The sequence below is a fragment of the Raphanus sativus genome, chromosome 4 (assembly GCF_000801105.2).
Source record: "Raphanus sativus cultivar WK10039 chromosome 4, ASM80110v3, whole genome shotgun sequence".
Taxonomy (NCBI): domain Eukaryota; kingdom Viridiplantae; phylum Streptophyta; class Magnoliopsida; order Brassicales; family Brassicaceae; genus Raphanus; species Raphanus sativus.
This window is the reverse complement of record NC_079514.1, coordinates 27,986,754-28,113,718: the sequence shown is the minus strand read 5'-3', so window position 1 is coordinate 28,113,718 and position 126,965 is coordinate 27,986,754. Positions and strand designations below refer to the sequence as shown.

The 126,965-nt window shown below is 34.9% G+C and overlaps 7 protein-coding genes, 4 long non-coding RNA genes, 3 other non-coding genes and 1 pseudogene across 43 annotated transcripts; 9 read left to right on the top strand and 6 right to left on the bottom strand.

Annotated features, from left to right (window-relative positions):
• The first annotated feature begins 9,956 nt into the window (after positions 1 to 9,956).
• On the top strand, positions 9,957 to 13,379 carry LOC108854120 (uncharacterized). Of its 2 annotated transcripts, none has more exons than XM_057007500.1 (6): positions 9,957 to 10,369; positions 11,240 to 12,257; positions 12,348 to 12,540; positions 12,738 to 12,800; positions 12,896 to 13,020; positions 13,127 to 13,379. In XM_057007500.1, the coding sequence occupies exons 1-5, from the start codon at positions 10,105 to 10,107 to the stop codon at positions 12,959 to 12,961; spliced, it is 1,605 nt and encodes a 534-aa protein (XP_056863480.1). In that variant the 5' UTR covers positions 9,957 to 10,104; the 3' UTR covers positions 12,962 to 13,020; positions 13,127 to 13,379. The 2 variants fall into 2 exon arrangements, with proteins under 2 accessions (XP_056863480.1, XP_056863479.1); XM_057007499.1 differs by having other exon boundaries at positions 9,958 to 10,369; positions 13,117 to 13,379.
• Positions 13,341 to 16,980, bottom strand: LOC108854118 (cationic amino acid transporter 3, mitochondrial). 2 transcript variants are annotated; one of them, XM_057007498.1, is made up of 15 exons: positions 16,721 to 16,980; positions 16,188 to 16,389; positions 16,034 to 16,118; positions 15,786 to 15,926; positions 15,575 to 15,693; positions 15,397 to 15,493; positions 15,153 to 15,325; positions 15,015 to 15,081; positions 14,753 to 14,911; positions 14,599 to 14,676; positions 14,340 to 14,523; positions 14,137 to 14,245; positions 13,944 to 14,056; positions 13,794 to 13,869; positions 13,341 to 13,697 (listed from the first exon to the last, which is right to left on the bottom strand). In XM_057007498.1, the coding sequence occupies exons 1-15, from the start codon at positions 16,932 to 16,934 to the stop codon at positions 13,541 to 13,543; spliced, it is 1,974 nt and encodes a 657-aa protein (XP_056863478.1). In that variant the 5' UTR covers positions 16,935 to 16,980; the 3' UTR covers positions 13,341 to 13,540. The 2 variants fall into 2 exon arrangements, with proteins under 2 accessions (XP_056863478.1, XP_018483129.1); XM_018627627.2 differs by having other exon boundaries at positions 14,340 to 14,505; positions 16,721 to 16,978.
• Positions 16,981 to 17,330: 350 nt separating this feature from the next.
• Positions 17,331 to 19,817, top strand: LOC108848871 (B2 protein-like; annotated as a pseudogene).
• Positions 19,818 to 28,206: 8,389 nt separating this feature from the next.
• LOC130512121 (small nucleolar RNA R71) lies at positions 28,207 to 28,313 on the bottom strand. Its single transcript, XR_008945682.1, has one exon. It is a non-coding gene; the product is annotated as a small nucleolar RNA R71 (small nucleolar RNA).
• Positions 28,314 to 37,710: 9,397 nt separating this feature from the next.
• TRNAD-GUC (transfer RNA aspartic acid (anticodon GUC)) lies at positions 37,711 to 37,782 on the top strand. The gene has a single exon. It is a non-coding gene; the product is annotated as a tRNA-Asp (tRNA).
• A 14,009-nt stretch (positions 37,783 to 51,791) lies between these two features.
• LOC108855783 (beta-glucosidase 42) lies at positions 51,792 to 55,318 on the top strand. The gene is made up of 13 exons (XM_018629684.2): positions 51,792 to 51,971; positions 52,054 to 52,120; positions 52,200 to 52,258; positions 52,326 to 52,401; positions 52,572 to 52,646; positions 52,722 to 52,809; positions 53,080 to 53,305; positions 53,487 to 53,602; positions 53,964 to 54,181; positions 54,278 to 54,312; positions 54,433 to 54,535; positions 54,734 to 54,842; positions 54,955 to 55,318. Exons 1-13 carry the CDS (start codon positions 51,867 to 51,869, stop codon positions 55,148 to 55,150), a joined length of 1,473 nt encoding a protein of 490 aa, XP_018485186.1. The 5' UTR covers positions 51,792 to 51,866; the 3' UTR covers positions 55,151 to 55,318.
• A 4,099-nt stretch (positions 55,319 to 59,417) lies between these two features.
• Positions 59,418 to 60,255, top strand: LOC108849680 (uncharacterized). Its single transcript, XM_018623271.2, has one exon. The coding sequence runs from the start codon at positions 59,515 to 59,517 to the stop codon at positions 60,061 to 60,063; it is 549 nt and encodes a 182-aa protein (XP_018478773.1). The 5' UTR covers positions 59,418 to 59,514; the 3' UTR covers positions 60,064 to 60,255.
• A 5,489-nt stretch (positions 60,256 to 65,744) lies between these two features.
• LOC108854197 (phosphoglycolate phosphatase 1A, chloroplastic) lies at positions 65,745 to 68,461 on the top strand. The gene is made up of 11 exons (XM_018627704.2): positions 65,745 to 66,023; positions 66,308 to 66,375; positions 66,548 to 66,640; positions 66,726 to 66,797; positions 66,926 to 66,997; positions 67,109 to 67,168; positions 67,239 to 67,291; positions 67,447 to 67,544; positions 67,741 to 67,840; positions 68,029 to 68,132; positions 68,228 to 68,461. The coding sequence occupies exons 1-11, from the start codon at positions 65,783 to 65,785 to the stop codon at positions 68,332 to 68,334; spliced, it is 1,068 nt and encodes a 355-aa protein (XP_018483206.1). The 5' UTR covers positions 65,745 to 65,782; the 3' UTR covers positions 68,335 to 68,461.
• Positions 68,462 to 75,021: 6,560 nt separating this feature from the next.
• On the bottom strand, positions 75,022 to 79,966 carry LOC108854198 (uncharacterized). Its single transcript, XM_018627706.2, has 10 exons — positions 79,717 to 79,966; positions 77,673 to 79,526; positions 77,363 to 77,480; positions 77,177 to 77,262; positions 76,822 to 77,054; positions 76,624 to 76,710; positions 76,434 to 76,533; positions 75,983 to 76,166; positions 75,346 to 75,913; positions 75,022 to 75,267 (listed from the first exon to the last, which is right to left on the bottom strand). Exons 2-10 carry the CDS (start codon positions 79,491 to 79,493, stop codon positions 75,246 to 75,248), a joined length of 3,219 nt encoding a protein of 1,072 aa, XP_018483208.2. The 5' UTR covers positions 79,494 to 79,526; positions 79,717 to 79,966; the 3' UTR covers positions 75,022 to 75,245.
• Positions 79,967 to 80,343: 377 nt separating this feature from the next.
• Positions 80,344 to 84,064, top strand: LOC130510829 (uncharacterized). Of its 21 annotated transcripts, none has more exons than XR_008944606.1 (11): positions 80,344 to 80,689; positions 80,775 to 80,798; positions 80,853 to 80,943; positions 81,047 to 81,330; positions 81,903 to 81,934; positions 82,027 to 82,116; positions 82,202 to 82,356; positions 82,471 to 82,529; positions 82,971 to 83,074; positions 83,161 to 83,673; positions 83,787 to 84,064. It is a non-coding gene; the product is annotated as an uncharacterized LOC130510829 (long non-coding RNA). The 21 variants fall into 21 exon arrangements; XR_008944605.1 differs by lacking the exon at positions 80,775 to 80,798 and having other exon boundaries at positions 80,346 to 80,689; positions 81,047 to 81,095; positions 81,255 to 81,330; XR_008944600.1 differs by lacking the exon at positions 80,775 to 80,798 and having other exon boundaries at positions 80,346 to 80,689; positions 81,047 to 81,145; positions 81,255 to 81,330.
• Positions 84,065 to 88,136: 4,072 nt separating this feature from the next.
• Positions 88,137 to 90,552, bottom strand: LOC108854199 (putative pentatricopeptide repeat-containing protein At5g36300). Of its 4 annotated transcripts, none has more exons than XR_008944589.1 (5): positions 89,176 to 90,552; positions 88,937 to 89,089; positions 88,772 to 88,843; positions 88,517 to 88,692; positions 88,137 to 88,478 (listed from the first exon to the last, which is right to left on the bottom strand). XR_008944589.1 is itself a non-coding variant. In XM_018627708.2 (4 exons), the coding sequence occupies exons 1-4, from the start codon at positions 90,337 to 90,339 to the stop codon at positions 88,588 to 88,590; spliced, it is 1,494 nt and encodes a 497-aa protein (XP_018483210.2). In that variant the 5' UTR covers positions 90,340 to 90,552; the 3' UTR covers positions 88,137 to 88,587. The 4 variants fall into 4 exon arrangements, 1 of the variants encoding a protein (XP_018483210.2); XR_008944591.1 differs by having other exon boundaries at positions 88,137 to 88,450; XR_008944590.1 differs by having other exon boundaries at positions 88,137 to 88,422.
• A 650-nt stretch (positions 90,553 to 91,202) lies between these two features.
• Positions 91,203 to 92,642, top strand: LOC108839185 (uncharacterized). 2 transcript variants are annotated; one of them, XR_008944620.1, is made up of 3 exons: positions 91,359 to 91,596; positions 91,661 to 92,343; positions 92,433 to 92,642. It is a non-coding gene; the product is annotated as an uncharacterized LOC108839185 (long non-coding RNA). The 2 variants fall into 2 exon arrangements; XR_008944619.1 differs by having other exon boundaries at positions 91,203 to 92,343.
• A 1,996-nt stretch (positions 92,643 to 94,638) lies between these two features.
• LOC108835411 (uncharacterized) lies at positions 94,639 to 111,476 on the bottom strand. 3 transcript variants are annotated; one of them, XR_008944615.1, is made up of 10 exons: positions 110,949 to 111,476; positions 110,805 to 110,880; positions 110,619 to 110,714; positions 110,386 to 110,433; positions 110,212 to 110,296; positions 110,025 to 110,113; positions 95,549 to 95,642; positions 95,380 to 95,471; positions 94,982 to 95,090; positions 94,639 to 94,885 (listed from the first exon to the last, which is right to left on the bottom strand). It is a non-coding gene; the product is annotated as an uncharacterized LOC108835411 (long non-coding RNA). The 3 variants fall into 3 exon arrangements; XR_008944616.1 differs by lacking the exon at positions 94,982 to 95,090; XR_001946964.2 differs by lacking the exons at positions 94,639 to 94,885; positions 94,982 to 95,090; positions 95,380 to 95,471; positions 95,549 to 95,642 and adding an exon at positions 107,996 to 108,179 and having other exon boundaries at positions 110,949 to 111,474.
• Positions 111,477 to 117,672: 6,196 nt separating this feature from the next.
• On the bottom strand, positions 117,673 to 117,779 carry LOC130512115 (small nucleolar RNA R71). The gene has a single exon (XR_008945676.1). It is a non-coding gene; the product is annotated as a small nucleolar RNA R71 (small nucleolar RNA).
• A 5,182-nt stretch (positions 117,780 to 122,961) lies between these two features.
• On the top strand, positions 122,962 to 124,853 carry LOC130510831 (uncharacterized). Of its 2 annotated transcripts, XR_008944614.1 has the most exons (5): positions 122,962 to 123,317; positions 123,524 to 123,755; positions 123,845 to 123,921; positions 124,241 to 124,540; positions 124,621 to 124,853. It is a non-coding gene; the product is annotated as an uncharacterized LOC130510831 (long non-coding RNA). The 2 variants fall into 2 exon arrangements; XR_008944613.1 differs by having other exon boundaries at positions 123,524 to 123,921.
• The last annotated feature ends 2,112 nt before the right edge of the window (positions 124,854 to 126,965 follow it).

Here is a 126,965-nt window from a genome sequence, read left to right as displayed (position 1 = left end):
GACCTCGAGCAGCAGCAAAAGCTCAGGTCCTTGCCGATTTCATAATCGAGCTAGCTTCCGAACAACTAGACTTGGAAACAGAAGCTCTGAAGTGGAGTCTGTACATTGACGAGCCTCGCCAAGACAAGGTTCCGGCATCGGTCTAAAGGCTGACCTCCTCAGCTATAGAAACCATCAAAAAATCCTACAGGCTCGGATTCAGCGTTTCTAATAACGAGGCTGAATACGAAGCATTAATTGCAAGATTAAAACTTGCCCTAAGCCTCGGAATTCGAGAGCTGAACGCTTATAGTGATTCACAGCTAGTAGCTAGCCAGTTCCTACGGCGAGTATGAAACAAGGACGAAAGAATGGGGGCATACCTAGAAGTTGTCTGGAACCTCACTAAGCAGTTCAACAGATTTGAACTAACGAGGATCCCACGAGGAGAGAGCTGCTCAGCAGACGCGCTGGCTGCTTTAGCGTCAACATAAGACCCCCTCGTAAAACGGATCATACCCTTAAAGGGAATCGAAAACAAGTATTGACATAGCTACCAAGCTGAGATCGATAGCAAGCCGAAAGAGCAAACGGAAGGTAGCTACCCCAGACGGTAGCAACCAAGCTCTTACAACGCACTGGTTCCCAAAAAACCAGAATCGTAGCTTTAAAAAGCATACCTCCGGGGCAAGATCCAGACCTCGGATTCACCTGTCCATGCAGCCAGGACCAGGAGTCGTTCTGCTTTTGAAATCGCATCCGAAGAAACGACCCAGACTCCGGAGAACAACACCAGAACTGGAGATATTCCTCAGAATTCAGACTCCTTCGAGCCTAATCCGACCAATATCTCCGGGGCAATAAGACATCAGGTCACGACATTCAGGGACCTGAACAAGACACATCAAGTCACGACACTCAGGGACCTGAACAAGACCCGCCCTCATCTCTTCATGACAAAATCATTAAGAGAGAGGATTGGAGAATACCGATCATGCAATACATCTTGTAGGGTAAGATCCCCCCCAATAAGTGGAGGCCCGAAAACTCAAAGCATTAGCGCAAGATACTGCATAATCGAGTCAGCCCTCCATAAAACGAAGCATTTCGGACCTTACCTAAAATGCATCCATGGCCTCGATGCTATCAATCTTATGAAGAAATGCACGCATGCTCCTGAAGAGAAACCACTCTGGGGGCAGAGCTCTAGCTATCCGAATCAAAAGACAGGGTTATTTCTGGCCCACCATTATAGCTGACAGCGAGGTTTACTCCTCTTCATGTGATAAATGCCAAAGGCATGCACCGATTATACATCAGCCTGCGGAAAAATTATCCTCAATACCCGCTCAGTACCCGTTCATGAGGTGGTCCATGGACATCGTAGAACCATTCATAACGTCAGGAAGAGGAAGGCAGAAGCTACGCTTCCTCTTGGTCTTGACATACTACTTCACGAAGTGGATAGAAGCTGAAGCTTTCCAACAAATAACTAGATTCGAAGTCGGAAGGATTTGTGTGGAAAGACATCGTCTGCGCCACGGCGTCCCGTATGAGATCGTAACCGACAATGGAGGACAGTTCATTTCTCGCGACTTCAAAGCATTTTGCGACAAGTGGAATATCCGCCCTACCTTCTCAACACCTCGACGACCTAAGGCAGGCGGAGGCTGCTAAAAGTCAATATAGCAAACCTCAAGAAACGCTTCGGAACCAACAAGAAAAACCTGTTTGAAAAGATACCTGAAGTACTTTGGGCATGACGAACCACCCCTAGAAGGCTACAGAGGAAACTCCCTTTCTCTTTAGCCTACGAAACGGAAGTTCGTTCCGGCGAAAACCTCCACTGAGGCCTCCGTCGAGAGCTCTGTACGTCTGATCCCGCAGCTAACAATCAAGCTCCTAACGACAGCCTCGACCTAATCGAGAAAGACAGACCGAGCCCTGCTTCGGATTCAAAACTATCAGCAAGCAATGCCCGACATTATAATTCCAAAGTCAGGCCCCAACAATTCGTTATAGGTGACCTAGTACTTAGGAAAGTTTTCGAAGCAAACCAAGAACCAGATGCTGGGAAACTAGGGACCAATTGGGAAGGTCCTTACCGGATTATCCACGTGTACGACCTGGCGTCTATAAGCTCCTGAAGGTACGAACCGAGGTACCTGAAATCAGATCGCGGAATGCCACAAATCTGAAGAAATACTATCATTAGTACTTAAATTCTCGAATTATGTTAGCCTTGACCCTTGACTGGGTACGTAGGCAATTGTGTTATGAGTGTAACCCCAATCTCATTTTAACACTCTTTCCACCATGGCGAAAGGGGGCATATGTTTGAGAACAATAGCCCAAACAGCGATTGTATGATTATTGTGTACCATGTATCCTATTATCAATAAAGCAATTATCTTCGATACCTTGACTTTTTTAACAAATTCAGGTCTCTACGAACCTGAACCTAAGGTCTTAAAACCCTTCGAACAAATTCAGGTCTCCGTGAACCTGAACCTAAGGTCTTAAAAACCTTCAAACAAAATTCAGGTCTCCGTGAGCCTGAACCTAAAGGTCTTAAAACCCTTCAAACAACTTCAGGTCTCCGTGAACCTGAACCTAAGGTCTTAAAAACCTTCAACAAATTCAGGTCTCCGTGACCTGAACCTAAGGTCTTAAAACCCTTCGAACAAATTCAGGTCTCCGTGAACCTGAACCTAAGGTCTTAAAACCTTCAAACAAATTCAGGTCTCCGTGAGCCTGAACCTAAGGTCTTAAAACCCTTCAAACAAATTCAGGTTCCGTGAACCTGAACCTAAGGTCTTAAAAACCTTCAAACAAATTCAGGTCTCCGTGAACCTGAACCTAAGGTCTTAAAACCCTTCGAACAAATTCAGGTCTCCGTCAACCTGAACCTAAAATCCTCAGTAATCTCGAAGGTCTTAAAATCCTTCCAACAAACTCAGGTCTCCACGAACCTGGACCTAAGGTCTTAAAATCCTTAGTAACCTCGAAGGTCTTAAAATCCTTCAAGCAATATCAGGTCTCGACGAACCTGACCCAAGGTCTTAAAATCCTTACCAAATCTCCAAGGTCTTAAAATCCTTATCAAATCTCCAAGGTCTTAAAATCCTTATCAAATCTCCAAGGTCTTAAAATCCTTATCAAATCTCCAAGGTCTTAAAATCCTCATCAAATCACAAAGGTCTTAATCCTTATCAAACCTCAAAAGGTCTTAAAATCCTAAGCAAACTTCAATGGGTCTTAAAATCCCACAAACGAATTCAGGTTCCCATGAACCCCCTCCTAAGGTCTTCAGAGTAGCTCAGGTTCCTAAAAACCCGGAGCTAATCTCAATGTTTCAGGAACTCCTTCTAAGGATCCTCGTAATCGAATGTACTCGAAATCTTCGAGACCTGATAAGTCATTGGACATTGTATATAATAATCACGATACATGTCCTAACCAAAACTTCCACTTGACAAAAGTCAATCTCATCCAAGAAACGATCAAACCATGTTAAATGACTTAATACGAAAAACAAAACCGAAATTTGAATAAAAGGGTTTAAAAGCCTCCCAGGCTAACGAGGGTTCAGAAGACCCTAAGGTTTAAAAAGCCTCCTCAGGCTATAAGTCTGAAACGTAAACAAAGCCCATTGGGCAAAAGTCATGAAAAGCAACATTACAATTCAAAAAGAGCCGCAGCTCTTAGACATCATTATCACGGGAGCTCATCCCGACATCCTTGTCTCCCTCGACTGGATCACTTTCTTTGGCTGGATCTCCCTCATCTGCCTCCTTGTCATCGCCCATCTGGGACGTCTCGACTGGAGCTGAATCAGGGCCCACCAAACCTAAGTTAGAACCATACTCTCCGGAAAAGGATAGATTAAACATGTTAATCTCGAAAGTACCTGAACTCTCTGAGAATTGAGGAATGGGAAGCTTGCTGGCCGAGAAGTCGGATACTTGCTCCTTTTCATACGCAATCGTAGCCATCAGATTAAGCAAAGGAAATCTTCAATAAAGATAATTGTTGCTCGAGATCTCAACAAAAAGATTGATGCTCGGCGGCTAGGTCTAGCTTCCGAGATAAGGAATCTTATCTCGAAAGCTGGGGGCAACTGTTGGGCCCAAATATGACCCCCTAGCTAATGATATACAATAAGAAATGATAACGGGCCGCGAAAGGCCCATCATGAATTCAATCTTCAAAAACAGCTAAGTCAGATCCGGAGGCTGTGAGCTGGAGATGTTCATCAGAGAGGTCAAGGAAAAGAGGCAGCTCGTTGACAAGTAAACAGGCGCAGGACCCGGTCAAAGAGGTAGCTCGTGGACAAATAAATAGGCGCAGGACCCGGTCAAAGGGGAGCTGTTACAAATCACTCAAATCACGGAGGAAATCTCGGGAACCAGTTGGTAGCGACCAAAAGAGGCCTGAGGCTATTTAAAGAAGACATCAAACAATGATCATTGGAACCACAATTCAACTTCTTACGCAGAAGCTCTCAAAATACTTTACTTTCTTTGTAAACGCTATAAACATTCCTTGTAACCATTCTTTACCCAAATCATCAATAAAATCATCATTCATTCTATAAGTTCTTACGGGATTCAGCCCACGTTATCTTTCCCTAACCTTTTCCTAAATCTTAACCTGACCTAAAATCAGGAGGTGAGTTTAATCCCTCACATCACTCACACAGAGACTGTGTGATTTAAGTGTGGGGGAGGTACCAAGTATTTGATCATGTTTGTTTCCATGATTTTGAGTCTCATGCATTGCATATTACATTCTTATTTGCATAGAAAAATCCAAAAAAATTAAAAAAAAATTTGAAAAACACAAAAAGAATCATTTAGTTGCATCATTTGCATCTTAGGGATTGAGTCTAGAAGCATATTGGTTGCATTCATGCATTAGGGGGATATCAATCTTGTAAAGAGCTCGTGCTAAGTACTGAATTTGATGACCTTTGTAATCATGGCAAGTAGCTTGAACATCCTTTGGAAAGCTTGTAAACTTCGCGCCTTGAATGCTCCTCTTGAAACTCATTTGACTGTTGATACTCTCTCTTTGAAGCAAGCTCATGTTTTAATGTCTCTTGCATATGGTCCCTTGTGTACTAAGTCATGGATATACACACTTGAGTTGTCCCATCCTTTTTACCAATCTTCTTGACAAACTCAAGTGGTACTCCACTCCCAAAACCCATACCTCCTTTTATACCATCATTATTTGTTGAGTGAGGCCTCTTTGGAAAGCTTTACATGTGCATAATGTTGAGAGTATTGGGAACGATAATGCTTAGTCTCCATTCTTGCTAGATTAGTCACTCTATTGTCTAGCTATAGGAAGAAGGGGGTGAGTGTTGTGATTGTGATTTGGGAATATGAAAGGTTTGACTCTTTGTGCTTAAATGATTAGTCTTTATGGGATAAGTGGAGAAGTATCTAGCTCTTATTGTGAAAAGTCTTGGCCCCCAAATATAAAAAAAATAAAAGAAAAAAAAAAGAATGAAAAGGGGGCTAGCAATGTTGTTAGGAGCTCAGATTTGTTTTAAAATTGTGAAAATCCCTTATTGATTTCAAAAAGAAAGAGTGTGATGTGAAAAATGTTCTTGGGATCTTTTGGTGAGAGATGTGAGTTGGGTTTGACATTGAGGAATAATTGAATATCTTGTGTGTTTGGGAAAGGGTAGAACAATGGAGATTGAGCATTGTATGCATGAGTTGATCCCTTTCTTAGATATATTATGTGTAATGTCAAGGCTACTTTGTTTTGAGAGTAAACCACATTAAAAGATCATTTTGAACCTCTGATTTCACTTGCATTAAAGCCTTTGTCTTACCAAACCAAATGACTTGGACCAGTTGACCATTTGTGAGATGTATATTGAGTTTGCTTCATAAATGTTAGAGAAATGTGGATTTGTGGTTTGTAGATGCATGGTTAATGAGTGTAGAGATCAAAGGAGCTGAGATAGGCTTAGAGAAGTTAGAGATGGATAAAATCTTTGCTCTTGCTATTTGGTATGATTATGCAAGGTTGTTAGGTTGAGAACTAAGAAGAGTTTCTTTTGGTTATGAGTCCCAATTTTCAAACTTTTTCTCCTTGGTTCTTGAAAGTTTACTTGTGGACAAGTAAAGGACTAGTGTGGGGGAGTTGATGTCTTGCATATTTGCATTGTTTTAACCATTCATTCATAAGCATTTTCATCATATAGAATAGGATTTAGACATGTTTAGGTTGCATTTTGCATGCATAAGTCTCTATTAGGTACTGGAGTGCCAAGTGAGGTTATTGGAGACATTTGGATGCACTTGGGGCTCAAAAGATGTGAAAAGGAAGATGATTGGACGAGAGGAGCCTGGAGCGACCTGCAGAGGTCGCTGTGAGACCTCGCTCCAGCCGGAGCGACCTTGACGACCAAAGCTGGAGCGACCACTCCAAGTCGCTCGGCTTTACACGGCTCGAAGACGAAGAAAATGCCTCCGGAGCGACCCCTCGCAGCGACCACCAAGGTCGCTCCCGAAGCCCAGAGCGACCTCTCGGAGCGACTGGCCGAGGTCGCTCCGCGTTATCTGCTGCACGATTTTATTATTTTTCAAGGACCTTTTTGCAATTGTTGTGCACGTTTTTGCACTTGGAAAACCTAATGTTTAAGTACTATGTAGCCACCATTGGCAATCTATCTTTTATCTATTGGATACACAAAACTCTCTCAAGAAAAAGCTCTCTTTTGATTTGATTGTTCTTGTGTTCTTGTGATTTTCTTTTCTAGTTCTCTATATGATTCATCTGAAATCCACCATGGGTTTAAGAGGAATCATGGAGATTAGTGAGTAATCACCTTCTGGATTCATGGGTTAGGGTGATTAAGGGTGATTAGGCTAGTTCTAGGATGTTTTAGGTATAGATCATACTTGTTCCTTGCTAGTAGAGTGATCTTAATGCATCATTTGAGTAGGCCACTCAAAGGGTGATCTCTAGGCATTTCCCACCCAAAAGGTGTTTGATGAAATGCCTGAGTCAACTCTCCTAGGCTCTTAGTGTACTTTGCCAAAGATATTTGTTGTTAAAGATGCTAAGATAGCTAATAGACTTGTTAGTAATGATTGCTTGCATGTTATTCAACCAAAGACATTTGATGTTTGAGACATGTTAGCAAATGAGCATTCATCTAGACATAGAGCTTGCTTAGAATTGTGTCTAGGCTTAAGGTTAATAGTTTGATTGATTCATTTGTCATCCTTAGTTCGAAACTTGATCACCCAAGGTCTGAAATCCCTATATCCATGAGTTCTCCTTTCCAATAGCTTAAAAGTATCATTTTTATTGCTTTGCATTAGCTTTAATCATTAGTTTAGAAATCATCAAATCACTGGCAGCACTTAGATTAGGCAAATACTTGCATTCTCACTGCTTTGAGTCCCTCAGAACTGGTTCGACAAACAACTTCTACTATACTATCATTTGACTTAGGAGCCTCAAAACTCCTAACATCAAGATCTAATCCCAAAAAGTTTAAGTTATATAGTTGGAGATAGTTCAACAATCAACATGTGGACAGATTCTTGGATTCCAGATCATCCACCACGACCGCCAACACCTATTTTGGAAAGTAACCTAGATGAAAAGGTTAACAGCTACTTTAATGCTACATGAAACGATTGGAATGAAGAAAGACTTCGTCAATTCATCATTCCAGAAGATGTAGAACAGATTTTAGCATTAAAGATAAGTGTTAAGGCAATTAATGATCTGGTTGGTTGGCATTACAATGAAGATATGATCTACACAGATAAAGTCATGTTACTGGCTAGGAATTCACATTCCTAATACTAATAACCCAACACCTATTCCAGGTAATCCTCAACTGAAACACAAGATATAGAAGACACATTTACCAGCTAAGATCAAGCATTTCTTATGGAGATCACTCTCAAAAGGTCTCGCTACAGAGAGTAATCTGAGAAGAAGACATGTGACACAAGATGCACAATGTAAGAGATGTTGTCAAGAAGAAGAAACATAAGAATATCTATTCTTTGAATGTGATTATGCTAAATGAATTTGGAGGGCATCATACTTCATGAATTTGACAGTAATGGGATTGACTGCTACTTAGAAGAAAAGATAAAAGCATGTTTATTAAGTTGTTCATCTAGTAGGTTGGCTCATTTACAAGAACTCCCAGTATGGATACTATGTCGGACATGGAAGAGTCGAAACATTCTGATATTTCAACAGAAGCAAATCCACTGGAAGTCTATAATGGATTATGCTCGTAATGATGCTACAGAATGGAAACAAGCAGGTGTCAGTTCAGGGCTGTCAGAATGGTATAAAGGAACAAATAAGAAGAGAAGGGTATTGGACACGATCACCAAAGGAGTGGATTAAATGTATTATAGATGGATCATTTGTGAATACATTAATAGAGAGTACTGCTGGATGGATTTTTCGAGATGAGAATGGAGTATTTAAAGGAGCGGCTCAAGCTATTGGCAAACTGAGTTATGAATCCTTTAGAGTGTGAACTGCAAGGCATACTAATGGTAATACAACATTGCTGGTCCATGGGTTTTAGAAAGGTCATCCTGGAAAATGATTGCAGTAAAGAAATAGACATTCTCAATGGTAAAACATTACATTTCAGCTTATATAACTGGATCAGGGAGATCAAATGGTGGGTGAATTGTTTTGATGAAGTTCGTTTCCGGTGGATTTCAAGGAAAGCAAATAAGTGTGCTGATAAGCTTGCACGAAGAGGGCCTTTACCATCAGTTTTCTTTATTTTTCATAATTATGTACCAAACATGTTAACAAATCTTCTACATGAAGATTATGTAAACTCAAGTATTCATTAATAATATGATATAAAAAGACAGTTTTAGTAAGAAAAAGTCAAATTATTTCTTGGTAACAAACAAAAGCAACACAACAATGTGAGGGTCAATTGCAAAAGTTGGATTATTGATTTATCTATTTATACACATGGTTTGAACCTTTATGATGAAATCCAATTTCTAAAAAAAATATAAAATAGAAAATATATTCGCCATTTGAAAGGCGGTTCAAAATCTAGTAATAATTATAAAAGGTATTCCACCAAAGACATAACATTTGTTAGATATCTGTTCGTTCCGGTTTATTTATTTTTGGTATTTTGGTTTATAAATAATAAACCATATTAAAACCATATATATTTTGGTTTAGTTCGGTTTATATATTGTCGGTTTTTGATTTATTCGGTTTTATACCAAAAACTCATAAGTATATTTATCTTTTATAAGATTTTGTGAATTCTACTTTATATGATTAAATATCAGCTTTAAATTTAATATAATACAATGACATTTTAGTTTTTAAATAGAATATATTATATATATATATATATATATAATTTTACTGTTTAACAAATTATCAAACATATTTAGTTAATAGTAGTAATAGTATTATAGAATAAACATAAGAAATATTAGTAATCCATAATCTTATTAAATAACTAAACATTAACACACATATTTGTTAAAAAAGGTAAATTTCTTTTCTTGTTTAATTTGATAAAAAATAAAAATAACTTTTACCTTAATATAAAATATTAAATTACTAAAATCAACATTTAAGTATGAAGACCTTTTTTGACAAATAGTACGAGGATTATATCAATAAAATAAATTATGTATATATTATTAGTTATATTACATAACTTAAATATATTTGTATCATTATATATTAATTAATCAGTTTATTCGTTTTATATACCAAACCATATTTATATATCGCAGTTTTTTGAAAATAACATCATTTTAGTATATTTGGTACTACTAAATGAAAATCATTTTTTCTATTTCGGTTCAGTGTGGTTTTAGTTGGTTTGGTTTTACGGGATTATACACTGTATCAAAGTTGACGAAAAAAAGAAAAACGTAATTTTAAAAATATTTTGGGCGAAAATTTAATATCAATCAAAACCGAAAATCATCTTGAAATTTGTTTGAAATCGTGGATAATCCCGCGAGCGCGAGGCGAGGGAAATCTCACTCTCAAGCTTCTTCGGCACATAAAAAGTCTCTTCCTCTTTCTCTCCAAAAGAATCGAATCCCTAATTTCTTCTTCCTCATGGATTCGATTGAAGCACCCTCCTTTTCGCTAGGGTTCGACCTCGATGCCGCATCGGATCCCAAGCCTGGTTTAACCGGAGACGAGGAGCCGGGACTTACGGTCTCAGATTCCGATCTGGAGCTTGGACCTGGTAGTTCAAGCCCGGCTCTCAAGCGGTTGCGACGCGGATTCAGTGATATCAACAAGTGTTCTGCGGAAGATGATGGCACGGAGGATCGGGATGATGACGACGACGACATCGAGGAGTTCTCTTCTCCAGAAGGTAACTTACGATTCTTTGAGTCTCAATTCCACTTTTACTTGTTATGTGTGAACTGGCTCATGCTTAAATTGCTGGATTCGAATTTGGAGCACTGCCACGTCTCTGATGAAGTAAATTACCCTTTTTCTATCACTCTTTGTGCTTTATGTTCGAACTTTTCATTTGATTGCGTTTGAGAAACTTTAGGCTTCTTGGATCAGAGATATGTTTGATATTGAATGATTATATAGAAGCTATTGAATCTAAAAGAGCTGATGCTAAGTGTTGCAAAACCGCCAGTCTCCTGAGCTATCAGCAATTAAGGTTGAATTCTTAGTCTTGGAATGGATTTGTGTGTTGGTTGTGTGCTCGATGACATAAGATGTTGTTATTATGAATACATGATAAATGGTATAGGACAGTATACGATGATTACATGATGGTTGATGACGATGATGTGTTATGACTAAAAGATGAAAACTTAATGATTGCATTTGTTGAACTCTTGTAGATAGAGTAGGTTTGGAGCTTTTTCAAGCTGATAAATCGAAATTGGTTTCACTGCATGGTTCTTAGGTTTGTGTGCTTGATTATGTAATAATGATTCATGATGAACGAGATTGTATATTATATATGAGGTATACATGATAATTGATGTGATATGGCTCAAAGATGAAAACTTGATGGTTGAATTTGTTGAACTCTTCTTGTAGATAGTGTTGATTTGGAGATTTCAGGCTGATAAATCAAACTTGTTTCTGTAGGATTTCTTTTGTAGATGAAGTTCTTAACAAAACTCTCTCAAGTCTTGTTCTTGTTATATTTCTCAAGTCTTCCATCTTTTGTTGGTTTCATCTTAATTTACGATCTGTGTTGCTTGCTTACATGTAGATGCACCTGCATCAACAAGAAGTCATTTCTCTAGTTGCAGTTCAAGGGTCTCACTTCGTGGTTCTGGGGTTTTTACTAACCAGCCGTTTTCTATCTCTCGGAGCCTGGAAAAGAGAAAGCGGTTGGATGATGTTCCTGTATCTACTGGCTCTGGGATTACTTCTGTTGCACCACTGTTTCAGAGTTCAAATACTAGTCCTCTGCGAAGGTTCCAGCTACTGGAATCAGATTCTGAAGATGACCACCCATCCAAACGCAGCAGAGATTCGTGCCGAGTAACCGAAACTAATGATTCATCTTCTAAGAGAAAGGAGCCTGGATCTCTGCCATGTACTGGAGATCTGTTGAAAGATTTTCCTCCGGTTGGAGTTACAAAGACTCAAACACCAGCTCAGCGAAGGTTCCAGCTACTAGATTCTGATTCTGAAGACGACCACCCATCCACTCGCAGCAGAGATTTAAGCGGAGTAACTAATACCAGTGATCCATCCTCAAAGAGAAAGGAACCTGGAAATATGCCAACTCGTAGTCCTCTACGAAGGTTGCAGCTACTAGATTCAGATTCTGAAGATGACTGCCCATCCACCAGAAGGGATTTAAGCCGAGTAACTAAAACAAATAATTCATGCTCAAAGGTTCAACCATCTGTTGCAAATAAACCAAAGAGAAAGGAACCTAGAGATTTGTGGAAAGATTTTTCCCCAGCGGCAGTTTCCAAGATTCAGACACCAGCTCTGGATGATGTTTGTCAAGACTATTTTAGCTCGATCAAGAAAAGCACTAGTAGCACAGCTCAGAAACAAAGCAGTGCTGTGGCAAGTAGTAGCAATAGTGGATTGTTTCAGCAAAATGAGCATTTCCTGGATTCTTCCAACCCTACTCCTCCATCTCATCGTTTCTTCTTGCACAGTGATCCAAGGATCCAGAATTTAGCCCGGAAGCGGTTACCAAACTTCTTTCCTCTGGGGATTTTAAATGATCGAGAGAACCGGCGAGAGGAGTGCCTTATTGATTATATGTGCGTCATATTTCTATTCCCTTTCTTATTTTCATACGTACAGTCTTCTTTTTCCAAAGAATTGACATATATTTCCCAATGCTATTGTAGGAACCAATTTGGCAGCAACGGGAGTTCTAAAACCGGAGTTTCTAGCAGTAAAAGGTGCAGAGGTGGGCAAACAAAGTCAAAGGTCTCGAACTCCAAAGCGAGATCTGCAGTTCCAAAGGATGCTGGCAAAAGACGTGTATCAGCTAACACTGGTAGTGCAGGTCACTGGTTTACATCCGCAGAAGGAAGGAAGGTCTGTTTCTCTTTCCACAATTAAAGAAAGTTACACAGGAACGTGAATGTGAATGGGATTGAGCTGTTAAACACACACACACACACACGCACGTGTTTTTAAGCATGGGAACTAAAGTTTTATGTTACAGAACACAGACAGGACAAGAGACGTCTGAAAAACTTCGTAATATCTGATTTTGTTTCTTGCTCTTGTAGGTCTATATCTCTAAAGGTGGACAGGAGTTCTCAGGTCAAAGCGCATATAGATGCTACAAAAAGGTTAGCATCTACTGAAGCTGGTTTATAATATCTGATAGTGTTATGGATACACCTTCTCTGTGAACTAACTCATAGAACTGTATTTTGTACCACAGGAGACTGGAGGCGGATTTAACAAGTCCAAAAAGAAACGACAGCCAAAGAAGAAGGCGAAGAAGTGAATAATTGAAGCCATTTTTTTCCCTTGAGGATACCACAAATTCAAGCTCTCTTTCACAAAGTACCTTTCACATATCTTCTCTACCTTGTCTTATAACACATCTGCAACCAACAAACTCATTCTGTAGAATCAAAGACTGATGGGTTTCTTCTTTAGGTGCTTTCAGAAATGACTCCTCTGGATATCGACTGTCGTGCTATGCTATACGAAACTCCAACACCTCGACGGCTCGACACTTCAAAAGGGTTAATGCGTCTACTTTAAAGCTTTCTGTCCAATTGTTTTAATTATGTCTTTCTTTTGTGAATATGTTGGTTCATCATATATATTTCTGGAAAGATTAGATTCATCAACTCCATTCCCAAATAGTTTTATATACATTAGCTCTAAGCAGAATAATCACATTGAGCTTTTCAAAAGTGGACTACATACTGTAAACAATCTCAAACAATATTATTTACAGATATATTGCATACTGTAAACAATATTATATCTTACAGATTGTATTTGCATATTTTACCAAGGGAAATCCATACTTACAAAATGAAAGGAAGCTCAAAGTCCCCCACCGATGGCTTCATTAAGCCAAAGAATATCCAGAACTGCGACCAATCTCATCGGCATGAGCAGTGGTGACGTAAACTGCATCCGCTAGAGAGCTGTGTCTTCGCCCATAGAAAACGTAAACAAGCACTCCGATGAACAGCCACACCGATACACGAGCCCATGTCCCAGCTCTAAAACATCAGCAAGACAAAAATGTCACAGATGAAAGTAAACTCATTGGGTTAGTAGTACTATCCACAAATCTGGTGTTACAGAGGCATACTCACCCAAGGTTTACCAAGAGATACATGTTTATAAGAATGCAGAGAATAGGCAGAAGTGGAACAAGCGGGCAAATGAAACCTGTAAAAAAGAAGAAGGAAAAGTTCATATTCCAACAAAACATCGCTTTTGCAAATACTAAAAACAAGCAGTACCTCCAGAATGCCCAAAACTGTGTCTGGCATCATCCTGATCAATGCAACTAAGCACAATCAGACCGGAAAGAAGTAGCAATCCACCAACACCGCAGAGAGAATACCGGAGGAGTCTGGATATTAAAATGGAATTTAATATTCTCAGTAGAAGACATAGCCTCATCAGGTACATATACTATTTTGATGAACTAACCCTGGCAAGAGCAAGCTTGATGCTACATAGCTTATCAGGAAGTTCCCAATACAAATGAACATAATGCTCCAACCAGCAAGTTTCCTTCTGTTTTCTTTACTGATAACCCCTACAGAATCGATAAACACATGCGAAAGTGGAGATGATCAGCTAATGTATAAAGTTTATGCAGCTTGTCTAAAAGAATGAATAGAGTAACTTACAACCCCAGCGAGCTTCTTTCTTCTCCACAGTTGAATCATCAGGTTCGCAAAGTAAAGGTTGTTTGCCACTACTAATGGAAGTGCCGACGTGACTGGACAAGTTCTCTTCATTACATAGAAAGGGAACAGAACAAATCCTCTCTTGAAGAGACGAGGGAAGAGGTACCTGAAGGGGGACGTCTCTCTTTAATCAAAAGTCTCTTCTACTGGTGAAATCAAACTAAAGAAGAGGTTTACTACTTCCAATCTTATCACTTACCTCGTCAGGAGGTACATATCTTAGTATCAACACAGATATTGCAACCATTGTAAACGCAACAAGTGTTCCAACACTCACCTACACCCAACTCTGAGCTCGTCAAACAACAGTTACAAGCAAAAATGGTTAGTTTAGCAGAATCCATAATATATACCATTCCCGCTAGTTGTGAAACATCCATAAAGAAAGCTAAGACTGCCGCACAAAAACCAGTTGTAATGGTCCCTTTAACAGGAACTTGCGTGCGTTGATTCACCTCTGAGAAAAATGAAGGCAACAGACCATCCCTAGCCATTGCCATCAGAATCCTCGGCTGGAAAAATTAAAAAAAAAAAGCTCTTTTGTGAATAAGGTGGTTTCCACAAACATTTCATAGTTATATCCACAGATCTGACATTGACTCTTCATAGTTTTACCTGAGGGAGAATGGAGCCCATCAGAGCAGAGCAGAGAGCCATGACCGCGCCTAATGTTATCAAATACCTACAAAAGAAAAGAAGAAGAAGCAGATGGAAGTCTTGAACAAGTCATTGATAATAAAACAGTAAACTCACGCAGCCCATTGAATGCCATGAGTAGCAAAAGCAGAGGATATTGGGGTGTCAGGGTCCATAGCATAGTAAGGCACTAAACCAACAATAACTACAGACACCATCATGTACAGCAAACAGCATAGCAGGAGTGAAAGACCTATACCGAGCGGTAAATCCCGCTGCGGATTTTTCACCTGCCGTATGAAAAAACATCATCAATGCACTGCAGATGAAGGCAACTACAACAATATATATATCAACAGACCTCTTCTGCCATACTTGCAACTGAATCAAATCCTATATAAGCAAAGAAGACTGTAGCAGATCCAGCAAGCATTCCATCAACACCGTAGGGAAAATACCTAGGGGAACACACGAACGATACTATGTTTCACATATAGCTTAAAGATGTATGATGGTATAAGTGAATGCTCAACTTTTACCCGGATGGAAGTTGATAACCAGGCCAACCTGTCTTGAAACACAGATAGCTACCAGCTACGATGACAAATATCATGACAAAGACATTTACTGTTGTTATAATTCCCTGAGCAAATGTACTCTGCATATAAAATATATTTCACTTTCAGGACACAGTTTGAGCTTTGTCCAAAACATGTAACTGATTATCGTTATCGTTTGAAAAAGGTAAACCTCCTTTACTCCGGTGCATAAGAGGGCTGTTACAATGAAGACTAGTACAGCAGCACATGGGTCAACAACAATATCTAGTCCCGGGATTTGATGACGAGCTAATATTGCAGGCAGACAATCTTCTCCACCGAAAATCATTGCCTATCCACATAAAGACATGATATTAGAACGTCATCACATAATAAACAAGACAATTGAGGAAACCAACTCAAACATCCTTGTTTAATGCAAGCAAAAGGGGAAGATACCAGATTTGGAGATATGCCACGAGCAACGGTTGAACCACCAATGGTGTATTCAAGAATCAGTGCCCAGCCAATCAACCACGCAACACTGCAAGAACCCAACGTCCATCAAATACAAAAAAAGGTAACTCTGAATAAGTAAAAATGAAACGTTTACCCTTCACCAATGCAAATGTAAGAGTAGTGATAGGCACTCCCAGCTGAGGGGAAACGACTAGAGAGTTCTGCATAGCAAAACGCTGAAAGTGCTGCAGAAACTCCAGCTATGAGAAAAGAAAAGGCGAGAGCAGGTCCTGAATGCTCTCTTGCCACTGTTCCCACTAGTATATAAACCCCTGCCCCGATTGTTGACCCAACACCTACCATTGTTACAAACCACAACTCTTGGATGTTTAGTGAAGAACATAACCAACTTCAGAAGATATCATAGTTACAATGAAAGCTTCAAACTTTTAACAGCTAAAAAACACTTAAGAAAAAAAGCTTTGAACTTTTGACAGTTATAGAAACTACAAAACTTTTAACAGCTAATAAAAACTTGAAACAGTAAAAAGGTAAAGCCTTTTAAAAAAATAATCTGTAAAACCAGATATTACAGACACAAGTATCAGATTAGGAAATTCATAAACAAGAATAAGATCGCCTTGTTCCTGAGAAGGTGGACCAGTTCATAAGAAAAAATAGAGTTACCAACTGCAATCAAGTGAGGAAAGGTCAAGGCTTTGGCGAGTTGCTGGTGATGATGAGAGTCGGCTTTGTCATTTGAAGAGTCTACTTGTTTCCTTCGCACCAAATTTCTGATACAATTCCATTGATGCTCACCACCTTCCTTTTGCGTATCCACCATGAAGCCCATTTCGTAAACAACACAACAACGTTTGGGAGATATTTTTCTTGCTGACATACATTCCTCCTTAGTAAACCTTATCTAAGTGGCTAAACCAATAATTAATCTAAACCCTATATTATTATAGCCTTAACCACCGTTTGATATTTGAGTTGATTAAAAATACAATTTTGTTTTATTATATGCAGTTATATACAAAAAGGACATTTTCTTAGTATTTCAATAAACATTAACATCATTCATATTGTGTGGTTGACACTAAATCAATTAATTTATGTAAAACCAACTTGGCCAATCTCTTTTATACTAAAAGGGGCTCAGATTCATCGACCAATAGGAGAAAAGATTTTTACCACGTCAGACGGGCTTGCTTTGGCTGGGCTTCGTTTGGTTACTGCCCATATCAGACAAACAGACAGGGAGTGGACTTAAAAGTTTAGTCTCAGTTTGCTGTAAAGCCCACACAATTAAACGACAAAAAAAACCATCGTCATCTCCGCAACCGCTACGTCTTCTTCGCTTCGATCCCATAGAAACTGATTTCTAATCGACGATCCACTTTTACATAATCAATACTCCACTTTACTTCGATCATTCAACTTCTTCTTCATGATTTCGTTTCAGATCCCTCTTATCCTCCTTTATATACTGATATTCTTTCCTCTGTACAAATCAAAACCCTAGAACCGCTCTAACCTCAATCCATGGCGATGAAACCGATGCACAGGGGATGGGTAAAGCTCCGATGCAGAGCAACAATATTTACAGCAACGTGAAAAATGTTTTCCAGAAGAACGACTTCAAGAGTGGAGGAGGCAACATGAAGGTTAACAATTACAGTGGCAATGTTGTTACGAACAAGGAGCTGGGGAACAATAATGATAATTTGGCTGTGTACAAGAGGTTTAAGACCCCTGCCTGCTTCGGAGATGCTTCCGAGGAATGAAGTTCTTGGCGGCTACATCTTTGTTTGCAACAATGATACCATGCAGGAGGACTTGAAACGTCACCTCTTTGGTAAATTCCAAATACACCATATCTCATGTCTTCTATTGAAACTCGGATTGCAAAAACAGAGAGTTTCTGCTTGGGTTTAAATAGTTTTCCTTCTTACATTCCAAATAATTCTTGTGTCATTTTTCCAGGTTTACCTCCAAGATACAGGGACTCTGTTCGGGCGATAACACCTGGATTGCCTCTGTTTCTGTACAACTACACCACTCACCGGCTGCATGGCATCTTTGAGGTTTGCTCTCTTCCTTCTTATGCCCCCTATCATAAAATGGTTTTGGCTTTACCCTTCATTGATGATTTGATTTCGTTTTATTCTGTGATATTATACCTGGTTCTGGCTTTAGGTAGTTACATAGATGATCATAGTTGGATCTGAGTTTCTTAGTAAACTGAATATTCACTTTCATAAAGTGATTAAAAATAGTTGATTCCAACTTTGTTTAGTTTAGTTCTACTGACTTTCAGAGCAAAAACCAGCTTCAGATACTAGAAAAGTATTAAACCTGTAGGACTACTATCAACCTTTCAGATTGAACCCACTTAATCTAAATGGCCGAGGCAAAGAGCTTTGTCCATTTTCAGGGCATAAGATATGATGTCATTGGGAGACTTAAATCCTACAAGCATGATTGGAGCAGTGGTTTCAGATCTGGATTAAGGTATGTTCATATCTCCTCTCTTTTGCTTTTACAAAAAGTGTTACTGCTTGAGAGAGATGAGATTGATCTAAAAACATATTTTAACATAATTTTTTTAACTCTATATATGTTTTTAGAAATAATGTTCAGAAGGTATGTTAAAGACCATATGTATGAATCAATAGTGTCACATTGTTGATGAAAATGTCAAGCGTTTGTAATGGAAGTTTTATAGAGTTTGTGATGATTAGTTTTCTATATTCAGACAGTTATGCAAATTATTTTAAAAGATATCAACTAAAATCTTATTAGTAGTTCCGTATTTGTTCCTATTTTGTTGCTTTAATCAATTTTCAATACATAATATTAAATCCACCGAAAAGGTGGGAGTATACAATATTATTATTGATTTGTATCGATTACATGAATTGATTTTTTGATTGCATTGTATATAGAAAATTGTTCTGTCTATTAATATTGTTTGTTTCTGATGGCTGTGGGTATTGGGTTATGCAGGGTGTTCAGGAAGGAGAAGATAAATTGAGTTATATTTAGTTATGTAGAGCATCATGTTTCACAGTGCCTTGAACAAACATGAACCAAGATCGCTTGGTCTCATGGAGCCAACATAGCGAAACTGATAAAGAGGAAAGAAGGCTGATCATCAGTAGGACACAAGGATCGATGACAATATGGCGACGCTGGAGACTTTCACCCTACAGGTAAAAGCGTTGTGGAGTGCTTTCCAGACAAACAATTTAACTTTTGGTGCTGCTTTGATGTTCCAGACGTCCTTATACCAGTTGGTTTGATGATTCTGAGAAGTTAGGGACTCTTGATCTTTGCATTCCAGCGCAGAAAGATACCCAGATTTAGTGCTATAATCTCCTAATGGAATCTTAAGCCACACCAGTCTGTCCGGAGCCCCAACCAAGCTTGGTTTGATGATTCCGATACTCTGTTACTCTGTTGGCCATCGCGTCCTATAGCCATTGTAACATTAACAACTTGGCCAGCTTATTTGAAGAAGCTCCTCGCTGGAGGAAAACAATAGTAAAATCAATGGAAAACTTTCAAAAAAATAACCAAAGTGTGTGTGTGTGTGTTTTTTTTATAACCATAGGTGTGTTATAGTTGTATATCTAATCTTTGACAATTGGTATACGAGATTCCAATGTTTCAAGTGTGGTTCCAACGTACAAGTGTGGTTCCAATGTTTTCTGGAAATGGTGACATGTATTGTTTATTGTTCTAAAAGTATTGTCTTTATTAAGTTTATTCAAAATAATTATTTTTTGGCATCTATTGAAAATAATTTACAGCTTCAGAATTTAAAGATTATTGAAATTTATTGGTCATAAAATTAGCAGATTTCAATATTCAAAATACTTACACATTTATGAATATATATATATATATATGTATATGAAAGTAAGGTTATTAACCTATTCTTTAAATAATAACTTAAAATTAAATCAGATGATGTATAAAAAATATATTATATACATAAAACAATTAAAAAATAAAAACTTAATAAATATATAGTATGTGAACTCTTAAAAAAGTTTAAACATGATTATTAAAAGATTTTTTTTTATTATTAAAAGATTAATAGAAACTGTAACTATGTTTACATATAAATTATTGATATTCCAAACAAAAAAAATATCTTTCAAAATATTTCACTCTAAATTTTCCAAATATTATATCAAAACAAATAAATGATATAATATAAACAAAAAAGGATATAATGATGACAAAAAGATATAATATAAACAAAAAGTTAATTTATTTTAAAACTTGAGGTTTAATTTATACTCCTTCCATTTCCAAAACAGTAAAATTTCTATAACTTAATAATGTTAGCGTTTTCATATTTATTTAATTTACAAATATGTCATTTTTAGATTTATATATTTTGGTGTATGTTTTATGTAAAAATATGAAGAACATATGATTTCACCGTATGTGTAATAATTAAATTTTATTGATACAAGTTCTATATTGTTCCTATTCGATTATATGGGGTACTAGGTGATTCTCCCGTGCTCATGCACGGAAATAAATATTTACAAATAAGTACTTTACTTTGTTTGTTTATATGTTTTAAGTAATATTTTATTTGTATGTATAAAAATTGTATTAAATATTTTTATGTTTTAAGTATGATATTTTGTATTATTTCAACTTTTTATTTTTTATTTATTTTGAGTTGTATATAGACGGTTAAATTAATGATGATTTTTCTCATTAGGTTAAAATTATCGTATTAGTAGATAATTCAGTTTATCCTCTTATATTTGTAAATATATTTCATAAAATTTTGCATAATTTGATATATCTTATTTTAGAAAAATAAAAAAAGTAAATCAGATATTCATTAATAAACATAACTTGTAAAATATTGAAAATTTATTCACGTATATGAATATATGCAAAATAGATACGTCATAATAATTGGTTGATTTAGTTGTTCATATTTTGGTTGATATCATTACTTGCATTTGGTATATTGGGCTATATCATTTTTTAATCATAATGTTTTGGTTATAATTAGACTAAAATAAAACGATTTTGCTAATTACATTATTTTTAGTTTACCTTAGGTTCATAAATATATTATGTATAATTTATATATGTTTTTGATAAAATATATAAGTCTATATTTTAAAATTTGATAGATAATTTATATATGTTTATGTATAATCAATCTTTTATATTCTAGAAATATTATTATCTTATAGAAAAATGTCTAAATTATTTTATTAATATTATAAATTTTCTTTTTCTTATAAATATTTTAATACAAATTTGATTTAACTGAACATTAAAATTAAGATAAAAATATTTTTTTTATTTTGAATTATATTTAAGAATGTGCATGTATATATTTAAAATTATAATCTTAGGTACATTTTCCTATCTATTTATTTTAATTAAATATATTAAATCAATATGTAAAATTGCTTTATTGTCAAAAATTAAAATTAAAAAATATTTATAAAATCTGTAGATATATATAAGAAACTAATGATTTTACGATTTAATTTGATTTTATGATTTTTTTTTAATAATTTTCTAAAAATATGTATATATTTTTGAAATATTTTTAATTTAAATGATAATCCGAAATTTGAAATGCCATAATTGAATATATTTATTTTAATGATGATTTATGAGTTATTACCATGTTTAAAAAAAGTCCAAAAATATAAATCGACAATAAATGTAATATATGAGTTATTACCATATTTTAAAAATTTTACCGAAAATATAGATTAGCATTAAATATAATTTTTCATGTCATATTAATCTTTAAAACATGTCATCAATTTTAGTAGCCATGTCACAATTATTAATTTAGGTGTTTTCCTGCACCATGTGTAGTGATGAATTTTTTGAAAGTTAAATTTTATATTTTAAAATGTAATTTATTAATATTATATATTTTATTACTTTTACCAATAATTAATATAAATACCATTAATTAAGCATAAAATTAAGGGAAAATATTTTTTATTTTAAATTATAGTATTTAAGAATATATATGTATATTTATAAAGTTAAAATCTTAGATAAAAAATTTATTTATTTCATTTGGTTAAATGTATTAAATCAACTTGTACTAAATTACTAAAAATCATATAAAATTGTATAGTTATCAAAAATTAAAACTAAATAATATTTACATAATTTGTAGATATCTAAAAGAAACTAATGATATTACGATTTAATTTTTTTTTAATTTAGAAACTTTTAGATAATAAAATTTTTATAATTATAAAAGTAAACTTATATAATATTTCGAAATTCTAAATGTCATATTTGAATATATTTATTTTAGTGATGATTTATGAGTTATTACCATATTCTACAAAGTTTACAAAAATATAAATTAATATTAAATGTAATATATGAGTTATTGCCATATTTTACAAAAAATTCCAAAAATATATATCAGCATTAAATGTAATTGTCCATGTCATATTTAACTATATGACATGTCATCAATCTTAATAGCCACGTCACAATTTTTTTGTGAAAACGATTGTAGAGAAGACATGTGGCAAAATCACTTCTCAAATATAGACTAGGGGATACAAAAATGCAAAAGCATTTTAAGTGTAAAATGAAAAATAACATCAAACATTTAAAATTAAAAAAAAATTAAATATATACTTTACTGTGAATATAATATTTTTATACATTAATTTTTTAATTTATATTTATATTGTGAACATATATTTACATAAGTTTTTTCAAAAATTAATCTAATCGAAATTTGATATATTTTATATTAGCTCAGCTCGGAACTGCATGGTGAAGTTTTTTCTAACTTATAGTGATTATAAATTTCTAAAGTATTAATTATATTTGGATTTTTTACACATATTAAAAAAATATTTTAAATTTTGATTATAATTATTTTATTTCTACTTCACCAAATATAACTGTATATATAAACTAATAAAGGATAACATTAAAAGCATAAGCCGCGCGTAGCGCAGTGAAAAGATCTAGTATCGATTAATATTTCAGGAGAACTCTCCAGGGAAGAAGCCATAAATACATTGTCTTTTTTTTTGTCATCTTTGTTTCTCATTAACTAAAATGTATAAAGACATCTCTAACAATAACACTAAATTTAATGTAAAAATTATATCAAATATGTTATTTTTTATGCCATAGTTTTTTATCGTTTTAAACAATGACACCAAATTTTATATCAAAAACTAACACTAAAAATAATTTAAAAATACAAATAATATAATATATTTATGTTTATTTACAAAAATACAAATCTACGAAGATTCCATAGATTTGAAAAGTTGATAGATTTTTAATGAATTGGAAAGTCTTCATGGGCTTTAACAAACATGTGCATACATATTTGTAGAATCCATATAACTTTTATAGTTGTCATTGATTTTCAGAGGCTCACATTGATTTTTTTATTGTTTATGTAAAGTTATTTTATAATTTATATTTATTAACTTTAACAGGTCTATAAAAATATATATGGTATATCAATTTTTATGGTATTAACTTTTTGAAAGACGTATATGGAAAAACTGGGTTTTGTTTTTTAATAATTTATATGGTATTAACGTTAACAGTAAGGTATATAAATATATATAGTATATCAATTTCTATTGTATTAACTTTTTATAAGACATGTTACATGTAAATGAAATATTTGGGTTTTGTTATTTTATATCAATTTCCATGGTATTAACTTTTTGAAAGATATGTTAAATATTCTATAATGTCATCGTTCAATCTTTGTCTTTTTTTGTTGACATAATGGATTTATGTCTTTATACTATGGCATAACTTTTTGAAATAATTTTGTTATCCAAATTTTGAGAATACTATCTATAACTGAGTTAAAGTGTGAAGAATTATTGTTTCAATAACACAAGAGTTTAATAGAATTGTAAAATCTTGAAATACTCAACTTTTTGAATAACAAAAGATTCTACAATGAATTACAAAATCACTACACCAATAACTAAAGATTTAAAGAGAATTATAAAATTATCACACCAATAAAAAAAGATTTGATTAAGACTTTAAGAATCAATAAACCAATAACAATAGAATCTATAAATTCTTCAAGTCTTTAAAAGTTATTCTCCCACTAATATCTCAGGAAAACTCTCGAGGGGGAGAAGTCGTAAATATATTACCTTTTTGTGATATTTGTTTCTCATTAACTAAAATGTTTAAACTTATGTTATAAATGCATCTCTAACAATGACACTAAATCTAATATAAAAATTATATCAAATTTGATATTATTATGTCATTATTTTTATCATCTTTAATAATGATACCAAATTTACATAAAAAATTAACACTCAAAATAGATTAAAAATACAATAATATAATATATTTATGTTTAACTACAAATCTTGTAGTAATTGAACTATATTATTAAAATGTGTATTCTAAAGATTTGGTGCAGTGAATAGTATTACATTAAATTTGGTGTAACACTATTCACATTACACCAATTTTAATAGAATAGTGTCAGTTTTGGTGTTTTGTTAGAGAATTACACCAAATTTAGTCTTTTGGTGTCTTGTTGGAAATATCCTAAACAATAATCCAACCAACAATCATTTACCGTTGAAACTTGAAAAGAGATATAACCATCATTCTAAAATACGGTCTAGGCGCCCGCCTAGGCGCTATACGGTAACCGACCGTACTGTTTTTTAAGTTATACAGTGTTTTACACGTATTTATCAAATTCGGACGCATAATGGCATTTAGACAAACGTTATGCGGTTTATGCGGACGCCTAGGCGGATTTTAAACATTAATAATTAAAAAAAAAATAAACTATTAATATTAATATTACATTTTATTAATTTTATTATTTATATTAATTTTACTTATTTTATGTATTTATATGATTGTAGATATTAGTTTAATTGTTGCAAAATTATTTTAAGATTGTTATCTTTATATATTTAAAATGGTTTTAAATTTTGTAGTTTAAATCTATTTATATATGTTAAACTATATATTTATACATAAAATTGTATTGAAAATATATTTTTGTTTAGTTTTGTTTCAAACTGATGTATATATATTAATTTTATACTTATATTTTGTATAAAATTATATATGTGTATATGCCCCGTTTAAACATCCACATATACAGCTGGGTGTTATACATTCATCTAGCACACAACGAACACCTAACGCACTTCAGAGTACTTGATATAACACATAAAGGCTATCATCACAAACCAGAAAAACCTTAAAATTATATACTTCGATAATATATTTTCCTTTGAGAATGCATAGTTAAGTATTGAGCATGAGTTTCTCACTAGCAAAGAGATACTCTAACCAATCAGGATATCCAGTAGCTAAATATGATTATAACTGATTGGAGTTGATCACATTTAGTGAAAAAGCCTCTCACCAGTAGAACGGGCAAGACAAGGAAACATCACCAGTAGTGTTTTGATTCACATTTGATATATTGAAAACGTTCTGCTGAAAAGTACATTGCCACCCGAAGATAAAATATTCTTTTTATTGCAATTGATGACATGATGTATAGCAGTAAAGAAAAATCTTCAAGTGAAAGGGATGTAAAGGGATATAAGCTGTGCTAGATGCGGAGCTTTGGAGGAATCGATAAACCATATATTTTTCGAATGCCATCCATCATTTTAGGTTTGGGCGCTCTTAAGGATACCATCAAATCCTGCTATTTTTTCAACTAATTATCTCTTCACAAATATGGATCATCTTTTCTAGAGAATTCTCCCGAAAATGGATGATCACCGGTTTGCATGGATACTATGGTACATTAGAAAAATAAGAAATAACAAAGTTTTCAATAATCTGAACATAGATCCTAGGAAAACACTTAAATTTGCAAAAACAGAATCAACAATTTGGGTGAGGCACTTGAACATACAAAGAGCAACACATCAGGTAGAGGTAACGAACATACAGTCAATTCAAGGCGATGGTGTTTTACAGATAGTTCTTGGAAAGAAAATGATTTATTTTCAGGACAAATTTGGTATAGTACTCTAGAAGGTTTTGATGGTTTGTTGGGGGTGGCACGAAATGTCAGGGCGAGTCTCTCTCCTCTTCATGCGGAGGTAAAAACGCTAGCTACTTTGGGCAATGGAGTGCATGAGGAACTTACGACAGTTTCAAATTACGTTTGCAACCGATTGTTCTCAATTGCTGAAGATGGTTTCAGAACCAGAAGAATTGCCAGCTTGTGCAAATGATTTGGAGCATTCATGTACCACAAACGCAGAATACTAATGATATATGGTGTTTTTATACATCATTGTATATATGTTTAATAATTGGTTTTCAAGTCTTTATCGAGTCTTTCTAGTCCTTTTCGAGTCATTACAGGTCTGGAGTTGCACTGGATGGGAGATGGACATGCTGGAACAAAAGAGGCAGAAAACAGTGCAGTTTGGTGATTTTCACCAAGAACAGTCTGATGATTGTTCCTGATCGAGCGGAACAACCCGAGTGATTGTTCCAGCAGCAGAGATTTTTATGGAAACCACTATTATTTCGGGATTTGCCCTAATTATCCTCTTTTTCTCTTCCAGCCGCCTGTGGCTTTGATATATCATATTTTCTGTTTTCTCATTATCATTCTACGCTATTCTAGACACAAGAAATCATTGGAGACTTTTAGATTATTGGATTTGCTTATTGTAAAGGGAGAAGGCTCCATCTCTCTCTCCATAGAGAAGATTATCCTGAACCCTCTCTTTGTTTCTGTTATTTTTATGAAGTATTATTCAGTATCCATGTCTTTGATCTCTTGTGTCATGGCTGAGTAGTCGGCTAGCTTGTCTAGGGTTCTAGGGTGTTAATTTCGTGAGCTAAACATAGATAAGTGAATCATTTGATTGTCTTCATTCATAACCGTTCTTATTGCTTGCATTAAACTGGCCGCTTAATGTTAGATCATAGGTTTAACCTGTTCATTAACCGTGTAATAGGTTGCTAGAGCTGTTTTGAATGAGCATTGCATCCCTAATCAGCGAAAGTAGATATTAGGGTGTTCTGTGAACCTATCGGACCAGATCTCTATTGCTTGCGATCGCTTCTCACCTCAACGACAGTTAGACAGTGAGATCGATCAGCATAGGGAGCAGTACCACGACAGTGGGCTGTTTTACTTGAGTGATCCGAGTTCTAGACTGTTCTTATTAGCACTTGAATAATTGTTCAGCTCACAAGTTTTAGCACCCGATGAAGAAACCCTAGGCTGGCTTTTCTTTAAATTGAATTTACATTTACATTATTTGCTGCTTGTCACATTACCCTCAATCAAAACCCCATATTGTTTTAGCTTGATATTGATCCCATAAAAATAAAGTGTAATAGTTGGCTTTGTGGATTCGATCCTAAAGTGTTACATCGACATACCATTCGATTGTGGTAGTGTGCACATTAGGTTAATTGGTGTGCGTGAACACGAATATCAATTTGGCGCCGTTGCCGGGGACCATCTTTTTTTACCTTTTATTTTTCGGTTATTTATTTAGTCTAAGACCTCTAACTTGCTCTTTTCTCTTTGTTACAGGAGATCGCAAGGTTTAGAAAATCATAACAGACAACAATCAAGGCCAACCAACACCATCATGGGTGATCACGGCCAACAGAATGATCTCGCTGCAGCAATGCAACTGATGCAACAGCAGATGCTTCAGATGCAGCAGACCATCCAAGCTCAGCAAGCAGCTGCAGAACAATCTGCTCAACAGGCTGCTCTCGCGCGGCAGGAACAAGCAGCGCAGACTGTTCCAATCGGGGAGAGAAACCTTCCGCGGAACATTCCTACTACGCGCTCTGCCATGGTTCCTCCACTCTGCACCAGGCAGGACTTCGAGATCAAGCCTTCTTTGATTGATCTGGTGCAGAGAAAGGTGTTCTCTGGTCTCTCTGCAGAAATTCCAATGGAGCATATTGAGAATTTTGAAAAAGTCTGCAGTTTTACTCGTGCGAATGGTGTGCCACCAGACTACATCAAGTGCATGCTATTCCCATTCTCTCTTGATGGAAAAGCTGCACGGTGGTTGAACTCCCTCCCTACCGGCTCTCTCACTTCATGGGAACAGGTCCGATCAGCGTTCCTCAACCATTTCTACTCTAAGGCGAGAACAGCTGCATTGAGGAACAAGATCACCTCATTCAGACAGCTTCATGATGAGCCTTTTTGTGACGCATGGGAGCGCTTCAATGACTACCAGAGAGAATGCCCTCACCATGGATTTGATGATGATTACCTCCTGGGCATTTTCTATGATGGGGTGGACTGGAAATACCAAGGTGCTCTAAACTCTTCGAGCAATGGAGACTTCATGACTCAGACCACTGATGGAGCGCTCAAGCTGATTGAGAACATGGCAGCTAGCTCAGCCAATGAGAATCAGGAGAGCAACCACTCCAAGAGAGGGAACAGTGTACACACCCAGAAAATTGATGAGCTAACAGCTAAGGTCGATCAGCTATTGCAGAACAACCAGACACAAGGATCTGGATATCAGAACACCATCCCGCAGAGCAATCAGCAGACTGTTCCAGCCGCGAGTGCTCCGACTGCAGGGAACAGTCCACCAGATGATCTGAAAAATCTGAACATTATGATGCAGCAGATGCTCCAGAGCCAGCAACTTCAGGTCAAGGCACTGAATCAGGTTACCACATACATCAACACCAGGATGGACAGCATGTTCACCGAGCTGAATTCAAAATATGATACTGTGAGCAACCACATAAAGAAGATAGATGTTCAGCTTGCTCAAACTGCTGAAACTGTTAAAAGACAGCAAGAGATCATTCGTGGAAAAAGTGTGATGAATCCTAGGGTTGAGCATTGTAATGCAACCGAGCAGAGACGTGATAAATCTGAGGAAAAACAAGCGGAACAACTGTTTGCTGAGACTGTTCTGGGCGCAGAACAGAGAACAGAGCAGTCTGCCAGCTCTAGAGTGACTGCTCCCGCGACTGCTCCCGCAACTGCTCCCGCGACTGCTCCCGCTCCCGACGGATCTACTGATATTCCACCAGTGCGAGTTTATGTTCCTAAGGTTCCCTATCCGATTCCACCTAGACACCTGAAGGTATTGCCTAAGGTTGATGACCCTGGAACATTTGCTTTTCCATGTTCCATTGCTGGAGTAAAATTTGAGAAAGCTCTTTGTGACTCCGGATCTTGTGTGAATCTTGTCTCAAAAGCGATTGTAGACAAGTTGGACATTACTGAGGTTGAGCCTTCTCAGGTGACTCTGACTTTTGCAAACTCTTCCAGAGCAGTTCCTTATGGCACTATTCGCAACCTTCGTGTCCAAGTTGGGGACTGCGTTCTCCATACTGAATTTCAGGTTGTTGAGATGAACAAGGATCATGAGATGCTTTTGATCTTAGGAAGGACATTTATGGCTACAGTGGGAGCAATCGTTGATATGCCTAATAAGAGAGTCTCCTTCTCCCACATCAACAAGAATGTCTTTTATCAGGCTGTTCCCACCAGATTCCAGAAACTACACGCCTCTTGCATCTCAGTGTTCAGTGGAGAAAAGCAGAAGGTTGTTCCAAGAAAGGAGCTTGGTAAAAACAGTGAGTTCAAGGAAGTTCTGAATGGAGATCCTCACAATGATACCAAGAAACTCAGTGGGAATGCAAGGGTGAAAGAGAAAGTCCAGAAGAAAAGGGTCAAAGGAGATCCTACTATGACTTTGACACCTCACTGGTGTGATGAGAAATCCATTGAGTATGAGGTAAAGTGCAAGGGTACCTCTAAATCTTTCTCTAAAGTCAGAGTTATTCTCACTGATGAGCTGAAAGAGAAAGGAGAAGCTGCTGTGAAAGGGTTGTTGAGCAGAGTTTTGAAGCTGAACATGTCAGATTGTGGAGCTTGTTTTGGAACAAACCCTCATGCTCAACCCGACTGATCCCTGTCACCAAGTCAAGCTAGTGACTTTAACCAAGTGCTTGGTGGGAGGCAACCCACTGGTAAGTGTAAATATAAATTGGTTTTGTTTTTGTTTGCTTATTTTCGTTTTAGTTTATTGAGTTTCAGGTCAAAAAGCAGAAAAATTCGAGATACTTCGAAAAATTCTGGGTTGCAGAAACGGAGCTCTCTGTTCTGCATGAGCCAAGAACAACCGCCCAGGTGAAAATCTGGCGACAGAACACCCAGATTTTTTCGGAGCACCCGCTCCAGGTAAGTATCTCAACCAAAAAAAAATTGTATATTCTGGTTTTCACCTTCTCTCTGATTTATTTTCACACCGAGACGTTGTGAAGTAAGTCTGGAGGAGGGTCTTCGTCGTTTACTAACTCGTTTCTTTCTTTTGTTTATCTTTTGAGTCAGTCTGAGTCAGTTTTTAGGATCGAGTCAGTCAAAGTTTTGTGGGAATTAGGACATTATTCTGTGTTGATCACTAACCACCTCGTGCTTTAGTTGTCTTATTCAGTGACCTTAGCAGTGGCGAAAGACACACATGTGGACCTGGAACACCCTGACATATCTCACTTGATTCTCCAGAAGTTCTCAGCCGATCAGGTTACACTGGGTAGACTTAACTCCACCTAACTTGAACCTAATCTTGACTGAAATTCTTCTTGTTATGGGCACTAGATCAGGGAAACGAGAACTACACTCAGGACTTCTTATTCTTTCTATCCATCTTGTTGTTCCTAAGTGGCTAGCTCACCTTTAGCTAGTTCCCACCCTGCGCCTTAGCCTTTATTCCACCTTCATGCATTTGTTTTTCAGTGTTCTATGTGCAGATATGTGCAAAAAGGTCGGAGAGGAAAGGATCGACGCAGCCTCTTACTCGTTACTGCTGCGCAGATTCAGTCAGAAGGAGAACAAGCAGATTAAGGGAGCAACCGCTCCATAACCAATGAGCTGTGCAAGAACATGGGTGGAGAACCAGAATGATTTGAACCAGAAGAACCACCAGTGGCAATCCAAACATCACATGTTACCTCTTTTTCTCTCCCAGCCGCCTGTGGCTTTGATATATCATATTTTCTGTTTTCTCATTATCATTCTACGCTATTCTAGACACAAGAAACCATTGGAGACTTTTAGATTATTGGATTTGCTTATTGTAAAGGGAGAAGACTCCATCTCTCTCTCCATAGAGAAGATTATTGATACACTAAAATGAATCCTTGCTACTGCCAAGTTAACAGTTGCAATTGTAGTACTTGAGATTCAAATCCAGGGGACCAGTCTACACTCTAGTTCTATAAGTTCCGAAATCAAGCTAAGAAGAAGATATAATTTTGGTTGAAAGAGGCGATAGTTAACAAGCAAAATAAACACGAGATTGATTCAATTAAACAAGAGCTAGCCTAGGGTATTTCATTGGGTGTTGAATTGGAGCCAAACAATTATTCAAGCGCGATGAAGTGCTTTCTAGAACTCGGATCACTCAGCTGGAACACTCCACTGTCGTGGCAGTGATCGCTTTGCAGATCGATCTCACCACCTAACTGTCGTTGGGATGAGGATCGATTGCAAGCTTTAGAGAACAAGTCCGATCAGTTCACTTACCACCCTAATATCTACTTTCGCTGATTAGGGATACTAAGCTCATTCAATACATGTCAAGTTATCATCCTAAGCGGTTAACTAGGTGATGAACTAATGATCTAACATCAAGTGGTCAGGTTAATGAAAGCAGTAAGAACAATATGAATGAAGAACAGTTATGGATCGCTTATCTATGTTTAGCTCATGTCTCAACACCCTAAAAACCCTAGGCGAGCAAGGTTACTACTCGATCACAATGCAAATAAACAAAGACATAAATCCTGAATAAAATTGCATAAGAACAGAGTATGAAACAATAGGGTTCAGATGATCTTCTCTATGAGAGGATGAATTCTTCTCCCTTACAAGTTGCAGATCGCAATTACTCAGTGTTCTCTCGTAAAAACTAGCGTAAGAAAAATAGAAAATAGATAGATGGCGTTTTATATGGAGGCGCCAATCAGAAGAAAAGAGATTAGGGCAACAGGGCTTTAATTCCCGAAATAAGAGTTTCCATATTCGTCTGGAACAATCTCCGGATCACTCCGTCTGCTTGTTCCGCTTGCGAGAGAACAGTCTCTGGACTGTTCTCTTGAGTGTTCTCCGCAGGAATGCTCCAAAAGGACTTCTTTTCATCAGGCACCTTCTCTTCTTTCTTCTACTAACTCCAGACCTGTAAAAGGTCAAAAAGGACTAGACTGACACGAATCAGTGACTTGAAACAAATGAAAACATATATACAATGATGTGAAAAACACCATATATCAATTCCCCCAGACTTAGATCCTTGTTTGTCCTCGAACAAGGCAAGTACCAAGAACAGGGAGAAAGGTTTGAAAGCGTGGGAACTCGCTTATTTTCAGCAACCATACTCTTACCACAAATCTCTGAACCATACAAGCTGTAGATTAGGACCACACACACTTACTGAGAACCCCCTGATCGCTGTTCGAAGATCGGCTCCTTACTCTACATCTCAACCTGAAAAGGCAACACTTTCGAGACAGAACTCCTTATGTTCAATTAAGATCAGCGTGAGCTTCTTGTCACAGGCTCTACTCAGAGAGAACGGGCTAGGTATAGAACATGCTAACTTTTATGGTGGAGTTCAAGAGTGCTTAGGGTTTACCAAGAGCGGGTGCAGGATATCGCACAAAATGGTCGTGAGAGGAAGGCTCCATTGAGGTCCACAGTCCTTACTCATCTCTGCTAATCGGACTGCTCTCCGATAGATCGATCATAGGGCTGCTCTGCGTGATTCAACTTCCCCTTCAGAACACTTCACTGAAACCACCATTACTTTCTCAACTTTCCCAGTGGCATGCATCATAGATTATTCCCCTTCTCGTCACCAGTAAATCAAAGCAAAAACAAACAACTTCTCTTTTTATATATATATATATATTATATATATCGAACTACAAAATGCTGGAGTGACAAGCAAGGAGGTAACAAGTGATGTACATGATGCCACTGGTGATTCATTCTGGTCTGTTCTAGCCACTTACTCCTTCGTTGTTCTCTATGGTATCGGAACATGCACTCTGGTTGTTCTCTTGTCTACGCTGATTGTTCCGCCTTCTTCTACTGCGTGAGCATTGATGAGTAAGAATTGCGTCGATCCTTTCCTCTCCGACCATTTTGCACATATCTGCACATAAAGTACTAGAAAAGCAAATGCATGAGGGTGGAACAAAAGGTCAGGGTTCAAGGTGGGAACTAGCTAAAGATGAGCTAGCCACTCAGGAACAGCAAGAGGGGTAAAAATCGGATAAGAAGTCCTGAGTGTAGTTCTCATTCTACCCTGATCTAGTGCCCATGACAAGAAGAATTAAAGTCCAGATTAGGTTCAGATAAAGTGGAGTTAAGTCTGCCCAGTGTAACCTGATCGGTATAGAACTTCTGGAGTGTCAAATGAGATAAATCAGGGTGTTCCAGGTCCATGTGTGGGTCTTTCATCACTGCTAAGGTCACTGAATAAGAAGGTTAAAGCACGAGGTGGTTAAAGAGCATCACAAAATAAGGTCCTGATTCCCACAATAGTTTTGACTGACTCGATCCCAAAACTGACTCGATAAAAACATGAAAATGACACAAGCGAATATAGTTCAATCGCTCCCCCAGACTTAGTTCACACCATCCCTGGTTGTGAAAATAAATCAGAGGAAGCTGAAACAAACCAAACAGAAGCAAATAACATGAAAAATAAATAGTTCAGATGGATAAGACAAGGGATAGAAATAGTCCTTTCGGACTCAGTCTGAATCGCCGCTACCGGAGTGACCAGCTGTCCTCCTGTTCCTCGGCAGTCTCTCTGCTCCAGTCGATGTTCCTGCTTGTTCCTTGCCTGGGCGCCTTGTACGCTGTGGCGTACGCTTCTTCTGGGCTCCAATGCAGCCGCCTGTGATCGCCTTGAGTATCCTCTTCATGAGGCTGTTGTTCTTCTTCTGAGACTCAACCATCCAGCGTCTGTAGGCGTGATCATCAGTCACATCGGTGAAGTCCTCCAAGTCATACTCACCATCAGCCGGTGGAGTCACATGCTCCACATCATCCATGTCTTCGTCATCGTGCTGAACCGGCGCCTTCGGATCATCGCAGAGGTGCTCTTCATCGAGTGAGAACACAATGTTCTCCAGGGATAGGAAGTCTGTGAACCCAGGCATATGGAGCTTGCAGTACAGAGGGTTCCCTTCCTTATCCTGGAACTTGTAGGTGGTCTCGTCGCGCAAGATGTGGCATGCGATCAGGTAAGGAGTATCGATGTACTCCATCTCAGAGACAACCTTGTAGGAGCTGAGGTTGATGTTGAAGCGCTGGAACAATGGTGTGAGCAGACTGCCGCATCGACCCTTCTTATCGTCAGTCCGAATCAGGGTGTCTCTGCGGTTAGCGAACATGGATATGAGATGGAACCTTGGGTTGGTCTTGACTTCCTGGATCGGGGTGATGTTCTCTCTGCGCATCTCGTCCTCAAGTCCCGTGTAGAGAACCTGGAGCTCTCCATTCGTGATCTTGGAGGTGTACTCCTTCGCGAACAGGACATTGGACACGATCTTGGCAATGATCCGGATAGCAGGGTTCCGGATCTGCGACTGATAGGCCTTGCGAGAGGTGAACTTGCCGGCTGCGATGAGATCCCAAAAGATGTCTGCCGGCTTGAACTTCTTTTCCATTGAAACTCCCTTTGGCGTGTCTGCAATCTCGAGTAGCGCGTTCAGATCGTTGAGAGAGATAGTGCAGAACTTGCCATCAGCCATGAAGGAGAAGGAGCAGTTCTCGTACGTAGGCGCATTGGGGTTCTGGTAAGTAATCTTGCACGTCGCGAGCACTTGCCTGACCAAGTCTGGGTAGAGAACCTGGGCCTGGTAGCAGAGAGGCATGAATCCCATAGCTTGCATCGTGTCGAACACCTCAGTGTCAAGGCCTAGAGCGCCTAGTGTAGGCTGGTGCACGAACCGCGTGGGCAGGATCTCTGCTAGGAGGAGCCTGTTGTATATCGCTGCCGACTCCTTGTCCCATCCCTCAACGTTGAAGTCAAGGAGCATCGGATCATTGAGGTCGATCGGCTCGCCCTCATTCTTGTTCGGCCATGGGTAACCAGGTGGAGCACTCGCGGCTGGAGAAGCTGTGCTTTTGGCTGTTCTAGCGTTTCTCATCTTTGGAGGCATATGCAAAACAACAGCAAAACCCAACATCAGCACAGTTCGTCGGTTGTTCTAGCAACGATGGAACAATCCAATCTTCTTGTTCTATCCAAGTCCATCGATTACTAGACAACCTACACAAGCCTCAATCTCAACAGTAGAAATCGCAAAGGCCAAGAATCACAAGCAACAAATCGGTTCCTCTTCCATTGAAAATCAATCATGAGTTCAATCCTAGTAGCAAGTATACTATCAAGAGCTACAACTTAGGATGAAATCGCAAAGCATAAAGGAAAGAGAGACCCAAGAAATCACTCCCAAATCGCGATTTGCATGCGCAAAAGGGGGAGAGTTCTTGTCCGATTACCTTGATTGGAGAGGTGATTCCTGCAAAACAACCCAATCTCAAGAGAATCCAAAGAGGTTAGAACCAAAATCGATGAGAAAGAGAGGGATGTGTGTTCGCGATTTTAGGGTTCTAAGGGGGTGGTTTGCGGCGAGAGAGATGAAGTGGGGAAGTGGAGTGTTTGGGCCTTAAATAGGTCCATCAAAACCGCTTCCCCTTCTCTTTTTTTTATATATTTTTTTTTGTTCGAGCACGTACCTGGAACAATCGGCGGAACAACCGCTGTAGTGCTCTTCTGGAGTGATCTCGAATTTTCTTGATTTTTTCAACCTGCAAGTTAGTTCCTAGAAAGATAAAGACAAAAAGAAAACAATATTTACACTCACCAGTGGGTTGCCTCCCACCAAGCGCTAGTTTTCTGTCACTAGCTTGACTTCAATGAGCCGATTAGGCTTGAGGTGGATCGCTTAAGGGTATCTCTACACCTTCAGCGATTGTTGTGTCAGCAAGATATGGCTTTAGACGCTGACCATTGACAACAAATTCTCCACCTCTTGTGTCCAGCAACACAACAGCTCCATAAGGGCAAACCTCCTTAATGGTGAAAGGTCCGGACCATCTGGACTTAAGCTTTCCAGGGAACAGCTTAACCCGTGAATTGAAGAGTAAGACCTGATCGTTCGGAGCAAAGCTTCTGCTGATGATCCGTTTGTCATGGAACGCCTTGGTCTTTTCCTTGTAGATCTTAGAACTCTCATAGGCCAGATGCCTGATCTCCTCCAACTCGTGGATCTGAATGGTTCGCCTCTCCTTGGCGGGTTTGATGTCGAAGTTGAGTAGTTTGACAGCCCAAGCGGCCTTGTACTCTAGCTCAACAGGTAGGTGGCACGCCTTGCCATAGACCAGATGATAGGGAGTGGTCCCTAGAGGGGTCTTGTAGGCTGTTCTGTACGCCCAGAGAGCATCGTCAAGCTTAAGGGACCAGTCCTTGCGGGTGGTGTTGACCGTCTTCTGTAGGATGTTCTTGATCTCTCTGTTGGAAACTTCCACTTGACCACTTGTTTGAGGATGATAGGCGGTTGCAACCTTGTGTTTGACACCATTCTTGCTCAGCAATCCTTGGAACAACTTGTTGATAAAGTGAGTTCCACCATCGCTTATAACCACTCTAGGCACTCCAAATCTTGGAAAGATGATGGAGGTGAACATCTTGGTTACAACTCGCGCATCATTGGTTGGACTAGCAATCGCTTCTACCCACTTGGAGACATAGTCCACAGCAACTAGGATGTACTCGTTCTTGTGAGAGACTGGGAAGGGTCCCATGAAATCGATCCCCCAGCAATCGAACACTTCAACTTCCAAGATGTAGTTCTGAGGCATCTCGTTTCTCTTGCTTATACTCCCCATCCTTTGGCATGAATTGCATCGAGATAAGAAAGCATGAGCATCTCTGAACATAGTGGGCCACCAGAAACCGGCTTGGAGGATCTTGGAAACTGTCTTGAAGGTGGCAAAGTGACCAGCATAAGAGGAACCGTGGCAGTGGTGAAGGATCCCTGGAATATCAGCCTCTGGAACACATCTCCTGAAGATCCCATCCTTGCCTTGCCGATAGAGATACGGCTCATCCCAGAAGTAGTGCCTTGCCTCCCTTAGAAATTTCCTCTTCTCATTCCCAGTGAACCTCAAAGGCTCTTTCTCAGCTGCCAAGAAGTTGGCAATCTCAGCAAACCATGGAAGATTCAGGTACTCCTTCTGGATCACTGCAACGAATGCTCCTTCCACGCGGGAACAGTCCTTGATGACAGGTGACGACTGCTCCATGTTGTGCAGACCAATCGCATTGACGTACTCCATCGGTTGTTCCTCATCAAGAACAGTCTCATCTGACACTTTCATCCTGGAGAGATGATCTGCTACTCCATTATCAACCCCCTTCTTATCTCTTATCTCCAGATCAAACTCTTGGAGCAAGAGAATCCATCTTAAGAGCCGCGGTTTAGCATCCTTCTTTGTGAGTAGGTACTTGAGAGCCGCGTGGTCTGTATGCACAATCACCTTTGATCCAACCAGATAGGATCTGAACTTTTCAAAAGCGAACACGATGGCAAGGAGCTCCTTCTCTGTCGTTGTAGTATAGTAGTAAGTATTCCCGCCTGTCACGCGGGTGACCCGGGTTCGATCCCCGGCAACGGCGCCAAAACTTGATACACTAAAAATGAATCCTTGCTACTGCCAAGTTAACAGTTGCAATTGTAGTACTTGAGATTCAAATCCAGAGGACCAGTCTACACTCTAGTTCTATAAGTTCCGAAATCAAGCTAAGAAGAAGATATAATTTTGGTTGAAAGAGGCGATAGTTAACAAGCAAAATAAACACGAGATTGATTTAATTAAACAAGAGCTAGCCTAGGGTATTTCATTGGGTGTTGAATTGGAGCCAAACAATTATTCAAGCGCGATGAAGTGCTTTCTAGAACTCGGATCACTCAGCTGGAACACTCCACTGTCGTGGCAGTGATCGCTTTGCAGATCGATCTCACCACCTTACTGTCGTTGGGATGAGGATCGATTGCAAGCTTTAGAGAACAGGTCCGATCAGTTCACTTACCACCCTAATATCTACTTTCGCTGATTAGGGATACTAAGCTCATTCAATACATGTCAAGTTATCATCCTAAGCGGTTAACTAGGTGATGAACTAATGATCTAACATCAAGTGATCAGGTTAATGAAAGCAGTAAGAACAGTATGAATGAAGAACAGTTATGGATCGCTTATCTATGTTTAGCTCATGTCTCAACACCCTAAAACCCTAGGCGAGCAAGGTTACTACTCGATCATAATGCAAATAAACAAAGACATAAATCCTGAATAAAATTGCATAAGAACAGAGTATGAAACAATAGGGTTCAGATGATCTTCTCTATGAGAGGATGGATTCTTCTCCCTTACAAGTTGCAGATCGCAATTACTCAGTGTTCTCTCGTAAAAACTAGCGTAAGAAAAATAGAAAATAGATAGATGGCATTTTATATGGAGGCGCCAATCAGAAGAAAAGAGATTTGGGCAACAAGGCTTTAATTCCCGAAATAAGAGTTTCCATATTCATCTGGAACAATCTCCGGATCACTCCGTCTGCTTGTTCCGCTTGCGAGAGAACAGTCTCGGGACTGTTCTCTTGATTGTTCTCCGCAGAAATGCTCCAAAAGGACTTCTTTTCATCAGGCACCTTCTCTTCTTTCTTCTACTAACTCCAGACCTGTAAAAGGTCAAAAAGGACTAGACTGACACGAATCAGTGACTTGAAACAAATGAAAACATATATACAATGATGTGAAAAACACCATATATCAATTATCCTGAACCCTCTCTTTGTTTCTGTTATTTTTATGAAGTATTATTCAGTATCCATGTCTTTGATCTCTTGTGTCATGGCTGAGTAGTCGGCTAGCTTGTCTAGGGTTCTAGGGTGTTAATTTCGTGAGCTAAACATAGATAAGTGAATCATTTGATTGTCTTCATTCATAACCGTTTTTATTGCTTGCATTAAACTGGCCGCTTAATGTTAGATCATAGGTTTAACATGTTCATTAACTGTGTAATAGGTTGCTAGAGCTGTTTTCAATGAGCATTGCATCCCTAATCAGCGAAAGTAGATATTAGGGTGTTCTGTGAACCTATCGGACCTGATCTCTATTGCTTGTGATCGCTTCTCACCTCAACGACAGTTAGACGGTGAGATCGATCAGCATAGGGAGCAGTACCACGACAGTGGGCTGTTCTACTTGAATGATCCGAGTTCTAGACTGTTCTTATTAGCACTTGAATAATTGTTCAGCTCACAAGTTTTAGCACCCGATGAAGAAACCCTAGGCTGGCTTTTCTTTAAATTGAATTTACATTTACATTATTTGCTGCTTGTCACATTACCCTCAATCAAAACCCCCATATTGTTTTAGCTTGATATTGATCCCACAAAAATAAAGTGTAATAGTTGGTCTCTGCGGATTCGATCCTAAAGTGCTATATCGACATACCATTTTATTAGGTTAATTGGTGTGCGTAAACACGAATATCAACTAATGCGAATTTTCTAGCACACAGTGTAAAGATACAATTGTCTTTCGTCGTTCACATGGATGCGAAACTCCCGGTATGATTAACATAGTCACTATAAATCTGTTTAAATATATGACAAAAAAAGAGAGAAAAGCATCTCTTTTTGTTTTCTTTTCCTCTTTTAAGACATGCCATCATCTTTTTTGAAGATATCACTTAAAATTTAAGAACTCTGAAACATGTATGAAGGCCATGCTTTTGGTCACATCACTACACCCAGAAGGTTCATACGATGCACTTCCATGCTATGAAATGCCCACAAAATTACCTGAAACTGGAACTCATTGACGTTGGAGATTTTTTTGGAAACTCGTTGGGTATGAATCAAAACATCTAATGTATTTTTTCGTAAAACCCATAACACACTACTTAAACCCTTAGCCCAAAAGAACACCATACCAATATTACATTTACACCATGATTTGGGAGGCAAAAACCACTTTTAGGAGATCATATATTTTCTAATTCTAGCGCCAAGAACCACATCTCCACTTTCTCTTTAATTTTCAGCATGATGTCTGTAATAACTAATTATTCATATTTTTCCAAAAGTAACAAATAATTCAGGAGTATATCTTTTAATCTTTTTGGGAAACTTGTCATATGTTGCCAACCTATCTATACTATTAAAGCAGGATCATATTGGTTTTTTAACTAAAAATACTCATTTCTTTAATACCATTGCATATTTCATTAAGGACAATCAAGTAATATTAATAACACATCTATATTGGATCATTTTTTTTTAAATCCAGCTCATTGTCCACATCATCTTTTTTGGGCCATTTGGGCCGAATAACAAATCAGATTCAATTTTTATTTTTTTCGGATCGGATTCGAGTCGGATCTTTCCGGGTCCGGGTGGGTTCGCTTCTCATGCATAAGAACCTGAAAAATAACCAAATAACCAAAATATCTAAAACGGGTTCGGTTATTTATACTCAGAGTAACCAAAGTATCCGATTCGGTTCAAATTTTTGTATCCAAATTACTCAAAAGTAACCAAAAGTAACCAAAAATATCCATTCTATACAGTTTTTTGGTAAACTTTTATCCAAACTGTCATATTTTATCCAAAAATACTCAAAAGTACTAAAAATGACTATTATAGTTAACTTATGATATTAATTTAAAATATTAAAATAATTATAAATATAATTATAACATATATTTTTAGATATATATTCACATTACGGGTATCTTCGGGTACTCATTTGGTTCTCGGTTCGGATCGGGTTCGGATCGGTTCTTCGGATATAGCAATTTAGAATTCATTCGGATATTTACCCCGGATCTGATCGGTTTCGGTAGCCTGATTTTTGGGTCGGTTTTGGGTTGGTTCTTCGGGTCCGGATATTGTGATCATGCCTATACTCATTTAAAATGAAACACGATAAAGAAAGATAAAAAGCTTAAGTCTTTTATAAAAAAACAAATATATGGAAATATGATATTTATTAAATATTTGTCAATTTAAAAAAAATAAAGGAAAATAAATCCGCGCTTTAAAAGCGGGATCAAATCTAGTTAAATAATTAAAGAAGAGAGAGCTTTCATTAAACCATCTTTTGGCATAATAGACATTAGATTTTGATCCGCGCTTCGAAAACGCGGATTTTGATTTTGATCCACACTTTTGTGAAATATATTATTTGTTTGTAATTACTGAATGTATTTATCTTATTAAAACTTTCTTTATAATAAATTAGACACATAGAGTGTGTCTGGTAAACTATGTGTTTCTCTGGCTTTGTTTTATTCCCTCTCCAATCAACATATTTATTTGGTTTGTTGTTAAAATAATGATTTTAGAACGCAATTGTACAATACTTTTACATTGATATTTTTTTTAAAACAATGTGACATATTTCTATATTAATTAAATATTTACATTGTAATTTAAATTTGTATACAAATCAACATATTTGTGTAGTTTGATGCTAAAAGAAATGATTTTGAATCCAAATGTACAGTACTTTTATATTGATTTTTTTCAGTTCATATAAATTTTTTAAATATATTTATTTCAACTGAACCAACTAATATTGTGTTAAATTGGCCCCTAAAATATATTTTTATACATCAATATTTATTTTTTATAATTAGCGTTATATATTTTAGATGTATAATAATATAACTAACGATATTGAAAGACCTAGATCGAATCAGGTTATATGGCTATTTTTGTTACAAATATCCGAACCCGTTTTAGATACAATTGTTATTTAGATATTTTTAGGTTCCTATACATCAGAACCGAATTCATCCAGATCCAGAATGACCCTACTCAAAATCCACACATAAGTTTATAATATTCAAGCGGGACTTGGTTTAAAAAAAAACGATATCCAAAAGGAACAACATATACCTAAATGGACAGATAATGTTCACGTCTAACTGATTTTATAAATTAGTAAAAAAACGGTTTCTATGTGTTTAGCTAAATTAAGTGAAATAGAAAGAGTTTTTTATACATCGATATTTATTTTTCATAATTTGTGTTATATATTTTAGATGTATCATAATATAACTAACGATATTCAAAAGACCTGGACCGAATCAGGTTATATGACTATTTTTGTTACAAATATCCGAATCCGTTTTAGATACATTTGTTATTTAGATATTTTTAGGTTCCTATACATCAGAACCAAATTCATCCAGATCGAGAATGACCCAGCTCAAAATACACGCATAAGTTTATAATATTCAAGCGGGGCTTGGTTTCAAAATAAAAAAAAACAATAACCGAAAGAAACAACATGTATCTAAATGGACAGATAATGTTCATGTCTAACTGATTTTATAAATTAATAAAAAAAAACATTCTCTATGTGTTTGGCTAAATTGTGTGAAATAGAAAGAGTTTTTTTATCAAGTAAAATAATTATATGGTATAAAAATTAAGTGGCAATAAATGTAACACATTTTAGTTATTTTTATTTAACTTATTATTTTATTCACAAAAACATATATTTGAACTATGTTTTTCGGTACGTAATTTTCCATCGATTGAAACTAAATATAAATATTTTAGTAAAATAAACTAAACCAAACGTTTAATCATATGTAAAACCTAATTATTTAACATTTTTGATTTTATAATTGACACAAATTTAATATTGATTAACTAATAAATAAAAATATGCAATACTATTATTATGGTAATATAATTAATGATGTAAATCATTATTAAGATAATATAATTAATTAAATTGTTAAACTAAGTGAATTATGGAAACACAATTAATAGATAATACTATCCATGTATCCAAAACAATTTCATTAAACTACTATTCAAGTCTCCAAACACTCCGATTTTGTACTTGAGTTTTAATAAAATATATATTTTACTGCGCTCGTACTTGTTTTGCCACCAAACAAGAGAATATGATATGGTCTGTTGATTCTCCTGCAAAAACACATAATTGACAATCTGCATCGAGTTCTATACTTTTGTTTAGTAGCAATTCTTCATCAGGAATCATATTGTTTAAGGCACACCAGGGGAAGGCTTTTGATCTTTGGAGATGTATTTACTTTCCATATTGACTCTTTTAAGATATATACAGAAGGCTGAGCCTCTATGGAAGGCTTTTGATCTTTGGAGATGTGTTTACTTTACACACTGACTCTTTCAAGATATACACAGAAGGAGCCTCTGCAATTTTCTTTTCCTCTGAATCATTCATCTAAGGGTCCAACTGGTGACCAAGGAATGAAGAGGAATAATGCATTTCTTAATGTTCCTAACAAATTTTACCATTCATTAGGAATAGTCATTCCTTTTCATTCATTCTCATTCCTTTTATTGTAGAGAATTAAAGAACAAATTTATTCCTCACTAAATTTGATATGAATAACCGTTCCTCATCATTCCCATAATTTTATTCCCATCAATTCTTTTCCTTTTTGTTCCTACTATTCCCGAGATGGTCACCAGTTAGACCCTAAGTATAAAAAATTGAAAACCAAAATTTAAATAATATATTATATAGTTTCATATTTAATAAAAATACAAATAATACAATTATATAGTTTAAAAATATTCTAAAATAAAATGTTAGAACATTTTGATTTTGTAAATTATATTCCTTTAAAAATTATTCCTGCATTTTTAAAAAGCGGTTCATAATCTAGTGTCCTTTTAAAACAAGAGATAATTTAAGACAGATTGACTCTTTCAAAACTAAGAATCATGGTTAATAGATTTTACAAGAAATTCAATAACACATAGTAATTCAGTAAAAGTTAATAGATTTTACAAGAAAATTCTTATTTGGAAGTTTCCATGTAATGTCGATAAATATATAATTGAAGTCACTCCACTCCATATATCATTTTAACCATTCATAAATCATTATTACATATAGTTCGAGTACTAGTGGTCCTATATCTCAAGGGACTGTATGTAGCGTGGCTAGTGTATTATGGGTTTTGGAGGCGAGGACGTCTGCATGGTGGAGATCTCCTCCCTAATACTTCTGATGAATCTTGTTTGGCAATACCACCTCTGCATGATCCTGATGGTGGTGTGTGTATGTACGGACCTGTTTCATATGTTTCATACCTAAGATATTAGATTCGGATGTAGTGTAACTAGAAATGTCTTTTATAAATTAATTTATCAAGCTAAAAAATTATTTGAAAACACAGAAGAAATATTTAAATATAACCTTGTTAAAATTGGGTTATCTTATAAGATTTTATGGTACTTTAAAGTTTTTGTTGTTGCTGAAAATACGAATTCTCATTTTATAATTTTACTGGTGTTTTAAATATTACTAAAATTTTCAGAATTAACAAGAAATCATAAAAGTTATTTACAATTTTATGAAAACTCAAACTATTTAAATTATAATATTTGAATAAATGCACATTGTACAAAACTAAGTCCCTTGCTAGATCTATTTTCTGGTCCCAAAATTTTAAAATATATCATTACTTTCAGACATTCCTTAATCTAGGGAGTCTTGCTAAAACAACATTGAAAAGTTTATTTTTTCAGTTGAACAATGCTATTTTTTTTACCTAGTGATTGTGGTCGGGTGGTAAAGAGGCGGGCCTGAGACACTAACATGTTTCAGGTTCGATTCACCTGATGCGCAAAATTAAGTCACAATTATCTTGGTCACCTAACACGAATATAGGTCTATGATTTAGATCCCATTTGAATATCCGGAGAAAGGGTATATCCGTAAACTGCACCTCCTTTTGAAGATTAGTCTGGATCTTTCTATAGGTCTGAGATACTACGAAGTTAATAAAAAAAACAATGCTATTTTTTCATAGTCACTGAACTAGATTCACTAAAAACTTCTTTGTTAGTTAAAGTACGTAAAGATCAATTTGTCTTTAGACAAATACATTTTTTTCATTTTTCAGGCTTGGCTAACCCTTGTATATCTCAGTACACGTCATCAATGTTAACAATGACTCAAATCGACTTCATGTTACCCTTCCTAAACTACTTTACGAATTTGTATAAAACCACTTCATAAAACTGCATCCTCAATTTAAACTCCAACAAAAGTGAGCAAGAGTCCACAGGAAACGGGGAGATACTTTTTGTAGAAGTGAGTTTGTTAGTTATCTCTAGTTTTTTTTTTCTTTTTTTAGTTCTCTACAAGGCTAACAATCAAATTAACCAATATCTGGAAGCAATTGCGGAGAGACTCCATATATACAACATAATATACTCGAATTATGATATTCTGGTTTTAGATTATAGCCCACGTGTTTGCATTTAAATTTGAGTCATAGTATAATTTAACCAGTTCTCTGCTTTAGCAGAGTTTCCTCAAAATTTCATTTTCTGGAAACTTAACTGGTTTGATCATTTTCAGCGAGACTTCTCTAGAAAATTCCCTGCAGCAAGAGTCCACAGGAAACGGGGAGATACTTTTTGTAGAAGTGAGTTTGTTAGTTATCTCTAGTTTTTTTTTTCTTTTTTTAGTTCTCTACAAGGCTAACAATCAAATTAACCAATATCTGGAAGCAATTGCGGAGAGACTCCATATATACAACATAATATACTCGAATTATAATATTCTGGTTTTAGATTATAGCCCACGTTTTTATCAAAAAAAAAAAGATTATAGCCCACGTGTATGAGATGAACGAACAATACTTGGGTTCACCCCTGAGGTGAACTTATGAATTCACCTCTTTCCTTATTTCAATTATATTGCCATAAATATTAATGTCACATAAATAAATAAATTATAAATTACAAAAGAAGTAAACTTTAAATCATAAACTCTAAATTCGAACCCTAAACTCAAATCTTAGATTTTTAATTTTAAACCATACCCTAAACCCAAACCTATACCCTAAACCCAAACCTATACCCTAAATCTTAAATCTAAATTTAAATCCTAAACCCTAAACTCAAACCATAAACCCTAAACCCAAACTCTAAACCCTAAACCCAAACTCTAAACGCTAAATCCTAAACCTTAAACCCAAAATGTAAATCATAAACCCAAATTTTTCAAATATTTTTGGGTTAATGATCATCAAATGTATTTTCAAATACATTTTAGTGTATAGAGTTCGAGTTTATGGTTTACAGTTTGGGTTTAAGGTTTAGGATTTAGGGTTTAGAGTTTGGGTTTAGGGTTTAGAGTTTGGATTTAGGGTTTATGGTTTGGGTTTAGGATTTAGGATTTAAATTTAGATTTAGGATTTAGGGTATATAGTTTGGGTTTAGGGTATAGGTTTGGATTTAGGGTTTAGGGTTTGGTTTAAAATTTAAAATCTAAAATTTGGATTTAGGATTTGAATTTAGAGTTTATGATTTAAAATTTACTTTTTTGTAATTTATAATTTATTTATAATGTGATATTAATGTTTATGGCAATTTGATTGAAATAAGGAAAGAGGTGAATTTATAAGTTCACCCCAAGGGTGAACCTAAGTATTGTTCGAGATGAACAACAGTTGAAGTTAAAATTCACACATTTTGGAGATATGATACGTGTTAGAATTAGAAATGTAATCTATTATCCTTTAATATTTGATGGTATTATAAACATGAATCTAAATGGTTTATAACATTATTCACATAATAATAAGACAAAATATCTGCCTCTATGCTGTGCGGTTATTTTTCTTTTTAATTCTTTCTTTTCCCCAAAGTCACAACAGAGACTCTTGTTTTGTCTTTTAAATAACACAGATCTAAGACTATAATTAACCCCGGTCTTTTAAATTGAATTTTTAGCTTCGACTAATAGAATGTTGTTAGAGTTTTTTTTAGTTTTAACTAAGAAAAGTTAAAACTGTCTCTTAATAAAAAATGTAAGAACCGTTTCTTAGCCGAAAAGTATAAAAAATAAAAAAATATCAAATCATGAGTTAAGAACTCCACTAAAAAACCCGAATTAATCGTACCCTGAAATTCTAAATAATTATGGAACGACTTCTGTTCCTCCCTATTGTTTTTGTAATTTCTTTTTGATAATTTTTTTAGGGTTAAAAAAAAAGGTTAACAATAAATTTATACGGTTGCTTTTGCTCCTAATAATTGGTGAAGTTCTGATTCAACAAAAGATCACATTTGTAAGATGTTAACTGTATTAGTTTTTTCTAGGATATTAATTTTCCATTTTTTATAACTGTGGTGTGATCTGGAAAATTTTCTAGGTCCAAAGACTAATTACCACGAAACCTGTAAAATCTGCATTTTTTACCATTTAAAGCATTCCAGATAATTAAAAGGTATCAAATCCAGAATAAAATTCACAGGTGTAAGCCCTTTATCACTAAGCCATGATCACTTGGCTCAATTTTTTCCATTCACAATATTGTTTGAGGTATTTTGCACTTTACCGATATTTAAAGTTTTTTTTAAAGACGAGAAAAGACGATCAATTCTGATAGTATTGATGATTGAACTGACCTGAAGCTCCTACGAGACCAACCACAAATAATAGCCAGAAAAGAAGACGAAACAGAGGAGCATGTGATGTCTTTATCGCCATTGCGCTCTTCTTCTTCCAACTTAATAAAACAATAGTAACTATCGAGAGTTAACCCCAAAAGAAAAGAGGTGGCTTAGGAGAAATAAGCTTTCATATATCGATGCATAATAATGTGAAGTTATGCAGGATAAATATTAAATTGAACGCGGTTGATAGGGTTTTTCAAACTCCACTATGAAGAAGTTGAACGCGGTTGGTGAGGTTTTCTTTTTTCTTTTTTTTTGGGGGTGGGTTTTCAAACTGCACTTCTCGCGAAATTTCCACTTGTGGCGATAAGACCCGCGACTTTTTTCTTTTTTTTCTTTTAGGGTCAAACCCACAACTTTTTTCCCTTGATTACTTTTCAAAGTCCACTATGCAGTGATGTTAAATCATGATCTCCAAAAACATTTTCAATTTTTTAAAGAACTAGTGGTTTACCTGCCATTAGGATGGGAATATTATATTTATTTAGTTTTGAATATGATGATCGTTTATATTTTTGATCTGTATTCGTTTTTATTTGTTATTAATATGTTCTCTGACATTTTCTTATTTAATTATTATCATTTTTTAATTTTTTTAAATTTAATGAAAGCATATTTTATCTTCAATTCATATTTTGTTTAATTATGTTCTTTTAAAAATTTTATTTATATATTAAATATAGAATGTTTAATATTCTATCGAAATAACTATAGAATGCTTGAAAAAAGATTCAAGCGTAAACAAAATAATATATGACTAAAAAATGTTGCCGTGAAGTTTTAGTTTTATACTTCTCATGATTTGCTTTTTACTAAACGACATTATTTTCCAAATTTTAAGACCAAAACTCGTGTGGCAAATGTAACCTATAAATACTAATCACTATTTTGTATTTTTATATAAGTTTCAGAGTATACATTTTTAACAATAATGAACATCATTGGTAATGCAACTTCCACTGATGACTGAGCCATGAATCCTCTTTATGCATAATTTGACGCGAAGGAGCATATGTTTCGCGCGGGTTACTGTTAGGATTTTTTTTCGTTTATGCCACTTTGTGTTATAATGTTGTTCTTTAGCTGAGGGTCTATTTGAGGTTTGTAATGGTTCGAAACGTTAGATTTAGATTTGCTGGTCGAAGGTTAAAATAAGCGTGTAATGTGGTCATCTAGATAATGCGCTGTTGATTAGTTGGTGAATAGTTTGTGTTTATGTATCTATTATATTAAAAGAGAAGTCATGACTTTTTTATGTGTGATTTTTTTAAATGAATCCTCCTCAAGAAAGTTTATCAAAATTCTACATAACTTAATCATCATATCTTTTAGTATCTTTACTTTTATTTAAATTACAAATAAATATTATCTAAGATATTTTTTTCAGAATCATGATAAGATTTATTTCCAAAAGATTAATTAATTTATATTCTTATTATCATAAAATATAATTAGAATTTCAAATTAAATTTATTTTTATTGACGAACGAAAATTAAATCTTAAAACACTCCTTCAGATTCGATCCTCAAGTATTAAATCGAACCTCTTAGCTGAGAGAGTAGTTTGGAAGTTAATTTAAACATATCAGATGTTTTGGATCCCGATCGACCGCTATGAAATTTATGGTACATATTTTCCTTAATTATTTTTATAATTAGGTTTTGAATATTAAATTTCTCTAACAAGTTATTTACTATTATTTTTAGGTTTCGACGGTCGTGTGGGACAGAGCGTTTCTGACACGCTGAAAGGCTATTTCTTTGAAGCGCATATTCTGATTTAAGTCAGACATATAAGAAAAAGTTTCATCAAACTTATTCATGTTATACTAACTCCTACATAGTTACCCATTCAACTACATACTGATGCATGCAAGTTTGTTGCATGTTCCGACATAATCAGTTTCTTCTGAATCGTTGGAATTTGTGTCTTATATTCTTTTGTATTTTTTGGATTATCTTTCGTTCTTTTCATCTTTAGATTCTTCTCTTTCTTCTCTATTATATTAAAAGAGAAGTCATGACTTTTTTTTATGTGTGATTTTTTTAAATGAATCCTCCTCAAGAAAGTTTATCAAATTCTACATAACTTAATCATCATATCTTTTAGTATCTTTACTTTTATTTAAATTACAAATAAATATTATCTAAGATATTTTTTTCAGAATCATGATAAGATTTATTTCCAAAATATTAATTAATTTAAATTCTTATTATCATAAAATATAATTAGAATTTCAAATTAAATTTATTTTTATTGATGAACGAAAATTAAATCTTAAAACACTCCTTCAGATTCGATCCTCAAGTATTAAATCGAACCTCTTAGCTGAGAGAGTAGTTTGGAAGTTAATTTAAACATATCAGATGTTTTGGATCCCGATCGATCGCTATGAAATTTATGGTACATATTTTCCTTAATTATTTTTATAATTAGGTTTTGAATATTAAATTTCTCTAACAAGTTATTTACTATTATTTTTAGGTTTTGACGGTCGTGTGGGACAAAGCGTTTCTGACACGCTGAAAGGCTATTTCTTTGAAGCGCATCCGAATCAGATTCTGACTTAAGTCAGACATACAAGAAAAAGTTTCATCAAACTTATTCATGTTATACTAACTCCTACATAGTTACCCATTCAACTACATACTGATGCATGCAAGTTTGTTGCATGTTCCGACATAATCAGTTTTTTCTGAATCGTTGGAATTTGTGTCTTATATTCTTTTGTATTTTTTGGATTATCTTTCATTCTTTTCATCTTTAGATTCTTCTCTTTCTTCTCTTTTTCCTCTTTTTTGAATTTCAGGTAACTGATTTGTGATGGTTACTTGAGGATTCGAGGCCACTTAGGCCTCTCCTCTTTTTACAAGTTGAGGCTTCTTTCTTTCTTTGGATCAACTCCATTCAGGACTAATGGATTCTTCGAACGAATTCTCCTCACATGATGCATGACTAAAAAGTTCAAGTAGTTTCAATTTTAATTGGATTTGTAGGATTTCAATTGATGATGATAAAAATTGATGAATGAAACTGAATAATTCTTGCAGAAGAGAAAAATGATAACTGTCGAATTTGAAAAAATGGACGAATGAGTGAAACTTGAAAGCATTTATTCGATTTTAGGATTTTTAGAAGTGAATCCAAGTTTAATGGATAGACATGGATTCAGGTTTGGATAATCTAATTGGTATAGTTGTAATTAGCTAAAAAATTTACTGTTTTATGATTTAAATAAATCAATAAAATTAAAAAAGAAATTAGAGAGAATATATTAAAGTAGAATTTTGGGCAGAGGAGAGGAGTGTGTCTGAGGATTTGATCCGGAGTAGGCCTGTACATTTTACTCGGATCCGAAAACCCGACCCGAAAAAACCCGGTCCAGGTAAGAATCGACCCGATCAAATTATCCTATTGGGTCTTGAGCTAAAGGATCCGCGGGTAGAGTATCCGACCCGAACCGTACCCTATACCCGATAGGATAATTTTAGACCCGAATCAATTACACTAAACCAAGCCTAAACCAGATATGCATCTATTTAAACCAGCCTACTTCTATCTCTTCCCTTCCCCGAAGAACCCGAAACCGAGACAATCCGACCCAAACCCGACCCGATGACCCAAATACCCAGGCCTTTTGCAGGTTTTATACAGGAATATAGGGTAATTTCTCGGGTATGTAGGGTAATTTAGACCCCTTTACTGTATACCCGATCCGAAAATAAAGAAACCCGACCCGAAAACCGAAAACCCGAGAACCGACCCGAAAAATTGTATGATCCGAGAATACTCGGATATTACCGGTTCCTATATTCTTTACCCGATCCGACCCGAACCCAAGACAACCCGAATCGATCCGAAACTGAAATTTTCAAATTATCTTATCGGGTTCTCAACTCTATGATCAGAAGGATCCGGACCCGAGACGATCCGACCCGAACCTGATCTGAGGACCCGAATGCCCGAGCCTAATCTGGAGCTAAGCGGTTCACCAACCTGAGCGGGTTTTTCCTACCGTATTTCAATGGTAAATCAAAACCGGATAACAAATTGAATTGGGGTCAAAATAGGCTCGGTTCGATCGGAAGTCCGGTTTCTTGGTTAAGAGTTGTCTTGGGTAGGGTCTCCGCATCTTTTGGCAACTTTCTTGCGTCACACTTGTGCTGTGTTCGTCCTATCTACCAGATCCCCAATCTAATCGAGAAAAATGGCGCAGAAGCTTAACCTGCCTAGTCCCGCCGTCCCTCCGAATGTATACCGCTCTAGTTTCCCCTCCACTTTCACCTTCGGCGTCGCCACTTCCGCTTACCAGGTCTCCCCGATCTGAAAGCCTTCATCTTTTGATTCCTTACGCTGTCATCACTGACCTAAGTATTGATTGATTGATTTTATAGATCGAAGGGGGCTGGAATGAAGGTAAAAAAGGGCCAAGTATATGGGACAAGTTCACTCATCTTGAAGGTTTCTTCTTTCTTTCTTGCTTCTTCTTATCACAACGAAGACTTTATATATTAACACTGTTTTTTTCCTTGTTATTTAGGAAAAGTTCTTGATGCAAGTAATGGTGATGTCGCTGTAGATCATTACCACAGATATAAGGTTAACAAAAGAGACCTCCTTTTTTTCTCCTATCGTTTCCTTATTTCTTCACATTATCATTTTGCAGGAGGACGTTGAACTTATAGGGACATTAGGATTCAGCGCTTACAGATTTTCCATTTCTTGGTCTCGCATTTTCCCTGGTATGCTCTTAGGCATTGACTTCCTTTTACAGACATGAAATTCTGACTTCTTTTAGCATTTATGCTTGGGGCCATTAAATATGTCTGTACTTGTTGTCTTCAGGGCTCCTTGCAAAAACATATTTAGGTTTGTTCAAGGGCTTATTTTCTTTGGTTTACATTTGTTCTAGATGGCTTAGGAACTGAAGTCAATGAAGAAGGAGTTGCCTTCTACAATAATATTATCAATTCACTTCTTGAAAAGGGTATTTTCTGTTACTCTAGACGATCCTTTTCCTAACTTGGTACATGATCGTTTCACAACATGTTTACTGTTTCAGGTATTGAGCCGTTTGTAACTCTGTACCATTGGGATCTCCCCTCACATCTCCAGGAATCAATCGGAGGTTGGACAAATAGGAAAATTGTGTAAGTTGTACATCGTACTAGACCGTTTTGATATTCTACATATGATCTTGCGTAAGCAGAAATACATTTATTTTGTAGATCTTGTCTTGTGTATGATCCATATCTTGTGAAAGTTTAAGTTTAGCTGATTAAGTCCAAATCTATGTGAATTGTGAAAGCTGTTATGCTTAAGAAGACTAAGATCTTGCATTCCTATAGCTAAAATACAACCAGCACCTGTTTTTGTAGAATTCATTGTGTTGACACTTAACTCTATTACCTTATGTGCAGGGATTATTTTGGGCTCTATGCAGATGCTTGTTTTGCCAGTTTTGGTGATAGAGTGAAGCACTGGATCACACTGAACGAACCACTTCAGACCTCGGTGAATGGACACTGTATTGGGATATTCGCACCTGGGAGAAAAGAGAAGCCCTTGGTCGAACCTTATTTGGTATCACATCATCAAGTTTTGGCCCATGCAACTGCCGTTTCCATATATAGAAGCAAGTACAAGGTATAATCACTAACCTATTCTCGGAATACTGTCTATTCTAGGTTTTTTATAGTGGATCTTTGGTTATGGGAAGATGCGTCAAGGGTAATGTTGCTGAGATCTAGTGCCTTTATCCATCCATCTCAGTTGCTTGTTATTAATCACTGTTCTTTTTGGTTTGCATATATGTATACTAATCTAGGAAAGTCAAGGCGGACAAATCGGTTTGTCGGTTGATTGTGAGTGGGCAGAGGCAAATTCAGAGAAAATGGAGGACAAGGTTGCTGCTGGTAGGCGAATTGACTTTCAACTTGGCTGGTAAGTAAGCTGTGTGCATTGAGTGTATTCTTAAGCATGAAGATAGAATCGTATAGCTGATGGGGCGTCTCTGTGGTAGATTGTTTTTTTTTTAAGATTTAATTTTTGGGAATAGTTCTTTTTGTGCAATTATCTTTTATTTTGTAATTGTAGATATTTTAGAACCTATACTTCACTTACACTGATGTTTCCCATGATTATCTCGTTGTAATTAGTGAGCAACCAAGCTATCTAAATAAGCTTTTTCTCCTTTGTGTTTAAGAAAGTCATAATATCAAATTATAATAAAACTTTGCTAGTGAGAGTAAAACATTGTTACTTCCGTGACATCTTTGAAATAACGAATTGAAATCCTTTGCAGGTTCTTAGATCCTTTGTTTTATGGTGACTATCCTGCAAGTATGCGCCAGAAACTGGGAGATAATCTTCCTACGTTTACTCCAGAAGAAAAGGAGTTTATGCTTCAGAACTCATGGGACTTTCTTGGCCTAAACCACTACACTTCTAGGTTAATTGCTCATGTCTCAAACAAAGAAGCTGAGAGTGACTTTTACCAAGCACAAGAACTGGAAAGGATTGGTAACAAACGCAAACACTGAAATATCTTTTTAACCACTCCCATCTTCTTACTTACTTCCTTCACAGTACTCATCTCTTTTTCTTTTCTGTGCACAGTTGAATGGGAAGATGGAGAGCCAATAGGTGAAAGGGTAAGAACTCTTTTCTTAGTCTGCGGTCAATGTAATGACTCTATTAACATTCCAGGACTTATGCGAAAGGCAAGTATGCATGATCCAATAATCAACTAAACAAATCTGTGACAATTACAGGCTGCTTCAGACTGGCTTTATATTGTGCCCTGGGGAATCCGGAAGACTTTAAATTACATCAGCAAAAAATACAACCACCCTCCAATATTTATTACTGAGAATGGTATATACTTTTCCTTGTAACTCTGTCGTTCATTTTAATATGGTACAGTGCATAGTCTTTTAAGAAGAGCAGAATAGGTTTTGTTGTTCGTGTTAAGTTGAAATTTGTTTCTCAAGTTAAGTAAACACTCAGTTTATGTTATATCTCACTTCATTTGTATACGTCCTGAGCTTTGGTTCACATGGTGCAACACGACAGGCATGGATGATGAAGATGACGGATCTGCTTCTATGCATGAGATGCTAGACGATAAGCGTAGAGTTGCCTACTTCAAGAGTTACCTTGCCAATGTCGCTGAGGCTATCAAGTGAGCCTACGTGTCTCTTTATTCGTATATTTACTAAAAGTTTATCCAGTCAATGTACATTTTACAACAAGTTGACATTGAGTTTTGTTAATTTGAAAAAAAATTGAAACAGAGACGGAGTAGACATAAAGGGATACTTTGCATGGTCTTTGCTGGACAACTTTGAGTGGGCGCAAGGGTTCACCAAAAGGTTCGGTTTGGTATATGTGGATTACAAGAACGGTTTGACCCGTCACCCAAAATCTTCAGCTTATTGGTTCATGAAATTCCTGAAAGGTGATGAAGACAACAAAGGTAAAAAGGATTAAAAAACCAGGAAGAATAAAGCAAAATCTATGACTACATTTACATGATTTGCGTTGTGTTGTTATAAATTTGTACCAAATAGATTATTATGAGCCATAACAAACCAAATTTCTTGGGTTGTTTTTTGGTTTCAAACTCATATTCTGACTAAGTTTATCTTCTTCATTAGATACCCAAACAAGTGACAAACTGTCTTATGATGGTTTATATGATTGTTATAAGGACTAGAAACGGGTGCATTTGCTGGAGAACCATAATACGTTGATACTGATTGAATGGAAAGTTGCAAAATAAATGCCATATACCTTCTTTTTTTTTTCTGATAAAACATATATTAGTTTTTACTATTTATTAGGTACAAATATAATTTTTAACTGATGGTCTGCTAGTAGTGTTATAATTGTGACTTAAAATGTAAGATATGTAATGTAAAGGTCTTTGCTCGATGTGAATGTAATATGTAATTAATCCATTGCGAATAGCTACGACTATGTTATGCAAGTGCCACAACAGTTATAGCCCAATTTGCAACGAGGTTGCCCACACAGGGACCGTGACTAAATTGTTTAGTATTGTCACATACAAAAGATGTGGCTTGCTATGGATTTGGCTGTAACATATTCATGGCTATACTGAAGACGCGAGCATAAACTTGTAAATGTGGATGTTGATTTAATAGCTAAACTTGTAAATGTGTGTGTTGATTTAATAGCTGACGCGAGGTGAGTTAAGAGTCTTGTAAATTTGGAAAGCAAATATATATTTTAGAGAAAAAGCAAGAGAATAAACTTGGGAATAAACTATATTTAATTAATAAAATTTTAGCAAAGAAAACTATATTTAATAAATATATAAATAAAATACTTATTTTTAAAAATATATTATAAAAAAGATTCAAAAGGAATTTTTTGAATTTTAAAAAGTAAATTTGTAAAAAAAACAAAAATCAAATAAAAGAAATTTTAAAGAAAAATCATAAAAAGTTAGAATTTGAAAATTTATAATTCAAAAAACTATAATTTTTATTATTTAAATAATTATTTATATTTCTATATCTAAAAACAAGAATATAATTTTGACTCTTTAATAAAAATGTATTTTTGAAAATGGTTTAATGTAAGTAAACATGATTATAGATACCAATAATGTGGTAAAATGAAAATTTCTCAAAAAAATATTTTAAGCTATTTATCTTTCTACATTTCAATAGATTTATACCTTTCACAATTTTTTTTTCGTTTTTGATTACAAAATCTAAGGTTAACTTAGAAAAAGAAATGATATAAAAATATAACTAATACATAATCAAATTTTTTTTAATAGTTTAAAACATAAACTAATAAGATATAAAAATAAATAAATTAAAAACCCGCGCGAAGCGAGTTATTATTATATATTTATTTTGCTAATTTTATTCATATGTCACTAGTGTTGTTCGACATTGTAAGAGTAACCCCATTGATAGTATTTCAAAGGATATCTATCAACTAAAGAAAATCAAAAATAAAATAAAAGAAGAAAATAATGAATTTTTGTCAGAAAAATTTCTATGCTGACATACTGGTAACTAAAAATTAAAAACATCTTTACCACATGTCATCTAATGTTTGATTCTTTTCTTTTTGTTGCTTTTAATTTAATTAGATAATAAAAGTATTTTTAATTTTTTTTAATGAAAGTAAACATGATTATTGATACCAATAATGTGATAAAATGAAAATTTTTCAAAAACAATTCTTTTAAGCTATTTATCTTTCTACATTTCAATAGATTTATACATTTCACAAGTTTTTTTTTCCTTTTTATTACAAAATATAAGGTTAACCTAGAAAAAGAAATGATATAAAACAATAGCTAATACATAATCAAAATAGTTTTTCAATAGTTTAAAACATAAACTAATAAGATATAAAAATAAATAAATTAAAAATCCATCTGAAGTGAGTTATTATTATATATTTATTTGCTAATTTTATTCATATGTCACTAGTGTTGTTCGACATTGTAAGAGTAACCCCATTGATTCTGTTACAAAAAAAAAAAAAAAGAGTAACCCCATTGATAGTATCTCAAAGGATATCTATCAACTAAAGAAAATCAAAAATAAAATAAAATAAAATAAAAGAAAAAGAGTGAATTTTTGTCAGAAAAAGTTCTATGCAGACATACTGGAAAATAAAAATTAAAAACATCTTTACCACATGTCATCTAATGTTTGATTCTTTTCTTTTTGTTGCTTTAAATTTCATTAGATAATAAAATTATTTTACACATATTACTACTATATTTGCTAAGATACTACATGCAGTATGTAGCCATTGGGAATGCTCTAAGGAATCTTTCAAAACAACATATCATTGAACGTTTGTTAAGACTTTTTGTTGTTTGTTCTATTATTTAAATTACTTTTGTAATAAGTTTTAATGTAAATTGAACAAAATACATGCTATTATTAACTTTAAACATAACATATTTTATAATAGCTTGATAATTTCCAACCTTTATCTGTCTAACAAATCATGTCTTAAAATCTCAGATCATTAAACAGTGTGTTATCCTGAGTAGTAGGCAACTGCATTAGTTGACTTTTACAACACTTGGATGACCAAAAAAAAGAAGAAGACTTTTACAACAAGGCGAACTAGATTATGACCCGTCTTTAAAGGACGGATATATTTTTTGTTTGATATTTTTGTAAAATTAAATATTTATATTTGTATTTTTAGTCATATATATGTCTTTCATTGTATAATATTTTTCGTAAATGATTAATAATAATAAGTTTTAATAATTGTATTAAAATAGTTGGATCAATAGGTCATATTTTAATAGTATTGATTTCATTATTTTAATTAGATACTCAATTAGTTTTTAATTTTTATATTATTATATTTTATTATATCTTCTTTTCAACTTGTTAAAAGTGTTTATATTATATTTTTATGTGAAATTAAAAAATAAAGAAAATAGATTTCAAAACTTTACTATATTTTTAAACATGATTTTGTATATTGACATATTTATAATCTATTCTATTAAATTAGAAATATGACCTTTTGACGAATGTTATGTCCAACTGTTTAATGATCCGTTATTATTTTCTTTATATAGTTGTACCTAATTTTATTTTAATACTAACTAATACAAATACGAAAACTAAATTTTTCAAAAGAAATTAAAACAAAAATATACCCGCCATGTGAAAAGACGGGTCAAAATCTAATCAATACTATTAAAATAAGAATATGACCTATTGATATAGGTGTGGTCTAATTATTTTAATCAATACTATTCAAAGAGGAACATGACATATTGATATAGGTGTGGTCCAACTCTGGTCCAATTATTTTAATCAATATTATTAAAACATGAACATGACTTATTGATATAGGTGTGATCCAACTATTTTAATATATTCCATTAAAACTTTTTATTAATTATTTTAAAGAAATATTATACAAAACACTAATATGACTATAAAATACTAATATAAAAATTAAATTTCTAAAAAGATGTAAAACAAAAAAATACTCAGAATTTAATACAATTATTAAAACTTTTTATTAATCATCTAAGATAAATATTGTACAAAGAAAAATACAAATATGACTAAAATAAATTTCTAAAAAAGTGTAACACAAAAAATATATTCCTTCTTTCAAAGATGAATAATTATATAAGAAAAACGCAAAACAAAGAATAGTCACGTAGTTGTCCTATGAAATCAATAGTCCATGCACCAGTGTTAGATACGGCGGTTTAGAAGTAGTTTTCTTTAGTTAGGATTAATAGAATTTGATTTATATCTATAAAATATTTAGTTTATTACTATTTAAGTAGGTTACGTAGTGAATTTATTATTTGAACTGAACTAATTATCCCCTCCCCCGGATTATTAGGCGTGATTAAGTAGTGGTGATGTTCTTTATTTAATTTTGTTGCAGTTATCATATAAAAAAAATATGTATATCATTGCAGTTATAATATTTAAAAAGATGGACACAACATATATCAATTGGCCATACATGAGAATTAATAGAATAAATAACAATCAAAACATTTCAAAAGTAATAGAGCCGTTGCACCTTAATCGACACATTTGTCATTAATTCCTTTAAGCCATAATAGAGCTGTTGCTCCAAAAAAGTGTCATATTTTCAAAAAAAAAAAACAAAAAACAAAAAACAAATTCGACCGTTAATCCCAACAAAATATCAGCTTTATCGCCTCTATTTTATTCCGTATGCAATGTCAATGTCTATATAAAATCCTAAAGCCAATTGAACTGATACGAACAGAAAAACACTTGCATAAAAAAAATTATCTCTTCCATAGTCAAAATTTGTATAAACCCTTAACCGAAGAAATGGGAATCTCAAGATCTAAAGGAAACACACACAACATCTTCCTACTCTGCAACTACATCCTCTTAGGCTCCGCTTCAAGTTGCATCTTCCTCACAATCTCCCTCCGTCTCTTCCCTTCTCTCTCCGGCCTCTCTCTCATCTTCCTCCACACTCTCACCATCGCCACTGCTGTCACCGGCTGCTCCGTTTTCGCCTCTTCAACCGCTGCAACCACAAGCGACAGATTGTACGGTGCACACATGGTGGCCACAGTCCTCGCTGCCATATTCCAAGGGGCAGTCTCTGTTCTGATATTCACGAGAACTGGGGATTTCCTTAGGGTTCTTAAATCGTATGTTCTGGTAGAAGACGGAGCAGTGATTCTTAAACTCGCCGGTGGTTTGTGTGTGGTGATGTTCTGCTTAGAGTGGGTTGTTCTTGTGTTAGCGTTCTTGTTGAAGTACAGTGATTATTTGGATGAGAGCGTTGTAGATGACGAAGGTAAGTTCCAGAGGCAAGAAGAAGATCTCAAGGATTGGCCTTCTTACCCATTTCAACTCAAGCTTTGATTTCAATTTTAAGTTTTCTATTTTTGGTACTTTGGATACATTCTTTGGTTGATTTATATTAATTTATGTTTGCGAGATGGCAAAAACTATATAGTGTGTATGGTTTTGATGCTTGTTACCTGAGAGTTGTGTGATTTTGTCACACTTAAATAAGATTAGTGTATATTTTAAATTAATGTATTTTGAAAACTATTCATTTCTTCATTCTCTTCTCAACTAGTGAATAGAAAACAAATTAGAAAAGGAAAAAACGCAAGTAAATTAAAATTGTGATGCATTTTGAAAACTATTCATTTCTTCATTCTCTTCTCAACTAGTGAATAGAAAACAAATTAGAAAAGGAAAAAACGCAAGTAAATTAAAATTGTGATGCAAATTTTGTAAACCGGTTTTAATATTTGAATCTAGTCAATGGTCAAGAGATGTTTGTTTTTAATTAAAATTATTGGCACAGAAAATGGTCAAAGTTAACAAACTTGATAAATATACAAACAAACCATATCAATGGCCAAAAAAAAATTAATTTTCATTAAAATTGTTGAAACCAAAATGGTCAAAGTCAACAAGCATGATAAATATTTAAATTTAGATAAAAGTGAACTTAAGGTGTTGAGTTTAGAGAATCTTGTTATTGTTATTGACAAATTGTACCTAATTGATGGTAAAGAAATTGTGAGGGTTTTGTGATAGATGCATTTTATGGGAAAATTTGTCTCTTAGACCAAAAAAAGAGAAGTGATAGTGATAGATTCATTATATATGAGTGATTTGAGTTTTTTTTTCAGCAATGGCGGATCTAGAAACTTTTTTAGTTGTAGGCACAATATTATAAGTATACTCGTAATTTATATACAGTACTGTATATTAGCTAAACAGTAACTACATATTTATTTTGAAATTCTATATTATAATTTTATTTTAATCATCTCTTTTTGTTCACAAGAAAATATTTTACTTAGTTATTTTTGATTATCTGGAAGTTCTCGGCAAAGGCCCGTAACCCTCCAGGTCTAGGACCCAGCCGGCGCTAATACCATTTTGGCGTAAAACATCCCTCTCACGGTGGATCGAACCCATGAACACCACATCACCAACAACTGCGCTTAAACCAAGTGGACTGCCACATCTGTGGTACTTAGTTGTTCCAGACACAATAAATAAAGGTATGAACTAGTTTTGGACAAAAAAAAGCAAAAAAAAACAGAGATAGTGAAAAGAAAACAGAGAATAAGGAAATGACGTTTTTCAATGGGATAGGCAGAATATAATTTGGCATGAAACAAAATGTTATTTGAAAAGCTTCTCTTACGGGGTATCGAACCCTTCATGCTAGCAAAATAAAGGTGCTTGTGGAGACCACTGAGATATCTGAGCAACTCATAGTTTAAATGAACGCAAATTGTATATAATTTGTCGGGGGCACGTGACCTTGTACCATCAACGTGGGTCCACCCCTGCTTTCAAGTGATGAAGTTAAGACTGTGACTAGTATCAGAGATTGGGATGACAGGATAGACGAACGACGAGACATAGATATTACGGGGGTGACAACACTGAATAATAACAAAGTGGGATGATAACTTAGGATGACGATGTTGGAATGACGCTGTCAGAATGATAACTTGATAAGCCAAGAAAAGCTGCAGAATGTTAACTTTGGAAGGTGACATCGACATGAATGCATGCCTCAGTGCCTCACCAAAGACCATGGTCGTTTGGCGCATGGTCTTTTTGATCTCCTAATGAAATTTCTCTATAAAATTACTCTCAATTTCTCTCTCTTGTCTTCTCCAAAAGAATATATATATAATTTTTTTTTCTAAAAATAAAATATTTTTTTCTTCGGTGGATACAATTTCATATTTATAGAAAAAAATGACACTATTTATTTTTTGTCATGGTTTTTCTACTTGTGTAATGAGTCAATGTGTGTCACAAAAAAAAGTAATGAGTCAATGTTGATTTAGGTGGAGTTAAATGGTCCACCATCAATAATTAGGTTTGGGAACGGATCGAATATTCGAGTTTTTAAAGGTCTTTATGATTTGCTTCGTATGGTACAAATATCTAATTTTCTGATTTGCTTTACTTCAGAAAAATACAGATATTTGAAAAATCGGATATCCGAAAAATAAATAGATATTTGCGGATATCTACGGATATTTACGGATATCTTATCTGTTTTGATTAATACAAATAATCTTAAAAATTCGATACAAATTTGTTTTGAATTTTTTTTTTTTGCGTGATATATAGTATGATGGAATGAGGAATCGAGAAGATTTTCACTATCACTGTTGATAATGCTCATAGCAATGACAATGATATTAGACACTTTAAAAAAGGCTGAATTATTTGAGCGCTGATGCTTTACTTTTAGGAGGAAAATTTATGCGTGTTCTTTGTTGTGCTCATATTTTGAAACCTCATTGTCAAAGATGGTCTAGATGAAATCAGTAGAAGTGTGGAGGCTATTAGGAATGCAGTGAAATATCTAAGGTCTTCTGATCATCGATTTCAGTTCTTTCAAATGCAGTTAAGAATATGCAGAAAAGTTACAAGAGGGAGTTTGGTTTTGGATTCCTCTACAAGGTGGAATTCTATTTATCTCATGTTAGAAGGCAGCTCTCAAATTTAGGTCAACGTTTGATATAATGGCCAATAAAGGCAAACCATATGTAATGCTTATTTTTTTTTAGTGGGAGAACAAAAAAAAAGAGATGGACCACCGGTAGAAGAAGATTGGAATAAAGTTTATCGTTTGAAAAAAAATCTTAAAGATTTTTTTTTAATGATTCTATATTGGCATTTTCTGCTTTTAAACCAGTGACATCTAGTTCTTGTTATGATGAAATTTGCAGCATCGAAACATCATTTATCTCATTGAGTAATGATTAATGATCCTAAAGTGAGAGCTATGACATCTCCGATGCGAGAAAAATTTGACAAATATTGGGATGATTTGGAAAACTTGAACTTGGTATTGATTGTTGCCAGTGTCTTCAATCCATGCAGTAAGTTGGTGTTTCTTACCATTGGCTTTGAAAACATGTACGGCAAAAAATAATTCGACTGCTATTGAAATGAAAGAAAAATTCATGCGTCTTTTACGCAAGTGATTTGATGCGTAAAAGATATCTCAGAGCATGAACATGGATGCATCGAATGAAAGTCAAATTGGACAGGCAGCTTGTTTGGTTACTGATATGACGGTTGGTGGATCTTTATCTAGTAGCACTTGTCGTTGCTCCACATTATTTTCCACGCTTTATCAGCAAATGCAGTTTTCTAACCAGTGTGTTGAATCAGCTAATGATTTAAGCATATATTTGATGGAAAAGGTTAAAGTAGAATCAGCTATGGCACAAGATATGACATTCTATCATGGTAGAGAAACAATAGTGTGAAGTTTCCTATCTTGTCTGAAAAATAGCTAAGGATATTCTTGCGATCTCTGTCTCCTCTGTTTCATCTGAATCTACTTTCAGCATTGCCAATCAAATCTTAGACCCATATAGGAGTTCTCTTTCGCTTCCTATGGTTGAAGCCTTATCTTGACACCAAAATTGGATCCAAACTGCAATTTTATATGATAAACAAAAGAGCATCAAACATATGTTGCATGAATATGAATTTATGGACTCTAGTAGTTGGTAATTCATATTTTAACTTGTAAATATCTAATCTATTAAAACATGAATACAAATAAAACTTAACTCTTAGAGCATCAAAATACAATTACTTATATGATTATTCATATGATGGACCAATACAATTAATTATATGATGACATATATATGATACATAATATTGACTAGGGCTGGGCGTTCTCATGTATCAATTCCGGTTCGTTTCAGATCTGTTTGGGTTTCGGGTTTCTAGGATCAAATATTTCAGTCTCATTCATATATTTCTAAATTTCAGTTCGAATTATGATTAGGGCGTTCAAGTATCCATCGGGGTTTGTTTCAGATCTATTTGGGTTTTAGGTTTCCGAGGTCAAAGATTTCAGTCCCATTCAGATATTTCTAAATTTCACTTAGAATTATATTCGGACTTTTGCGGGTTTAGTTCCGGTTCTAATAACCCATTTAAATTATTTTTTTAAATTCATTATATATTTTGAATTTTTAAAATTCTATAAATAAAATAATAAATTCTATATAAATCTGAATAACATAAGTCAGAATACCTAAACTTAACATATAAATTGGTTTGGTTTAAATTTTGGATCAGAAATAAATAATTATTTTAAATATTTTTGGTGTTCTGAGTGTACTTCCACTATGTTAGATATTTATATTTGACTATTTTTATATATTTTCAAGTATTTAAACCAACCTAAAAGTATCATATATATTTAGGATGTTTTTATATACAATTAAATTAAAATGATTAAATATATATAAGTATATAAATCTTTTTCGGATACATTTTGATATCCAAAATACTTTGGTTCGAATTGGTTATGGTTTCGGTTGTCTAAATATCAATTTTTTTAATAATTTGGATATTTAATCAATTTTGGTTCGATTTGGTAATACTTTTTTGGATCGTGATCGGTTTGGTTCTTCAGATTTGAACTTTTTATAGCTTTGATATTGACATGAAAAATAAATAGCAATATATTTTTTGGAATATACATCCACATGGGCGTGCAGATCAAAATCTAATTGATTTATTATATTTACAAGCATTGAAGTTATTCTTAAAAAAATATCTGTAAACGAACAAAATTTTGCGTTCAGTCGAAGGAAACATGACTTTGATGGACAATGTCACCAACTATGGAAGAGTGCGAAAAACTTCTTTCATGCTTATGTTTTGTTTTTCATTATTTATTTTTCACAATTTTGAGCTTTGATTTTAGTTTTAGATTTGATTATTTTACTTGTTTCTCTTTGACATTCAATTAGTTATAGAATGAATATCTGGTATTTTTTTAATAACTGATAACTTTGACAAAATGGCTCTTTAAAATTCATATAATATGTAACCGAACCAAATAATAATGTATTTTTGGTATAAAACCGAATAAACCAAAAAATTGGTAGTATAAAATCCGAACCAAACCAAATTAGATATGGTTCTAATTTTTGTAAACAAAAATACCAAAAAAACAAAAAAAACAAACTGAAACCAAACTAAAATCAGGATTGAACGGCCCGAAATCCATATTGTAACCATGCATGTTTCAAATTCAGGTTATTTTGGTTTGGATTCAGTATTTTTATATATCATACAAAAATAAAAAAATGAAATTGAATATTTAAAAGATTTGTTTAAGTTTTGAAAACTTATTTTAAGATCATATCAAAATAAATATGTAATTGAGTATTTGAGTTAGTTATTTAAGTTTCAAATACTTCTTCAATACTGATTTGAATCTGCTGTCCGTACTTTATTGTATTAGCATAATAACACTTGGGATTTATAGACATTTTATATCATCATCATATATGTATCTACTTTTTTTTGTAAGGATTTGGTTCGGATCCGGGTTTTTGGATCTTTTTCCCCGACCTCACCTAGTAAAGTATGTGTCCTAAAATCGTTTACGGTTCATCCAATGTATAAGGCTAAGAAATGTTTGGGGATGATATCTTCATCTACAACGTCCACCCAAATTGCCATGTCAGCACCATACACAGTCGTATTAGCCAATTATAATTATTTTTAAAAAAATATTCCAAAAGAAACGGAAACCGAAGAAGAAAAGATGATGCTGAACAGAACACTTGTTTCTTCTTCCTCACTTTCTCTCTTACCAAACTCAAAACCTTTCGTCTCCTCCGGATTTCGTTCTTCCTCCTTCTCCGGCGGCTTCATTCGCAGAATCGACCATAAGCCTCTCCGTGTGATGACTCCCAATTTGACACCGAGAGCTATGGCGGCACAGCAGCTCGAGAACGCCGATCAGCTCATCGATTCCGTTGAAACTTTTATCTTCGATTGTGACGGTGACCATACAGTTTTAATAACGATGCTATATTTATAATGATGATATACGACCTGTGTGTTTTTCTTCTAAACTATTATGCATCTCTCTCGTCACGTTCAAAACATGTTGAGCTTACAACAGTTATGTTAGTTAGTGTTCATTGGGGAGAGAGCTTGGCGACTTGAGAGATAATTGAGAAAGAGATGCTATTATGATTATTCTTACAATCATTGTAGCTCACAATATATATCAATCTTCTAAGCGAAATGTGGTGAACCAATTTGTTAATTGTTGTGTTGGTAGGAGTCATTTGGAAGGGAGATAAATTGATTGAGGGAGTTCCTGAAACTCTTGATATGCTCCGTGCCAAGGTTGGTAAGCAAAATCTCAATTCATAGAAAATTTGACTATAGTTTGAATTGTTCTCTTTTCAGCTGATTTTACGTAGTTTTAGCTTTTGCATTTTTTTTTTTTTTTGGAGTCAAGACTCTTTTAAGAAGTTTCTTCCATTACATCAAAAATTGCTATTCTACAACTATCCAGGGAAAGAGGTTGGTTTTTGTGACGAACAACTCAACTAAATCTAGGAAACAATATGGCAAAAAGTTTGAGACTCTTGGCCTGAATGTTAACGAGGTTAGTAGTTTAGTTCCCAGTCTAGCTAGCCCTTTAGATATAAGTTTTTGTTTTTTATTTATTTAAAAAGTAGTCTTCTTTACAGGAGGAAATATTTGCTTCTTCTTTTGCTGCAGCTGCATACTTGCAGTCTATTAATTTCCCCAAAGATAAGAAGGTAAGCCCATCCATCTTTCAGTCAAAACTATTCAATAAGCATCGTCTAGTAAAACATGTCACCAGTCTCATATGCCAATCAAATGGTTAAAAGAGCTTGTCGGTAAGTTCTGATGCATCTTTATTCAGGTCTACGTGATTGGTGAGGAGGGTATTTTGAAAGAGCTCGACCTTGCTGGTTTTCAATACCTTGGAGGTCCGGTATGTATCGTTTACCTTCCTTTCTAACTTTCCCCTTTTGGTTCTCGGTGATCTACTTTTACTTTGTTCAAAACTGGCATTATTCTGAACAGTTAATTCTTTTAAATACAGGATGATGGTAAAAAACAAATTGAACTGAAGCCAGGATTTCTCATGGAGCATGATAATGATGTATGTCATCCCTCCTATACCAATTTATATATTTATAACTGAGTATAGTTTCACTGAAAATGCTTTCCAGGTGGGAGCTGTGGTGGTTGGATTTGACCGCTATTTCAACTACTACAAAATTCAGTAAGATCCTCATATTATGTGTGTTTCCTTTATTTACATGTACCATCAAAAAATGGCACTTCAGGACTGATATACTTACTGCTCTATGGATGAGCTCTGTGCTATATAAATTTTATCCTGAGTTTGGTGATCTAATAGCTTCATTTCAATGGAAGGTATGGAACTCTCTGTATCCGCGAAAACCCGGGCTGTCTTTTCATTGCTACAAACCGAGATGCTGTCACTCACCTTACCGATGCTCAAGAATGGGCAGGTTGGCTTCTTGTATCTTTTTTTGTACTGTCTTTTTTTTTATATTTTTTCTTTAGTTTAGTCGTTAGGATTTTAGTCCTCTCCTGTTAATTCACGTCTAGTCTATATATAGTGTTTTGGTTATGCAAAAGTTCTTTCTTTGTCTATGATTACCCCTTTCTAACATCCGTGACCACATTGCATTTACTGGGTCTCAGGTGGTGGCTCTATGGTTGGTGCTCTTGTTGGATCCTGTCAACGTGAACCTCTTGTAGTTGGCAAACCCTCAACTTTTATGATGGACTATTTGTCAGACAAGTAAGACTAAATTCTCTTAATCTGTCTTTCTGTTTCGTAATCAGTCTTTTCTACAAGTCACAAGTTCATAAAGCACAGGAAATTTGTGTTTTGTACGTCCATCTAGTTTACAAAAGATATTTGCCAAGTAATGAGAATGTTGATCCTAAAATTGAGCATTGCCATTTTCTAAAAAACAAATTGTGCAGATTTGGAATTGAAAAGTCACAGATATGCATGGTGGGTGATAGATTGGACACTGATATTTTGTTTGGGCAGAATGGTGGTTGTAAAACTCTTCTTGTCCTCTCTGGTATGACTAATCATCCCTAAAAACAGTTCTTCTCTTTTCACAGTCTCGGTTTCAACCATCTAAAATTTCTTCACATTATATTTGTTGACTTGAAGGTGTTACTTCAATCTCCATGTTGGAAAGCTCTGAGAACAAGATACAACCAGATTTCTACACCAGCAAGATTTCTGATTTTCTCTCCCTCAAAGCAGCTAATGTGTGATAGAACAAGAAATCACTTTACTCTGTACAACTCAGCAACTACAGAGTCAATCCACACGTTTATCTATGTATAAACTTTTTCTTAGCTTATTTTGGCAAGCTTCATTTATTCGAAGCGTCTTCCTCTATTAGATTGTCCTACATCGGTTGAGACAATGGTCCTTGGGCAATATATAAGTGTATGGGCAATCCTCCACTCTTGAGCTAGCTTTTGGTATCAGAACCCATGGTTAAGCCCAGCAAGATGATTTCCCATATAAATAGTTGTCTACCTATGTAGCCTATAAAAATGGCCCATCTTGCTGTGGTATGTCCGAGATGTTGGGCTTGGGCTGTTTCCGTTGGACCGTTTCCCACCCACATCTCGAGAGGGGCTATTAGATTGTCCTACATCGGTTGAGACAATGGTCCTTGGGCAATATATAAGTGTATGGGCAATCCTCCACTCTTGAGCTAGCTTTTGGGTGTGAGTTAGGCCTATCACTAATATCCTCGTGCATGGCGCATTAGCGAGCACCCATCTCACCCTCTCTAAGTGACACTAATGTTTATCTCACATAACTTTAAATTTAAAAATACTATTTTATTTATATTTAAATAAAGTTTTCAGTAATCAAAAATTTAATAACGTAATAATCGGAAGAAACTGAATTTATCGTTTATCAAAGCAAGAAAAGCGGATGTATTCTCCGGAAGATAAAGGAAAAATTCACTGGTTTAGTTGGGACAAGCTGTGTATTCCTAAGGATCTTGGAGAGATGGGATTTAAAGACATAGAAATCTTTAATCAATTTCTTCTAGCTAAACAAGCTTAAAAATAATCATTTCTTCACCTTCATCTCTCTTCAGTAAATTCTTAAAGAGTAGATATTTTCCTGCTTCCTTAGGGTTCTCGCCCTTCTTATACTTGGAAGAGTATCTTATTTGGTAAAGAGTTTCTAGTCAAAGGGTTGAGACACATGGTTGGAGATGGAAGTTCTCTTTCGGTTTGGTCTTCTCCTTGGTTGGCTGAAGGAGATAGAATGTGAATCCCGCTAATGAAGAATACTTTGGTTGATCTTAATCTTAGAGTAAGTGATCTTCTATGCCTAACTCTCATTATTGGAATCTTGGCTTGCAGGAAGATCTTTTTTACCCTCAAGATGTTGAGATCATTCTCAAGATCAAACCTATTATCTCTTCTGCGGATTTCTTTATTTGGAATCACTCTCGTTCTGGAGAATATTTGGTAAGATCAGGTTATTGGCTTGCACTTGCAGAAAAAGAAATTAGTAAAGAAGCATTTGTCGCGGGAGGTATGCTGCCATCATCATTAAATGGTATCAAGGATAGAATTTGGTCACTTGATACGGTTTCAAATATCAAAATTTTATTACGGAAAGTTATTAGTGGAGAATTACCAGTTACTGACAATCTTACAGAACGAGGCATGAAAATTCTCGTTGTCAGATATGTGGGTTGGAGGGTGAATCTATAAACTACCATGTTCTCTTCGCTTGTTCCATAGCAAGACAAACGGGCAACCAGCAACTTCCCTCATCCTCCCAATGGGTTTGATTCTTCCTCTGTCTATTCCAACATTTTATATGTTTTAAAGACAAGGAATAACAATCTCATTTCAGAACAAATCAGAAGAAGTGGACCGTGGATTATTTGGTCCATTTGGGAAAATTGAAACTCATTTCTTTTTGAAGGAAAAATAGATCTTGGTTCTTCCTTTATTAAAGCTATTTTTGAAGAAATGGATCATTGGTATCAGATAAAGACTCAAGATCATCAAGAAAAAAGCCATTGATCTAGAAAGGAAAAAGAAGATAATTTTTGGTTGGAAGCCTCCTCCAGATTCTTGGTTTAAATGTGATATTGCTTCGGCATGGGACAAGGATAAACATCAAAGTGGAGCCTCTTGAATCATTCGGAATTGTGATGGAAAAGTTCTCATGAATGGTAGGAGATCTTTTGTCGGAATCTCAAGCAAGTTTGAAGCATCTTTGGAAAGTTGGAGTTGGGCACTAGAAAGTATGAAGAATCTCCACTTTAATGCTATCATTTTTGTTTCCGATGATCATGATATTATAAGTGCAATCTCCAAACCTTCAGCTTGGCCTTCAATCAAGTTCTACTCCACCATTTTATTAGACTTGTTGCATGATATTGTAGATTTGGAAAGCTCAACTTCACTCCCACCGGAATCTCATTGGAGCAAAGCTTATTGCTAGAAGTGTGATTAAAAGGATCTCTATCAATCATATATCGCTGTTGGTTTTCCATCCTGGCTTAACCATCTTTTTGTAATTCTCATACATCAATGAAGCAATAGTGTTTAAGAAGAAACAGTAAGAAAAGCGGGAGAAATGATCTAAGAGCATTGATCTTTCAAAATATTCATCTAGGAAAATAAAGAGAAATAAGTAACACTAAATCACTCAATGAGGATGAGATGCTAAACCCGCAAGCGTATGGATTCAGACCTAGCAATACAACTAGATAACTTATTCATAATATATAACAAACAAAACATCTAATGCACCCAAACATCTAGTTGTGAGATAAGTGCTTACTCACTCCTAAATAAAGTTTCCCTTACGAAGAATTCATATATGTAATTAGTCCCCACACATCCATGGGAGACTTTATGTCAATCAATGTTCCTCTGGTTATAGGTTGATGTACGCCTGGTAAAGCAATAACAACCTCTTATCAGTTATAAAGTGCGGTATGGGATAAGGAGTAGTACCTCTTATAGAGTAACAAAGATAATTTTGAAGATAATTAGGTAGTTTGATCTTTCTTGAAGTTGTTCAACCTCACATTAGAGCTATTCATTAATAGGTTTATATAGACTTTGTGATACAGAATTGTGTTAACCTGATTTTCAAAAACAAATTGAAGCATAGGTAATATTGTTTAAAATTATTGTTTAGATCGAGAAACAAACATATATTCACTCTGTGAAAACATTAATTTAAGCTCAGAGAGAACATATACATAATACAGTCTCCAAATTCGTCACTAAGAACACTCGCAATAGAGATTACTCGCAACAGAGATTCTTAAAGGGTAGTTCTTAAAAAATAATAATTAAATAATTAGTGGACCTCACTAAAAATTAAGGATTCAATCCTTAGGGCATCATTATTGGTGGGCAGCCCTTAACTTTTTTTTTTTTTTTTTTTTTTTTGTTCATCAAACACTTAAGGGCACATAAGGGCAGCCCTTAGATAAAAAATAAAAAAAAAAAAAAAAAGTTAAGGGCTGCCCACCAATAATGATGGCCTTAAAATCTCTAAATAAGGACTTCTTCTTAGTGAATCTCTTGCACTATTCGCGGACTGCCACATGTCGTGGGGTCCGCGAATGGTTAGTATTTTCTGTTTTTAATCTGAAAAAATAATTAAAAATTTATAAAACACTATTTGTAAGGACTCCAATGGAGTATCACCATTGGATGTGCTCTAAGACTACTTACAATTGTGGTTTTATCAACTGTTGATAAATTTTAACAACTGTTGATAAACTTACAATGGTTTGTTGTAAAAGATAAAAATATGATGTGGCAAAATCAGTGTTGAAACTTATCAACACCGTTGAAAGAAAAATATGGGCATTTTTTGTATGACGTGGTAAATAATGATTGGACCAAGATATTAAATTTGTCTCTCAGATTTTAATTGCAAACCAAGTAGATAGAAGAAGACATGTGTAAAAACCTGATTAAATGTTCATATTTTCTAACTTTTTTGTTCATCTCAATTATTTAACATCAATTATTGCATATAATTATAAAATTATACATATAAATTTGAGAAAAAGACTTAGATAGCACCAAACCAAGTTTTTATCACAAGAATAGCATCACAAGGAGGAAAATGACCAAAAGAAGTTTTATTGAAAGGTAAATATGCATTTATAACTTTTGGGTTAATTAATCTAAGATTTAGGGTTTTGAGTTAAGAGGTGAGGTTTTAGGAATATGTTCAAATTTTTAAAAATAAAAAGTAAATACTAAAATTTTAAAAACAAAAAGATGCTATTTTGGTTATTTTATTTTTGAGTGCTATTTTTGTGATAAAAACTTAAAAAATGTTATTTGAGATAATTGCCCTATAAATTTTATATCAAAATTCATCATTTTTTCATACTCTATAAATAAATACTTGTTTCATTTCATTTGGACACAAAAAAAACTCTTCTTTTTAATATGTAATTTTTTAATATGTAAAATAAAAACAAAAAAGAAAAATTATTTTCAAAATTTAATTAGTTCTTATCTATTTGATTTAATTTCAAGAGATATTTAGTTGGATATACCCAATGCAGGTCCAAATTTGCAAACTACACATAGATGGACATATGGCCTTATATGGTCATACCACTTTGGGCTGGAGAAGATCATAATGCCCCTGCGTGATGATGAAAAAGAGCAGGTATGTCTCTGGCGGTGCTGAAGGGTGAAAAGCGTGTCAAAGGCGTAGATCGGCGTCCGAGGTCGTAGGTGGACAGCTGGTGGACTTCACCTCTACACATTTTTTCATCTCTTTCTCTTCATCTCTTTCTTTCGTTTTCTTCATCTCTTTTATTCTTTTCTCACATCTTCTCTTCTTTTTTGATTCTCATCATTTTTTATTTCTTTTTATTATTCAATTTTTCTCTTTCTCAATATTTTCATTGCTTCAACGAAATCCAGAGATGATTTAACACCAAATCTAGATAAAATCAGTAAATTTCATGACAGTGATTCTATTGATGGTGAAGGTTAGTAATTTTCTTATGTTTTAATTCCTTGTGAATCATAGTTAGGACGCATGTATTACTATATATCTATAGAAAATGTGATAAAGGTAAAAATGTCAACACTATATACTATATGTTAAGATATTTATTTGATTATCAAGTTAAATGTTGTTGTATCGGGTTAAACAAATCAATAACATAATAACAATCTTGATAATTTAGTATTATTTATTATCCTCTAATAGATAAGTTAGTTACTAAAATTTTAATTAACGAGCAAAACATCAAAGTTAACATGCAATAATCATCATTGTAGTTTGTTAATAATTGATGTATGATTTAAGAAATAGAGTAGATGTTAACATATGTATTAGCTGTTACTTCTCATGTAACACATATAATAAACATACATATTAACATATATATAATATTTTAAAAATATATAGTTATAATACATATATTAACATCTACTCTAAGATAATTCTTCAAAAACATTATGCTAACAATTTATAATTAATTAATTATCTCTATTTACACGTTAAACAATTCAGTAGCTTAACAATGTACTATATAAATCAATATTATTTTCAGTCTAACTCATTATTTAACGGTTACACATAAAGTTAACTAACTAAAATTAAAGCTAGCAAGTAAAATAAAAACTTGGTATGTTATAAAACAAGTTAGCATGTTAATAATTAAAGTATCGTATAAATACATATGTTTGAAAATCTGTCATTATTGAAGAAGTTTAACAATTCCATTGATTCAAAACTAAAAATTTGACGTTCGAATTAAAGAGTTTTTTAAAAGAAATAAAAACTAAAGACTCATATGCTATTTTCATTTTAATTTTTAAATTGTATGGTTTTAGTTATTTTTATAATTATTTTACATTAATTTTTTGAAAGATTTATGCAGAGAAAAAAGAGAAAGGTAAAAGATGGATCTGACATAGTAGGAGAGTTGGCGTCTGCCACATTTTCAGAAGGAACAGACTCTAGCGCAGCATACGATGAGTAGTGTGTAGGGGTAATTTAGTCACGAAAATTGGTTTCTCATAAGTGATGGTAGATGACCAATTAGAGGTATACTTTGCCTATAAATGCCAATTATCTCTAATTTCAAATGATAATTTTTATTAACACTATGTAATTACAAAAAACATTAAATAGAATAAAAGTATGAATAGAGAAATAGGGTTTTTACAACAAAATCATTGTAGAAAGCAAAAATTGAATGGATGTTGAATTGTGATGTGAAAGAGAGAAAATGATGCGGAGTAAAAAGGAGGTGGTTAAACATAGGGGTGGGCAAAATATCCGTAAATTTTGATTCGATTCGTTATTCGTTCCGATTCGATCCGAAAAATCCGAATATCCGTAACTTAACGAATCGAAGCAAATACTAAAATCCAATATCCGTCAAAGACGAAGCAAATCACAAATACTAATATTTTTAGAAACGGATATCCGATCCGATCCGTTATATACATATATATGTATACATGTTTATAAAATTATATAATATACATACTTTTATATCTTTATATAAGTATTATAATGTTTTATTCACTAAATTAATTATTTAGTTATTAAAAATTTTGAAAGTATGTAATTTTCTTATAAAAAAGTAATGAAATATTATTATTTTATTTCAGATTTTCTTCTTTTTCTTTTATTTTTATTTATTTTTTTTAATTTTTTATTATTTTTTACGGATCGAATCGGATATCCGAAAAAAAATCGGATATTCGCGGATATCCGATGTTCCGGATATCCGAAGAGTTACGGATCGGATCGGATCGAAAAATCGAATATTCGTAAGACACGGATCGGATCACGGATATCCTTAAAATTCCGGATATCCGCTCCGTGCCCACCCCTAGTTAAAAATACAACCAATGTACATGCTACATAGTCTAAGACGTCAAAGAGTGAAGAGAGATCATACAAGCCAGAAGATGTTTCCACATTTGATAAATAAGATGATGAAGCAGCTCAATGTTTGATATTACAAAATACCCATGAAATAAATTAATTGGTCTGCTACCCAAAAAATAAAAATAAAATCTAATAAGCACTGAGAAGTGCAAGGTTTTACTTGACCTCTGGCTCTGAGTCATAAATAAAACTACTAAAGCACTGCAATTAGCATAATAGTCTAACTACTTTTCTTTCATCTGCGCCTCACCGTTTGTCTATGAAAATAGACAAAAGTGCGTTAGTTCTGGTCATATGCACATACAAACAAAAGCTGCAATGAACCTCAAACACACCTGCCATGTGAAGAGCCGATCAACAGGGCACTGGTACCTGTGTACCTTTTGTTCACCCTCGACGTTCCCCATGATCCTTGAATCAGTCGAGGTGATACTCTCAATCTGGAAGCCACTTTGTTACCAATCTTTTTCTCTGTACCACCATTACCAAGTGGCTGAGAATTTTCTAGTATGTAACAATCAGAATCTTCATCTGGCTCCTCTGTACCCTTAGCTTCAACTCCAGAGCTTTTTAAATCACCATTTTGCTGTCTTTTTGTATCAGTTTGGTCCTCATGAGAATCATCATTAACTCCCGAGTTAGATTCTCTTTGGTTATCAACTACAACAACAGGAAGAAAATCGACCTCTTTATCTGCTGCTATTTTCCCAATCCCAATCTCTTCTTTCTCCTCCAAGGACCCGCTAAGCAACTTCAGATTCGATTCTGTATCATTATCCATCGATTTCAAGCCGCTATCAACTTGGTAACAATGGGATTCAACATCAGCAGATGCACAATCCTCAGGTTTACTTTCCTCAGTATGTACAGGCAGACTCATCTCAGCTGCCAGCAGCAGTTCACCTGAAGTAAGTTTAGTGAGGTCCATGAAAGTGAACATATTAACAAATCAGATGCGAATACAACTAATACCGTTGTCCTTGGCCAATGATTTCTCCAGCATGTCAACACCAGGGAACACCACCAAGTTCAGATTCTTAATATTTTTTCTGGCTGATTCACCAACAGGGGTGAAGCCAAAGCCTTTAGTCCATGTATCCATGAGTTCTGGCACTGCTGGTATGACTAATTTGTCTACTTTGAGAGAGCCAAGCGCCTGATAACAAAGGCACATGTAAATATGGATCTTCACAACAAAAGAGTCTACTTGATTTTACATAGAACCAAGTGATAATAAAGGATAACAAAAAGAGTATAAGATCTTTGTCAGCAAAAGAGTGACAGACAGACAGACATCTAACAGAACCTCACATCATGCAACACTTGAGGGAAATAAACAAAGAACTTGAAAAATATATAAACCGACAAACTGAATAAGTGAAAGAAAGAAACTTTAGGAAATGACAAGGAGTGGAAGACCTACAGATTCAATGCCGTTCATTAGCCGACGACACATCCCTTGACGCCTGTACATGTAGCGTGTTCCTATAAACGGCATTTCTGCCAGTTGATTGCCGTGGATCCTTAAATAAAAGCATTAAAAAAAAATCATCTGGAGGCATATGCTGAGGAAGACGTAGAACATGTATTGCATTCTATAAACAGACTCTCACCTGATAGATGCCACGGCAATGATTTCATCACCCCTCTCCAAAACAGCCGTGAGAAAATTGCTGTAGTTTAGTCGATGGAAGTTCGACCTACAAAACAATACGGATAAAAGGTTCAAAACATTAATCTAGTAGCATATGGACTGTTAAAGAGAGTCAGAAAAAGAATGCAAGGACAGGTTTGGAGAATGAGCTTTTTACCCAAAATTGTAGACGATGTTTTCAAGCAGGTTGACACCACTCCTGTGATCAACTAAAGGTGAAAAGCACTCATCCATAACAGAAAATGCAACAGCCAGTTTGGCATTATATGCAATCTTCTCACTATCGGAAACAAACTCACGAGGGATCTCAAAGCGGCGAAGCAATGTCCAGGAGAAGCCCTCAGGTAATGATTGTTTTACTCCAATTAGTAACTCAAGTCCCTCGAATAACTAACAAACAAATATGAAAATACTCATAAACTACCACATTCATATAATAACTGTAAAACAGAAGAGCTATTTACATCTCTGTGATTAATTAAAAAAATAATAATAAAGGAAGGCTACTTTACCTCTTGACAATACTTTCCACAAAATGGATGAGTACTACTAGTTTCAACAGGTACCGTGCCATCTTGCTTGATGCATGCTTGGTGATCTGCAAAAGTGTTAATGTTTTGAGCTGAAAACGCATATTAAGAATTTAACAGAAGCAAATAAACAAATATAGTATACGCCTTTTAAGGTGTAACTCATACATTTTTCTTCACATAGTTGGCACCTCAACAAGGGGGAAAGAGTTGTAATGCCTGCCTCAACTTTCTCGCAAAATTTGCATGAGCAGTAGCAACAAAACCAGGAACCAGATGGGAATTTCTGCAGTTTATAGAAGAAACATAATCAACAACCCTCCTCACAAAATATTCAACCACCCTATCATCTTTCTTTCCCCAATTTTTAATTTAAGGACTCAAATTATAAACTTATATTTGACTAAAAGGCATTCATTGCTTAAGAAACCCGGCTTACTAACATAAAATGTGTTCCACATCATAAGGTGTAACTTACTTTAATGCCCAAGCAGCTCTGATGGAAAGTTGATGGGCAACCATCACAGCAGGTAAGATCTCCCCCATCCCCGCATATAGCACATGTATCATCATTCTGATCTCCACTACCAAAATCCACTGTATGGAACCCTTTAAGCACTGCTTCGCTTTGTTTGTTCCAAGACTCAAGAAAGCACTGCAAGAGAGAGTTCCCACCCTCTAAATACAGACTTTTGAACGGCTGGTTGTGCTTCCCTCCAGAATGAACCTCGAAATCAAGAACAGAGAATACTTCATCACAGCAGTTGCATCGAATACCTTCTTTTGTGATCATTCCTTCTGAAAGAACTTCTGTGTTTTCGCAGTTCATGCACTGAACTCTCCCGTTAAGTGGCACAATGGCTGAATCAATCATCCATCCCAGTATGGTGCGTTTTCCTTCAAATAAAATGTACCCATTCTCGTTGGAATCTGCATCCGACAAAGAACTGCGAGCCGACAAAGCACAGCGCTTTCTTTTATGTTTTTCTTCCCTCTTTATTTTTCTGACAGAAACCAAACTTCTTTCAGAGTTGTGTGAACCTTTTCGTTTCTTCTGCGCTTTTCCCTTTCTGGAGACCATATCTTCATTAGTATCTGTGTCCTTCCAGTTTTTTGACCTCGGCTTACCTGTATCGCTCCGTTTCTTCTGAGCTTTTCTCCTTAAAAGGTCAAGGTCCTCTTCTGGAAGCAAGCCAAGAGCAGAGTCTACTTGGTCCAGATTCATTTTGTAGACTTCATAAGCTTTGGTCACTGACCAGTGAGTCTTTCCCTCGGGATTCACATAAACTGCAGCGTTGTATGTTTTCCCGTTCCGGGGCCTGTATTCAACTCTCCAACCAGCAGCTACAAGTAACTCAAGTATGCGGTCACTCAGCTTTTTCTTAGATTCTAATTTAGATCGTCTCCCATCATCACTTAAAGGTCTGTTCTCACAACAAGGCTTCAGTCTTTTTGTTGCTTTACAATCTGATTCATCATCTCTCTCCCGAGGTTTCTTCTTCGTCTTTGGTCTTCCACGCTTGCATTTGCCTCCTCCAGACTCAGGTCCCTTAGCCCTGCCTCCACAGTTACGCTTTGGTCTCTTGGATTCATCACCCATATCTGGAGTTGTTGTTGTTGTTGCAATTTCACAGTTTGTGTCAGATTGACCTGTGATGGGAAACTTTCTAGGCCTTCCCCGCTTACGTTTGACTTTAAGCTCCTCAGCATCAGCATGACCATTTTCATCGTTTGATCTATCCTTCTTTGTTTCAACTTCAACCTGACTCGTGGAATCAGCTCCAGGACTTGCTTCTTTTTTCTCCTCAATACCAACAGATTGGCTGCTGCTGATCTGCAGTTTCCGAGGCCGTCCTCTTTTGCGTTTAACTTGAGCTTCTTTTCCATGTGGCTCCTTAGGCACAGGAGATTCAACAAGCTCACGTTGTTTCGCTTCTTCTTTCACAGAAAATCCATCACTAGTTTTGTCAACCTCACTTAAATCTCCCTTTATTTCCTCTTCCACAGCCACAGAACCAGACTCAGCAGCCTTCCCTTCTTTCACCTCATCAATGTTGACAACCTCACTTAGATCTTCTTTCTCTTCCACAGCCACATCATGCTTGTCACTATCAGTTGACACTGACCCTGAGCGGAGAACCTTCCGGGTAATGTTGACCTCGGCCTTTAACGTTTTATTGTTCTTCATCTCGGTTTCGCGCTCAGCCTCTAGACCAGGCTCGCTGGAACTTCCGTTTAGAGTTGTACAACACCCGTTTAGCTGAAAGCCCTCTTCTTTGGATCCGTTACGCTCCGACATAATGTTCCCAGATATTAACAGAGACCTTAATGCCTGAGAGAATCACAAAGAGTCAAAATCAAATTCAAATAAAAAAAAAAATCAGGTACAATAAACGCACTCGTAACATCTCAACCTCCAAGAAAAAAAAAAAAGAAGCAGATCAAGAGACATGGTAATAAGAAGAAGAAGAAAATCGAAACTCTAATCAGAAGAAAAGAAACGGAAAACATGATGGCCTTACCTGGAAAAAAAAAAGAATTGATGTTACAAAAGGAAAAGCCTGGCTGGATCGGACGGAGAAACGAATGAATAGAACGGGAAAATCGAGAGAGACGCCGGGAAATCAAAGAGTCCGCTTCGGAGATTCGCCGGAGATTAGCATTGCGGAATCGGTAGAGACACAACAAGTGAAACAGAAGGGTTTAGTTTTGATGTCAAAGTGGTGGAGACAAAGACGAAAGAGATTTTATTACATATTTTCGGGGGACATTACTCTAAAAGCACATGCGCGTATCGAGACAATTAATAATTTTTCCGGGTAATGACGGACGATCTTTGAGGGCACACTCGTCATTTCCATATCGTAGCCCTTTCCCTCCATTTTAGCTTACGATTTTCTTCCTTTTTTATAAATAAATTGAAAATGGGACAGACCAATGTATTTCCTTTGCTTAGGATTAGATTTGGACATCTGGTTCTTTTGGTTTGGTTTCTGACTTTTGAGATTTCCAAAACAATCAATACTATATTAAAAGGCAAATAACCTCAAAGGAAACTGTGTCCAACTCAGCAAATTAAATCATGCAATTAGGGAGCTTCAATCTGCCATGTCATTTTTGTTAAATATTAATCAAAACCAAAAACATCAACGTCTCAACTTCCATTGCTTCTCTAAGAAAAAAGTGTTACAGAAACCCAACCATCAATTTTTATTTGCACCGTCAATCTTCTTCTTCTTCCTACCCTATAAACAATTTTTAACTGATCTCTTCATTTCCTCCCATGCAATTTTCTTCTTCTTTTCAATTCAACATAGATCCAGTGATTTGCAAAAGTTTGAGATTTAATCACCAAGCCAACGTGCCAAGCAGCTTCCTTTCTCTTCCTCCAGCTCCGTGCTAATCCGTAAGGATTCGATCAGTGCGAAGAAACAAAGCACTGGATTTGGGATCAGCATGTGTGCAAGCTTCTATGCGCATCCCCTAATCATTCAGGTTCCATCTCTTTTTGTTTCCTTTCTCTCAATATCGTGCATCTTCCCTCATGAAGATTTATGATGCATTCGTTGGAGCTGTTGAGTAGGTTCAGAGTTGCAGAAACATGGTAAGATTATTCCTGACTCTCTCTCTCTTATATTTGATCCATGTCTTCTTACAGTGTCTAACAAAGAGATCTCGAACTGGATCCTGTGAGATTAGTTGAAATCAATCAAGTATTGGAATCAATCCATCAAGCTTTTCACCACCAGGTTCCATATCTTTCTCATTCACGAACTTCCTTTCAATCTGAACCCAATTTTTTTTAATCATGCTTTCGTTGGAACTGGTTGGTACTAAACATGTGAGCTGCAGAAACTGGATAAAGATTATTCTGAGTCTCTCAGATGCTTAGTACAGCTACGTAATCTTCCCTTCCCCTTCTCCCTATCTTATTTTGTTATAATTGATAAGGTAAAAGCTTAATAATATGATTATTAATATCTTATAAGTTGCAGGTATGGGTTCTGTAAAATCAGTATATGAAATTCATTGTATAAATTCTTTTGATCCCGTGCAACAGGTCAAGTCATGGTGGCGGTGGATTCTGTGGTCCTCCAATCGTCGGAGTATACGTCTCCCCCCATCTTCCCCACTCCGTAAGACCCTCTTTCCTCTGTTTTTATTTCCTTTCGGTCTTCTGATTTGGATCTGAGCAAAATCTTAGCTTCCCTCGGCCATGAATCCTCAGGTTAGTATATGATCAGACCTGCATATTTGTAGGCACCATATGCAATCGGGTTATATTGGATTTGATAGAAATAAACACCTCTTGCTTTGTCAAAATGTATTTCCTTTACTTGTGACATGCATATAGTTCGTTGTTGGTCATTGAACAACCCCTTCTTAATTTCTTCATTTTTCTCACTTAAACAAATTCTTATATTTACCTTCCAATAACTATTTATCATTACACTTTTACATGTAACATGAACCACTTGATTTACTTTCTCACATGTGACGCTTTCTTTCAGATACATGAACCACTTGATTTACTTTCTTACATTAATTCTCTGCTCTTTGTAGCATGATTCTTTTGTAGCATGATCCTTTTGTTTATTGATTTTCTGAGATTTCTGTAGTCAACCCTTTATCCAAGTGATAGCTCACGGATTACGTGTTTCATCAAAATCTTATTTAAAATGTTTCATAATAATTATTTATGTGATAGGGTATTTATGGAAAAAAGGATCTAAAGACAAAGTAAGTAAGATGAGGATGAAGTATTTGTGTTCCAGTGAACAAATAATACTTTAGGATGAAGAAGACAACCGATCCTAGCTTGGTGTATGCAGGGACTACAATGTAAGTTCAGATTTATCCATTGCAGTGAGCTAGAAGAAGCAGAGTTATCTCTGTGTGAGACAAGTTCCTTGCACTACGAGGTTTGTTTTTCTTCATCTCCCGTGAGCTTTACTTTTTGCACATGGAAGAAAAATATCATGTATCATTGTGTTGTTGTTGTTTCAGGAGAGCTCTTTTGGGAAGAATTGAGACTGAAAGGAAAACATAGTATGAAGGCAGGATTGCTCCTCCTGCGATGTCTATTAATTTGCTGTGTTATATTGATTTTCTAATATATTGTTCTTAAAGTAAAATCTCTCCAGGGTCTAGAAGGTTCCAAGGTACAAATAACAATCTTTTTCTTTTAATTATGTACTTCATCTGTAAGTGTTGATCAAGAGACATCCTTCTTGATTTTATTTGCTTAATTAATAACCATCTCAATATTTTCCCAGATATCCAAAGGAACCAGCCAAAATCAGGCTTGCGAAGCAGACATGGCTACCGAAAAAAGGTAACACAAGAAGGCTAGATGACACTTCTGTTGTTGACTCATTTTTTGGGGTCGCTTTGATTTGAGTGGTTTTATGGTTCTTGACAAAATTCAAGTTTTGATTTTGTTTTGTTAATGAGTTTGGCTATGGACACCAATGATTGAAGCGATGCATAAATGATAGTCTGGTGATGCATTAGAGCTTAAACAAATTTCATGATATATTCAACCGCTTTCTGTGAGTTTTCTGAGCTCTCACATGCTGTAAACCGTTTTTTTTTCTCTGAGAAGGCAAACAATTTTAGAGAGTTTCTCAAAGTTAATGTTGTATGCTAATGTTGAACTTAGGTTGCCATAGTTTACTTCACGAGATATTTGAAATATATTTCTATGTGGTAGGCATTAGAGGAAAACATTTATTTCTACTGTTATGAGGCTGCTCTGATATTTTGTTGATCACAGGGAACAATAGACAGACTAGATCGATTCTGTCTTCATGTCCAGACGATCTCGCCCTCAGTTCAACCTAATTCGGCGAAAGCAATTGAGTTTTCCGGAGTTGGGCAGTAAGTAATCCCTGAAGAACCTTTAACTGAAACACACATGGTATCAAACTAAAGCTTTTATAAAATCGACTGCTTATTCACTATAGGGAAAGTTTGCACAGAGAAGACCAACTTTGAAGGAAGAGATCCAGAGAAGGACAATACAGGCCGAGTGCTTGATCTAACTAAAGGTAAGGACAAAAAAAAAACTCAAATGAACATCATCATCACCGTCGCCATCATTCTGATACTTCATTTGATATCGTGAGTTCCATCTTATTTCTATTACTAGATCTCTTGGGTTTTGTCAAAGTATTTGATTAAAAGTTATGGTATCAACATTACAGTCTGGAATATTTTTAAGTCGAACTAATTGATTCTACTAACAAATCGCAATGCTGTGAATGGCTTTAAGCTATTTAAAATCATCTATCACGGTCCCAACAGCTGTTCTTCTTCTAGGAGGCTGCCTCTTTGCCTGTAAGTTATTGATCACATGATACACAAGAATCTAAACTGAAAACCTATGTTGGCCTACTTCCTTACTAAATCACCAAAGACGAGAGTTCTTGGCGATACCATAGGACTTGGCTCTGCCTTTCTTTTCTCTTTGGTCTTTGGTAAGCTCCCCTTGGGAAGAAGATAACGCTGTCTTTCATGTATATGTCCAAAAGTGTGTCAAAATCTAATTCCATCGGACATAATTTGCTGTTTTTCTACGACTTTCTTGCAGGGTTTCGCTTGGCATCTTCCCGAAAACTGGTCCCAGCAGGCCTCAGCATGTCGTTCTTTGTAATGGTGCATAAGCTCGATAGTTTAACCTATGGCTGTATCCGGCTTTGCTATGTTGTTGCCTCTGCTATAGTCTGATGAGCATAGCCCTTTAGCCAAATAGAAATTCCTAAAATCATGTATCAAACACAAAGTTTTGCTTTTGCCCACACCCCAATAAGTGGGTATGCAGAGTAAATAGTGATAATCAAACACATATGCATTTTCTTTACAGCCAAATTTTTTTTTTTTTTGATAAAACACAGCCGAAAGTTTGTAGTTATTTGATCGTTAATGAACCATGTTGTAAGAAAAAATTGAATATATATGTGACCAACTCTTTGAATAACAAAAGTTTCTCTTTAAGGTACATGTATGTGAAATTTTAGAAATAATATTATAAATATTTGGAGATTAAGAAGGCAACAAAATTTCAGAATAATAATAAATTATATTGTGATATGCATTATATTTATGAAATATAACATATATAGAAATTTAATATTTGTTGGTTGTTATATTTCGATCTGTATTTTTAGACTATTTCTAGGTTGAATAATATAATAGTTTTTAATGTAAAAACAACCATATATATAATTATGTAATACACAAACTTAATAAAATAAACATCAATTAAATAATAATTTTAATTTGGAAATATCTATACTGTTAATTTATATTTCTTATCCCATAATCATATTATAATGCTTCTATGTTGGACTATTATATAAAACAAAGTTTCTAATGGTATAGCTACAATTCATTTTTAAATTATTTTCTCTACCAGAAAATATCACAACTTGAAAATTTTAATATTTAAAATTAAAATATTAATTATTTAATTTTTAAATAAATCAAAATTTACTTCCCAATATTTTGGATTCGCTATTTAATATTTACGACATATAACATATATATAACTTCTGTGTGTACTTAGATAAAATACATATTAAAATACAAAACACATTTCAAAAATTTTAATTACGAAAACAATATTACATCATTCTAGATAAAAAAAGTAGGAGTTTAACGACAAAGAGAAGAAAGCCTATTCTAACGTATTTTTGTCTTTTTCAGCTGAATGACTATTTAATACTATTTTTAAATAGCATAAATTTTCGCTATCTTGATTTAAAAATTAGAAAGTAATAAAATTGAGAAAATAATGTAGAAAAGAATTGAAATATTAGAATAAAATTGGGGGAAATTAAAATTTTTTAAAAATATAAAAATACAACTAAATAAAAGTTAAAACCAAACCATTTAAATAATAATTAAAATAAAAGTTGAACAAATTAAATTGTGTTTAATAGTTGTATCAGTTCCTTAAAAACAAATTTGAAGAAAAATAATTAATACACTTAATATCTATCAAAATAATACACTCCCTAAAATTAATTAACTATAGACAAAACAAAAAAAATAATCAATAGCGCACCACTTCTATATATTATTTTCAGCATTCACTCATAATAAACTAGAATCTATAAAAGATAACATTAGGCAAAAAAAAACATCAAAAATTGAAAAACTAACCACAAATCAAACATAAACCACAAATACGAAAAAGTTTATGAAATAATTTAAATAGAAAAAACATGAATAATGAGTAATATGTGCATAATACTAAAAAATGATCACATAGCATTTGAGGAATAATAATATATAAAACAACATTTTCATTTTAGTAAACAGAAAATATCCTAAAGTAAAAAAGGAAGAAACAAAAATAAATCAAACAATCACTATTTTGTCCTAACAGATATGTCAAACTTTTATGTCAAACTTTTATGCAAAAGACGATGGTATCAATATCAAAAAATTAACCAATCATAAGTTAACATTTCCATATGATAAATAAAGAATCCAAAGAAATATAACATCAAATATTATGTTAATAGAATTTAATATTTTTATTTATATACTATTTTGTTATTTAATTTTTACTTAATATTCTCATACTTTAATATCTATATTCTCATATCAGAATTTCTCATTACTATCTTTAATTTATTTTTACTTTGCTTTAACTAAAAACAAACCAAGAACCATCGTATACTTTTTGATTTATATGATATTAACCAAACTAAAACTGAAATATACCTGTAGACCGAAAAATTTAATTAAAACAAAAAAAAAACAGAACAATGTTTAGTTTGGTTTGCTTGACCAATCCCTTATTCTTTTTTTGTCAACTACCTCCACATTTTAGTTTATATACTTGGAATTCATTTTATGTTACAGATTATTAAAATTAAGTTTACTAAATTCAATTTTACACCAGCAATCATATTAAACAGTATCTATTCCAGTATTCAGAAATTGATTTTACATTAATAACATAATCTTTTTACCGGAACATTCGCATTAATAACATGATCTTTAATGATATTTCAGTGCATTATTAGAGAATTATTTTCTTCCTATTTATTTATTTATGATACGATATATATTTTTCAATCAAGATGATTTAATCCACATCCAAAATAAAAACATTTCAAATTAATTATACTAAAAAACAAAATTAAGTATAATATAAAATGCAACATTTCACCTAGACATAAAAATATCAAATTTTAAAATATATAAACTGCACGTAGCGCGGTGAGAATCTCTAACAGCGAGATTTTACTTTGACAATTCAATCAAATACGTTAAGCATTTCAAAAAACGAATACAGTATCAACCAAAGAATTATCTCAACCGCAGTTTTACCTATCCAACGTCTGTCTTTTCCTTTTCTTCCTGTCCCACCACATAATGTATTATGATTCAGCATTAATATGTGCATCCAAATCTATTTTCACCTATTTCTTTAAAAAAATTATATATCCAACTACAGAAAAACTTTTGAAAAGATCTACATCCAATCAAAACTTAATTAAACGTACCAAATAATTCTTAATATTATTATAATACATCATCTTAAACATAAATTATTTAAACACATTTTCCGCGCGTAGCGCGGACAAAGACTCTAGTCTTTCTACAGTCTAGGCAGGCATTGATCGTGTTGAAAGTTTCAGGTTGTAAAAGTACAAATCCTAATAAGAATATATATTATTTTATTTTAATAAATGTTATTTCTGTTGTGTATATATATATAGATCACTAAAAATATTAAAATTTTCTTGAATTTCTGTTTTTTTAATATGTTTCCAAATTGATGGGTATAAATAATAAAAAATCCATAAAATTCTCAAACTAAATTTTAATAAGTTTTTTTGATACATGAACTTTTTCGCTATCCAATTTAATACTTTAATGATTTTTTAGAATTTTAATACACAAAAACTATATTTTTTTCTATTTTAATACTCAAATTCTATCTAATTAAATTAAAATATTAATAAGTTTCAGAAAAAAAAATGCCAAAATCTAAAAAAATATCTTTTTTTTTACTTTTATTTGAAGTTGCAAGAATGAAAGTAACTAAATTATGAATAAAGTTTAAATTTAGATAAAACACTTAATTTAAGATTATCTAAAATTTATTTTTGGCACAATGTGATATTAAAACTTAATCTAACTAAATTTGATATTAATACTTAAACATTTTATGGCTGAAATAGCGATGTTAAAATGGGCTCAACTTAACATAGTTGGCCTTAACCATGTACCAACATCTTTCTCGAGGAGATAGTTGAAGTAGCGATGTTAAAATGGACTCAACCTAACATAGTTGGCCCTAACCATGTATCAAAATCTTTATCCTAACCCTGAATTTTAAGATATGACTGAAATAGACTTCAACATATTAGCCCACAAATTTATAGGGTTATCCCTAGCCTCGTATGAAAATCTTCATACCATTTTTATGCAATATTAAATATATAATAATATTAAAAAAAAAAATTGATTACGTGATATCGATTATTGATGCCAAAACCGCAAAATCAAAATTTTTAACTAAAATCACAAATTGAGCTTTATTTCAGAAAATGATTTTTTTTCCTCCAAAATCGTAAATCGAATTTTTTCACCAAAACCATGTTTTTCCAAAAGAGTTCTCGCATCAAAACCGTAAAATCAAAGTTTATGTTAGAATCACAAAACTTAGTTTTTTTGCCAAAATCACAAAAATAATTTTCCCGTAAAAACATGTTTTCTTGTTAAAGAAAGTCTTTTCACCAAAATTAAAAAAAATCATGTATTTCATCAAAATCTCAAAAATCAAGTTTTTGCGGTCTTAGACCACAAAATCATGTTTTCGGGCCAAAATAAGTTTTTTTCGTAAAAACAAAAAAAAATCAAACTTGAAAACCCTATAACATTCTTAGCTGGAAGAGAAACCAGAAACGAAATAATAAAGTTAGGTAGAACTCATTCGAGTTTAGAAGTGTTTCAGTTTCGTTATCAACTCTTAAGTGTGCAAGGGCATTAGGAAAAAAAAAAGAATTACATACACGATCTGTTCAAAGTTTATATACATCTGAATACAATTGTTTAACCGGTTCCTAACAATCACCAGAGCAAACCGGATATGAAACTTCAATTGTATTCCCAAATGCGAAGGTATCCATGCAGCTGTTTTGACCATATTGTTGGCAATAGCGCTACAGATTCTGACTGAATTTTCATCCAAACCTCAAAAGTTGCTAGATGCACACAGACAGCCAATTCATACTTGGAAATACATTGGTTCAGTGATCATCTACTAGTCCATCAACAGTAAAAGAAAAATGCCCTTACCTTTTTTCACGGTGAGGGTCGAAGGAGCCCTTTATTTTCCATAACGGATCAGAGGCTGAGGCACCAAATAGTTAATGTCTTTTGTCGAGAACCATAAGAGCATTTTGCAATAGTTGTCTTGCTTTCCTATCTGCACTACACCCAGAGGCTTCCATTTCCCTGAATATTTCTGGAACCTGCGATTTTAAAAACCACTACTCAGTGTGGTGATCGAACATGCAGTTCAAAAGCACTAGAAATGCAGGAACTACATACCTTTTCATACTTCTTTGCTCGAGTGAATGCTTTCATAAGTGTACTATAGGTAACCACATCGGGGGTGAATCCCTTCACAAGACAAACTCTACCAGTTGAGCATATTATTTAACGAGAGAGGTGCTACTAGATGAATGGACGGTAAAAGAATTAGATAATACATACACTTTCTTTAATATGGTGATAAATAGATAGAGCTTCCATGTGCTTCCCAGCATTTCCAAACGCATTGATCAAAACATTCAGCATAATCAAATTTGGTTCGGTCCCCTCCTTCTCCATCATCTTTAGCACTTTTACTGTCTGGTTGCATAATCCCTGCGTATGTATTCGATCATGACTTGAGTTTCAGGTCATAAAAAAAAAAAAAAGAAACGAGGAGAAGAAAGATAAGGGAAACCAACCTGTTGAGCATATGCATTAGCCAAAGTACAAAACATATTAACTGAAGGAGCGACACCTTCCGACTTGAGTTTACCCACAAGTTCCTCCGGGTCCTGGAAACTCCCAAACTGTCCAACAATCTCAACTAAAGCTGCATACATAGCTCTCGTATCTCTTCTCTCTTCTTTACATTTGATGGACTCAAAACTTTTACTAATCATGTCCCAGCTCCCTTTCTCACCCAACAGCGTTATAAGTTTCACAAACATCCTAGGGTCAGGATAAAGCCCCTGATCCTGCATCATCGTGAACAGCTCAAGCGCTTTATCGACAGCACCGTGATGACAATGCCACCGTATCAGCGAGCTCCATGTACTAATATCCGGCTTCAAATCATTAGACCCCTGCATTTTCCGCAACACCTGTAACGCTTCATCTAACTCTCCGTACTTACCAAAGGTATCGATGATGCTGTTGTACAACACCACATCCATCGGCAAACCGATCTCGCTAATCTCTTCAACAATCCCTAACGCTTTCTTCCACATACCATTGTCTCTGTAAATACGTATGATCCTCCCATAGACAAAAGAAGTCAGAGGAAACTTCCTTCGCTTCATCTCATTAACCACACGCCAAGATTCCTCCAACCTCCCAGCGGTAACGTAATAGTTCAAGAGAATCTCACACGTTTCTTGATTCTTGTCAACGTTTTCAAGTTCCATACGATCCAAAACCCTAAGAGCAAACTCTAGCTGGCCTTTTCTCAAGTAGCCGCCGAGCAATGCGTTGTAAAGCCTCAGGGGATAGCTTCCGTGGAGACCGAATCGGATCGCTTCTTGGAAAAGAGCATCGGCTTCGAGCGTCCTCCCGAGATCAGAGAGAGTTTCGATCAGAGTAACGTAGGAAAGAGGTTCGGGATGGGAGCCGAGAGAATCCAATTCGGCGAGGAGAGACATCGCTTCTTCGATTCCTCCTCTTTTTTTGCAGCAATAGCGAATCCACCGATTGTACATTGAAATCGACAGTTCCTCAGCGACTATTTGGCGCGAAACTTGGTGGTTGTTGGAGTAGCAATTGAAGATTAGCCGCCGCGAACTATTGAGAGTAGGAGGGATTCTCGTCGGAGATGGAGAAACTGGGACTCCCGGAATTAGAGATCCGTAAGTACGCAGAGACATCATAGTTGGTGAGCAGAGTAAGGCTCTAAGGGAAGAAGCGAACGTCACTGCCAGTGGTAGGAGACGACGACATGCTCAGCTAATGGTTTCGAACCGAATTGCATATCTTATCCGCTCGCTTGCTTCTCAGCAAAATTTCATTACTCCTTGACAAATGATTCCAGCATTTTCTTGGAGTTTTCCAAACATTTTAAACACTTCTACCACGCCAAAACTCTATTGCCTTAGAGGAGCTTATTTGAATTAAATTTTTGAGAGATTTTCATTTTTATCCCAAATTTCCCCTTATTAGATTTAGTATATACTGTATATAAGTTTTATAAATTTACAGTTATTTGATAAATCATTTATATAAAAAATCAAATCCCTTCTTATTAAAAATAAATTCTGATCAGTAATTTTTACTCAAAGTTATTCTAGATTATTCAAGATGTGATTTATAGTCAAAATTTAATTAATAAAGATAAGGACAAAATAAATGATGAATATTTTGTTCCTCTAAATTAATAAAGATAAGGACAAAATAAAGGGAAATTGTCAAAAATATCATTTTCATAGTATTTACACTAACCACTTTTATCACTATTTTTAATGAAGAGTTTAGATTTGAAAGTTTATGATTTAAGGTTTAGATTAGATGTTTTAGGGTTTATGGTATGTATTTTAGGGTTTAGAGTTGAGAATTTAGGGTTTATAGTTGAGGTTTTAAGGTTTAGGGTTTAGGGTATTGAATTTAGGGTATATAGTTTAGGGTTTAGAGTTTAGAGTTTAGAATTGAAGGTTTAAGATTTAGAGTTTGAGGTTAGAATTTTGAAAAACATATAAAAAAAATATATAAGAGTATTTAACCTTTTAATAAATAAGATATTTTTGAAAGTGTATTTTTAGTGTTGGTAAAGATGAATAATGATACATTCAAAGTGGTATTTATACCACTATTCAACTATACTACCAATCAAATTACATTTGCATAAATACCATATTTATTACTATCAAAAGACTAAACTAACCTTACTTATTTTCAACCCATTATCGCCTTTTCTTTCTTTGTCGAGATCCATACTCTCTCTCAGTCGGATCCATCGCCTGTCTCTCTCTCCGAGATCCATCGTGTCTCTTTCCGTCGGATCCATCGTCTCTCTCTCCGATCGTCTCTCTCCGTCGAGAACAATCGTCAAAACCTCTGGCATCAAATCATCTTTGATATTTTAAAAACCAGACAGCTGCTCCCCCTGGTGGATTTAAGTTTGGCTAAAAAAGGTATAGAACAAATTGAAATCCTGAGTTTGTGGAACCTGAGATTCATTGTTATTGACATTGCCAGGTTCAAGTTTGGACTTTTGAGAACTGGTGCAAAAAAGGCTTTTCTGTTTCCCTTGCTTTCTTTTGATGTTGTCTTCATTCGTTTGAATCATTCTCTGAGTCTGTATTTTAATATCTTAAAACGTTTGGATAAATCTTGTCTAGTGTGGTGACTGGTTTAGAATATGATCACCCTTTGTATTTGTCACTTCTATCTTTGTTGTTCTTGAACTTTTACTAGAGTGCAAATACAAGAAACGTTATTTGATTGCAATTTGCAAGGGTCCTCAAACGAATTGGTTAAGAAAAGCTTTAATCTCATCAATATAAGGAGACTTGGTAGGAATGATGTGGCCAGATTCGTGCTCTATTATGGTGGAGCATCCTTCATCAAACAGCCCCGCCAAAGCTGAGCTGGCTTCAGTCACAATCTGTCTGTCTTTTCCAGGCTGGCTTCCGAAAATGTGAAGTGAAGGGCACTTGATCGACCCTTGCTCTGTCTTCTCCATCAAAGGCCAAGGTGTGAAACCTGAGCACAACACGCAGAATCTGAAGGCTATTTCACCCAAGAGCTGCTCTTGTTTCCCGCATACAGCTGCAGCCATTGCTGCTCCTTGACAATATGCAGAAACTTAAACTCTATTTTCTGCTTGTTTTGTGCAGAGCAAGGTAAAGATCTAGAAGAGTTTTTCCAATCAACCGCAGGTACTTTCTTTTGTACAATGTAGTCCATATACATAATCAGAGTATATATATGGTTGAAGATTTTAAAACTTGTTGATGTTTTGATACAGGGAAGTTCCAGGCAGATGTAGGCAAAGCTTGGGCGATTGCTTCAAGAAGAAGAAAGCAAAAATAGTTGTAGTTAGTTCTCACGTGAGCTAAATACTCTGTTCCCTTCAACTTTTAATAATTTCAAGATATTTTAATGTGGATATACAACTTAAGGGTATCTATGTAGGCCACATTCTTTGAGGTAGTAGAAGTCTGCGAATTCTATTTGATCTGATCCGTCTTTCAATCGATAGATTAATTGTGTTGCAAAAAGGAAGTATATATAATGATTAATAAACCTATTCATATCTGTTTATAAAGGTTTACAAAACCAATCATATGAACCATTATTTATATACAAAACAATTTTGTATATAAACCATTTATAATAGTTTATGAACCATTATTTATATATTTTTACAAAGTCATCTATAAAGTTCATAAAACACTTAAAAATATTTATAAAATCATTTATAAGACTTTATAAATCATTTATAAGAGATTATAAATTATTTATAAGAGTTTATAAATCTATTTATAAGGGTTTATAAAAATATTATTAGAGTTTAACAATCTTGATAACATAATTTATAAGAGTTAATAAATCATTTAGAAGAATTTACAAATCCTTGCAAAAATTGTAAGTAAAACTTTATAAAGATATTTATAAGTGTTTATAATTTCTTATAAATCTTTGTAATTCTTTTATAATTATTTATGAGTCATTGATAAGTAATAAAAAGTATATAAAACCATTTACAAGAGATTATAGGTAGTAATAATTGTTTATAAAATTACTAATAAGAGTTTATAAAATCAGTTGTAAGAGTTTATAATCTTTATGTGTGTAATTATAAATAATCTTTATTCAGTTGTGTATAAATAAATTTATAAGGGTTTATAAATATATCTATAAGAGTTTAAAAATCCTCATAAATCATTTATAAGAGTATATAAATTCATTAATAATGTTTTTATAAGGGGTTAAAAGGTTTATAAACTAATTTATAAGAATATATAAAACTCTTCAATGTAATCAAATGTCGCCGAAAACTCATAAAGGTTTATAAAAATAATTTATAAGGTTTATAAAGGTATGAAAATAATTCATAAGGGTTTATAAATCAATTATAAATTTCATAATTTTTTTTTAAAAAGTTTAAAAACCATTTATAACGGCTTATTAATCATTTATAAAGAGTCTATAAACCTTTTACAAAAGGTATGTAAACAATTTATTTCTTCGTACCTCGATAAAGTTTCTAAAGTCCCTAAATCATTCATAAGAATCTATAACAATTTAGAAAGGCTTATAAAAAAGTTTATAAGAGATTGTAACATAATTTATAAGGGTTTAAAAGAATATGTAAATAATCAATAAGAGTTTATAAATCTTTTTGTAAATTTTATAAGAAAACAATTTATAAAGTTTGTAAATCATTTATAAATGTTTATAAATTATTTGTGAGAGTATATAAACCATTTATAAAGGCTTATAAAGAAATTTTTAAAATCATAAACAGTTTATAAAAGAAATCAGTTAAAAGGTCTTTAAATCATTTATAAGAGTCTATAACATTTAGAAAGGCTTATAAGACAATTTATAGATAAGTTTATAGATTAATTTATACATCGTTATGAATCATTTATAAGGTTTTTGTACATTAATCTAAAAATATTAATGAATTAGCTTATAAACCTTTATAAATCAGTTAATAATCTTTATAAATTAGTTTATAAAAATAATTTTATAAACACTTATAAATTAGTTATAAGCCTTTATAAATTCTTTCTTATTCCTTCTATTGGTTTATAATCATTGTTTAATCCATTTATAAACCTATATAAATTCTTATAAATCTCTTATAAGAGTCTATATATCATTTATAAAATTATATAAACTATTTATAAATTTATAAGTCATTTATAAATTCGTTCTTAAGCCTTCTATATTGGTTTATAATCATTGTTTAATCCATTTATAAACCTATATAAATTCTTATAAATCTCTTATAAGAGTCTATATATCATTTATAAAATTAAATAAACTATTTATAAATTTATAAGTCATTTATAAGGGGTTCTAAATATCTTATTTATTGTTATAAGAGTCTATATATCATTTATAAAATTGACATCCTGCAAATACAAAAAATTGGCAAATAGAATTTATAAAGAGACATTGCGATATACTCATTATCCAGGCGATCTTATGGCACGGCTCGATGAAATCATGAATACGGTTGATGGTACCAAATGCCCATGATCCTATTAGAATGAGTGGATAGTATCCCCAACGCTTCAACACCCGTGGTTTCAGAAAACAAGCATTAAGGTTTAATCTAGGAACCAAAGTCAGTCATAATATACAGAAGTGATATTAGTAGTTACTTAGCAATATAGAGAAGATTTTTTTTTTTAACTCTGCTCTATTATCAAACTGATCCACTCAGTCTGACATTCCAACCGCCATCTGAAATTTAACAACACTATATCAGTACACGGACAAATGATGTTATGTGACTACTTTCAGAAGAAAATGTAGATAGAGGGGGTTACAATTACATACACGTCTAGCGTTTCTAAGCATCCGTAACACGATATCCAATTGGATCAACAGTACTAGTGAACAAAGAAGTGTTGCATGTATATCATCAAGCCGTAAGCTCATGAACATTCTGTAGCAAAGAAAAAAGAGAAAACTTTCTCATTTTAAACAACTAGATCTCTTCAGAACTATGTCTAAAAGTACTCTACTTGCTCTGGAGCTAAAGAAGAAAAACCGTAGCAAAGACTAATATCACAAACTCTGCACGAGTAATCTCCCTATCCAATAAGTGTAAGTTTCAAAATTGCTCGACCTTTCATTTGCTGATTTAGATCCTATGTAATAACATGCGAAGAGTAACCTAATCCAATAGAACTAGAAGTGAATACAATTCGAGTCAGATTAAAAAGATAACTCACATCACCCGCCCTACTGATCTTATTGTACACTGGAAACGCCTCCATGGCTGCCTCGTTGTAGACTTCCTCATCGCTCAAAACCGCCTTTAAATCTGCCACAAAAATCGAAACAAAATGTCAAATCAAAAGCACAATGATCCTCACAGGATCAATCAATCTACGATCGCACCTTATCACTCGCTTCAGTGCAGTTAGACCATTGGAGATCGTCGTAGGTCTTCGGATCGTCGGAGGTCGCCGTCGGAGATCGTCGGAAGTGATAACTAACAGGTCGCGGGGAGGGGGGAGAAGCAGAGTAATTTAGGTTTAATTATTTAAGGGTACAATGGTATTTTGACAATAAAAAATCTGGTGGTATATTGGTTAGTGTATAATTGAAAAGTGGTATAAGAAAAATGGTATTAGTGACAATTTCCCCAAAATAAATGATGAATTATTTCAAAAATTTCAATTTATTTTACAATTTATTTTCTTCATCTAAATTTCATCAATTAGAACTTAAATTTTATTGAAGTTTTTAATATACAAATTTCTTCATATCCAATTTCATATCTTAAAAAATAATTATTTTTAGGTTAATACACAAACTTATAAATGTATGATCATTTTAATTTTCAAACTGTATTTATTTTAACTTAAATATAAATAAATTTCAAATGAAATTAAAATATTCTTTAAAGTTTACAAAAAAATCTTAAAGTATTTTTTTTTTTTTAAGTTTTAAGCATCAAATTTAATTCATTTTCTGAAAAATTATATTTTTTCGTTAATAATTATTTTTTCTAAATTTTAAATTTTCTCCATAATTCAGTACTTTCCTTCCTTAAACTTAAAAAATATTTAAAAAAGTTTTTTTCTTAGATTTGGAGAATTTTAAAATTCCATATAAAACATACTAATATTTATGATTAAAATAGAAATATATTGGGTATTAAAATGTGCACATTTTAAAAGCTTGTATAAGAAAATAAATAAAATAATTAATTTAAGTGTTAAACCAAATAATAAAAATATTGAATATTAAAAGTAACAAAATTTAGTTGGAATATTTTTATGAATTTTTTTCAAGATATATACTAGTTCATAAAGATATAATATTTAATTCTTATGATACTACATAAAGATATAATATTTAATTCTTTGTGTTCATGTGATCAAAGCAAGATTATGAGAGAGATAGGTTCATATGCTCTATCAGATGGTTCACGCGTGTTTAAAACTAAGGTAATGAATACAACTTAGACTATCTCTGTGTTTAAAACTAAGGTAATGAATACAACTTAGACCATCTCCAATCCCACTTCATTTTTCACTTTTTGCTCCATTTTGAAAAAAGTTTTGCTCCAACCCTACTTCATTTTGAAGAAAGTTTTCACGATGTATAACACCACATCCATCGGCAAACCGATCTCGCTAATCTCTTCAACAATCCCTAACGCTTTCTTCCACATACCATTGTCTCTGTAAATACTTATGATCTTCCCATAGACAAAAGAAGTCAAAGGAAACTTTGTTGGGGAAATAAGGCACACGGCGCAGCGGAACTTAACGGTCGTGTTTCCCCTGACCTTGTGTGAACCTGTGAGGAAAATACTTCGACGATAGCAGAATATAGTATAAACAGAAACTAAATGAGACAAGCACTTTTTACGTGGAAAACCTTCTCGATGTGAGAAGGAAAAACCACGGGACCGTAGTTCACTCAACAATCCACTATATAAATGTATGTGAGTACAACCACGTCCTCCCTGTTCAACAACCTGAACAGAACAGAGACTCTAGCTACAAAGAGCTATCTCCAACACAAGAACAACAACAACAAGATAGCAACACAAAGTTTCAAAACCGGCAGCAACAAGACGACCTCAGCTCATAAGGATTCCGGCAACCAGAGACTAATCCCACCGTACAAATCCAAGATGAACAAGTCCACAACACTTCTGCCAAATCTCAGCTCAATCAGAGAAGATCTCACCGTCGGATTTACCAAACACTCAAGACAGTACTGCTGAAGAACTGTGACGACCAGCTTCACCAAAACCCAGACAACAGAAGATCCAACCGTTAGAATCCAAATCCCTTCGGTGAACCTTTAACCCACTGACTGAAGAAGCTTCCCACAGAATATCAGCCCGATCAGGATCCGTTTGACCCTCCAAAATCTGCCTTGACAAACCCAGACGAATATGCCTTCTTCTCTCTTTTTCTCTCTTTTGTCTTAAAAGTCTTCTTGAGTACTCTTCTTTCTTTTCGTTAAGAAAATTTATATGGTGTCTCACTAACCCTAATAACCTCCAAGGCCCAATACTAATCTCATGGACTAATACCAATGGCCCAACTTCCAAGTTTGGTTATCACCAACCAAACCCAATGGGTTTCCTCCATCTAGAAGGAACCCAACAAACTCCCGGTGGAGAAAACAGTCATTCCGGCTATCCCTCGGCATACTTCAAGCTTCCCCCTCGGCAAAGACTTTGTCATCATATCAGCTCCATTATCATCCGTATGAACTTTTGCAAGTTCCACTTCCTTAGAAGCAACCACATCCCGTATCCAGTAATACCTCCTCTGAATGTGTTTCGACTTCGAATGAAATGTAGAATTCTTCCCGAGACAAATGGCGCTTTGACTATCACAAAACAACTCATACTTTTCTTGCTTGAAACCGATCTCTTCACAGAAGTTCTTCATCCACAACAACTCTTTACAAGCTTCAGTTGCAGCAATGAACTCTGCCTCAGTGGTAGATAGTGCAACGCACTTTTGCAGCCTTGACTGCCATGCCACAACTCCACCCGCAAATGTTACTAAATAACCCGAAGTAGACTTGCTAGAATCAACATCTCCAGACATGTCAGAATCAGTGAAACTAACCAGCAAAGGCTTCTTACCCCCAAATGTAATCTTCAGATCAGAAGTCCCTCAGAGATATCTCAAGATCCACTTCACAGCATTCCAATGTTCTCTCCCCGGATTGGAGATAAACCTGCTGACAACTCCAACGGCGTAGGCTAAATCCGGTCTTGTACAGACCATGGCATACATCAAACTACCAACTGCAGAAGCATATGGAACCTTCGCCATATCTTCCTTCTCCTCATATGTCTTCGGACTCTGTTGACTGCTCAGTCTTAAGTGTGGTGCAAGCGGGGTACTCAACACTTTAGACTTGTCCATATGAAACCTTTTAAGTACCTTTTCAATGTACCTCTCCTGAGACAAATGAATCAGCTTCTCACCTCTGTCTCTAACAATTCTCATACCGAGAATATGTTTCGCTGGACCCATATCTTTCATGGCAAAGGACATCCCGAGCTGCTCTTTTAGCTCTTTAATTCTGTCCATGTTCTTGCCCACAATCAACATATCATCGACATACAGCAACAAGATGATAAAATCATCCTCACTAAACACCTTCACAAATACGCACTGGTCTGAATCAGTCTCTGCATAACCATGCTCCCCCATAACAGACTTGAACTTCATGTACCGCTGCCTCGGTGCTTGCTTCAATCCATAAAGGCTTTTCTTCAAGCGGCAAACCAAATTTTCCTTGCCCTCTTTAACATAGCCTTCCGGTTGTTCCATGTAAATCTCTTCCTCCAAATCACCATGAAGGAAAGCAGTCTTCACATCCATTTGCTCAACCTCTAGATCAAGGCGCGCTGCCAATCCAAGCACAACCCGAATGGATGACATCTTCACAACAGGAGAAAAGATTTCATCATAATCAATCCCCTTCTTTTGGATGTAACCTTTCACAACCAATCTAGCCTTGTATCGAAGTGGCTTTCCATCCTCATGCTTAATTCTGTACACCCACATATTAAGCAAAACCTTCTTGCCCTTATGCAATTCCACCAACTCAAAAGTGTGATTCTCTTCAAAAGAATCCATCTCCTCATCCATGGCTCCAAACCACAGATCCTTGTGCTCATCCTCCAAAGCTTCATAATAGCTTTCAGGCTCTCCTCCATCAGTAAGTAAAACATACTCACTAGGATCATACCTTGTCGACGGTTTAAGACCCCTTGTGGATCTTCTAACAACAGTAGGTTGGTTCTCAGCAGCTGGTGTCTCACCATGATCGTCACCATGATCACCATTGCCATCTTCATGTGCGGGAGCATCTGCACCGGGTGTACCATCCTGAACCTCAACCTCAACTTCACCGTGGACTGATGTAGAAGGAGTAGCATCTATATCGATCAAACCTTCATAAACCTGAGTTGGAATTTTGGACTTTTCAATGTCCTTAATCGTTTGATCTTCCATGAACACAACATTTCTGCTCCTTACGAGCTTCTTCTCAACGGGATCATAAAATCTGTACCCAAACTCATCCTGACCATAGCCGATGAACACACACTGCCGCGACTTCATATCAAGCTTCGATCTATCAACCTTGGGAATATGAACAAATGCCGTACACCCAAAGACCCTCAAGTGACTGTAAGAAGAATCCTTACCAGTCCAAACCCTCTCTGGAATATCACCCTCCAATGGAGCATTTGGTGACAAATTCAGCACATGAACCACCGTGTTCAAAGCTTCTGCCCAGAAAGTCATCGATAAGCCTGACTGTGAGATCAAACATCTCATCCTCTCGACAATCGTCCTGTTCATCCTTTCAGCCAACCCGTTCAACTGTGGAGTATAAGGCGACGTGAACTGATGCCTTATTCCATGCTCTTTGCAATAAGCATCAAATGGTCCAATATACTCTCCACCATTATCACTGCGGATACACTTCAGCTTCTTCCCCATTTGTCTCTCAACCAACGCCACAAAATGCTTGAAATATTCCAGCACCTGATTTTTCGTCCTCATAGGAAATACCCACAACTTCCTTGAATGATCATCAATGAAAGTCACAAAATACGATGCACCGCCAAGAGATCTTGTCTTCATTGGACCACACACATCTGAGTGTACCAAATCCAGTACCTCGGGTTTCCTAGAAGGCGCAAAAGACTTGAAAGATATCCTGTGTTGTTTTCCCGCAAAGCAATGCGAACACTTCTGCAGGTGCAAACCAGAGATTCCTGGAATCACCTCATTCTTAGACAACACAGCCATTCCCTTCTCACTCATGTGACCGAGTCTCTTATGCCATAGCTCCATGGCATTATCATTCTCCACCGCATTAACAGCATCCCTGGAGACCTTAGCCTGGATCCAATAGAAAGATGAAGACTTCTCACCTCGAGCCACAATCAAAGAACCACGAGAGAGCTTCCATTTACCACCACCGTGCAAACTGAAATAACCCTCATCATCAAGTCTTCCCGTAGAAATCAGATTCATCCGAATATCTGGGACATGCTTAACATCCTTAAGCACCAGCCTAGTCCCAAGACTAGTCTCCAAGCAAACATCACCAATGCCAGCAACCTGAGCCATCGCATCATTCCCCATCTTCACAGAACCATAATTACCTGTACTATAGGTAGAAAACAAATCCCGCTGTGATGTGGCATGAGTAGTAGCTCCACTATCAATCACCCAACTGGTATCCTGGCATGCAACATTAATGGCATCACCCTCAAGAAGAATGAGAAACTGATCTTCGGTGACGGTCACCCGATCCACCTTTTCTTCTGATTTCCTTGCTGCTTGTTTTTCAACTTCCAGCAATCCTTCTTCATGTGCCCTTTCTTATGACAGAAATAGCACTCCATATTTGCAAATCTATTAGACTTGCTCCTGCTCCTGTTCTTGTCCCTCTTGGGATCTCTACTTGAACTCCTCCCTCTTGACTCAGTAACAAAGACATCTAAACGCGAACTACTAGCATTCGACTGCCTTCTTGCTTCCTCATTAAGAACACTTTTCTTCACTGAATCCATCGAAATAACACCTTCCGATGCGGAGTTACAAAGAGACATCCTGAAAACCTCCCAAGAATCCGGTAAAGTACCGAGAAGCCACAGACCGTGAATCTCATCATCAAACTTGATGCCCATATCAGACAGCTTGTTGAGTAATCCCTGAAACGCATTCAAGTGATCTGTCATCGGAGTCCCCTCCTGATACCTCAGCTCAATCAACTTCTTGATCATGTACATCTTGTTATTTCCGGTCTTCTTAGCATATAACTGCTCCAGCTTCTTCCACAAAGAACGAGCATCCGTCTCAGTCTCAATATGATGCAACACATTATCATCTACCCACTGCCTTATCAACCCACACACTTGGCGATGCTGCAGCTTCCACTCTTCATCAGTCTTCTTCTCAGGTTTCTTTTCCTCGAAGACAGGAACATGGAATTCTTTAACAAAGAGCAAATCCTCCATCTTGCCCTTCCATAGATGATAGTTAGCACCATTCAAGCTTATCATCCTGCCCATATTTTCCATCCTGCCCATATTCTCCATCATTCACACAAGCAACAATAACCCGAAGTTATCAAACCCAAAGCTCTAAAACCAGAAGCTCTGATACCACTCTGTTGGGGAAATAAGGCACACGGCGCAGCGGAACTTAACGGTCGTGTTTCCCCTGACCTTGTGTGAACCTGTGAGGAAAATACTTCGACGATAGCAGAATATAGTATAAGCAGAAACTAAATGAGACAAGCACTTTTTACGTGGAAAACCTCTTCGATGTGAGAAGAAAAAACCACGGAACCGTAGTCCACTCAACAATCCACTATATAAATGTATGTGAGTACAACCACGTCCTCCCTGTTCAACAACCTGAACAGAACAGAGACTCTAGCTACAAAGAGCTATCTCCAACACAAGAACAACAACAACAAGAGAGCAACACAAAGTTTCAAAACCGGCAGCAACAAGACGACCTCAGTTCACATGGATTCCGGCAACCAGAGACTAATCCCACCGTACAAATCCAAGATGAACAAGTCCACAACACTTCTGCCAAATCTCAGCTCAATCAGAGAAGATCTCACCGTCGGATTTACCAAACACTCAAGACAGTACTGCTGAAGAACTGTGACGACCAGTTTTACCAAAACCCAGACAACAGAAGATACAACCGTTAGAATCCAAATCCCTTCGGTGAACCTTTAACCCACTGACTGATGAAGCTTACCACAGAATATCAGCCCGATCAGGATCCGTTTGACCCTCCAAACTCTGCCTTGACAAACCCAGACGAATCTGCCTTCTTCTCTGTTTTTCTCTCTTTTGTCTTAAGAGTCTTCTTGAGTACTCTTCTTTCTTTTCTTGTGTTGTTTCTCCTGTGTATAGCACAATTAGGTTAAGAGACTTTATATGGTGTCTCACTAACCCTAATAACCTCCAAGACCCAATACTAATCTCATGGACTAATACCAATGGCCCAACTTCCAAGTTTGGTTATCACCAACCAAACCCAATGGGTTTTCTCCATCTAGAAGGAACCCAACAAACTTCCTCTTCTTCATCTCATTAACCACACGCCAATATTCCTCCAATCTCCCAGCAGTGACGTAATAGTTCAAGAGAATCTCACACGTTTCTTGATTCTTGTCAACGTTTCCCAGTTCCATATGATCCAAAACCCTAAGAGCAAACTCAAGCTGGCCTTTTCTCAAGTAGCCGCCGAGCAAGGCGTTGTAAAACCTAAGGGGATAGCTTCCATGGAGACCGAATCGGATCGCTTCTTGGAAAAGAGCATCAGCTTCGAGCGTCCTCCCGAGATCAGAGAGTGTTTCGATCAAAGTAACGTAGGAAAGAGGTTCGGGATGGGAGCCGAGAGAATCCCATTCGGCGAGGAGAGACATAGCTTCGTCGATTCCTCCTCTTCTTTTGCAGCCATACCGAATCCACCGATTGTACATTGAAATCGACAGTTCCTCAGCGACTATTTGGCGCGAAACTTTGTGGTTAGAGTAGCAATTGACGATTCGCCGCGAACTATTAAGAGTAGGACGGATTCTCATCGGAGATGGAGAAACTGGGAATCCCGGAATTAGAGATCCGTAAGTACGCAGAGACATCATAGTTGGTGAGCAGAGTAAGGCTCTAAGGGAAGAAGCGAACATCGATTTGTTGTTCGTTGGTCACTGCTGCCAGTGGTAGGAGACGACGACATGCTTAGCTAATGGTTTCGAACCGAATTGCATATCTTATCCGCTCGCTTCTCAGCAAAATTTCATTACTCCTTGACAAATGATTCCAGCATTTTCTTGGAGTTTTCCAAACATTTTAAATAGGGCTGGGCAAAAAAACCGAACCCGAAGAACCGAACCGAATCCGAACCGAAAAAGTAGTACCAAATCCGAACCGAAATTAATTAAATATCCGAATGGGTTCAAATTTTTGGTATTTAAAGAACCAAAACCGAACCCGATCCGAACCAAAATATTTTGGTTACCCAAATGTATCCGAAATAGATTAATATACATATATATTTTAACTATTTTTAGATTGAATGTATATTAAAAAGCATCTAAAATATATATAATACTTTTAAATTGTCCAAAATACTTGAAAATATATATAAATAGTCAAAAGTACATGTCTAGATAGTTAAAGCATACTCAAAACACCAAAAATACATAAAATATGTATTGATTTTCTATCCAAATATCCAAATCAAACCAATTTATATGTTAAGTTTTGGTACTTTGACACATGTTATTGAAATTTATATGTAATATATTATTTTGTTTATAAATTTTGAGAAGTTTAAAGTATATAATGAATTTCAAAATTTTGAAAATAATTTAAACGAGTTATCCGAACCCGAACCGAACCCGCAAGGATCCGAACCGAATCCGAACCAAAATTTAGAAATACCCGAATGGGGCTGAAATCTTTGACCCCGAAAACCCGAAATCCGAATAGACCCGAACCGTAACCCAAACGGGTACCCGAACACCCACCCCTAATTTTAAACACTTCTACGACGCCAAAACTCTTTTGCTTTAGAGGAGCTTACTGAATTAAAATGTTTGAGAGATTTTCATTTTTTTATCCTAAATTTCCCATTATTAGATTTAGTATATACTGTATATAAGTTTTATAAATTTAAAATTATTTGATAAATCATTTACATATAAAAATATTCAAATCTCTTCTTATCAAAAATAAATCCTGATCAGTAATTTTTACTCAAAATTATTTTAGATTATTTTTTAGCAACATTTTAGATTATTCAAAATGTGATTTAATAGTTAAAATTTAATTAATAGAGATAAGGACAAAATAAATGATGAATATTTTGTTCCTCTAAATTTATACTAATCATGTTGAAGTTTTGTCAAATTTTGTTACATTTTGGTCTCACTCAATTCCTCTATTTTACTCGTATTTAGATGAATTAATGAAGAAAAAAAAATTCCTTCTAATTTTTTTATGTGTAACATATAGAAAAAATATTTAACATGTATACATAGCAATTCCTACTTTTATATTTATTCATGTCCTCAAATTCAAATTTCTCAATTTATTTGCTTCATCTAAATTTCATCCACTAGAGCTTAAAAATTTTATTGAAAATTTTAATATACAAATTTCTTCATATCTAATTTCATATCTTAAATAATTATTATTTTTATGTTAATACACAGACTTATAAATATATGCTCATTTTAATTTTCAAACTGTGTTTATTTTGACTTAAATATAAATAAATTTCAAATGAAATTAAAATATTCTTTAAAGTTCACAAAAAATCTTAAAGTATTTTAATTTTATTTTAAGTTTTAAGCATCATATTTAATTCATTTTATGAAATAAAAAAATATTTTTTTCTTTAAAATTAATTTTTCTAAATTTAAAATTTTCCCCATAATTCAGTACTACTTTCCTTCCTAAAAAGTAAAACAATTTTTTTAAAAAAAACAAGATTGTTTTCTTAGATTTGGAGAATTTTAAAATTCCATATAAGACATACTAATATTTATGATTAAAATAGAAATATATTGGGTATTAAAAGGTGCACATTTTAAAAGCTTGTATATAAAAATAAATAAAATAATTAATCAAAGTATTAAACCAAATAATAAAAAGATTGAATATTAAAAGTAACAAAATTTAGTTGGAATTGTTAATAAGCAGAATGTCTTTTTAACTAGGTGTTTATGTCAGCTCAATCGCAGAGAATCGATGGAATTGTTGTTTTATATGAAAGTAGTGGAGATAGCGTGCTCTAAGTAGTTTTTCGAATATGAATATTTGGAATTTATTGCAAATTTTTTAAAATACTGTCTTTTACTAGAATGGAACCATACATCTTTGAAGCTGCCTAGCCACTACACCAAAGAGATATTACTGTTATTGGCGCTCCAAATTTGCTTATAATATTTGGTACCCAAAGCCCATGCTTCACGGGTTTTAGCCCAGGGTCGGGCTTGTGATTTATGGTGAGGGTAAAGAGTTGTGATAAATTTTTATGATAACTTTTGTTTTTGACTTATCTTTTTGACTTCAGCTATCATTTGATCTAGCAAAATAGACTCTGGGAAAAAAAAATCATAAACGTAGTTTGATAATCATTTTACACGCTTGCGACCGCACTTGTCTAAAGTGAACCTTCTATTCTTCGTCGTCGTCGACACGTCGTTGGGGATTATTTATTTCAAAAAAATTTGTCACATTTTTTCATGTCATTTCCTTCTAATAATTTTAATTCGTTGGCGGCATGTTTTAAGTAGGTATATTTCTAAGTTTTAAAATGGGTTTAACATGTATTCTCATTTGTTTTTCTGTATGTGCTAATGTATTGTCTATATTTTTAAAGATGTCAATAATATATGAGTTTTAATTTACAACGTTGTATCTATTTACTCGCTGAAAAGAAGCTGACTAAATTGTATATATTTTATTAGATAAAATAACTTTACATATGTAATTTATATCGTTCAATTGTTTTGGGGGTAATTCTAGCAAATTAATTAGGTTATATTTTGTTGTTTTTGTTCAAATTTATTTTCCAAAATATTGATTGTGAGTTAATGTTAATTAATTGAGGATTTTTATGAATGTTTTTATTATTTTTAACTTGTGTTGTGAGAGGAAATAATTAAAGATACATTACTCTAAAATAGCGATATGGATAAGCAGTATCCAGTCTTTTAAAATGCCTAAGGTTTTTGCCAATCTTTTTCAATAAATGTGATCGTATGAGGATGCATACATAGCATTTTCCATTATTTTGATTTGTAACATGTTATTTTTGGAGAGTTTATACTAATATGCGTAAGAAATATATTGTGTATTAAGTACATATCTCGTAGTGACATTTTGACTTAGTTCTCTGAAACTCCTTGTAAGTATGATTGGAGTATCAAACTTACAAGTGAACTTAGCTCTCTGTGCCAACTCCTAAAACATCTCCAATTGTCCTACTCTGCGAAAATCCTGAGCAAACTTATTTTAATCAATCAAAGGTTTTTCATTCCTTTGTCAAGCATCTCCTCTAAGTATCTACATGCCTCTCTCGACTTCCTCTCATCTAAAAGCCCTCTGATCAAAACGTGTATGAGGTGTTGTCAGGACTAATCACTTTTTGGATCAGTTGCCCCATCTATCACATAGTTTTTCAGATTCAATCAGATGAGATATTTGAAGTAAAAGTTAGATAGTCGATTGGAAGCAAATTTAGTATACAAGTTGTGATAGATCAAAAAAGTCTTTACCTTTTCATCCAGGAAAAAAGCGTGATTCCCATAAAATCACCATTTTTATGTTCCGAGAATCTAATAAACGGAGGAGGTGAGCAAACATGAACCGAGTAGTTCTACCAAGGCGGAGAGAATCAAAAGTTGAGTGGCAGATGACGGTTTTAGCAACTGGAGCAGCAGATGAAGTAATTTTCGAGAAGTAGTAATAAAAGTTTACTTGAAAAAGAATTGATGAGAGAACCAGAGATTAAAGGTTCCTCCGTTTAGATAGAGTATATATAAAACGAAATGCAGGAGGTGTTACGAACGTTTCATTATTGATTAACGAAGTAAAGATGGGAGATGTAGACTAAGCGAAACTGATTCATGGAAACAAAAACAATCGTATATATTTAGATTAGTCTACATGGATTTGACCAAAAAAATACTCTACAGAGATTATAGAAACCGTAGATTCCGTTAAATAGAAGGTTCCGAACAGAAGAAGTCTACTAGGCCAAATAAATAATTTTCTGTTATCAAGGCCCATCTTCAAAACAAATTACATTATGCAAAGTCCATTTGATATTTTTATAAACCTGAACTTTGAACCTTTATTTCCTATAATCTACAAAAAATTGCGTAGTTTGGGATTCAAACCCCAAACATTAGTGTAAAACCTTTAAACCTTAACCAGTAAGCTACGGTAACCGATTTGATAAATAACTGAAAACGTCAGCCTAATAGCAAAATAAAAAAAGTTGTGGGACCCACACGATGTTGAGGTGAATAGCCTTAGGAGAGAGAAAACTCTCTCATTGTAATCATCCCCTTCTTATTAATCAAGGAGCATTTTCAAAGAGTAACCTTTATTTTATAAGTTATTTACAGCCCTGCCATGCTGACATGTCACCTCTACAATGACTCTCACCCTATATAATTAACTACCCTTATTCAGCTAGACTAATTACACAAAATGCCACTCAGAAGGACCGACATATTAACATTAGTAATAATAATACACTAACAAAAGAAAAATTGGACGAGCTGCATACACATATATGTTATGTAAAAATATATAACCTATTTCACTGATATAACATGTTTATATAGACATAAGTGTACACATATGGCCACCAACGAATATATATATTTGTATGATTGTAGTTAGTGCAATATCAACGATAAACATCTCCTCATCTGTACTTTCTTGGACGACCTCCTCATATGTATTTCGTTGGACGACCTAATAGAGAACAAGTCAAGATAATGCATTACAAACAAGACAACATTTTTATTAATATTTAGACAAAAGTGAAGTCAATTTTATACATATTCACTATATAACATTTGTTTTTTATACTCTCATTAAAAAATTCATATAGATGTCTACTACATGTATCATTGAACAATTTTCGATCATTCATAATCCCTTTTTCCATCACATATGCACATTTTCATATTGATGTTCATATAGTTTTAATAACTGACTCTTCCATAGTCTTTTTCATTCATTCTAGAACATAAAGCACTTACAAACTTAATTCCATGGTTTACATCTCAACATGTTACATCCGTATTCAAAGATTCAAGTTGCATTTGCACATCATCAAATATACAAATGTTAGGTTAAGGTCGATTCAGGGTTATTCCGGTTACAGATTGACAATTTTAAAATGCAAGGGATAAGTAATGCATTAATCTTCCTCCACCTTTGTGTTTCAATTTTATTTATAGGTGATACATGTAGTAAAGGAATGTTAAATATTACAAATGGAAACTTTCAATCAAGTAATTAATTTTAGGGAAATTTGAATTATTCGAAAATCTCAACTAAAGAATGTAATATGAATAACAAAACTTGATGAGCAAGCTCATTGATTAGTTTCAAGCAAGTAAATAAGTTAATTTGTATTAATCAAGCCGATATTTACTCCTAAATATAATTTCTCTTATCATTGTTTCAAAGTCAAAGACGCATATATGGCAAATATTACGTTTTAATGACCGAGTGATTGGCAAGCTAAATATATTCTATTAATTGAAAAATATTACCAATATTTTCTCATCAATGCTCTGTATTTGTAATCTATATAAACAAAGGGGATGTGAGTGGTTTAGTTAATCATATAACCAGAGCAAAATCATTCGTTTTTCCCAAAACTTAAAAATTTACTATGGTTGAGATGAACCTTATCTCGGAACTCGAGCCTTACAAATCGATGTTGAGGCTCATTGTTGCAGCCATTGATTCTGACATGGGATGGCACAAAGTTGCAAGTCGTGTGAAAAAGGCGTTGAAAGTTCCTAATGACTATCGACCATGGAGATGAGGACAATGTTAGTTCTCACAGTTACTACTGTGCCAAATGCAAATCTGTGTTCGTACTAACTTTCTATACGATGCATTTATTCGTATGTATAATTTTTTTTCCTAGCATAATATTTGTTCATACTAAAAAGGAAGGACTAACACATTTGAAGGGGCATTTTCCACTCTTTCTGATACACCAGAGGTTGTATTATTATTTCTTTTTGTCTATTACTTATACACAGTAATTTGTTATTTTTTAGTATCAGTAATTTTTTATTTTTTAGTATCTGATTGTTCTGTATTATTTATAATAAGGGGTCTCTAATGTTAAATGATGGTTCATCTCAGCAATTTGAGTCTAATGATCTGACACCAGCCAAGTGCAGTAGAACTCCAAGGATTAATTTGGAGGAGTCTTTGACTTTGAACTCTATTACCAGATCTGCGTGTACTATAAAGGTGAAGAATGAGAAGATTGAAAAAGTGGCTAGACAAGCATGTTATGGGACCTCAGAGTACATGCTTATGTTTGCGTTAGTACAATGAGTTTTTCGATTTGGTTTTCAATTTCTTGATTTGCGTTTGTTATTCGTTTTTTTTTTAAGTTTGATTTAAGTGTTGTTCGAATTTAAGTTATTGTTCTATGAATATTTTTTATGGTGAAACTATTATTTATATATTACCAGCTTGACTACACCATTCCTTTAATTTAAATCAATCATAGCTTTACTCGTATATATCTAGCTGAAAACTTAAATATGAAGCATGAATATTTACCTGTTAGGAAATGTGATGAAGTTCGTTTGAGTTGCTTGATAGAACGGTTGGTGTCCAAAGTAATCTGAGTCAGTCAATGCGTCATGTATCTACCATGTAAAACACAGACATGCGCTTAGGGAGAAAAGCAAACTATGATTCAGTCCATAATTTGCCTAGACCATAGATATATACATTTTTATTTTACCTGCTACTTTATGTTCGCATATGTTGTTTGACGCACGGTTACCACCACTAAGTAATCTGAAGCACTTTCATTACGTGTCATGTATCTATATGAAAACACATATAATGAAAGAGAAGTATTCATTATTCCTCAAATACATAAATTAACATATGTAACATTAGGTTGCTTCCATACATTATGCATTCTGCTGAGATAACTTTCTCCACCCTTCAGCCTACTAACCTTGATAAATGATTAATAAAATAATGTTTAGAAAACTAGAAACTGAGTGTATGGAATAGCTACTATAATAAACCATAAAAACAAATACTTTAAGTGACAGAGTAATATACTCTTTGGCAACTGAGAAGGCTACTCTTATCTAAAATAACTTAGGCTACTCTTATCTAAAATAACTTCTGGAGTACCTTTTGTAGAAATAGTAATTCCTTTCTTCTTCTTTCAGGAGCTTTATCAATTTCATCAAAGACAATAGTTGTAGCTTTGCCCACTTCAGCAAGAACCTAAATAATAAGTAGAATCGCTATATCAACTTGGAAAAAATAGAGGTTTTCCCCATTGAAACTTTCATCAATGTATATGTAAGGAATCACCTTTGTGGTTTCAGCCGTTAATGTAATCGTCCCGTGATCAAATTGCCCAATTGTTCCAACATTTACATGAGGTTTACTGCAACAATAACACAATTATTACAAAACAGAGCAAAGTCATGTCCACACAATTCAAACCAATCTCACTTTTCGGTAAAGGTGGCCATCGATCTTCACAGAGAAGCTCCAAAACTTGAGGAAGAGAGATAATCTCCTCCAATTGGATGAGAGATTGAGGGAGAAGAAGTAGTTAAGCTACCGCAACGTGAGTAGATCTGAGAAGAGAAACGGAGAAGGCACTTCGAGCTAGGGTTTCGAAGAGCTACGCAGGCCATTTTGATTCGAGCCTATTGGCTGATTAATAGAGTAGAGGCTTAACGAAGTGAAATGGGGTTTTAGTCACCTTGAGGGGTTCTGTGCAAATCTCTACTCTCATCTCTTTCAGCCATTGAGGGAATTTCGAAGATGGTTGATGTCGCCGAAAAAACAACAAGGAGAAAAAAAAAATAGACATTGAAGATGAAAATTGCGAATACAAGAAGATTTGCTAAGAAGATTCTGGGATCGAACACGTTGAATTGTTACGCTATAAACCCTAATCCCCTTTTGATTAATCAGACTGTCGAGAGATGAACAGTTAAAAAAAATTTGGCTTACCGATGTGTTAGAATAAAACCATGTGGATATATTTGATCAGAAAGAAAACAATTGGATATGTTTCGTTTTTAATATTTTAGGTCCAATAACATAAAATTGTTGCCCATAAAAGATTAAGAAACAAACCGGTCCAAATACTTTTCTCCTAAAATTCTCAACGTTTTTAGTGGGGCTTACTGAATTGAGAAAATTCAAGAAAATCTGAGATTTCAGTAAATCTTTAAAAATATTTGTTATAAGTTTTGGAGAAAAAGACCACATCAAACCAAGTTTTTGTCACAAAAATAGCATCACAAGTAGAAAAATGATCAAAAAAGTTTTATTGAAGGTTAAATATGCATTTATAACATTTGGGTTAATTAATCTAAGAATTATGGTTTAGAGTTAAGGGATGGAATTTTAGGAATGTGTTCAAATGTTTAAAAATAAAAAATTTAAAATTAAAATTTTCAAACCAAAAAGGTACTATTTTGGTCATTTTATTTTTTGAATGCTATTTTTGTGACAAAAACTTAAAAAGTGCTATTTGAGAGATTTGCCCTAAGTTTTATGGGTTTTGGAAGAAATTTCAGTTTTCTAAAAATATCTTTTCAATTTTAAATATTTATTTCAGTAATATTTTTATTTTTTAAATTATTATAATTTTGATATATATAAATTATAACTCGATTTTCAAAATTTTTTTATTGTTTTTTCATTTCAAATCTTTTTTTCTTTTTAAAAATGTGAAGTAATTTTTTTATTTTATAAAAAATTTCAAATACCTTTATACAATATAGTATTACTATCATTGTTTTTCATCATAAAATATCAACCAAATCCCATCAAATCTCATTTGAAAATTTTTATTGACAAAATCAATATTTTCCGATAAGTTGATATGTGAAAGAACTTATACAAATAACTAATCCAATAAAGTTAGTTTTCATATAAAATTTGTAAATGTTCGATATAATAAAAGCTAGGAGATTTGAAAAAAAAATATCTTCTCAAATTCTTGATCCAATAAGACTCTCTCAGTGATGATCAAATCAGATAAATAATCCAACACACTATCATTATTTTAGAACTGTATGGTTAATTATTTTAAAATTTTCAGAATGAATGAGTATATTCGTATAGTTTTACATTACATAATAAATATAATATTTTAAAAATAAAAACTAATATTTGATCCAATTTATTTATATAGACAAAAATATACAATAATATATTGTATTATTATTAGCACCACAAACTCATCCGCGCATAGCATTTTTATCACAAAAATATACATCGTAGTATATTATATATTAGCTAAAAAATATATAATATAATAATATTATACAATATGTATATATTTATCAAGTTATTGAATATACATAATGTAAAAATTATTTTTAAATTGTCTATGTAATTTGAATTTCACCCTGCGCAAGGCGCATGTCTTATCCTAGTCTATATATTAAAGGAGAAGCATTGTCATTTAATGTGTTGACATTATGTTTACCACGTGGCAGTCCCACATCGATTTGAGAACCAATACGCTGACGTGTCACGTGCAAAGAGTTTCTCAGCCAAACTCTACACAAATGCGTTCACATTATATATTATTTTAAGTTTTTTTCAATATAAAACTCACATGCACGATTTTAAGGATTATACAAAGTTCTACATAGAAAGATAATTTACAAAAAAAAATTCACTATTGTCTAGGATAATTTTATTTTTACTTAATTTATTATAATAGAATATTATCTTTCATGTGTCATTTTGAACAAAAATGTCTTTTAATGTTAATTACAGTACTTTATATATTTATCAACTACCTTTATATATTTTTTACATACACATACATATAAGAGTGGGTACCAATCGAATATACGAGATTTTGCAGGTATATCCGAGATTTTGCAGGTATTCGTAATCCAATCTATTTAGTAGAATAATCAATTATCTGATTTGATTCGATTCGTAGCCATCCAATACGGTGACCTAGGTATCCGAAAAAATTAGATTTTTAATCGGTTTCGATCCGTAAAAATAAATAAAATTTAAAATAACATAAAATTATAAAAAATTTATTACTAAAAACTAATTTAATTTTTGAATACTAATAATTAATTTAGTAAATATATTAAATAATAATATTGTAAAATTTATATAGAATATGTTATTTATATAACTTATATATTTAAATCATCAAATATATGTATATATAAGCATATAACGGATCAGATAGAATATTTTTTTATAAAAATATTAGTACTTGTGATTCGCTTCGTTTTTTACGGATATTTCATATTAATATTTGTTTTTCTTCGTAGAGTTATGGATATCTTGATTTTTTGTTTGAATCGAAATGGATAGCCAATCAAAACAAAATTTACGGATATTTTGTCCAGCCCCACATACATGTGAACATTGACATGAGCACCTATATAACTAAATATTCACTACAAGTGAGGATTTTAATTCTCTTGGAAAGTGTAATATTTTTCTTTAATATTTTCATTCACCATCGACCAAATTGTAATAAAAATTTGTCTTACTAATTTTTTTTCAATTAGTATCTAAATTTGATTTGATTTTCTATGCATTTAGAAATTATAATATGAAACCATTGATTTTACATCAGGACTGTCTAAAATCTATATAACATGAAACCAAACAAATAATAATAGTTTTTGGTTATAATTGAAAAAATCTGAAATTCTCAAGATTTTTAACCGAATAAACTGAATAAATATTGATTTAGAATGGTTGTTATATTTTAATAGATTAAAAACCAAAAAACTGATATAAAACTGAACGATATCCAGATTAAACATACCTAATAAGAGTATCTTCTTATCTTAAAAAATAATTAAATTAATAATCTCATTCCGCGTAGATGCAGATCATTACCTAGTATAGATTTAATGGACAAACAATTGAAAAGGATTCAAGAGAAATACATATTTAAAAATGATTATATCCTAAACAATTAAATAAAATTTGTTACTTACTGACTTATTTAATAAAATATTTTATAAATACTTTTTATTTTATTCATAAAATATTTTTGAGATTTTTAGATTTTATATTCTTCTTGTTTGTAGCAAGTGAGAAGAAGAAACAAGTTGGCATCCTCGACGGTTTTTGTTTAATTTACCAAAACACCAATATAAATTAAAAGTAGAGATGTATACTATATAAGAAAATACTTTTTACTGATCATTAAATTTGATTGAAAGTACACAATGATTAAAGAAATACATATTCTAAAACAAACTAAATAGAGCAAACAACAATAACAACTACAAAATATAAAATTAAAACAAGTCTAGCATTCATAGGCAATCTCCATATTCCTCCACCAAACAGCGATAGCCTAAGTAGATGACGTAACTTAGTTAAACTCCATACCGTTAGATTCTTCAAGAACAAAACTAACATTCAAAGGAAACCTCCATACTTCTCCATAGAGTCCGCTCTCAATTAGTGTAGGTCGATAAACCATAGAAAATAATCCAAACAGTTCTAAACTTGATTATCCATTTTACCAAAGAACAAATTTCATAATAGAAATAACTGTTAAGCTATCTCAGTATCAAATACATCTTCCTACCATAAAGTTTTATTAAAGTTGTGGAGAAACATAAAAAATTATGGGTCATTTCTTTTTATGTTGTTCTTTGTCTATCAACTTTGGTAAAACTTTTTTTTTCTATTTCAGGAAAAAAAGTTTTACTAAAGTTGTTAGGCATTGAAAACAACATAAAAAACCAATAACATAACCGTTTCGTTTTTTCTTTTGTGTTTCTCCACAATTGTTGAAAGAAGATCAAAACCTTTACAAACTGCAATAGATCCCATAACTTTACATAATATCTGTGTGACTTCTATCCCAAAGTAATAGCTTAGTTGTCCCAGATCAGTCATATCAAATTTTGCTCTCATATGCTTCTTGAATTCGATGGTCATGTCCAAGTTAGAACCCTTTACAAGCTAATCATCGACATAAACAGCTACCACCAAGATATGTCCTCGTTCTTTCTTCCGATAGAGAGATGATTTCTTGAGACATCGATCAAAATTCAACTCGTGGAGCACAGCGTTTAGTTTCTCGTTCAATGCTCTTGGGGCTTGACGAAGTCCATAGAGCGCCTTATTTAGTTTATAGACCTTAGACTCTTTTCCTTTGACCAAAAACCCCTCTTGTTGTGTGATGTCTTGCATAATTGCATTGTTTCACCCATTCCTTTTCATGCATTTTCATCATGTAGGTTAGAATCTAGCCATGTTTAGGTTGCATTTTGCATACATGAGTCCTTATCAGGTATTGGAGCATCTTATGGAGCTTTTGGAGACATTGGGATGCATTAGGAGCTCAAAAGATGTGAAAAGGAGGATGATTGGACGAGAAGAGCCTGGAGCGACCTGCAGAGGTCACTGTGAGACCTCGCTCCAGCCGGAGCGACCTTGACGACCAAAGCTAGAGCGACCACTCCAAGTCGCTCGGCTTTACACGGCCCGAAGACGAAGAAAATGCTCCGGAGCGACCCCTCGCAGCGACCATCCGAGGTCGCTCCCAAGGCCAGAGCGACGTGCTGGAGCGACCTGCGGAGGTCGCTGCGTGTTTCTTATTTTCGATTTCTTTTTAATTCAAGGACCTATTTGCAATTACTTATGTCGTTTTGGCACTCTGAAAAACCTAAGTTTAAGACTGATTGTAGCCACTTTTGGGCAGATTATCTTTTGTTGAAGAGAAAACCACAAAATACTTTTGGAAAGTTCATCTTTTGGATTCATTGTTCTCTTGTTATTGATTTCTTATTGATTTCATGTGTTCATCTACATGTTTAATCTGAAATCCAGTATGGGTTTAAGGTTTAACATGAAGATTAGTGAGTAGTTCTCTTTTGAATTCATGGGTTAGGGAGACTAGGGTGATTAGGTTAGATCAATGATGTTTTTAGTGTAGATCAATCTCAAGCCTTGCTAGTAGAGTGTTCTTACAGCCTCTTTCGATCTGATCATTCGAAAGTTGATCTCTAGACATTTCCCACCTGAAAGGTGTTTGTTGAAATGTCTGAGACAACTCTGCTAGGCTCTTAATGCATCTTGCCAAAGATATTTGTTGTTAAGAGTGTTAGGATAGCTAATAAACCAGTTCTTATTGATTGCTTTCATATCATTCAGCCAAAGAGATTTGATGTTTGAGATGTGTTAGCAAATGAGCATTCATCTAGATATAGAGCTTGCTTAGGATCGTGTTTAGGCTTAAGGTCATTTGTTTGATTCATCATTTATCGTCTTTGTTTGATACTTGATCACCCGAAATCATATTCCCATGCCTATGAGTTCTCTTTTATCATATTTAAGAAAGTCATTAATTTACTGCGCCTTAGTTCTATCTTGTCATCATAGTTAGTCATTGTTTCTGAAATCATTTTAAATCATTGTTGCATTTAGATTAAGTAAGTGCTTGCATTCTTAGTGCTTGAAATCCCTCAGAACTGGTTCGACATATTACTTCCATTTTACTATCATTTGACTTAGGAGCCTCAAAATTCCTAACATCAAATTGGCGCCGTTGCCAAATTCTGAGTAGATTTGAACATTGAGATTTAGTAGCTTGCTTGAGACTAAATCATTTTTATTTTACTGATTACTGATTCTCCTTCTTCAATTCCCTTTTGATCTACAGGTGTATGAACTTGAGGAGCAGGGGTCCAACAAACCTAGTTCCAAGAGCAGCAGACATCCGAGCTTTAGAGAGGGAGTGTGCTAGAAAAAGAAGAGAAGAGGAGCAACAGGCTCACATACAGGATCCGAACATTGAAATGGCTGACCCACAAGCGAATGGCGATGGCAACGCCCCACCAGCTCGACCTATTGGTGCCTATGACCGCCCAACTAACCATGGCCACCTGTTAGGAATCAGAGCACCAGCTGTGGCAGCAAACAACTTTGAGATCAAGTCAGGATTGCTGAACCAGATTGAGAACAACAAGTTTCATGGCCTGGCTGCAGAGAATCCATTCGACCACTTGGACAGTTTTGATAGATACTGTGGTCTCTCCAAAACCAATGGTGTATCAGAGGATGCTTTCAAGCTCAAGCTTTTCCCTTTCTCTTTGGGGGATAAGGCACGTCAGTGGGAGAAGTTTCTGCCAAGCAGCTCCATCACCACTTGGGATGACTGCAAGAAAGTTTTCCTAGAGAAATTCTTCTCTACTTCCAAAACAGCTGACTACAGGAATGAGATATCCGGATTCAAGCAGAAGAACTTGGAAAGATTCAGTGAAGCATGGGAAAGGTTCAATGGCTACCTAGCTCAATGCCACACCATGGTTTCAACAAGGGAAGCTTGCTAAGCACATTCTACAGAGGTGTCTTACCTGAGTACAGAGCAAGATTAGATACTGCAAGTAATGGGAACTTCTTGGACAGAACAGAAGAAGAGGCAGGGAAACTTGTTGAAAACATGGTCAAGAATGATGCTGTCTACAGTGGGGATCATGACAGAGCTGATAGGTCAGCAGACAAGCAGACAAGATAAAAGAGATAAAGGCTTTGCAGGATAAGATTGACATCCTCATTGCTGATAAAGCTTCTCAAGCTCAGATGAACTTTGTTGGTAATCCACAGCACGAGATACCAGCGGCTGTCAATGAGGTTGAAGGTCTGGAAGGTCAGGAAGAGCTGTGTTTTATCAACAACAATGGTACTTGGTACAAGAAGGAGCCAAACTTTCAGTACAACAACTATCAGCAGAGACCTTATTCCAACAACCAGCAGAATGGATATCAGCCTAGGAACAACCAGCAAGGTGGTTATCAGCAAAAGCAAAACCCTCCTCCTGGTTTTTCCAGCCAAGGTCATAACTCTTCTCAACAGCAGCCTGCTCCATCTAGCTCTACACCCCAAGAGAGCAGCACTGATGCACTTCTGAAAAAAATCTTGGAGTCACAGACTAGAAGTGAGAAGCATGTTAGTTATGAGCTGAAAAACCTTCACAACAAGATTGGTGGGAGCTATAATGATCTCAACAACAAGTTCAGAGCTTTGGAGAACCAGTTTGCTTCCATGAACACTCAGCAAAATCGACAACAAGGCTCTCTACCTGGAAAACCTGAGCAGAATCCCAAGGATGCAAAAGCTATCACACTTAGGAGTGGTAAGGAGTTACCTCCTAGAACTCTCACCAAGGATGCTGAGAAACTAGGTGAGGGGGTGGCCATCAACATAGATGATGAAGTGGTTATTGTTGATGAGAAGACTAATGATGAGGTCTTGGAGAAGATTGTGGAAGCTAAGGGTAAAGGAAAGGTTGGAGAGGAGAAGAAGACTGTAAAAGATGGTGAAGTTGTTCCTCCAGCAAAGGAGAATGCTTTTGTCCCTCCTCCTTATGAACCCAAACTTCCATTCCCTGGTAGGTTCAAGAAGCAGTTGCTGGAGAAGTACAAAGCTCTGTTTGAGAAGCAAATGAGTGAGGTTCAGATCACAATGCCAATCATTGATGCTTTCATGCTGGTCCCTCAATACAACAAGTTCCTGAAAGATGTCGTAGCATCAAAGAAGAAAGAGATGGAAGGTATGATGATTCTCACTCATGAGTGCAATGCCATAATTCAGAGACTTGATGTTCCAAAGAAGCTAGAGGATCCAGGATGCTTTACACTTCCTTGTGCTCTTGGACCCATGATGTTTGAGAAATGTCTCTGTGATTTGGGAGCTAGTGTGACTTGATGCCTTTGTCGGTTGCTAAGAAGCTTGGTTTCACTCAGTACAAGAAGTGTAGACTCTCTCTGGTGTTAGCTGATCGTTCGGTGAAGTATCCTGTTGGTATCTTAGAGGACCTTCCAGTGATGGTAGGAAATTGTGAGATCCCTACAGACTTTGTGGTGCTTGAGATGGGTGAAGAAGCTCAAGATCCCTTGATCCTTGGTAGACCTTTCTTAGCCACAGCAGGAGCTATTGTTAATGTGAAAGAAGGCAAGATCGATCTCCATCTGGGTGAAGGGAACATTCTCCACTTTGACATCAAGGAGGTGATGAAGAGACCAGTCATGCAGGCACAAATCTTCTACATAGATGAGATGGATGCTCTTGCTGATGAGCTCCTTGAAGAGCTATCAATAGAGGATCCTTTACAGCATGCCTTGACCATTGAGAGAGATGATGAAGTGGTTGAGAACCTGGCTAGTACTGCATATGGACTGATGCTGGATTCACACAAGGGATTTAATGGCAAGGATCAGTTTGAGGAGTTGCCACAGGAGGTTCATCAAGAGGCTGCAGTCACTCAACATGAAGACATCCAGCAAGATGACTGGAGTGAGCTTAAGGCACCTAAGGTGGAACTAAAACCTCTTCCCCATGGTGTAAGGTATGCATTTTTTGGTCCCAATGAAACCTATCATGTCATTGTGAGTAGTGAACTTACTGAAACTGAATTGTCTGAACTTTTGAAAACACTTAAAAGGTTTAGAAAAGCAATAGGTTACTCACTTGATGACATCAAAGGAATTTCACCATCTTTGTGCATGCATAGGATACATCTAGAGGATGAATCAATGACTTCTATCGAGCATCAAAGAAGGTTAAATCATAACCTGAAGGATGTTGTAAAGAAGGAGATTCTTAAGCTCTTGGATGCTGGGGTTATCTACCCTATTTCCGATTCAAAATGGGTATCTCCTGTGCATGTTGTCCCAAAGAAAGGTGGAACCACTGTGATTAAAAACGACAAAGATGAATTGATACCAACAAGAACTGTCACAGGTCATAGAATGTGTATTGATTACAGAAAGTTGAACTCTGCATCTCGAAAAGATCATTTTCCATTGCCCTTTATTGATCAGATGCTTGAGAGACTTGCTAATCATCCGTTCTATTGTTTTCTTGATGGGTATTCAGGTTTCTTCCAAATCCCCATACATCCCAATGATCAAGAGAAAATGACATTCACATGTCCTTATGGTACCTTCGCATATCGAAGAATGCCATTTGGACTATATAATGCTCCAGCCACCTTCCAAAGGTGCATGATGTCAATTTTCTCTGATCTAATTGAGGATGTTGTGGAGGTGTTTATGGATGATTTCTCTGTCTATGGATCTTCGTTCTCTGCTTGTTTGTCAAATTTGTGCAGGGTCCTACAGAGATGTGAAGACACCAACCTTGTACTGAACTGGGAGAAGTGCCACTTCATGGTCAAGGAAGGGATTGTGCTTGGGCACAAGATTTCAGAGAAGGGGATTGAAGTGGACAAGGCTAAGATTGAGGTTATGGTTAGCTTGCCTCCACCTAAGACAGTGAAAGATATCAGAAGTTTTCTTGGACATGCTGGTTTCTACAGGAGGTTCATCAAAGACTTCTCCATGATCACTAGACCATTGACAAGGTTGCTTTGTAAGGAAGCCACTTTCAGCTTTAAAGTAGAGTGTCTTGAGGCCTTCAAAAAGCTGAAAAATGAACTCATCAGTGCCCCCATAGTCCAACCACCTGATTGGGATCTCCCCTTTGAGATCATGTGTGATGCCAGTGATTATGCTGTGGGAGATGTACTAGGGCAGAAGAAGAATGGGAAAACTCATGTGATCTACTATGCAAGCCAGACCATGAATGAAGCTCAAATGAGGTATGCCACCACATAGAAGGAAATGCTAGCCATTGTCTTTGCCTTTGAGAAGTTCAGAAGCTACTTGGTGGGATCTAAGGTTATCGCCTACACTGATCATGCTGCTTTGAGACATCTTCTAGCCAAAAAGATGCAAAACCAAGACTTTTGAGGTGGATCCTATTGCTTCAGGAGTTTGATTTGGAGATCAGAGATAAGCCAGGAGTTGAGAATGGTGTAGCTGATCACTTGTCCATGCTGAAAGGTGGAGTGTGGAGTACCTATTGATGAGGGACTTCCAGAGGAGCAAATCATGGCTATTGGAGCAGTGATGGCAGTTTGTGACACTGGTAGAAAGCTTGAGGAAGTGAAGGCAACTGAAGAGAAGGAACCTTGGTATGCTGATTTGGTGAACTACCTAGCCACAGGAAAAGAACCTTTGAATCTTGTGGGCTATGCCAAGAAGAAGTTCTACAAAGATGTGAAGAGGTACTACTGGGATGAGCCTTATCTCTACACTATCTGCAAGGATCAGCTGTATAGGAGAGTGGTTGCTAATGAAGAGATAGATGGGATCCTCACACAATGTCATGTATCATCCTATGGAGGCCACTTTGCTACTTTTAAGACTGTAGCAAAAGTGTTACAAGCTGGATTATGGTGGCCACACATGTTCAAAGACACACAAGACTTTGTCTCCAAGTGTGATTCATGCCAAAGAAGAGGAAACATCACCAAGAGGAATGAGATGCCTCAAAATCCTATCCTAGAAGTTGAGGTCTTTGATGTGTGGGGTATTGACTTTATGGGACGATTTCCTTCATCATATGGGAACAAGTACATTCTTGTGGCTGTTGACTATGTCTCAAAGTGGGTGGAAGCTATTGCTAGTCCCACCAATGATGCTAGAGTGGTGACCAACATGTTCAAGAGTATTATCTTCCCAAGGTTTGGAGTTCCAAGAGTTGTGATCAGTGATGGGGGTTCTCACTTCATTAACAAGCTGCTCGAAGGACTTCTAAGGAAGAATGGTGTGAAGCATAAGGTAGCAACTCCTTACCATCCTCAGACAAGTGGTCAAGTTGAGGTCTCTAACAGAGAGATCAAATCCATTCTGGAGAAGATTGTGGGGATCACGAGGAAAGATTGGTCTAATAAGCTTGATGATGCACTTTGGGCCTATAGGACAGCTTACAAGACACCTTTGGGCACCACACCTTTCAACCTTGTCTATGGGAAAGCCTGTCATCTGCCTGTAGAGCTTGAGTACAAGGTATTATGGGCAGTGAAGTTGCTGAACTTCGACATCAAGAGTGCTAAGGAGAAAAGACTTTTCCAGCTACATGAGCTTGATGAGATAAAGATGGATGCTTTTGAAAATTCAAGGATCTACAAAGAAAAGACCAAAGCCTTCCATAACAAGAACATTCTGAAAAGAGAGTTCCGAGAGGGAGACCAAGTCCTTCTCTACAACTCTAGGCTGAAGTTGTTCCCAGGAAAGCTCAAGTCAAGATGGTCCGGTCCATTCAAGGTCAAAGAAATCAGACCTTATGGAGCAATAGTTCTATGGAGTGCTGATGGAAGTTACTTCACAGTGAATGGGCAGAGGGTTAAGCTCTACATGGAGGATGCACCAGAGGAAGATGGAGTTTCAACTCCACTTTCTGATCCTCCCCCAGCCTAATCCAAAGGAGGTAAAGTCAAGCTAGCGACTCAAAACAAGCTCACTTGGGAGGAAGTCACTACAAGAAATATGGGTATCGGTAGCAGTTCGTTGTAGCACGAATTCACGAACTGCTACTAAAAATATCAAAATCAGAGTACAACTCTATCGTAGCATTAAAATCACGCTAGAAAAAAAATTCAATAAGCGGGAAGGTAAAAATTACTATTATAGCTAAAAAAATATTTCAGAGCCAAACACTTAGCCAAAATTTTATTTTTCCGCCACTGAAACTCTCGACATCTCCCTTTTTTTTTCTTATTACTTTTTTTTTTATCAAACATCATCTCCCTTGTTCTTGGCACCATCACACCATGATTTGGAACCCTAATCGATCCCAGCTCCAGTGGGTGAAACGCCAATTTCATACCCACCAATTCTGGCTTCTTCAATCTCACATCTCTCCTCTGCCACATTTCATCACGAGAAATCAGACGGGTTCGATGCGACGAACTCAATGAAAGTTCAATGCAATCTCACATCTCTTCTCTCTGTCTTTTGACGAGTCCTCCTCTCGCCATCCCGCCACTGCCACCACCACACCATGGTTCGACCTCTTTCTCTCTGTCTATATGTTTGTAGCCCCGCCGTCTACATCTCCTCTCTGTGTACGTCTCTATGCATGAGACATAACTGCTTCCTTGTTGGGTTTCAAATTTCCGATCTGTCAAATATGATTCTCAGCCAAAAAGACTCCTCCTTTATCCTTTCTTCAATGATTAATGCTTGTGTGTGCTTTCGTTTTTTCATCAGGTGTTGAAGCTTGAAAGATTGAAGATGGAGCTGGTTCTAGTGTGAAAGCTGCTGTCCGAACGATTCTGAATCAGGGTGGTTTGTACACGTCGAAGACCCTCCATACCTTCTCAAAGTAGTTCCTTTCACTCAACCCTTTACAGACCAAATCCTAAGAGTGCTGCTCATGTTCCTTTCACTCAACCCTTTCACGAGTCTCTCTTCATTCCTATCCCATCACCACAGTCATGTCGTAATCTCTCTCTCTCTCTCTCTCTTTCTCTCCAACTTTGATTGGTTTTGATTTCAGGTTCTTACTTGTGTTTGTTGATATTGTGAAAGAGATATGAAGAGGGTTAGAGAAGAGGTTTACGCCTAAGCTCAGACATGAGGACATACATTTCCTCTCGTGTTAAAATGTAAATCTATCTCTTAATCCTAATCTCTTGTTTTTCATATTCTGATTTTTTGTTGTTGTTGTTTGAAATCGAAGTTGTAGGCTGGTAGAATTAGCGAGTTTAGTTTGAGTTCCATTGAATTTTTGGTTAATGAAAGTGGAACCAATGAGTAGTATTGGTCAGTGATGAGAGAAACATAAAGCATCAAGGGAAATTGTATAAGCCTTCGGTTAGTAGTTCATGTGAACACTGCATTGACTGATATCCAGTTAATCACGTTCTGTTCTAGTTCTATGGCATATCATACATGAAGTTTGCTTATCTGTGATTTCCTTTTTAGTTTATGGGAAATGGTGCAGGAGGAGATCCGTGTTTCATCATTAAAAGGCTAAGACAAAGAAACATGTTTTACCCAGAAGATTGAAGTAGAGCTGTCTCGCTCTCTGTAACTTAATACTACTTATTATACTGTATTCTGTCGTCGAGAGAGCCCACCTAGGAAGAAGAATACAGTGTGTTTCCGGCGATGGAGAGGAGGAGGAAGAGGAGTGGTGTGGAGAGAATCGATGAAGCTGATGATTAGATGTATAATTGTAACAGTGAGAAGATTCACATTGATTATAGATTGAACGCTAAAAGGGTAAAGCTTTCTCCTTTGAGTCTTTTTGGTTGATTTTATACATTTTATCACAAGTGTGTTGAATGGTTTGTTTGGTGTAGGCTGAGAGATTGTCTTTGCCTGCTTCAATTGAGAGTTTGGTGTAGTCACTTGAGAAAGAGAAGCAGAGGAACGAGAAGCTTTATTTACTAGCATTGAGTTAGTTTAACTTTTTTTTTGGTTTTGTTTATGACTAGATTTGATGGTTATATGTTCCATTATGGAGTTCATGTGTTTCATTTATTGATTTTGTATGTTTTGAATCTTTAATGGAAAAGCATATGTTATTTTATGATTTACTTGTGTTTAAAAAATAAAGTATAAATTCTATTTATAAATTTAGGGATATATAATTTTAACAAAGTGACTAGTTGGATTTATTTTTAACCCCTAAACCCTAAATATAATCATAAAATATAAATTTGAAACTTTAAACTTTACATTTAAAATACAGTTCAATATAAAATATTAATGCAATCCAAATCCATCTAATACCCTAAATCTAATACTCTAAACCCTAAACTCAAACATAAATAATATCATAAATACTAAATAAAATTTCTGAATAAAATCTTTTCAGATTTTAAGTTATTTATTTACTGATAATAATTAATCTACTCATTAATATTTAACATCGGTTATGTAAATCTACTGATTTAAATGGTTAATGAAACTATATTTTATGTTATTTATTGTTAATGATATAATACAAAACTGTTTTTTAAAAATTGTTATTAATAAATAATATAAATAAGTAAAATCAATTATTTCAATCAATGAATATAGTAACATCATTTGTATTACTTTATTCAGTTATAACTATAGGGTTATAAACTATAGGGTTTAAACCCCTAAACATGAATTTTAAAACTTTAATATATATTTTCATAACATAGTTTTAATCTAAAACTTAAAATCAAAGTTTAATCATTTTAAAAAATCTAATATTTAATTTAAATTCTAAACATCAAAAACAAAATCTAAAATCTACACTCTAAACCCTAAACCCTAAACCCTAAGCCCTAACCCCATACCCTAAGCCCTAAACCCCATACCTCATATTGACATATAGCATATATCATAAAACATCAAATCTTAAATTTTATACAAATCATAATCCATATAAGATAAATATAGTACTCCAAACTATATATAAAATTTCAAATTATACATTTACAAAATAAATTAAACCACCAAATAATAACACAACAATATTCAAAATAAAAGAAATATTCTCATTTTAATTTTATTATTTTGATATTTTAATCAATCACACAACCAAAATATTCAAATAAAATTTCAGATTTTTAATTTTAAATTGTTATATCAGATTATTTAAAGTTTAGATAATTTTTATAATAGCTATAAGTAAATAGAAAGATAATTTGTACTGTTTTTTTTTGGAGCCATTGATTGATTTAAATCAAAGGCCCAAAATGACTCTTCTTCCTATCCTCGTCCTTTTCTCTGATTGGTTGATTTTGTCTATGGCGTGGATCAGCGTGTTTTGATCCTAAACCGTCAGATCAGCATTAATCCAATGGACTGTGTTTTTCTTCTACTTCCTTTTTTTCATTTTCTTTTCTTTTTCTATTTCAGTCTAATCTCTCTGTCTCTCTCCACTTCTCGGGGCCGACGAGATCGTCACCACCACCACTACTCCCTTCGATTTGTCGCACTATTCATCACCACTACAGTCACCGACGTGCTCGCCACTAACCACCACCACCGAGGCGCTCGTCACCACCACCACTCCGTCAAGAAACAAAGAGCGTCCTTTTTGAATCGAAAAGAGAGAAGGAAAGTGAGAAGATTTGAGATCTGAAGCCAGTCAACGAATCTATCAAGGTCTTTTCCTTACGAATCTGGATTCTTCGTGGTCTCCCCTCTCTTTCTCTGTGTTTTAATTTTGTTTTTTGTTCTCATGTAATCAATTTTCTTCTGTGTATTTGTTTTTGTGTTCTTAGTTAGAGAAGGTGGAGGAGGCTGACGAAAGCTTGATGGTGATGGTTTCAAGGTCAACATTGATGGCTGAGTGTGATGGTTTGCTATATGGAACTTGATGGAGGAGAAGGTACGGCAATGTCGGAGCTCTGTAGCGATGGAGATGGCGGTGACGACAAAGTACAACAACCACAAAAAGAAGAAGGAAGGCACGTTTAGATTTAGGTTTTACATTTTTTGGTAAATTAGGTTTTGGTTAAGGGTTAATGTGTTTGAGTAGCTTTTGGTTTATTTTTTTTTTTAGATTTAGTTTTTAAACCCGGTTTGGGTTAATTTGTAACCAAAAAAATTTGTAATCTGGTTTATTTTTAAACCAAAATCAATTGTAAATCGAAATCATTTATAAACCGGTTTAATCTATATACAGTATTATCAGTTGTAAACCAATTTTAATATTAAACAA

Excerpts from the sequence above, each read along its gene's own strand:
- LOC108854199 (XM_018627708.2), bottom strand. The coding sequence starts at position 90,339 with ATGATGTCTCTGCGTACTTACGGATCTCTAATTCCGGGAGTCCCAGTT. Across the intron at positions 88,844-88,936 it reads ATCACCATATTAAAGAAAGT|GGATTCACCCCCGATGTGGT; the intron begins GTATGTATTATC and ends TGTCTTGTGAAG. Across the intron at positions 88,693-88,771 it reads GAGCAAAGAAGTATGAAAAG|GTTCCAGAAATATTCAGGGA; the intron begins GTATGTAGTTCC and ends TTAAAATCGCAG.
- LOC108855783 (XM_018629684.2), top strand. The coding sequence starts at position 51,867 with ATGGCGCAGAAGCTTAACCTGCCTAGTCCCGCCGTCCCTCCGAATGTA. Across the intron at positions 52,121-52,199 it reads CAAGTTCACTCATCTTGAAG|GAAAAGTTCTTGATGCAAGT; the intron begins GTTTCTTCTTTC and ends CTTGTTATTTAG. Across the intron at positions 54,843-54,954 it reads AATGTCGCTGAGGCTATCAA|AGACGGAGTAGACATAAAGG; the intron begins GTGAGCCTACGT and ends AAATTGAAACAG.
- LOC108854120 (XM_057007500.1), top strand. The coding sequence starts at position 10,105 with ATGGATTCGATTGAAGCACCCTCCTTTTCGCTAGGGTTCGACCTCGAT. Across the intron at positions 10,370-11,239 it reads GGAGTTCTCTTCTCCAGAAG|ATGCACCTGCATCAACAAGA; the intron begins GTAACTTACGAT and ends GCTTACATGTAG. Across the intron at positions 12,801-12,895 it reads CATATAGATGCTACAAAAAG|GAGACTGGAGGCGGATTTAA; the intron begins GTTAGCATCTAC and ends TTTGTACCACAG.
- LOC108849680 (XM_018623271.2), top strand. The coding sequence starts at position 59,515 with ATGGGAATCTCAAGATCTAAAGGAAACACACACAACATCTTCCTACTC.
- LOC108854197 (XM_018627704.2), top strand. The coding sequence starts at position 65,783 with ATGATGCTGAACAGAACACTTGTTTCTTCTTCCTCACTTTCTCTCTTA. Across the intron at positions 66,998-67,108 it reads TTCAATACCTTGGAGGTCCG|GATGATGGTAAAAAACAAAT; the intron begins GTATGTATCGTT and ends TTTTAAATACAG. Across the intron at positions 67,292-67,446 it reads TTCAACTACTACAAAATTCA|GTATGGAACTCTCTGTATCC; the intron begins GTAAGATCCTCA and ends TTTCAATGGAAG.
- LOC108854118 (XM_057007498.1), bottom strand. The coding sequence starts at position 16,934 with ATGTCAGCAAGAAAAATATCTCCCAAACGTTGTTGTGTTGTTTACGAA. Across the intron at positions 15,927-16,033 it reads GTGGCATATCTCCAAATCTG|GCAATGATTTTCGGTGGAGA; the intron begins GTATCTTCCCCT and ends TTATGTGGATAG. Across the intron at positions 15,326-15,396 it reads TTGCAAGTATGGCAGAAGAG|GTGAAAAATCCGCAGCGGGA; the intron begins GTCTGTTGATAT and ends TTCATACGGCAG.
- LOC108854198 (XM_018627706.2), bottom strand. The coding sequence starts at position 79,493 with ATGTCGGAGCGTAACGGATCCAAAGAAGAGGGCTTTCAGCTAAACGGG. Across the intron at positions 77,263-77,362 it reads CCAACTATGTGAAGAAAAAT|ATCACCAAGCATGCATCAAG; the intron begins GTATGAGTTACA and ends ACACTTTTGCAG. Across the intron at positions 76,534-76,623 it reads ATTGCCGTGGCATCTATCAG|GATCCACGGCAATCAACTGG; the intron begins GTGAGAGTCTGT and ends CTTTTATTTAAG.